Source organism: Symphodus melops (assembly GCF_947650265.1).
Source record: "Symphodus melops genome assembly, chromosome: 11".
Taxonomy (NCBI): domain Eukaryota; kingdom Metazoa; phylum Chordata; class Actinopteri; order Labriformes; family Labridae; genus Symphodus; species Symphodus melops.
In genome coordinates, this window is record NC_136701.1 from 11417723 (window position 1) to 11561901 (window position 144179).

A 144179-nucleotide genomic window follows, 5' to 3' on the forward strand; every position below is an offset into this window, starting at 1 on the left:
TGTTATCTTTTTGCACATCTGCTATAAAATTAGCCAATATCAATTGATATGCCACTATCAGCTGATATTATTGACTTTCTAATTACGGGTTCTTCTTAATAGTGATAAGCAATCAACAACAATAGATTACTATTTTTTGGTTATTTAAGCCTTTTTCCCCCTCAACGGACAACACCACCTCCGGGACTTGGCTTGATATGAACTGTTACAAGCATCTATTTCACATGTTCCTGTACTACTTCTGATTTGCGTATGAAAACTAAAACAATAAGCTCCACATGGGAATGCAGTCTGGTCACCACAAGGGATACCTTTCATATTACACCGACATTTGAGCCATTGTTGTTATACAAATATGGATTTTCGACACTTGAAACTAAGGTCCAGCTGAGTGTAAGTGCCGTCTGATCTGTGTGGTCTCTTATCAAAGTCAAGCACTCAAGAGTTAGCTTACACATAGAAACACAGATTGGATATTTTACACCTTTGCTCCATTTGAAAACAGTTCTGAATTAGAAACTTAAACCCAAGCATCAGGAAACAAGTGCGCCAAATTATCCTCCTCACTTGGGATTGTTTTTCAAATTGATTCTAAATAATTGTGTCTCCCTTGAAAGCATTTTGCAATGCTTATAATCAAATTCATCATTTTGTGTAAATGAAACATTGATATAACTTACCATAGCACTTTTAAAGCAATACATTGAATAAAGTTGTTTACTAAAGGAGAGCAATATCAAGGTACCAGTTGATCGATTTTTTTTTTTTAGCATGCAGGTGCAATATTCATCCCAAATGTATTCAAGGAGACCGCGAATTTGGCTGAACCTTCATCGCTGATTAACCATACTTGATATTCCTGACCGAGTTTCTAAAGAGCCTCGAGGCATTTCTGTCATATAGATCTTTTTTCTCCAGAGACATCAACTCCTTCTGCAGGCAATAAGTAAGCTACTACTTACTTCACTCTCTCTGCATTTCCAGAGCTGACTCATGCTGCCATGATTCCACTCCGCTCCCATGGCTCCATTCAAAATTGCACACGAGGGTGTCCCACTCAAACTCATTTCACACACAGGGCTCACTCACTGCAAAAGAAATCTTCTCCATGCATTTTACTTTTCGATTTAGCTTTCATAGTCTTAGCTGGGCAGGTGCCTGAAAGGCCTCACGCTGTTACAACAACATCCATATTCCTTGGCATTATAGCAGAGCATTTACACACTTGCATGTGCAATCAAGCATGCTTGAATACACTCAGCACGCCCAGGATCCAAGTAATTTCGTTCTCATTCAACACATTTGTCAAAAGCAAAAACCTTTAGAGGCAAAACTGTCATGCTTATGTTTTCGACAAACATAATGAAAACATGTTGTTAATCAATGAACCTGACAAAATAGGACGTTTGTACACAATCAACTTGTGGGGCCTACAGGTATATTCAAGTCTGTGTAATGGTTATGCTGTCAGCAGCTACTGGCCTAGTGGATGTAAGTCCTGGATTCATGTGGATGCTTCAAGTGGAGCATTATTCCAGTGTCTTGTAAACTAACTTCTCTGTGAGCATAATCCATGTAGCAATTAGACTATAGACTGAACTTTATTACTTTCCAATCATGATATAGTTGAGGAAGCTGCTTAACTGAATGCAGTATAGATTTGCAAGTTAAAGGGTTATCAAAGAGCAATGCATACATGTTGTTTCCTCTCAATAGTCTTATTTCTTACTTCTTTTTGGAACTTCTAAACCATCATAGAAAGACATGAAGCTGTTTAAGCTGAATAGGAAGTTTTATAGTGTTTCCGTTCCGTCTATGAAAACTCTGAGGTTTTCACATTTTCGATATTCCAAAGCCTGACACTTGTTGGTGCAGGCTGGATTGTCTTTGGATGCTACGATCAATCCGAGCAGCATCAATTTGTATTTTAATTAAAGCTGGCTTTTAAAATATGCAGACATTTGGCATTACAGCCAACTCTTTATTTTATATGTACATTTGTATGTACATATCAACAAATTCTGTAATATTGACGCTATTAAAGATTCAGAAGGTTCTACATTGACAGCTGCTCACATTGTGATTTATAATTAGGCCTCAACAGCACTTGGACCATCCACTTTCTAAACAAATGGTTGTGATTGGCTTGCCCTGAATAAGGTCAGATTGAAATTGTTCTGAATGTGAGTGAGAAGAAATAAGAACAAATAAACATGAGCTTGTTTCCGGGTTACAAGAAGTAAGTGGAGATCAATCAAACTCCTCCATTTATCCATTGTTAGCAGAGACCAGACCCTTTAGGAGAGAGATAGACATACTTTATTGCACAGGCTCAGCAGAGCCCCATCTCTTTCACCATTTAAAAAAAGAACATTAATAGGTAGTACAGCCTTGAGAAATAAGCCCGGGGTTGAGAGGTTCCTCCTAAAATTATCTCTCTTAAATTAACTGTCAATTCAGCAACTCACTTAGCAGTAACCATCACCATGGTAACCTTTTACTGCAGGTGGGGATACACAGCTGATTGAGATGTGCTAATGAGACCACATATCTGATCTCTGTGGCATTCACCAACCACCTATACCTGTGCAAGCACTGGTGTTCACCTTTTTCTCAATATTTGTTCACTCCCTTGTATCTAATTCTGCGAGTGACGAGCTGCAGCTACATAGGATCCAGTCTTACATGCTAACCTCTATCAGGTGTCCAGCTTGAGTAATTCAGCTTGATGTCAGTTTCTGTATTATAATAATTATAATAATTCTGTATCATTATGACTCACACACATAGAAACATAGTCAAGTCATGGACTGCCATGACTTGACTATGTTTCTATGTGGAACACATTTTGGGGAATACAAACACACATTTTGAGTGACGGCTGCTCTGTCTTATTTTCCTTTGTTACACATGCACGCACACACACACACACACACACACACACACACACACACACACACATTTTAAAAATAAAGTCTCCTGACAGACACAAAAGTTTACTGGAAGGTCCTGGAGTAATCTAAAATTGAAAGCTCTGAGCTGAAAACCAAAACCATGTGAAGGTCCTGGTATTAGGGTGATTAAAAAAAAAAAAGCTTGTTGCTGGTTTCCTGTTTCAAATTATTTTATTATTTTTTTTTTTTTCTAAAGGAACAGTCCCCCAGACATAATATAACTTCCTCTACCAATGTTGGATAAAGTACTTTAAACCAAACAAACATGGGTAAAAGTTACTGACAACTGAACAATCTGAACAATGAAAAAAAGAGTACAATTTCTCTGTTTCCATCTGTTTCAGCCTTACTGCCTCCTCCTCTCTCATATTACCCCCTTCAAAGCAAAACCTTTTTGAGAGGAGGCCACGGGTGTTGCTGTTCATGAGAGGTTTGCGGTGTGGCAGCATCACATTCTGCTGTGTCGCCAGCGGATGTGAGAGATGAGAGCTATGGTGTCACGTTCCTTGACTTGTTTCTTAATCATCAGATAATTTAATACTGATGATCAGATATTGACGATTGCATTCACATTTCATATATTAACCAGTAATGAGGTGTCCAGTATTAGTGGAATGTAGTGATGTAGTGCACTTTGTCCTTTGTTGATTTACAACACTGCCCTTAACACAGAAGGCTCGACCCTCCATTGCTGATGTATCCTTGTCAAAAGTTACACCTTCTTCTTTTACTTAAGCTCTTGTAGTACTTCCCAATAATAGAGCTGCCATTTCAAGATCCTTCATTACTTGACCTCTTTGTCCCTTTCATAGATTTCATTGAGCTGCTCATTCACATGAGGTTAAGCCAGCACTTCTGTTCGCCTCCTAGATATACATGAAGCTGTGCGGAACGTGCATAGAGCTTTATGTTTTTGAAGCACTGCAGCTTGGTCCTAAACCAGTGCCAAAAAGTGCCACTTGTACAGGTTTTGTGTTCTCTCGTCTCTCTCTCAATTTAGGTGATATGATGAAAACAGATTGTTTCCACTGCATTAAATATGTCTCAATCCAATTAATAAATTCAAGCAGAAAATGAATGCAACTCTGCACATCTGTTTCAATGTCGTTACTCCCTGACTGCAGCACCAGAAAGACACATCTGATCAAGGGACCAGAAGTAAACAGCTGACTATACAACCGGAAACAAACAAGCAGCAATGAGACCAGAGAATAAACGACTGACCCACAGAGCTGGAACTAAACCGGTGATCATAGGAGAGTAGATAGATGACCAATTATCAAGCGGTGAACAAGCAGAGCTCTCAGGGTTGGCCGTCTCTGAGCTGTGTGGGTGCCCCACCCTGACAAGCCGGTGCCCTTTCGGCTGCTTCTTAAAAGACTCGGTCACAGAGAATAGTCTGTGTACACTGGCTGCCTCTGAGGAGATGGGTCTCTTCCTCCTAAAGGTTATGTTCTGTCACTTCAGGGGAGACGGTCAGCTGATGACAATCAGATAGAGATGATTGTACAATAGATGTCGGTCTGTGGAGAACGACAGACCTTTTAAATGGTTTGAAATTGGACCTTTGCAGTGTCAGACTATACAATAGATGAACATTTCTGATTTGCTTAATGATTTTTAAACACGAAACAGCGTCAATATTTTTCTGTGCAGACTGCTCTTCAGGGTAAGAGTGCTCTATAATAAGTTAGCAAATGGCAACTAAAAGGTTCTGAATACATTGATATTTACACTTTGCTACTATCTAGTATTGATCCCCACTGAAAGCACATCTCAGCACAGATAGTTTTAATCAATAAATGTTGGGCTACAGCTGGTTGTCTGGTTCGAGGCCTTCTGGACATTTTATCCTGCTCCTAAAATAGCAAGGTTCAAGTTAAATATGAATATTTTTGCACTTTTGAATCATTGTTGGGTAAAATGGGAACAAGCACACATTTTAATCCAGTAATAAAACCCCTGGTAAAATGAAAAAAAAAGGTTGCTGCAACAGAATGGCGTTAAGCCTCTCACAGAGATAATATGGAGTTAGGATAATGAGCCAATCAATGATTTGGATTTGCTTAAGTGACAGTTTGGCTCTTACCGCTCAGCCAAGTCATCTCACTGCATGCAATTTATATCACTATATTGCACCAAGATCCAATCACAGCCCCAACACTGTTAGACTGAGGACGGCACATAAAACAAAACAAAAAAAGAAAAAGAATAACAAAACTACAGCATCTCCTGGAAGAAAGTGAAATAACCAATTATTCTATCACCTGGAGGCCTCTATATAAAAAAAGTTGGTGGATTGTGTGAGGCTGGTGATTAGTTTTAAGTGTCAGATGATTGGGTTGTGAACTCTGCACTTAAAGAGTGCTATTGCTGGAAAAGCTAATATTCCCCCTGTAAAAAAAAAAAAAAGAAAGAAAGAAAAAAAAAAAACTCTTAACAAGTTTTCCTACTTTTTGAGTTAAACATGATGAAACAGTTCAAATGTTGAAACAGCCTTCTTTGTCAAATACCTTGAAAGCCTTTATATATTGCAGTCAATGACACAGTCAGTGAACAGAATAAGTTATGAGTCAGAACTCTTTTATTTGTGAACTAAGTTGATTTTTTTTTTTTTTTTTTTACTCTAGTTCTTCTCTGAAGCTAGTATTGGAAGAGACTGGTTTGTGCTTACTGAGATGCTAATAACTCACTGAGAAATATTCTGCTAATTAGACTTAATATTTAATTACAAGTTACAGCATGTACAATATAATAAGGCAGGACTATCTTCCAACAACAGGCTGTAATGCCTGAGGCGCTACAGTGTTCTACACATAGCTCTTCTTTAACATTTCATTTACCCTGAGATTTCATCTGTTCTCACAGATGACTCTGCACGTGTCATGTTATCTCACTTGCTTAATGAAGGAACATCCTCTGACCTTTTCAGTCCCCTTCATACTTCTATTTGAGAAATGAGCAATAGCACGTATGTATCATTAGCATGCTTTATGGATAACAGATTTTTTTATTTGCTCGTCTTTGTCTTTAATGGTGTTTTTTTTTTTTTTTTTTTTTACATCCTGTTTATGTCTCTCCTTCTTGAGGACATACATGCATATTTCATGGCCCCTGCCTTCCTTCACCCTCCTTGTTTCTATTCTGACCCCTTTTTGCGGTTGTTTTACAGCAGCTCCGATTACTGAGAGAATTAAGTGCCACACACGCAGCTTCCAATCCATCCTCCAATCTTTTCAGTTTACTTTCGATCCATACCAGGTTTGAACTGGATAACATCAGTCTAAAAAAATTTTGCTGTTTTTTTTTTTTTTTTTTCTCCTGTAATTGCTCTTGACAAACAACCCAGTAGCCCAAGAAACTGTTTATTGACTTGTCTCTCTCTGCTGAGTGCTGCTACACCTCATGGTACCGCGTGCCACTGAAGTTGTTTGAGAGGCATAAGGTGCCGGGCTTGCACCCATCTCCAACCTGGTGCCTCAGTGTGTAAATCCAGTGATCGATTTCAAATTTCTTGAGGAGCTGCAGGGAATGCCGCCGGTTACACAAACTGTCCCACAACCTCTAAATGTGGACTATTCTCCCTGCAGCATTTTGCAGGGCATAACAGCAAGATTAGCTTTGCTTTTACACACATGTTCCATGTCCCTCTGGAAGGAAAAGCAAAAACCAACCTTTTAAAGAGAAGAAGATGAAAAGGGGTTTGTATGTTTGTGTTATCTAATATGTATATGCCTCACTATAGTCCAGCTGCATTAGGCATGATATTCACATGATTGTTTTTGTTTATTGAAAAGTTTGTAACTTATTCGTATTAACAAGAGTCAGGACAGAATGTACCAGCATGGATTTAGAAGTGTATGTGCATATTTAGTACACATTTGGCTCTAATTCTAACTCTAACTGAAATTCAAGAGGGCACTGGAGGGAAAAAAAACCTCGCACCATGACCTCTGATGTCGAGAGCCTTTATTAGTTGTTGCAGTTGGAGAAGATATTATAAATGCGCAGCTTAAGCTGCTAATGGAAATGAGTGTGAGAGTAGGGAGAAACTGCTAATGTAGTTTAGACATCTGAAGACGTCTGTGTATACTCTGAGTACATCTTAGCCGCATGCAAACTGTGTTAATTCCATTTGGACCTGTAGTGGTGGCTTATTAGATTATTGCGTGAATGTCATGTTTATCAGGTTTAGAAATGTAAATGGAAAGCATTAAATGAATCCTTTCAGGCTACAAAGAGGGAGTGAGGGAGCTCTCCAGTAGGAAGCTTGTGAAGAGTTTGGAAGAGAACTTGAAGCTGATTTGATCTAATACGGATCGCTCCTACCCTTTATGCCTTTACGTGTGTGGGAGGCTTACATTAAGCTAAGTGAATATTGGGTGCTACAGTCATGGCCCAGAAAGCATCTGGACAATGAGAGACTGTTTGATATTGTGGCTCCATCCTCTTCCTACTTCAAATGTATCAACAATATGATGCTAATGAGGTGAGCTGTTTTTTTTTTTTTTTTAATTTTAGAGTATCTTCAAATTCAAATTAATATTCCATGAAGCGCTCGTTCCTTTCTCTTTATTTCAGCGTTAGAGCTATTATGTGCATGTGGCGCCTGGAGACACAAGTGCCTCTCCACGAACAAGGGGCTTGTTGTGAAACAGAGGCCAGCAGCACTGAAGCACCGCTCACCTGTTCAGCCCGACAGCCAGCCAGCACCACTCTTCCTCACCCTGCCAAGCTACACCACAACCAGCTGGTAGCAATCTTCAATTACAACACCTGAGCCGCATTAACTCGTCAGCTCCGACCCTGAGAGCCAGCAGGTGCATCGGGCGAAAGAGGTGCAGGGTGCTCACTGGTGTCTTTGGACAAAGCTTGTCTCATGTCAAAGGGAATAAAGTTGTTTTATGAATAAACCGGAGAGGACATTTCTGTTTTTTTTATATTGGAGCTGGAGTTCTATAGAGAGAAACTTAAGGACTTATTGTTAATGAAGAAATGAAACATTTAACATGCATCCTGTTACAATAATAATCCAACACTTTAGTGTGCAAATAGGAATTTGTAAAACATTTTTCAACTCACAAAAAACAAAAAAACAAAAAACTGGTTTCATGCTGTCAGAAAGAGTTGGCACGGAGAGTAGTTTTCATTTTGACTTTATTGTCTTCTGTGTTAATAAGGTTATTTTGAGTAGGGAGCGTCCTCCAGATATTATTACAAACTACCTTCAAGTAAAACAGAGCAGGAATTAGAAATAATAAAAAAGATCTATTCCCAATGGAATTCTTTGAAAAGCAACAAGCCTAAGAGGAATGAAAGATATTTGGTTATACAGCTTGAAAATTCTGCAACAACACCCCTGACCTATCTGACAAATGACTTTTGACAAAATCAAAACAAACAATTGAGTGCAGTTCTTGCTGACTGAAGAAACTTATTTGGATTGAATTCTCCGATTAAAGACAACCTTCTCTCCTTTTAGCCACACAGTTATTATGCTTTTTTTTCCCCCTTGTAAAGCAAATCATTACAGTAATGTAAAATTCAATCTCACTCAGGGTCTGCCGCATCATAACAAGTCCTCGAACTCGGTGGCTGCGTGCCTTGTCTCAGAATTAATTCTGGCACACTCTCAGGCGCTGGATCTATTCAGACAAAGATTTATTGAAGTGAAGATATTACCTCTGAAATGCATTTTCGGATGGGGTTTCGTGGAGGAAAGAAGATTGACAGATTAAATTGTGAGGACTGTTTAAGAGTGTACTTTAGTGGAGGAGGTTTGACGGGAGTTGGATCTACCTTCCTGGTTATGAGGGTTTGTTTAGTTTACCGGTCTATAAGTGATAAAAAGGTTCAAGAATTGATCATGAATAGATGTTCTGAAAATGTTAGATCATGATCAGTTGCAAAGTCAAGACTATGTTGACCTTAAGGAGTTCAGAAATCAGTCCTCACTTCTGACCTGACTCTGTTTGAGGGCTTGTCGCTCGATTACAAAAGGTCTGTCAATGCAAATGGATAGCTTGTAGGTAATTCAGTAATGGCTGTGCGTGTGCTCAGGTGGGAGTTAATCGGGTGTTAAATGAGCGGTACAAAGCAGGCTCAGCTGAGGTTGCACTGGCTGCTTTTCAATGCCGGTTGATACACATCCAGTATTTTTTATTTATTTATTTTTTCCCCCCTTTTTTTCACTTTTTAGTATGTGTGAGAGCAACCGAGGGCCAAGATTAAATTAATGATGATGTTGTACATGAAACATACCAAGTGCACTTCTCCAGAGTGCTTATTCACTTAAAGCCAAACCGTCCTGTGATGATGATTCACTTAAATTTACTCCATCAATTTTAATGCAGTCATAACATCCTCAATTAATCAAAGTGAAAATGCTTGGCGGTAAAATAAATTGCTGAGTGTGATCAGACTTAAAGACTTGTAAGCGTCATTTGCTCCACATATATCATTTGTATAGAAATGGCCTTGAGTGGAAGAGCAAAGTAAAAGAAAAAAATATATAAATGCCCTGGTTCTCTCTTCAATATTTGAAATAATAGTGCACACACAAGGATGCAGATCTTGATTGATCACTCAGGCGTTTTTTCTCTTCCACTGAGAAAACCGTGAAAGTGCTTTGTACATTCTTTTAGCACAGAACACGCTTGAAAAAATGCATCAGAGTAACAAGGCGATGTCTGATCCATGTTACATTTGTATTCACGGTACTCAAAGACACAGATTTTGAAGTCCTTCATCGGTATAGCAACCATAGTGTGGGCTTGAAGCATAGCTCTCAGGTGCATGGTTTATTATATTGAGAGCAGAAGTAGCTTGAAGAAACATTGCTATTTGTAAGTATTTAATTGGAGACTGCATTTCAAGACAGCCAGCCCTGCCGCTGGTTTTATTCTAATTGCCAGCAGCAACGCACTTAATGAAGCGAGTGGTGAAGAGTGTGGATAAAAGAGTGAGAGTGACCAGGTTTCCAAGGCAACAGCAGCGGTAGCCGAGTAGTGTTTTCATCTTGAGGAAAAGGCTACAAGAGAGCAGTGTTTCCCTGCAGTGCTTCCTGCAGCTCTATAATGAACACATATACAGTAAAAGATATATTTGTTAAAATGTTGCAGGGCTGAAAAATTCAGTAAACCTGTAGAGTGCAACACAGTCCAAACACTAATGATAAGTCTTGTGTAGGCCAATTCTGAAGAACAATAGAGAAGCCGCTTAAAAGGAAGTCTGCAGGGAGAGAGTTTTGAATGCTTCTATGTTCAGATATGAACAAAGAAATAAGATTGTTAACTCTGCTTATCTTACAAATCTATATCAAACAATTCACATGAAATCCAGAAGGTGTCCATTTGCAATGTTTTATCCCTACATCAATGGATCATCATTACCCCTGCATTACAACTCCCAAAGGCCCCAACATACTATCAAGGTTTGCTTTTTTTTTTTGAGAACTCCACCCTTAGGCTGCATTCAGGTTTGGTTATTTTCAAATCACATTTAGAAAGTAATTGCTCCCTCTTTCTTTTTACCAATGGTCTGCATCCATGTGTGTAATGTATTCCAAGTAGGACACAGTATGCCCAGCAGGAAAGCACAGAGAGCGAGGCAGAGCGTGGCCGATGTGTTGCATTTGCCTAACGGTCAGTAATGGATGAAATAAAGCAAAAACTTGCTTAAAGGAGTGTCTCAAACTCCCCAAAGATTCAGGGAAGACTTCCCAACCAAAGGGAAAATTATGACCTGATATGATCCATGATTATGCTTCACCTCAGAATAGTCAGGCTCAGCTGGGAAATAGACTAAAGTGAATTTAAAAAAAAGTGAGGGTGAAGTCAGTATTGGAAAGGCAATATTAACCTTGTTAGAGACTAAAAGTTTCTCAGGCCTGCCTCATTATTGGTAGTTTGCCAGTTTATTCCAGAATAGTTTATGTGAGAATTTTGCCAAGGCTTGCTATATTAGAGCTAGAGTGGAGCTGCTGTCTTCCACTGCAATTTTTGTCGAGCTCTATTGATCCATTTTTTGGTTTGGGTTAAGTGTTATTTTTGGTAGCTCAAAGAAAGAAAAGCAAATATTTGAGTCGATCTTCCTGTCTAATTCTCTGAGACAAGTCCTTAAATAGGTGTCTTCCAAACACTGCCAATGTCAGATAATACAACCAACCTATCATTAATCAGTACTGAAGTTAAAAGTTTTAAGATTTGCCCGTTTGTCTTTCTTTTATGCTGGTATTTAGTATTTGGTGATTGCATAATAGCCCTTTTGTCAATAGTTTAGGTTTCATGTTGTAAAAGTACTGGTGAACATTGGTACCTTCCACTGCTGGCCCTACCTTTGCACTTTGCTGCAACTAGTTTCTTCCAGGGTTTGCAGCTTAACATATCATTGGCTTCTCTACTTTTTTTTTTAGAGAGAACCTGACACGTAGGGGTAGTTTGTTTATTGATATCAGATATTATAATTGTATTTTTGGTCATGTGTCAGAGCTAGCTTGGATTTGTGTTATTAACACTTGGTGTGTAACACTGTTAGAGGTGTTGAAAATAGTCTTATATAAGCTCTGCCTCATTGTACTGTATATTTTAGGTATAAACTGATTATTTTTTGGAGGAAGAACTTGCTGAAATACGATGTCAGGTCAGCCTCAAATCTCAAAATTGGCAGGAAGTTAGTCAACCTACTATATTAAAGCGCCTGAGTTTTATTCACACTTTCAAACTTTCAAACAAGTTTCATGTTAACACAGTTGGTGCCTGCCTACTTCACAATAAGATCTGTGAAACTGAATCATAAGTCAGACCACTCATGAGATATGTATGGAATTATTGATTCAGTTTAACATTTTCAATTTATCATCCTCCTGGCATCATCTTTATTGCGTTGTCAATTACCACATGGTCTCTCTTGCCCAATTCTAGGTGACTCTCCCGAATAGCAAAACACTTCCATGAGTCAAAAAGCAGATAATAACCATAATACTGAGACAGCACATCCCTCAAGAAAGAGGGTCTCCAGCAGAACATAGACACATTAATAATTGATAGGTATAAAGCCAGCACTACACGGCAATTTTGAGAAGCCTAGAGCCTGCCACAGGAGAAATTTCCAGCAGCAAATAGGTCTTGCAGGTGCCAGTTATGTCATCTTGCACGGTAAAGTGAAATGCCGAGCAAGTCTAATAGACTAATAAATTAGAAGATAGAGCCCCTTACCCCGATTTAAAATTCAGAGGAGATTAGAAATGCTGTAATGTGTAAGTAACAATTTAACCACTGTTACTTTGATTACAAAGTCTGTGGGTTGTAAAAATAAAAAGCTTCTTTCATCCAAAAGCCTCTGGAACATGTCTACTATAACGGATAACTTGTTGGGCATGAACCAACACAGTACCAGCAGCTGTGCCAGGTGCTATGGGCAAGAAACATATAATATAACTAAAAATAAGGTAAGTCTTATTGCAGTCTTGCACCTTTAACTGTGTTTACTGTCGAGTGTGTTCCTTCTTTGCTCTTTTTATATTCAGGCTTGTCCTTTAGTATATTTGGATGATCCTACCATTGACATTAATTACGGAGCCCTTCCACTATGCAACATTAAAAGTAACAGCGACTTCACACAGAAACTCTGGCTTAGGGGCCCCCTGTAGGTCTGTGCAGTAATTCACCCTTGGGTATAAGTGCTAAAATGAAGAGCTGTGAGGGAGAGCTGAGCCAAATGATCTGTATTTCCCATCACTACTCTCAACATTGTGTACCCGCATGCGTGTAACTCGTTCATGTGCGATGGTAGTCCTTACAAACAGTTCACGTGCTCTGAAAAGCACACGCGGATGTCAAAACAGCCATTAGAAGACCTTACTCTTTGTTATCTACAAAGACCCAACAATAATCCATCATGAGCACAGCACTAAGCAAAATGTAGCAAAGTTACTGGGAATGTTCTCGACTTTTTTAGCCCCTCACCTCAGCTGCTCTATCATACTTCTGCACCTATGGCCGTTCCACAATGCGTACACTTTGGAGTTTTTTTTAACATCCTCCCGGAGTTCATTAGTTACTGTGCTGTAGTTCACCCCTAAAAACTAAAGTATGTGTCAATGTAAAAGATTATATTCTCTTCACAGCAAGCTATCTGCCCTATGTCCAGCTTTAAGGTTACATGCTATCGATTCCTCTCACTCCACAGGAAGCGGCACAGGCTATAATTAGTAGCAAGTTAAGCATGGCATCAGAGCTGATAAACTCAGTCAAGTTACTCATGCAAGTGCTTTTTCGGCAAAGAAAACCTTGGAGAAGACAATTGTATCTCTGCCAGAGTTGAATGACAACATGAGTGGGTGATTAGAAAGAGCTGTCATGACAGCAATGTGCAAACAAAGACCTCCGAGAACAACAACAGATCTGTGTTGTGAGGTGAAGACTGCGGTGACAAAAGAGGCTGTTCAAGTGAAGGCAGTCTATCCTGTGTGGATACAGGTGTGTGGGGAGTAACAGTGTAAAGTGCATGCAGAATTTAGATTTAAGCAGTTTCCAGAACAAAATTTAGATGAGAAAAAGGGTTTAGATGTCCAATCTTTTTTCTGCCCCCCCAAACCCTGTTGGAGGGTTTTTATTCATGCTCTCTCTCTTTTTTCTAATCTTTTCATTTCTCTATTTCATTGCAGTTCTTAGTAACCCCAAAGGAGATGTCTGTTTGACAGGGGTTCAGAGGCAGGCACATGTGGCCACTACTGCTGTTTCATGCCTTTCAACTGATTCCTTTTTGTGGAGTGCTGAAAAAGATAGTTAAGATAATGATAAAAACAACAACAACACTGAGAATAAGAGCACAAGTGTGAATAATGAGATTGCGTTGAGAAAGTGCCTTGAGAGAGAGAAAAAAGCAGGGGTCTCAAAGTATTGTCTTCAGTGATGGATTGAGAGGAAGAGAATCGCAAACAAAGCACTAACAGAGGAAAAGGGAAAAGGAAAGGTTCAGTGTGAAGCAAAAATAAAGGGTGAAAGAAAACAAAAGGTTAGAAAATAACAATGGGGAAAATGTTTAATATGAAATATGAAATCATTTATAAAATACAGAAGTGGTACAACTAAATCATCGCTGGTCGGGGAAAAGTCATGGAAAACAATGTGGAAACACTTTATATTAAGGTCACCATATAAAACGGGAAGTAGTTCCTAATTAGCACGCTAAGCAGATGCATTCTAGCTGCTTATTAGTCAATAAACAGAGCTTATCAGTAACTTATTCTACATGACCATTATATCGAGCTACCAGGCCATTAGCTCAGAGTTTTCCATCAATACCCTCTTTTACTGCTTATTTATAGTCAGTTAAGAGATTGTTAAAAATGTATTGCTTATATGGCATGAACAGACTGTTCAACTAGGACAACTTTATTTAACCTTTAATTAACAAGGAAAGAAAACTCATGGCAACTTTCAAGAGTTTTCTAGACAAGACAGGCAACTCCTATAGGCATCCATATATCAAAAATAAATGGACACCCTTGTGACGTCCTTCAGCAAATCAGAATTAAGGGTTCACCAAGACCATGGTATAACAAGACTTAAAGCTATAGATATGGTCATGAAGAATAAGTTACTGATTAGCACTTTACAATGATCACTAATCAGCCAGTATGCTGCTAATTAGCATGCTGATAAGCAGCTAGTAAATGGTGAATATTGTCGCCTTAATATAAGAGGGTTCTAAAACTGCATCTCCCTACACAGTAGGTCGATTGTTAAAAATGTTACATGTATTTATGTAATATTGAGTTGTTCTGAGCTCACTCCCATGATCGTCATATACAGCAAAGCAATCCTTCCATTATGAGATGACTGTCGTCTTGGTGACAGTGACTCACCATTTCTTTTCTGTAGTGTTTTGGAAGTGTGACTGATGATAGGTCACCAGGTAGACTAAAGGAGAGGGATACACTGGTCCAAGGTCAGAAACAATTTATCACTGATTTCCTTCCAGAAGTGCTGTGCAGGTGAGCAGTCCACGATTGCATGGGTGTAATCATGGGAAGTGTCAGGTGTATAGAGTGTGCATAACGCGTAGAGATCCAGATATGGTGAAATTGTCTCACTTTGATATGTATTTTGTACTTTATTGTATGCTAAATAAGTCAAATGTGGGCATTTTTTTTCAATCATAGGTGGTTATGTAAACATTTTGGTCCAGGTATTGTGTTCATGTCATATGGAAACCTTTTGTTCTGACATTTAAACATGGTGCATAGTCTCTCATCACTGTTGTTAATAGGATCACAAATTATACAGCTCCAGTATATCTGTGAACAGATGGTTGATTTTCTATTTATTTTAGATTTGCACTGACATTATGTGTGATGACTCATTTGAATTGTATGTATCAGAAAATAGATTGTCTGCCTATCTCACAAATGTGATATATTTTGTTGAGTGTGCACTGAACATGCATGTACACGTTTCTACTGCAGCAAACATGTCTTCTCTTTGCAATATGGACACTTCTGACTTTACACTATATATTTATACTTGTTACTTTTAAGAGATTGCATTAAGAGATCTGATAGAGAGGTGATAGTTGAAGGAGAGTAGAAATGCAATGTGAAACTTGACTTAATCCTTTTAGATGTGACTGTGGCTTTAAGCAGGTTGTGCAATATCTTAACCCAACTGTTAAATCAGTCCCCAAACTCAGATTTTGTAAGCTGACAAGTAGAAACATCATATGACCTCAATGGAAGTTTCTTTAGTATGTCGTTATAAGTCTCCCTTGTGTTTTCTCAACACAAGAGTTGAGCTTGTTGTTTTTTTTTTAAATATAGTAATAATTATACCATTGTTGTATTCTGTAGTCTTAAAGTCCTGTTTTCTGGTGACTTAGAGTAGCTGCCTGTAATATATTACAATTAATCACATTGGAGTCTTAGAACACTAGCTGGAGTCTACATTTTGGTTACAGTATTGTTGTAATGTGAACACTATTGTAACAAAGAATAAAATGTTTTTGGTTAATCTTTAGGATTAGATAGTAAAATGGATAGTGTTGTTTGGCAACCTGTGCTGTATTGCCATTGCTTATGTGCTTTGCTGAATTCTTCACTTGCAAAAGGCTTTGCCTGGTACTTGTTGTTAAAATCAAGCAATCAATCCTTAACTGCACATCAATTTATATCAAATGTGATTTCAAGACAAGTCAAAGAGCACATAAACCTTACTCTTAGACCCAAAGCACTTGACAACATTTTGCAAAGTAGCAGTGGCTAAAGGAAAGAAACGTCGAGCAGAACCAGACACATGTTGAACATGTTATTCGACACATCTCGTCTATTATTACCATTAAGAACTATAATAGCAATGGAATGGAGAGGACTGGTAATGTTTATCATAGCAGTTGAAGTCAAGCAGCTCTTAGGTTTACGTAAACGTTTCAAATGATCATAATAGCCTCAGACTAATATGAACTGTTAGAGCTGTTGGAGGGGGTCTCATAGTAGCAACAAATCAAGAGGAACCTACAAGACAGGAGGAGCCTAGGAAAATATACATCTTAGTGGTACATGCAGATTTAGAGTTTGTGACATACAGTAATATGAACGCTAAAGATAGAGAGGTCTATGTTCAGAAGAAAATAATTTATCATCATACGCTCGTTCACTGTCTGATAGTTTAAATGAATTGTTAAATGTTTGAATAGTTTTAAATTGCCGTTGTTGGTGCATTGTGCGTCTTTATAGCTGAAAGAGTATTCCTTTTTATCTTTTTTAAAGCTGTTTAGAAGATATCAATAAGATACTGTTACAAATTGTTATAATTCTATGAGACTGTGTTGTTGAAGTTAAAACTCAAATTTATTTTATTGTTCGTATCAGTCAATTCTTTTTGTTTTGTATGTTTTTCTTTCCTCGAAGGGGGAATCATTTTCTAAATGTCTGATTCACAGTTTCTAGTTTTTCCATAATCTCTTGTCAGTATAATCATTGTAAAGTAAGCATAACTTTATTGTACATTGTGTTTTTACCGTTTCTCAGTGTAATATATGTGAGCTGTTCAGATAATCCTCGGTCCATGAAGGATACAAGGAGAGAGTTCTCCATAAAAACCTGTCAAAATCTGGATCTCTGAGGAGTGAGTATTTGAAGCACCATCTGGAAAGCTGTTTGTAAAAATGCTTACGCTGGAGAACTGAGGAGAGAGGGGCATGGCCACTTTTTTATAATTGAATGGATTGATGTATCAGTTATGTCTTCGCACAGATTTACAAGAATTGACAAAAAAGAACAGGACTGAGGACCAAGTAATGTTGCACTAAAAATAGGAATATTCAGGTGTTGTCAAATATGGATACCTCAACTGCTGCCAACTCCTAAACGTGATTGGGGTTTTTTCTTGGCATATTGCCATTTCCTACATGTTGATCAGATCATTGTTTGATACATTTCCGTGTTGGAATCTCTGATGATCTTTTAATCAATTAAATTGTATAAGGATATAGGAAAATCTGGTGTCTTGCCTGTCCCTAGAAAGTGGCTATACGAAATGTATTGATAATTGGAAGTTATCTGCCATCTGGAAGGAAGATCGCTTTAATTTGAACACTGATTAATATTTGTTGGAGGGAGGGAGTAAGCCATGTTATGACAACCATTTTCCTCAAGAAATGTACTGTATGTCTGTGTCGATACGCAAGCTGGAGTAGTTTGTTTGAGTTTGTATTTATTTAGGAGATTCAGAAGATCTTTGATCTGAGTATGCTGTCAGTGGTTATCATATAAGTAAGAGGTAGCAACAGATAGAATACCAACAACAAGCTTAATGCAGAGGAACAGAGACAACATACATTGGAGGGTTTACTGTTCAAAAAGGAGAGCAAGGAGATACGAGTCTGTTTGCATGTGTTTGAGAAGGGACTATGTCTCATGTTATTAGAGTCAGTGAACGGGTAGGCATGATGTAATGTGAGAGAAAAGCTGGGTGTTGGATTGGGGTCAGGGTAAAGCTGTCCTTCGGTGTGTAATTTGTCCACATTCAAATTTGCAAATTTCTTGCCTAAATTGATTGTGTGATGATGGAACACACCACTTTGCTGATTGGCTTAATATTGGTGAGAACAAGTTGTTAATCTTATCTGTTTATCAAAGGCCTGTACATAAAGAGGTAAATGAACAGGGTCTGATGCTCTTTTTTAATGTGATCCAAAATGATTAACATGGTCGAAAAAGACATGTACATTAATATAAATAGATTTGGCCAAAGTAAGAATTCAATGAAGGTCTTTTATTCATTACTTAAGTGAGTCACACAAATTTAATAAATTGTTTGTTGCTGTAGAATGATAGATGGAACACCTGATATTGAGCTACCGAATCTTTTCTCTCGGTGCCAAGACCTAGTCATTGAAATGTCTGAATGGCATGCCGTTTAACATCTAATGAGGTGCTCTTATGTTTAGGGTTGTTTCATAGTTGCATGGTTTTGTTTTTTTTCAGTTAGGTCATTGTGATAAACAACAGCGTGACTGTTCAATCTAAATATGCCCTGACATTTACTCAGAGAGACATTGTTGTACCACACTGTCAGTTACCTGGGGCATTGTAATTAGCGTTGCCACCTTTCAAGCTGAAAAATAAAGGACACCCCCGCAGCAGGACGCAGCTCAGCAGGGCCCAACCACCACTGGCCCAACAGTAGGGTGAGTGGGTGGTGGTGGGGGGATTAAAATGTTGTTCTAATAAAGTACTAGGAGTCTACTTAACGTCTAAAGTACTTTATTGACATGTTGTTTTTGGAATAATTTGCAATCACATACTTGAGTGTAAAGGCAGACACAAAACATGCACAATTAAATACACATGACACAACTTCAGCAAACGCTTACTACCAGCCATTTAATTTACAACTTAACTCAATCTGCAAATAAAGTTATTAACTTAGTATGAATTCCTTAACTGAGTGTTATACAAATGTTTTTGACACTGCTGTAAAATACAGGAGAGGAGTCGGATGACAGATTTTTAATTCAATAAACTCTAAGTCTGTAAAAGTGTTCAAAAGACTTAAAGGTATTTAAATGTATTCTGTCTTTCTCCGTCTTTTTTTAAAGTTTTCTCATGAAATGTTGAACTATTTTCTTATTGTTTTAATGAAGTGTTGTACTTTTCTTTTCAACTTTATGTATCCCCATGGGGCAATTCAAAGGCCCAGAGAAGCACCGAGTGGTCGACCGCAAGATGTGTCAACACAGATTGTCTGAAATAATTGTCATCTGCTCGTAGTCAAAAATGTTCACACTATCCAAACAGTAAAATAAAAATTGAAAGATACAAAAGTTGGAGAAAGATATGTTAAGTACAACAGTTTCCTTTCCAGTATGTTCATTTTCATGGTCAAGTCAGGCATTTGAATCTTCCCACTAATGTCTGTATTATTAAACCCGGCTACGTTTCAATGGTGCGAGGCTGTTGCATACATTCTTCCTCCTGATGCTGGCAAACTCTTCTAGTTCTTGCCTAACCCTAACCAATCAAACCAAGGACCACTATGAGTAGGTGGGAATTAGCAGTACTCGGAACTCGGACGGAATGATGCTGAGTTCAATGCAACTTAGAAATATGAGACAAACTGTGTCTCATATTGATGCAAAACAGGACGAAACATTCAAGTGTAAAATACGGGACGATTCTATATTTTACGGGATGGGTTGCAACTCTTAAAAACTGTTAAGTGACTCCATAATTGTCCTTGAATAGATTCTCTTACAGGTTGAAAAATGTCTGCTCATTTTAAAGTATTAGCTCTGTGTTGTGACGCCTCCATGCACAGTGATCCTGAAGCACTCAATAGGGACTAGGTCCTTCGAACCCATCATTTCAACCACTCACAAGATATGGTCTAAAAAGACATGCCGGCTGATTTCGCCAACTTCTGCTAAGAGGGTGAGAGACCTTTGCTCTTTCGTCCATCCAAGTAACAAGCCCATCAGACTGGAGAGAATTTCTGTCATGTTGAGGTAGAACTCCTCCCTCAAACCATGGTCCACTTAGTCATTTCAGTCTAAATCTCATGAGGCATCATGAATCATAACGATGCTGCCATTCAACGTTTACCCACCAGCTCTTTTCTTGGCATCAAACTTAGGAAAGGAAGCTCAGCTATTCCTGATGATGCTGTACTTTGGAATAAGGAAACCAGAAGGGGAAATGGGTCATTAAAGTAACAACGTGACACTGCACACCAATAACAACAACAACAAAAAAAGGGTCTGTGATGAATCCACTATCAGGGAACCAGAATGCCACTTTGGGCCCTCAGCACCTGATCGCAAAGAAATAGGGGTTAATATAAAATCAGGCCATTGAGTGCTATACATAAAACAGTGCAGACAACCAATAATGAAGAGAAATAGCTAAAGAAATAAATTAAAAAAAACTGAATTGAAATGAAAACAAAATGTTAATCAAATCAAAATAAACTATGCTAAATTCCATTCCAACTCATTTTAATGCAACAGGTGGGATCAATGCGGTGCAATCCAGACAGCAATCTTTAGGTGTAATTAAATAGATGGCCTGTCGTTGTTAGTGTGTCCTCATTTTGTACAAACTGTCCACAAAAGACAGGTAATAGGCCATAACAGCGGACCAGGGTTCGACAGATCACAACAATCAAAATCTTCTAAATGAGCAGCATTTAGATGGTTGATGACAAGCTAAACGGAATGTACAACAAAATATTTATTAATTGCATTGTTGTCATTGTAAATCTAAATTGTAATATGTCCTATATATTCATACCAATATGTTGGGGATGCAGGCACAGCCTCCACAACAATGTAAGGTGAGAAACTAAAAGGCTGCAGCTCAACCACACTGCAGCATGAAATACACAAATCAGCTGGGAACAGAATCACAGACATGAAGCTTAAACAGACTACGCTGACTTACCGAGAGCGCGTACAACCGCCCAAAACAAAATCCCAGCAGAGCGACCAGTCTCCCAGGGCTCCACCAGACAGCCGTGCTGTGACAAAAAGAAGGTCATGTCACCAATCCGCAAAGTACGCATAGAATTTAAGAGGACGTTCAAGCGTGCGTCACAGCGGCTTCTAAACTACAACAACTTTACCACAACACCCAAATGGCTTGCCACACCAAACAAATGGGCTCTGCCACGACACACCAGTTTTCCGCCAAGAAGGAGAAACAGAAGGAGAGCGACACAGGTGTAACCGCACCTGTATGTAATGGTGCGTATGGCACCGCCCCATCATTAGTGTCCCGGTAACACTGGTACAGTGCCATACACAGCAGGGAGGGAGTGAACACAACATAGCACTTAGCTATGCTTTATATTGTGTGTTAAAAAAAAAAAAACGTAACATTTTTTTCAACATGAGAACAACTAACTCATCGAAGTGTAAATTCAACCAAGTCTTAGCTTACATTCTTTTTTGAAAGTTTGTTATTCTCATGAAATGCAAAAACCAAACAGTACAATCACATTTACATCCTGACAGGCAGATCCTGAATACATGGCAATGTCAGAAGAAGATAACTGCTTTGTGAATGTGGTGGGTGACGTGGTTTGATCGTAAAAATGCACTATTCAACTTTTGTCCTGTTCGGCTGTAAAATGGACTGCCAAAGGTGCTGTGTGATGGCATTTTGACAGGCCTATGCAGAGGAAACCCTTTGTCTCGTGTATATTTTTAGTATGGGTCTCAAATTTGAACTCTAACTCTGATGACCTATGAGTGGTGAGCTGCTCTCCATTAGTCTGCCCGCTGCCCCCACTTTCCAGTGCACATTGTTGTTATTCATGCACATCCTTATACCTTCAGCCTGTGTTATGCACCGCTAGTAAATCTAGCAGGAGCAAGAGGCCATGTGCAATGCACATATCGGAGAACATACACTGTATTCTCAAGAGACATTAGCATGGTAGGGCCAGTGTTTATATATGTACAGATGAGCTTTGAAGCCTTTAAAACCCTGTAAGAGGGGGTGTGTGTATTGTGATTGCAAATATTATGGCAGCTTCTAGAGAAAGAAAAGTCACATTTGCATCCTGACAGGCAGATCCTGAATACATGGCAAACGCTGCACTTGAACACAACAAAGGTGAGCAATAATGGCAGCACAAGTGATATGAACAGTCAGCCGCCTCTCTTCCTCTTCAAATGCAATTCAGCTTGAAAAGTGTTATTCCCAGTGTGCAGTCTAATACATTTGGTTATCTTGAGCTTATCCTCCCATTTATCTATGTCTGAATGCAATGATTCATTTGATATGATTCTATATTTGGAATTCATTTATTTCATGAGGAAAAAAAAACACAGGGTTCCTTAACACCTGCAAAAATCAGATTAACTATGAAGAGCAATTTCTATGTCACCATTTTATACTTAATGTCATTTTTTGCCAGGGCTTGCTGCGATAATGTGTGAAAAGTAAGCATAAAATTATTGAAAACACAGAACTCGTTATATAACAGAACAATATGGTGACAGGGATTGAATACTTGGCCATAATGCTCACTGGCAACTATGACAGAGGATGATGTACAAAATGAGTGTCGATTAACAGGCTTTTACAAGAGACATGATACATGATTGCCTTTATGTACTTCCAGGAAATTTAACACCAACAATTTTGTTGGCCCATGCATTTCAGAAGTCCCAGGGTGCCTATAGCATGAGTTTGATTATTGAAGTAAATCTAATATCAGCGCTGTTACACTGCACTGAAAAGCAATTTTAAAGGCCTGGGTGCTCGATATCCTGCACCGGCCTTTCCCAAACTTAAGAATGCCACGGCCCACTTTGAAATCTAAAAATAACCCGAGGCCCACCCAGACATTTAATCCTATAACTTTGATCAGCAGCTGATACTAGGAGAAAGTATTTCTAGTTAGGTGTTCATTTAATGAATGCAAAAAACTCTTTTGCCCCATTTCCACCAAACGGCCCGGTATGGATCAGTACAGTTTGGTACGGTTTGGTATGGTAATGCCTGATCCTGTTTGCATTTCCACAGCCAACCGTGCCCTATTTGGTAGGGTCTAAACCAGATGCCAATAGCAGCACAACACAGTGTACCCCGCTAATAAATTCAACAAAGAAGAAAAACGCACAACAAAGACCAACATCCAGCAATTCATCTACTTTGTCATTGCAGTGTTTCCCCTATATGCATTCAGCAGCAGTGGTGCGGCGCTTCTGAAATATGACTGCTGCTGCTCTTTTTTTTTTCTTTTTAATGAGAGGAGAAAGGAAAGTAAATGAAAGGGAAAAAGAAAAGACAGAGCTCCAGCTTATCTTTTTAGAAACTAACATTATATTATTTGTGCTAAGGGCTTGAATGCGACCACAACTTTTTTTTTAAATTTAAGATAGAGGAACAGAAAAACAAAAGAAGAGGTGAAATAACTTCATAGTATTTTGCTCTACGGACGCTTGATATTAGGAGGATTAACACATTTCTGGGTGAGAAACTGTTCATTGTCATGTGGCTTTTTGTTACATAATGCAATCAAGCTTTGTTTCAGATAGGGCTGTGTGCCATGATGAGAAATACAGCTGAAAACAATCAATTGGCTATTTAAACACAGCCGAGTTGTGTTTGTCTTTTAATACCACTCTCGAACAGAACCAATCAACAGACTACAGTGTCTAGCTCCACCTTTTAGGGTGGGATTGATAAACCTGACACACCCACAGAAGGGTACCCAAATGTAGGACGGTACAGGTCGGTATTTTGGGAATCTTTCCTGGCTCTAGTCGATGGAAACACCACAAATTGTGTGCCTTACCGAAACGAGCCGAACTGATGTGCTTGGTGGAAACAGGGCTTTTGCAAATGGCAATACAGTGGAGATATCTGATCAGACTACAGTTAGAATTATGTTAAGCAACAAAAGTTGCAAGTTGTTGATTCTAAAACCAAAACATCATGTTGATGTATTTGTTATTGACCCTTCACAGCCAAATATGGCTGTACGTTTGACATTGTCTTTTACTTTGTCCAACCACCAGTGTTGTCCTGACCAAAACAACTTGATGGTTAATGGTGTGCTGTTATTATTTTGTATGCCTTATTTATAGGACAGCAGAAGCAAGAGAGGAAATTAAGAAAGATAGGGAAGACATGCATCAAGGGCCCCAAACTGAGGCTTCGGATGCGCCAAGGACTGTGGTCTTGTCAGCCTCTCTGTCTTCACCTTGACTGATATATCTTGTAGAGTTAGGGAAGGAACAGGGGCCAAACTGTAGCAGATGTGTCAAGGCCTGTAGCCTTTGTACAGGGTGTGAGTGCTGTATCGATCAGCTAAAAAGCGCACAGCGCCTTTCAACCATTTCTTTTTTGCCATCGCACAGTATGGTCAAGACATATTTTGGTCATTTTTTGTCCAAACAGCTTCAAAGAGTATTAAAGAGCCTTTAGTTTTACCTTTGCTTGGTAAGCAATGATGGAATAACTCATCTTTAACTGTACAGAAACAACCGGTACCGCAGTGAGTATGTTATAAATATCCCAAGCCTAAATATTCAAGGAATGTCACTCTACGTTTTACATTCATCGAGCCTACAGTATTTTAAGAATTTGCTGCCTAACAACAAATAATACCTTACACCAGACATATACACTTACTGACATATATATCAATAACTGTGGAAGAAAATGATTTAAAACAGACAATACACCATTTTTACAAGGGTTGCAGACCTTTTTAAAAAACTTCTCTCTAATCACTTTGACTTCATCTGGACTGCTTTTAATCAACGACAAAATTTGACCTGGAGTTCCATATCTGCTTCTATATTAAGTTTTTATTACGATGTTCATGTCGGCCTAACATAGCCACTGGCGTAGCTAAAGACTCCTCGCTCTTCATCTCTCATTTAACACAGCCTCTTCTCATTATCTTCCTGGATTTTCGGAAGTGAGCAGGGATGTAGTTACCCAAAGTCTTGTCGGCCTCCCTGACTTAACCTTGACTGATACATCTTGTAGAGTTAGGGAAATATATGCACAACATGACATTTTAATGCTAACAGAGGACATGATGTTTCTTGTCATTTCTATACCCCGAGTGAATTGAAATGAGGGCCGCCTTGAAATCCCTTAAGCACAGAATTTGAAGGCAGCGATGAGTAAAAGGCAGAGTGGCACATAGTGCTGTGCTCTCTCCGCTTACGTGGGAGAGGAAGTAGTAATGCATAACTATATATAGGGACTCAAGAACTGGATATTTATGTAAAAGGCCTGAAATTGCTTAATCACTCATGGTACATTTATATGGTTCACACGTAATTAGATTATATGGTATATGTACAACAATGATTAAGTCAATGAAGGTCTCAGCTTATGCGCTAATGATCAAATACAGTAGAAATAGACCATCCAGACATGGACAGACTTTCCTTTTCTTTGAATTCCTTCAACCATAGCTCATTGTCCATCTGAACAATTCCAACTTTAAGAGAAGTCACAAAGACATCTCAAATTAACTTTAACAAGACAGCTTCTTTTAAGCAGTGCACTAAATGTGGAGCAATGGAGCAGCTCATCAGTGCTTTGAATACTTGCTTCAAAGCTAAGTGTATGTCAAGGACTGTATTGTTTTCTAGTTGAAGTGTGTAACACAGGTCCTGGGACTCTCCTACTTGAAGCCCTGGAATGCTTCCTGCTTCCTGACTTAAAAATGAACCACTGGTCCCCACATGACAAGAATACTAGCTCTTTTTAATGAGGTTGGGTCCTAGAGTGAGACACGTTTTACACTATGTGGCTCCAAGGCTGCAAAAGCGCTTATGAAAATGCAACGATGGCACCCTTGTTTGACACTCAAAAGCGATTCATAACAATTGAAATAACAAAGAGAAAACACTGACAGCATTCATGTTTTTTTTTTTTTTTTCCCTGAAGTGATTTTATTACAAAGTTCATGAGGACTTACAGTATTACAAGAGAATTTGTCAACATGCGAAAACAGAACAAAGCCGAAACACAGGAGTTTAACAAACTGGTAAGATAAGACAATCCACTGTTCACGATAAACATAAAAACTGATTAAGTCCTCAGGAGGTGGGAGCCGGTGAATGACTACAGTGCAGGCATAGAACGGCCACATTCACACTGACTGAGCAAAGGTCAATCCAACCAAGGCAAGATGTGCACATCTCAAGAAAAAAACATGTTACAATTTTTATATGCCATCGGCTTTTCTCAGAACTTTTAGAAAGCTTCACTTGTATGTACATAAAACTGTACAAAAACATGGCATCACAAGCATTTTATCCTATATAAATATACCAACAATTAGGATAACAACTAGATTCTCTCTTGCAAAGACGTATTTTCAAGGCAATTGTCTTTGTTTCTAGATGAACTGTGGAAAAGATGAAAATGTTCAGTTAATTTGCCGTTTGTTTGGGTGGAGGGCCTTTTGAATATGAACCAGCACTGACATTTCAGGAAAGAAAAAAAGAAAAGGAAAGGAGTAAACAGTTTCTACCAATTATCTTTGGAATTCATGCTAAAATCATCTCCTGCTTTGACAGGGTTTTGGAGATCTATGTACACTACACCACCAAAAGATTTGTATATTTTTTTTCCACACAACCAGTTTTCTAAGAGTCTTCAATCTGTAAGTTAAAAAACAAAAACAAAAAAAAACAACCTCTTGCCAATTTCAGTACAGTTATTTGTCCATCTGTCCACAGAAATGACCACCATACGATACACACAACAGAGAGGCAAAAGATACTCAAGTGAATTCAACATTAAATCAATGTTAAGTACAAATTAAACATTATTCAACATACTTTTGAGTGAGTTTAGGTGCTTCATGACGTCCTCAGGATTTGATAAAGGAGGACAGCTCTGTGTTTGAGAGGGAGACGTAAACACAGTTCATTCAGCATGAGTTCAAAAGAAAGGTCAAACCTGGTGATATATTGTTCCAGGGGTGAGTAGCAGGAGGTCATTATCGGCTGGAGTCCAACTCATTAAGAGAGAAGGGCGGGGGGGGAATAGGCCCAGGCTTGCTTTTTTGAAAAGACTTAATGTCGTTCAGTTCAGTTTGTTTCTTGTATTGGTGACAAATCTTAAAATACATTCCAGATTTACTCAAACAATGAGGGCATTTAGGCTGGAATCAAGTCAGAGATAACTCTTGATGCAAAACAGTTGTGAATGTGAATCCAGTCAAAGCATTTCCAATAGATAAAGTCTTGATTGAGGCTTTGTGACACTGGCTTTATCAGTCATTGCTATCTTTCTCACTTGTCATTAATTCCAGGTCAGTGATCTTACCCGCTGCTTTGAGTTGGTGAAGCGGCTATCCACAGCTCTAGGACGGCTGCTTGTTGGAGGGGAGCCGTGGGGGTTTAATCACAGTATATCATGGCTGTTGTTTGAATTTTTATTCCACTCGCTAAATGGCTTTGAAAACGCCATAATGTGCTTTCTCCCCCTCAAGGCAGGATAATCGCCCACCTTATTTAATCACGGCCACGTCCAGTAATTTCCATATGTTTTCAGTTTAATTATTCCAAACGCACTTTCCAATGGCAGCATGATGAGGTAAGTGCTGATAAAAATACCCCTTTTAACTGATTGTAGCTCTGCAGGGTAGATTTGCATTATCCGGTGGGTGCCTTGTCCTGGGGATGTGCTCACACATGCCCTCACTCAGGACTCATTACTCACCCTAATTAGGAAATGTCCATTCTGCGCTCTTCCACCCTTACTCAGAGACACAATCTCATGCTGGTAATACTCTGCAGAGGTGAAAGGTATCTACAAACCTAATCAAATCAATGTTGAAATCAAAGACAGCGGCCAGCGCTAACATGTTGTAAGGCAGGCTACTGTTGTCATCATTAACATCCAATTACTGACTAATACGGAGTGTCCTTCAGACATATCCTTCAGATTCACTAGGAAAAAATCTTTGTAAAGATAAATGAAGCCCACGGGCGTGCCCCATTTTTCTACCTCTGTTCAATAGCCAGAGGAGGGAAAATGCCTGATAATTTATTAAGTATGTTGTCCCCAATACAAGGAAAATCATGATGAACTGGAGTTGCAGTAAATGGAGCCTGTCTCCTTCTATCTACAGTAACTGTGTGTATGACAAACAGACATTAGTTCAAAAGTGTGGTCAAAAGTGTTTGAAATCTTTTGACCACAATGATTTCTAGACTTGACGGTCAAACTGTCTGTTTATTCGCTCGTTCCACTGAGGGCTGTCCTGTTTTCACCTCTGCAGATGTATTTCTCCAGTGAGAACTGGAAATACAGAGAACGTCCTCTTAATGTAGATATTTCAGGTAGTTAAACACGTTATCATATACGCTCATATCAGTACTAAGTCTTTACAATGGCTCTACACATTCAAGTGCTCTTTCATGTGATTGGTTCTGATGCATTCATTAGATCTATGGGAGTTCCTCATGGATCATAAGAGGGAAAGGACTCTGAGCTTAAGGGGAAAAAAGGATTGTGAGCCTATCTGATTGTCACGATAGAGAAGAGTGTTTTCAGACTGATACACTGGTGCGGTTTCATCAGCACGAGTGAGTCACAAAGTTTTATATGAAAAGCCAATCAGGACTCTGCGTTTGGTCGTTGTGACTCCGGGGTACTGTGGCCAAGTCAACCGTTTTCATGATGAACGATAGGTCACAGTGCTGAGAGTCGGTGGAACATAATGTCAGTTTAAATGTTGCCACACAGCTTTTCTCCACCAGTAGCAGATCTCTACAGGGAGCAGAGGTAAAGGCCATTCTGCTATGATTATGGGTCGAAGGTATGTGTGTATGTGTTTGTTTGCGTGTGTCTGTGTTTGTGATTGTATGGTGCGGATAAATGCCTACCACAATATCAAGCTCCGTGTCTGGAGATGGTTTCAATCAAGTCTAAACAGCAGCAGCAAAGAAAAGCTTAAATATGCTAAAAATTCTGAGGCAATTCTTATCTTTTTTTTTTTTTTTTTTTTTTTTTCAGCTTATGCCAGACAAAAATATATGTAGAACACACCATTCAAATGTATTTACAGCGCTGTACATTAAGAGAGACCATTTTCAATTGGATCATATGCCTTCTGATGGGGCCTGACTGGATGACTAGTAAATTATATATTTAATCATGGCACAAGAGCACTGATCACAACTTTCAAATTCAAGAGATCACTTCACAAAATGGGACTTGGCTAACTACAACGATAATTAGTTACTGCTAAAGTAGCAATTACCAACTGCATTTCCTTTTGATCCATTTGAATTGTACCCATCAAGACTTACTATAAATAAATGAGCAAGTGCGTCAATTAACTTTGTAGAATTATTAATAAATATGCTAATAAATTAATAATTTAAGGAGGAAATGACTAAAAACAAGTGTTCATGCCAGTGATTGAATGAGTCACAGCCTGTTGTTACCTATAAAATGGGCATTGGCTTTAGCATGTGGACAGCCTGTTCCTCCTTCTGAAGTGGGTGTATCTTTATCTTCATTTGTGCACCAATTGAATGACGATATTCCTCACAGGTAGATTTCTCTTTTTGGAGTGTGGGTGGTAGGGGAGGTGGGTGGGAACTCAGAAGCCACACTCAAGGGCATCTCCTCTAATGGGCAGTCCTGACTGGCGTCATGACCGCTGTTAGAATAGGCACTGCGAGAGGGCGGAAGGCGCGAGCGGTGTTGCTCCTCGCCGCCCAGCCTGGCACTCCCATTGGCCAGGCGTCCCAAGCTTCCCCTCTCCTGGTAAGGCACGAAGGTGGAGAGTTTCGGGGGGTTCCTGGTCTTGCGTACGGGGGAGGGATGCCCGGGCATCCAGCATGCGTCTGAGTGGCCCAATTCGCTGCACTCGTTGGTACAGTTTCCGGTCATCGCCACATCAGGGAGGGAGCGAATATCTGTCAGCAGAAAGAGAGAGGAGTCAGCACCATGATAGAGAGCTTTTCAAAAGATGAACATCAAAACAATCCCCCCCACCCCCCCCCCAAAAAAAGTCTTAAAAAGGCATTTGTGAAAAGAAATGGTGTCATCTAAAACACCCCATGAAACCCACCTCCTCCATGATGTCTTTGCAGCTGTTGCTAAGCAGGCAGCAGCAGTTGCTATGTAGCTGTTGCTATGCACTGTGTAATGAGCGCTAGTGTGTGTGTGCGTGTGTGTCGTCCACGAGCTGATGTGATACATTCAGGAGAAAGCAGACTGTCATTTAGTTTCTTACAGCAGTTCATTGGGTATTCTAGTAAACTATCACCTTATTGTTAAAAAAAGAGAATATGTTTCCAATACTTTGATTTGTTTGCTGCCAAAAAAAGTCCAGATGTTGAAATTTAAAAGAAGACAAGCTCGGACACCACTATATGCACACACGTGCTGTATACATACAGTGTTTGGTTTCTAATGGAATGGCTGGATCCCCTCAGGCAAAACTACTGTTGAATTAGCTATTGATTGACAGTGCTAAAATGAGTTCTCTGCCCTTGATTATCACCCATTTTCTATTCAACTGTTCCTAATTAAATAAATGGGCCCATGACCCAGTGACCTCATTTTAATGTACAAGCTGTGAAAGCTCCAAAATAAGTTTTTGCTTCAGCCGTCACTCCAGAGGAACGCACAGCTTTATGAAAGTAAATCAGCACTCAATATCTCATGTATTTGTTTACCCGAAATGTGCAGCTGGCAGCCGATAGACTTGTTAAGCAGCCCACCTGTTGACAAGCTAAACATACAGCCCAGACTTAATGGAAATACCACTCAATTTATCTTTGTTATCCCTTCTGACTCAGACGAACGCGGCCAAATCAATGTCTGTGAAGAGAGGAGCCGACGACTAAGATCTGTGGGTCTGTGATGCAAACTTTTTGATTGCTGTAAATGCATTACTGGAATGCCACAGCGCTGTCCACGCCATGAAAGAACATGTCAATCATGGACGCACTGTCTTGTTTTTTGGCTTAAACAGGACAGTGTGTGGAAGGGAGTGAATGTATTTGCAAGGGGGGGGGGAACTGAGCACAGTGTGCTGCACATTAAACGGGCAGAAAGATGTGTATGATGCAACCACAAAAGATGACGTATTAAGAGGCAGTGGGGAGAGCTCTAAAGCTAATAGAGAAAATGCCAGCTTGACAGTAAGCCTATGAGACATGGCATCAGTATTGTACTCATGACCAGTGGTGAGATAATTATCCTGCAAAATGTCAGACCTCTGAGGCTGGAAAAACTGCATCTGGCCCACCAAAGACTTCAATCAATCGGATGGAAAATGGAAACAGCTTGTGTGGTAGCATGGCAAGCATTTAAGCTTTTTTTTTTTTTTTTAAATGCAGAAAGATATTGTTGGATTTTGCATATTTATGTCTAAAATATGCATTTATTATGGCTAATCCCATTGTGAATTAAAGAATGCATAGCTTGCTCTATTGTTGCTGTTAATCTCATTCTCAAATAATCCTAAATTGCGAGATGTTTAGACCATTTAATACATTCACTTTACAATTGAACAATGTTCTGCCTTGTTCATGCTTAATTATAGTCTTCAGGGGTAAGTGAAGAGTTCCTATCTGTGTTGACAAGGCTGATGTCAATGGTTCTTCTCAAATGAATGAACCGCACTTCATGCCTGATTAGAAAAGAAGAAACTGAAGTTTTGAGCTCGGAGAAAACCGACAGGCAACCAAAGGCAAGAGTGCAGCGCCTCGTGCATGATGATTGGAGTTTCATTTTCTCAGCTCAGCTAAGAGCGTTGTCTGTATGCATCACTGCAGCGAAATGGACTCTCGCTACCAAAAAGATGTTCATGGGAAGAGAGTTGGGGAAGGAGAAAGAGAGAGAGAGAGAGAGAGGGCGGTTTGAGGAGTACGCTTCTGAGCACAAGCACAGTCGTGTAGGCATCTACTCCAAAAGGATTTCACACTTGATTAAAACCTCTCCACAGCTTCCAGGAGGTTTATGCCACACCAAGCGGCTTCGTCTCAAAGTCAGCGTAGCTGCACAAGTAGAAATTTGTGTACGGCGAGGGAAAAGGTACATTCAAGACTGTTATCTAAAAGACTTCACGTGCCACAATTGTTGATAAGAGAAAAAAAAGTGAAGAAAGCCCATTTGATGCATCATTTTGTCTTTGAACTCTCACAAAAGAAGGCATAGTGGACAAAAGGGTGAGCTCTGATTGCCACATCCTCGCTGACTGCCGGGCTGGGTAATTGACTTCAGGTCGACCGTGTTTTTAGAAAATATCATTTGGATTTGACTTACGTGTTGAAACGCCATCTGAAAGAAGAACCCGAAATGTAAAATGATACCGTGCAGGAATTAAAGCACACTCTGATCCGCGCTCATCATTATCATCAAGGGCCAGAAAATGAGCAATGACAGCGAAGATACACATTAGCTTGGCAAAGCTTTGCTATTTTCTTCCTACAGTGCCAAAGCGTCATCGAGAGGGAGAACATGCATGCTCTGATGCCAGACATTTCAGTAGGCCATTATTTTTTCTGTTAGTGTTTCGTGTAAATTTGATATGGTTATGTTAGTAGCTATAAGTAGCTTTGACATAAAGTCACCTCTGAACGGGTAATTTAACAAACCAGAGGTCTATATTCAACTGTCGTGCTGGAGTAATTGTTGCTGCATGCTGTCATTAGTGTTTCACGGTGCACATAACTTCCAGTCAAACGTCTGCTCTGAAAAGTTTCCCCAACATGTAATAATAACTTGCTTATCATGTACTTATGACAACCTGTTATAATAAGGTGTATCATTTGCAAAAGCAGACAATTTCACATTTGCTTCGCTGACCTTTCTGTCGTACTCAAATCTATCTCTCACGCAAAACAAAATCAATACTGATAATTATACTTTTGTGTCTGCCTTTTGCTGTAGCTATTAGCCATCTGTAGCTGTAATACCCACTCACTGTGTGGCAGAACACCGTCTGCTCTTCACATCAAAACACACTCCCACACCAGGCTAAAAGCAATCATTGTTTCTAATATTTGGTGGACGGCGTAAGCAAATGAGGCAACATGTAATAGGGTGAGAGGGAAGCCAAAGGCACAGTGGGAAACTTTTCTTACCCAGTCAGGCCTCTCTTTTTTCTCTCTCTCTCTCTCCTGCACCACCTGAAATAAATCTGCTCTGAGTCTGGAACAAACCCTTTAGAGTTTATAGTCTTGTATGTCATGGAAGGAGAGCCAAGGTGGACAATGCTGAACAGACGGGCAAACCTCAGCACTGTTATGGAACAGGCTGACTGGATTTAGAGGGCTTGTGATTTGGTTTTGAAGAGCAATGACTCAATGACATTACTTTCCCTCTGCACAGTACAGGTCTTTGCCTCTTGGAGACTTGGATAGATAGATTGCACCTGTATCCCTCCATCTTTTATATTGGGTCACTACCATCTGCGTGCTTAAAGCAATATATAAAAGAAAAAAAAGAAAAGGAAAACCGTAATTTCCACCGTGTGCCACCTTCAGCGCCCAACGAGTCAACGCTCTTCTCAAATCACCTCCACTGCAGCAGCACACTAGCAAGCCACAGTGCAGTTACAGAGTGGGGGTATTCACTGAGCTTAACCCCCCCCCGGCTGACAGATACATGTGAGGGGTGGGTTTGCATGCTGCTTGCATCAGGGTGCCAGTGGGAGGTGTTGAGTGTCTGAGGCAGGCTTCCTCATCGTCTGATCCCCTGCCCACGGGCATGGGGGAAGCTGCCTCTTCCTGAGATTTCACACCGCTCCTCTCTGTTTGATTGCAAATGCTGCCTCTCCCCACCGGCTGCTTTTGCAGCGTGTGCGCCACACCGCTGTGATCGATGGCGAACAAATATGAGAGACCCACAGCTCATAGAGGGATGTCGGCTAGAAAAACAGCTACTATCGTTGGGGAGTGTTGGAGGGATATTAATGGTATATTTGTGGTCCCTGCAAACAGTTTATGTGGTAAATGACTACAAAATTCCAGGACACAAGGAGAGGGGGGGGGGGAGAAGAAATATCCAACATCCGAGCTGATATTAGTGTCTGGTGCAGGCTATCAGTATAATAACTGGGTGTGAATGCATTCTGTGCTTGTCATACTCGTTGAAGAAAAACAACAGAAAAACAGGGTTTTGTATTTCTTTAGCTATGACATGTCAGGTCTTGTTATTCAAGTGCTGGGAACAGTTTCTCACAGTAAGCAGAAGCTACCAAAACAGTCGGTTTTTTTCTCCAGAGGGGAGCATTTTTTAAGAGAGGAATACTTTGCTACAAGCGCACTAACATAGTGTTGACATGCACTTTCTTGCCTTCTCATTGTAACGGAATAACAAAAGAACAATGGCAGAGTTTGTAACCCGAGTCTACAGTGTCACATTTACGAGCGCAATTAGAATTGTGTAGGCTTGAAGGCGCTCACTTCTACAGAAAGTGACTTGAGACAAAGCTGCCGTTTACTCCGTTAGTTTCATTTTGAGGTGTTCTTATGCAAATCATTCATTATGCATGAAGCATCTTTTGTGTGGCAGAGTTCAACACTTGCACTTCTTAGTTGTTGGAAAACTTTATTTCTAAAGCAGCCATGCCCCAAACTTAAGATTGCCATGGCCCATTTAAAAAAAAAAAACAACAACCTACAAATATTAATAGGCCCACCGAAATCATTGATCAAAGAACACTTATCAACACTGGTGACTAAAACTAATAATACGTAATAATACAAACTTTTTCCAAAAAACATAAAAAGTCAATATGAAAGTGGAGTTCACTTCAGCTCTAAAAACAACCCATCAACGTATGAACATGCAACAGCAAAAACTGAAAAAGTATTAATAAGCTGACAAATACTAAATTATAATGAATATTAAAAATAACTATTTGTATTCATAGCTCAGACCTTGTACACCTCTTTCATAAAGCAGTTTAAAAATAAACATCCGAGTGCATGATTTTTTTCTTCCTGAGACAACCTAAACACCTCAATTCATCACTTTAAAAGCCCCGACGATAACTATGTTCGTCAACTTGTCCACATAAGCTGAAAGAAAGCTAAACACCGCACCGACAGGTTAAGGGAACATGTGTCAGAATCTGCTTCTTGGCTTAAAAATGCTTAACTTCCTGAGCAGGTGAGCCACACACTCTCTCTCTCTCTCTCTCTCTGACAAAGGGCTGATGAGTGGACCCATCGGCTGGAGGCACGTCAGGAAAAAGCGGTTGCAGATGGTTCAGTGGGTGATGCTACACCTCCTGTCAGCTCTTCCACCATCCACCATTTTGTCTCCGACTTCCTTTATTTCGAGACTGCCTTTTGTATCACTGCGTTTGACAAAGCCTTAGCACCTGCTGACAGATCACGCTATGCACCAGCTCCTCCAATTGAGAAGTTGATACGCGGTGTGAAATGTCAACCAGCACTAAGGCTTTGTCAAACTGTGACACACACGATGCATCTGCGATAAAATAGATTCAAAACATTGGCGGAGGGCTGAGAGGAGACAGTTTTAAGTGATGGCATAGTTGCTTTTTTGTAATATAATCATTTCTCTGTTGGAGCACAGAAGTTTTGCTTGTTTAGAGAACAGCTTCATGCCTCTGCCCACAACAATATGTTAGACTTGCTGGTCAATTACGGACTGGAAATTGCATTATGAACCTTGACAACAGAACAGAATCAGCTTGGATTCTAAACAGCAGTGCTCTATATGCTCTGTTCTATCTGATATTCATGCAGAGAGGGATTCAGGGACTCAGGACTAGAATGTGCATGTGGAGGTTGAAAAGCATTAGTTAGACATCGGAGTCTAAATATAGACATTTGCATAATGTGCTTTAAAGCCAGTGCAGGTATATTATTGATGCTGTTCATTTAAATGTTTATGGTGGGCTGTTGCTGAAGTGGGATGCACAATATAGGGCTGTAATGCAGAATCACAGGGACATGTTGATGAGCATTAAACACAGTTTTATTTTGAAGGAACCGGCTTTAGATGATGAACTCTGAATGTTATGCACCCAGAATCTGTTTCACTGAACTTGAACTTTATGTAATTCAAGAAATAAGAATGTCTTTCAAATAAAACAACCAACATTATACTTCAATATGATGTGTTTAAACATCAAAAAACATGCATGGTTTTAAACATTTATAGATGCAGAACTATACAATATATATATATATATTTTTTTTTACCTGAATCGTTATTTAACTCTGCACATCATTTGCTTTTAAAGACATTCTTGAGTGCAATGTAATGCTTTGATTTATTTTTTATTTTTTCTTCACATAGTGTTTATATTGGGTTTTTTTCTGCTTAGTGGAATGTAAACATGCTTTTTTCCTTAAATCTATATGACCGAGAGGTTTTGCACATGTGTACTTTATGCTCTAGATAGATATTTTGTTCCTGAATCAGAGCATTGTAATTTCCAAAAAGGACCATAAAGTTCACCTTCTCTTATCTAGCATGTTTGTTGTTTTTTAAATATTAGATCAATTCAAACATGATTATTTAAATGTTAATTTTCAAGACCAGTCACCAACTGCCCTCAGCACAATCCAAGACGTTAAACATCTCATACAAGGTAACATTAATATGATACATCTAATACAACATGAACAGAGCATGAAGAGGCGTATGACTGAAGCCTTTTTTTTTTTTTGCTTTTCGACTTTTTACTTGGGTTTCACCTTCCTGTATCATGACCTGAAGACATCTTTAAGGATTGTAAACGTGATGACAGAGTGATTCAGGATTCAAGAGAAATTAAAGATTTAGATATTATATATATATATATATAAAAAATATGTATAGCTTTATGAGTGAGGTATATTTTTTTTAAAGGTTAAATACACTACCAACAGATGGTTTCAATCATTTGGCACTGGATATAATAATATATATTTCATAATAAATAATACTGACTTGAAAAGTTACACTGTAAAAATGTGGAATAATTTAATTACTGCAAAGGCATTACAGACATCATACCAGGAAACTGATTTTGTAAGCGTTTTATAATCCTATCATATATTTATGGTATCCATGTGATAACCTGCTTGCTTAATTACATTTTGGCCCACTCTGCTTCTTCTGCTCCTTTCTGCTTCTCTCACTCCTGAAATAGGAAACCTTGCATTTCCCATTCAGTTTTTCAGTGTAATTTAATTAGAGAAGCTCAAGGAAATGTAGACTAAATCCCTGCGGTGTGGGGTTGTGACTGGACGCTCAATAGGCTGATGATTTTTTTTTTTAGAGACTTTTTTTTTTTTGGCCCTGAGTGTAACTCCATTACAAATTCTGCACAGATCACGGAACAAGGAGACCGGGTCATCATTAGTTTAAAACAAAATAGAAAATCTACAGACAGATTCTACAGCTGAACAACTTGATCAACTCTGCTTTGCTTAGTTTTGCTCTGCTTCATCCTGACTTCACACATGTCGACACCCGGCAGAAGTCGGTTTCTGGCACAGATTAATAGTTCCTGACAGCACAGAGGTTGGAAGTAAAGATAGAGCAAAACCAAACACCAAAAATAATTTTATTTCATGACATTCACGACTTTTTTTCCCGGGAAATATTGTTGTAATAATTAGACGGATTGTTTTATCAGCCACCCCTGCTCTGATTACAGTGTGACATTTACTTGGAGAGTCACTTGTCTATTCCTGTCTCACACCCCGATGTTCTTTCTTCTTCTTGTCTGAATGTCTCTTTCTTGGTCCTTGCCTTTGAAGCTTTCATCGAGCTTCAGGCTTTCACATTTGCTCTCTTTGGCCCTTTCTGCCAGGGTGGCAATGCTCCATGGCCCCCTCCAAGCAGGTGAAAGATGTTTTATTTGAAGAAAATGAAACATTTAGGCGCTTATTGTTCAAGCCACATTTCAACTTTTCTATTTCCTTGAACTACATTTTCCTCGAAACACTTACAGTAATGGCTTTTCTACCCTAGTTGCAATATGCTACTGTTGCGCTTTTATCTTCGTTTGTCGCCCACATACTAACAAGCCTCTAAGAGTCTCCATTTAACCCATTAAAGAGTTTAGTTTCTTCATTCCAGTACAAAGCTGTTTATTTCATAGTAAGACAATAAGAGCGGTGGAGAATTTCTATATTACCCAACCTAGGTTAAGTATGTTTTACTGCTTATACTATAAGTTCAAATCAAACCATAAAATGTGGGTACAAGTCATCGGCAGTTGCAATTTTATCAATAAAACATTTGAAGTCTTCCTTATATGTATTCTGCAATTTCCAATAATCAAAGGAGGAAGGATTCCCCTGGAGTCAATTCCCATGCACCACTTCCATGCTTGCAATCTTTCACTCCCATTGATCCCATTGACATGTAAAAAGGATGTCTTCCATGATCCATTTGTTGTTTTTTTCTCCCCTTTCGATCAAGATGTTATCTCTTTGCTAATTCTGCCTTTGATCTCTCCAGTCTATGCAGTGAGACGTGGTCTACTTGGGAGAGCTAACATTGGCTGCTAATTAACTTACACCTGAACAGTGTGAATAGAAAGCAGAGTTGTTTTTCTCTCTCTCGAGTGAAGTATAAGTGATCTTGGATTATATAATGGATGTAGCCATTACAGAGTTAGCTGGTTGGTTATTTGGTTGTTCAACTTTCATTATTTTAATGATTATATTTTGACAATAGGGTGGAGAGAGGGCATTAAATTAGCATACCAGTTTTACAAGGCTATACAGTATTTTCCCCTGGGCCTTTTTATTATCGTATAAATGTTTTTGCCTGATTTATTTAATCTATCTTTTGATAGGTGCCCACTGATCTTTTATGGGTGCCCCACTGAGACTGAGGTCCCTTTCCAAAACGTCCATATATATATATATATATATATATATATATATATATTTGCCTTTAATATTAACAAGAACCAACAACACAAGAATTGCATAATGGTTAAGGTAAATTAAGAGTTATTTACCTTATACCTAAAACTTACCCTACACTGAATATAGCCATGTTGACAATGAACAGAGAAACAAAGCTACAGAGACCACAATATTTCTTATTTATGGCAGGCAGTGAGGATTTGTAAGTCTGGAGTTAAATTGTGCATTTTGATAAGCGGCCAAATACTGTGGGTGCTGTGTGTCTTGCTATGGGAACAAACCTCAAGTGGCCACTTGAGGAAGTGCAGTATTTGGCACCTTTAAGTTGGCTTCATTTCTCAGACTCAAAGGTTGCCACAGCCGAGTGGTCAGGTTCAGGTGACCATCAGAGTGCTGTTTATGCTGGTTGCAGTCCAGGCAAAACGCTTGCTGAGAGATAAATGTGATCAGTACTAATACGAGCAGATTTAAATAATACAGTCACAAGAGGAACATCATTTTAATGCCAAGTATAGACAAACATCAACATAATCTCACAGAATCCGATCTTCAGATTCATGTAAGCGGCCAATGCAGTGGCTAAACAGCAGCCCCGGAGAGGCAAAGCTTTATTTTACAATTTATTGCAGATAGAGAGTTGCTGCATGACTGACAATTATTCTGAAAAGTCAGCATACTAACAAACCATGATGGGAACCTCTGTCTCAATATTTCTCTGAACAATACAGAGAAACACAACGTGATGAAATAAGAAAATTGCCTTTTGTGTCGAAGAGAGGCAACGGCAAAAGAACAGCAGCAATCTCCCAATTCTGCTCTACCCTTCTATACCCTGTGCCAGGAGAACGCTTTAGTAATAAGGCTTTGATTAAGGCTGTGGTGGGAGGTGGGGTGGGGGGGGGGGAATATCACATAGAATCAAGAACATGATTGAACATAAAATCATTATCGGCAACTGCAAAATTTCAGTCGTTAATATGGACCTTTAAGGAAACGCAAAACACAGAAGGCAGCGGGGGGTCATCATGTCGGCTTTTTGAGGCCAGCGTGAGTCTACCCTCCCCTGTTGTTCCTTACGGATCCATCGCACTCAGCTGCTCCCGTTTAATTGACCCTCATAAGATTTGGCTTGTCAAAGAAGTTTCATGTCTTTTGATGTTGTTGAAACTCTCCAATAGAAAAAAAAATACAATTTGCACTTGCATTTGTTCAGATATTGAGGAGGGGGAAAAAATACTGTGGGGGGGAAGGAACACTTGGGGATATCTTGGAGTGTTTTGGTTAATTGAATGAAGACTGAACCTGCACTTTAGTGCTGTCTGGTGTATTAAAGGGGGCATTAAAGCAGCAAAATAAATGTTTTATTACATTAAAATAAAATAAACAGGACAGGACTTCCAGTGCATTTCAAGATAATAAAATGAAAATTTAATGAACTGATGGGAAAATTAGGTCACGTACACAGCGTAGCAGTCTGGCTCTGTCTGTGACCCTGGTGCACTTCATGTTCGGCTGAGGCTTGGAGACATTTCAGTGATATTTAAAAACATTTTTGGGGCATATTCCCTATGCTTTTGTGTCATGTGAATATCAAGTGCCAGGGAGCCATAGTAATTACAGCACTAAAGCAGGAACGCTATAAAAGAGAGGGAAAAGACAGCCAGTGCACAACAAGAGTAAAGATTGCTGGGGTTTTTTTCTTCCTTTTTTTTTATTAAAGTGACTGCACTTGCCATCTGTTTTTTCAGTGCCTGTGAGGGCTTTGTGTTTGATAGGTGCCTCGTTTCCAGACTCGATACAGTTTTAAAGCAGACTGGTCATCAAAATGAGTGACAAGTGTTGAGGGTTTACAACATGGCCATCTGAGACGGATCCAAAGTCGGAAGACATGCAGATAATTGCAGTAAGTATGGTAACCACAGAATTGCATAAAAGTGTTTTGGAACAAGCAAAAAGAGAAGACAACTACTATGTTCTCTGTGTCAAGCAGAAATGCGCAGTGAAAATATGATGTTATGTATAATTGTGTCAGAATGACTTTACATTTGGCTTGAAGAACAAGGGTGTCTCTGGGGTCGCTATAGCTAAAAAAATAGCTCTTAAGATCAGACCTGAGAGCTAGAATTTCCAGCACTGGTAAAGTTATCGCTGATATGGCATTGATTAAAAACCCGGTCACATTCTCCTGATGTGTTTTATACGAGCAGTCCAATTTAGATGTGTCATCTTAAATGCATAACACTGCAACAACGTTGGCCATGAGGTTAAGCAAGACTAAGTCAAGTCATTTCTTTGTTTTCGCTTAAGGCATGGCGAATATTGATTGCATAATATACCATGTTAACACAAAACTGCAAATTAAGAATTGATCCTGTCACTGGGAGGATATTTCCATTCCTCAGAGAAGTCGTATTGCAGCTCTCTGTGTTGGTGCAGGGAGAACTTTATTATTTTTTTTTTCTGTTTCTGTGGATGTAGACCTCATGGAGCCAGTAAGGTGCTTGAACTGCAGAGAATTGTGAGATATCCTGCAAGAAAGCCTTAAAGCGAGATCGGCTCCATTCCTGTGTAACTCCGAGAAAAATAAGGAAATGCATGTCAGACCTTTACAGTACAATTCTACTCCCTCGAGTTCCATCCATCATTGAGGGGCAGTACACTAGTTAGAGGGAGGTGCAGAATCGCCCTGTCCCCAACATCACACTATGATGGAGAGATGACCCCTGGGGGCCTTTCTATGATGTCGACTTGAGCTGTCGGACCAACTGAGGTTGAAGTGGATCTGGCTCCCACCTTTCCTAGCATACAGCAGCACTCTACAGTTCCTGCTCCACGAATCCCAACTGAGGTGAGACTACAGAGAGCAGCCGAGCTCTACCACCACATCCTATTTCTGCTTCCATAATTATCCTTAAAGTTTCTGCTCAAGAGTCCCAAGGACCCAACAGTGGACACTCAGGGGCGTCTCTTATAGCCACAAGCTACACCAGGCTAATTAAGAAATCTTCTTCCATGTGTCTTTATAATCTTGTTCTTTACAGGACCACGCTCACACACACACATCACCACCTCCAAACCTGCTGCTTCAGCATGCTGTTGCCCAGACTCACTGGCGCGGGTAAAAGCAAGCTATCCGTTTTTTGTTTTTTTTTCCTTTTTTTGCCTAAGTAGAGAGAGCCATCCACTTTTGTTAGAGTAATACACGAGCACATCTAAAGCTTAGGGATCCTGGCACACAGGCTCACTCATTCATTTTACACGCTTAGTGCTAAAAACTGGACTTTTTTCAGCTGCAGCATGGTGTTAAAAAGCACTATTTATGGATCTTAATGTGCGCTTTTACTCATCCTACTTTTTTTTTCAGTGCATAATACAAAACACTCATCTGGGTTTTCATCCATGTTATACACATGTGCATAAAAGCTGAGGAGCTTGTGTAGATCGCAAATAAAATGAAGAGAGAGCACTGAGAGTCCATCCCAAGAAATGATTCAAGAAATCTTTTGCGAACTCACTTGTGTTTTTTTCTCTGCTCTTTTTTTAGAATTTAAACCACATTTTATTTCCTTCACTGCACTCGTTTTCTCTTTTTCTTCCCTAGATCCATAATAAACATTTACCTCATGTAAAGAATGATAGAAACGATTGTAGAAAATAAATCAAAATTGAAAAACACATCCTAAAACACTTATTCAAGCTGCAAGAGCTACAGCACAAACAAGTTCAAGGTCTGACAAAAACATGCTATTATCATTGATGTTAGCACAGTCTGCCAGTCAGCCGGACACAATGATGAAACTACGGAGAAATCACTTTTATGTGCAGCAGAAGGTGGAATGAAAGTGAATGCAAGGGGTAAGATTTATTGGGATAATGGGACTTCTATTGTCGTGCCGTCTAGATTTCACATGAGGTTGCAATCTCTGCCGCACAATAATATGTCAGTTCACTGGAAAAGAAAATAAGCCAATTCCATTCTTTACAGCAGTTAATGGCCTGAGCTGTGATACCATGTCCTTTCTCTAGCCCTGTTCAAAGGTCTGGACTGTCTGCATTCATTTGACAAATGCTTTAATGTGTGTGCAGAGATCTCATTGTTAGAGATCACGTAAGCGAGAGCACATTTTTGGATTCAAATTGGGCAAGGGGAAATCTAGACACATTCAAAACTGTGACATCTTGACACATCATCAGTTCCATTTTGGATTCAGCTGCATTGTCCCAGAAAGTCATTCGTAAAAAGGCTGCAGTTAACCATTGTCACTGGTGTCAAAGCGTAATCCAGGTTAGAGAGTTTAATTCTGCTCCAGTTAGTTACCCTCTCTTCCGGTGACCTATTTGCACCAAAGCAAAATTACAAACAATTGGGGGGGGGGTTAGCAAACAGCAGCAGTGATGTGTGCAGAGCATAATGTGTGTGCAAGAATGAGCTTGAGATTATAAGCGTATTACTCATGACAAGTTGCCCCAGGGGACCACTTGTAAGGACTTTTTTTTTTTTTTCGCAGAAGCTTCCACAAAACTGCAAGCCTCATGACCTGTCCCTTCTCGGCTGGTGGCATCAAAGACAACGCTGGTTAAGGCCTGAATGGTCTCACTTCACTTCATATAACTAACAGGCAAGGCCTCTGACAGAGCACTGTTCGGGTACAGATTTCAAGCCCTTTGGATCAGGGTGTGAAAAAAAAAAAAAGGAGCTGGGAAATTTGGTGAGCCATGATAATCAAGTCAGTTTAGGAATTTGGTCCAGAGCTCTGATTTCCTGTGCTCTGCATTTACTGGTGGATTTTAAAATGAAGGAAAACCAGAAAAATGGGTCCCTATCATCAGACATGGAGGTTAACCTTCGTCTTGTGTTAGGGTCGGCACCGACCCGTTTTAGTTTTTAAATGCATAAAAGAACCACGTAACTTTTTTTTTTTGCATCAAGGCTTTTTGACTTTGTCAGGAACCTCTATTTCAACAAAATAAAACATTTTTTTTTGTTTTCACTAAATTGTAAAATGCTCTGGTTAAAATTATGACCTTGGTGTTGTTAGGGTCGGTTTTGACCCAGTTATAAAAATAAGATTATAAAGCAATAATTAGAGCCAGAATTGAACACACACTGACAGCCAACTCCTCTCCCAATCATGTGAGCTTTAGGGGATTCTCATTTTACCTTGTTATCCAGTACAAAAACAAAACAAACAACGACAGGCATTTCCAGACATATGAGGTCAATTCAGTATAGAGTTGGTGACTTGCAGAGTGCACATCTCCAATTTGCAGCATGCAAAAATGAAAAAAAGATTTACAGTGAAAGATATCAAAACCGACCCTTCTGGATAATATTTTTGCTGAAAATGAGGGAGTGGACTCAGAGCAGCATAGTGATACGGATGAACAGGTTTCTGAGGAGGAAGACAATGTGGAGTATCATCCAGAAGACACAGACACATGTGATGAGTCTGATGAGGAGGTCACCGGTGGTGAAGCTACTCCTGCAGAAAGATTCAAGTCCAAAAATGGTGAGATCTGTTGGAGCTCATTACATCATGATTTACATGGCAGGGTAGCTGCTGCAAATGTCATCAAAATGACCCCTGGAATCTCAAGGTTTGCTGTGACGAGAGTCACTGACATCAAGACATGTTTTGAGCTATTTATGCCATTGTCACTAAAAAGAGTCATCATTGCTATGACAAACCTTGAAGGAAAAAAAGTCCATGGCAACATGTGGAAAGACATGGATGAGGAATACCTGGATGCTTATATTGGTGTTCTTTTTTTTGCTGGAGTGTACAGATCCTGCAATAAGGCCACTGATAGTCTCTGGGATGCATCGACAGGTAGAAATATTTTCCAGGCAACAATGTCACTTCAGACCTTTCATATGATATCAAGAGTCCTCAGATTTGACAACCAGAGCAAGATCTGACAAGCTTGCCCCCATCAGGGATGTCTGGGACACATGAGTGCAGCTTCTTCCACTGATGTTCAACCCAGGGCCATAGGTGTTGTATTTTACAACATCCTCGATGTATCTGCATATAATGCATTTGTGTTGTGGACCCACATCCACCAAGTAATGGAAAAATAATAGTAAATATACATGGGTCGAAATTGACCCGTAACACCATAGATGTTACTATAGTTAAAATTATTAAAATGAAAATATAAATAAAACAAATTTATTTAAGAGATGTGTTCTAATACCCCTCAATAATAATCAGGTAACACAACAACCTTTTATTTATTTATACAATTCTCTTGAGGTTCATTTTACCATTTTTTTAAATTGAAATCGAGGGGTATACTGACAAAAAAAAGGCCCAATGGCCCACACCAAAAATATTAAAACCAATATTTTCATGGATAAGGAAGCCTAACAAGGTAACCAAGAGATGAGAAACAAATTGGATGATAGATAATTGTTTTCAGTGTATTTTACAGCTGATTTAAGACATGGGTCAAAACCGACCCGTTAACATAAGAGATGGTAACAGAAAGCTAACACAAGACGAGGGTTAAGTGGTATCAATAAATAGCTTTTATTACACCCAATGGCTATTACTATAGGACAACTTAAAAAACAGATTACCAAACTAAACCATCTATCTATCTAAACCAATAAAATACTATATATTGTTAAACCCTTGTTTACATTTATATTTACCATTAGTTCATAACACTATTATCTGTCTATGAAGAAAAATCAAGAATACACTCCACAACACTGTCTTTGAGCAAAAGTTAATCTCACAAAAGTTGATTTAACAACATACAAAGAAAGATAACTTGGAAAAGCCCACATTTCAAATGCTTGATGGAACAAGACACGTTCGTGTGTGCATTCATTAGTGCACCATCTTCAACCAGGAAGTGGACCTCAAAGAAAACAAAGAGCAGGAAAGAAATCAAGACAAATGGGTTTGAATAATATATGACTGAATACAATGGAGAAGGGTCTGACATTTTCCAAAAGGGAAGTCAAAAAATATGTGGAGCTCCTACCACCGACTGGCTGGTTGTGTTGGAAATAAGTGTTTATTTTCCTGAGAAGTTTAGGTTTAATTGGCTCCTGGATGCTTAAAGAGATAAACAAAGCGGGCGGGAACATAATGAAAACTTTGCATACCTGATGCCTGCTTCAAACCAACGTGAGAATGTCTGTAGTCTGGGCTGATCTGAGTAATCTTTGCTGTTTTAAATATAAGTTAGGTGTGTGTTTTGGGTAGCAGAAGGGGCTCATCTTTTGGAAAATGCAAGGAGGTTCCAATGTATCCTCTGTCTTTATAAATGGTCAATCGCTGATCTTAATTTTAGCTGATTACACATATAGCCAATATTTTACGAAATATTGATTAAATTGGATTTTCAGATTATTTCTGACTAGCATTGTAATGAATGACACTTCCCCACAGACAATAACATCTGTATAAGAAAATGTAAACTCTTCACAGCGCTCCTCTGTCTCCTTTTCCCTCTCTTCATAAGACAAACAATCCACATTGGCCCATGTTCTGACTATTGACTGTACAGTATCTACCTCAACATATTTCTTTGTTTGATATGTTAATCATGCTTTGCACATACAAACCAGGGTACCATTCACAGAGAGAACTACCCTGTATGATACTGATATTGCAAGCAGTAAAAGTGGAGGAGTTTTAAAAAGAACAAATATACAACGCTGCATGCTTCATAGGAGAGATCTAAGGCAGGAAAATCAGACAGCATCACTAAAGAACCTCATTATCATGCAAATGTCATTTTATTCCATTTTATCTCGGCCGTCTCAATAGCCCATATGGCAGCGAGTCCGCACAGAGGAAGACACAGGGAGACCTCACGCTGGGCAACCGGCCACAGCAAAATTCCTCCATCTGTGGTCAGTTGAGTTTGTGTGTGTGTGTGAGTGTGCATACTGGTACCTGTCTGTAATCCACCTGTGTCCTATCAGTGGTAGCCCTAGTATTACAGCCAAGATGCCCAACCAGTGATCCGCAGAAGAGTGATTATTGTCTGTGTGGGACTGGACACGACAGGATTGATGGACATACTTGTGTCCAAAGAAGAGGGAAAAGGACAATAACGGGTCCAGCTTGACTCATGACCACGGTACTTGGGCAACAGAAAGTAACACAATTTACGTAATGTACTATATAACTCGAGGTGGGTGATTGTACACTTCATGGTTACTGTTGTCTTCGAATTAAAACAAAATTAAATGGATGAATTCAATAGTTCTTGAATTTCCCTAAGGATCTATCTATCTATCTATCTATCTATCTATCTATCTATCTATCTATCTATCTATCTATCTATCTATCTATCTATCTATCTATCTATCTATCTATCTATCTATCTATCTATCTATCTATCTATCTATCTATCTATCTATCTATCTATCTATCTATCTATCTATCTATCTATCTATCTATCTTTGACCCCTGTATCAAGTTCACTTTGACAAAATTAGCAATTTGAAGAAATGACTTTTGTGGTAACCAACAATTCATACTTTTTGACATGTTGTGGACCAAATCTCTAAAAGTCTTTGATAACTGTGTCTTGAGCATCATTGATTCATCTAACGACAAATGAAAAAATAAAATGTAATTGGTGAATCTATTAATCCCAAATGTCAAATGGGCTGGACTCTTTAATCTTAGAGTTGTTGCTTTTTGTCATTTTGTAAATTAAATGTCTTGTGGTTTTTAAATGACACAAGAAACAATAATCACTCAGGGCTAAAGAGAATTATGATTAGCTTTCCGACAAACACTAAGAGATTGGTCAACGAGTTAATCAGTAAATCAATCAAAAACAAAATGGTTGCAACCTCACTTGTGTCCTATTGTAGAGACTTTAAATGTATGTTTTGATCATAAAAAAATCTTAAAATGATGCACTTTGACTGAAAGCCAATGAGTAATAAATGCTGTGACTCACTCTGACTTGCCCACTCATCAAAACTGGATCTGCACTGTCTGAGTTACAGAGGATGGACAGATGGGACGGACAGAGACCAGTTCTCGGTCTCCCTCTGATTTCACTGTGCAGAACTAATCATGCATCCTGACAGCCACCATACATACAAGATAAGCAGTTTTCATGCAGTCTGAAGCAAACAATTTCAGAAGAATTAAGAGCTCAGTGATTATGATGAGAGTCCATTAAAGTTAAACTGTAATCAAAATGATTTACAGATTTGGGGTGGGATGCAACGCCTTCCAGTCCAAAAACAATACATGCATGTGTGCAGGTGCAAACACACACACACACACACACACACACACACACACAGATGTGTGCACGCACACACGCATGCACAAGCATCTGATGAGATTAACCAACAGCTGAACAATGTGAACGCCACACACATGAAACATAAGAGTGGAAATATGCACATGGGGAAACTGAAATCGAGTGCACTCTAACACAGCCTGGAGATAAGAATAAAAAAAAAAAAAAAAAAAGGGAGGGGGGAGCAGCTGCTCAGGCATACAAAGAAAAAAAAGAACTCCAGAAATTAATTGCTGCAGATCCGGCCGCATTCATGGCAGATATCAGGAATTTTATTAATGAAGTTGGAATCTATTCCAAAGGCAGTAACCATCAGGGAAAATGGTGATGTTGACTTAAGTGACCCAGAGAGATTCTTACAGACCACACTCTCTCGCTTCCTCTCTGCCCCCCAGTTCAATTAACTATGGCTGCGTCAGTTTTAGAGTAATGTCTGTGTCGATCATCCAGGTCATGGTAAATTTGAAGCTTGACCTAAAGGCAACTGGACTGGTTGACACACTTTTTGACTCGGGTGTCCCAAATGGAGCAATGATAAGCATTGAGTGAAACAAACAATGTTGATTTCCCTGGCATTAAATTACTCAATATTAGCGATTTTTTTAAAATAAAGAACCGAACAGGGCAGAATGGCGCTACATAGAAGTGTTTGAATATTTAAAAGTTCGCACAGTCAAATGCAGAAGAGGTGCTACTGAAACCATACATTCAACCAACTCAAAGTTCTGACGTGAACCTGAAATGGAACTACATCCCTCTCCACTGTGGTCCGATGACACCCACTCAAAATGTAGATTTTTCCTCCGTCAAAGTTCAAACTGTACAAGAAAACACATCCATGTCGATATTTCGGGGGCCCAGTGATGCAAAGGCTGACAGCCTGTGGTTCATATATTGCCTTTTATCCAACTTAAATGGAGTGACACATCATGCTCACCTCCCAATTTTTAGCCTGTCAGTCATCTCTGCTGCAACGAATAAGCGCCGCACCAGTACAACCTGTCACTCTGTCACTCAATCGCTCACAAAAAAAAAAAAAAAAAAGACTTCACGTCACTATTCAGGTGGAGCTGGGGAGGAATTCCTCTGTCTCGTTTGATTTTTCTGTCTGATCCTTCATTTTATGTGGGCTCCTTGTTATCTCCCTGAAGGAGGGAATCACATTTTAATTAGGTCTATCCTTGGTTCGCGGTTCATCTCTCGCATCTCCCTGTCCTATGCGCTCATCCTATGGGCTTTGCTTCCGCTCTCGGTCCTCGCTCCCTGTCACAATCTAACATCTCCCCCATCTTGTGCCATCTTTTCATTCTTTAACCGCTCCATCTCCGCTCACAACCTTGCTCTCCTGCTGCTGACAACAAAGAGCGCCCTGCCTGACAAAACCTGTTTTCTGCAGATGGGAAAAACACAATCAAGGACCACCAGAATAGAAAAAAAAAGGGAAACTGTGAATGCAACACATGCTAAGTGCAAAGAGCAAATGGTAATAGTTGAGTCTTTGCTCCTGTGCTACAAAACAACTCGTCTGCATATTAGGTGACTGAATCTTTCTATTAAACAGACTGTATAGCAATCTCTGACCTCTACGACAACAGGGAGCTGCAACATTGACAGGAATAATCCTCTTAAGCTCCAAACAATCATCAAATCATAAATCAAAAAATAAAAAAAAATTCAACAGGGAAGAAAATGTTCTCTCATGAAAAAAGATTGTATCTCGATGTAAGATACTACACTAACTACAGAAGTTTGTCATGTGCTGTTTCAGTGACACATTATAGTCCTTGGTGTCACAAAAGTTCCAGCAATTGTCACTGACACTCCTGCAAGTAACTGTCAATGCAGGTCAACCGTTTTATCAAGCCCTTGCTGCGACACACTGAGTTCTACACGGGGGCAGTAAGAAAAGCTTTATGACTTAGGCCTATAATCCATAACACGCACAGTGTTGAGATAAATCCACACGTTAATGCACCAAACTAATGCTGTACAAATATAAGGAGGGTGAGATGTTCTGGGTGAGCAGCAAACCATCACTATGAAGAAGTGTCTAATCCAGAGAGCGCTGCAATGCAGAATAGCATAATGACTGGAAGTGCAGCATGAGAATCACTTATCAAAGTCTTTCACAAGACAGGTAATGGATTATGTTTGGAAGCTTAAGGCAGCAAAATTGTTATTATGATACAGCAGCAACAGCTTCAGCTACAGGTTTTTTTTTTTTTTTTTTAATAAGGACCTACGCTGAGACCATCAGTGTTCAGTCTGTGGATTGATTGCTGGGTATTACAGCTCATGCAAACCTAAGCTGCAATGTGTAACCTATACGGTCCGGCTAGCGCTGAGGAAACGCTTGGAGTAAACTGTTTTCTGCACACATGTCATGGTTCAGATTTATTTAGAGGGCAAATACCCCATTAGTGGGGCTTTTTAATTAGCACACTTGTGAGAGAGGGTCATTAAGGATGTCTGACGGAGGACCTGCTGATGAGGAGGATGGAGACACTGCTAACTCCAGCCTCGGTACCACACACACACACACACACACACAGATCTGCTTAAAAAACAATAACAACTCACATGGTCATCAACAAACACAGCAAGTCAATATAACAGGGGACACAACAACCTCACTGGAAGATGACCACAGAGCACAAACAAGTCTCCCACATTACACACGCACGCACACACACACGCACACACACACACACACACACACACACACACACACACACACACACACACACACACATAGGGCCTATTAGAGAAATTTACAATCTAATACATATTCATAGGAATTACAAGAGAAAAAAAAGGATTGTCATCGTACCATTTTCAGGGTGCTCAGTCTCTCCAATGCTGCCATCTGGAGTGGTCCTCTCATAGTGGTCCTCAGGCAGGGTCAGGGGTCCGATGCGTGGGCCAGACGATGACTTACTGCTGGGAGTCTCCGATTCCTCCAAGCCACTGTCATAGTAGCTGTGCTGAGAGGCATCCTGCAGGTCCTGCACCGGGTTGGCGGTGGAAAAGGTCACTCGTCGATGGGTGTGCTGAAAAAACAGAGCGATATATCTTAAACAAAGAGGAAAGAATACTTCAACCTCTTTTTTTTTTTTTTGTCGTTTTGTTTGATGCTTCCAGGGAGACATACAAAAAAAAAAAAAAAAAATCATAGGGCAACTGTTGTCAGGCGGACTCATACCACGATCTGAATTCCCCTGACCCCATAAAAGTTCACTCTTCAAAAGTCAGAAAATAGTATTAAATATTAAACTCCCTTAAATATTAAATAGGCTTTAGCACTATTATTATTCTGAGCATTATATAAGGTATGAATATAATGGACAGCAGAGTGAGGTTATGGGCCTCAATAATGAGAGTGTGCAAATTAGCAGCAAAAGAAATGCAATAAATTAAAGAAATAAATAAATTAAAAAAACACTATTAAACTAAACCCCACTGCATCATAAATACTAAACACAGAACATGTGATTAAATGTGCTATATGATACCGCCTTGTATATATAATAAAAGACATGTTTATAGTGGATAATAAATACAAACTATGTATTCCATGGAGGACGTGTTTGGATGGTTATACACTGTAACATTTAGTCGTAGTGCAACATGTTTTTTTTGTTTGACATTAAAAAAGAGAAAAAGAAAAATCTCTGAATGCTGATATATATTGGGATGTTAAACTCTGTGCTCCTCATCCAAGATAATGATAAAGTGCTGTAGGTTCAGATCTGGAGCAGAGGAAAGGAACAGATGCACGTTAATGGATGTCAGTCTTATCAGGAGCTTCAGACGGAGGTGGTGTACAGTACGTACAAAAAAGAATAATAATATAACACATGTCCAGTTGTGGAAAACAAAACAAAAACTGGAGCAGTCCCTGTCACTTTGCATCTATTGACATGTCTGAATTTCCGCCTAATGTTGCTTTTTAATTGTTTTTTTTTCAGTAAATTCAAACATTCACAAAGATGAGGTTAGACTCAGTATAGAGACACAGTAAACAAAGAAAATCTTATGTATGGACACAGAGTTCATATTAGTACAGACGTGGTGGCAAACATCATAAACATCAGGCCTTGTGGAGACAAAGAATGTGAAAAGTTTTATTAACTAAACTTTCATTTTCTAAATCTGCTGCTGCCAGATAAACCATGATGACAATGATTAATACACTCATCTGTAACCCCAGTGAGCAACTTCCAATCTCCATATTTGATATATTTCCATTTTTGACTTCTTTTGATGATAAACTGAACAGAAAGTTTTTACATAATGTGTTCAGTTCAACGAAAGAGGAATCCCAAGAAGAACTAATAAGGCAGTTTGGGGAATATAGTTTGTGACATTCACTGCTTTACCAGAATTAGATCTGCTTTTGCTGTTAAGAAGAGTTAATGAATGAGTGAAAATACTGAAGAAAACCCAAATTTGATAGCTTGAAGTGCAGTCGAGCTGTAATAAATCATTCAAGATCACACCCCTTATCAAATTGAATGGCTTGTAAATACAGTTAGAAGACCATTAAATTTCCTCTTCCAAAGATCAGTTTACTAATGGCTACTTACCACCAATCCACAACAGAAAGATGACTCCTTACAGTGCACGTGCATCGCACTCATAACCCCCTCTTCCCCCAGCCCCCACCCCTACACATGAGCACCTCTCGTAAAAGTCAGGAAAGCACTGATACAGCAGAACGGAGCTGCCTCTGCTGCACGAGTCAGCCCAGATCAATACCACGGTCCTGTGCTTTCCACCATTCAACCACTTTTCTGGCAAACAAATCTATGCTAGAAATCATTCCAACCATCCGCCTTTTAGTACGTACACACCAGATACGGAGACATGCTTTTAGAGCTCAGGTAAGTGCTATCAACAACTGTGTTCTCAATGGCATCAGTGGGCTTCAAAATGTTTCCAGAAACCTGTTTATCTCCCACCCATCCTTTCACCTGTACTTTCCCTCACAGCACATGAGACACCTCTCTGTCTTTCATCTAAATAATGATTATTTGAGTTTCTGGAGTGCATCGTGTTCTTCACTCCTAGCTATTCAGTGCAATAGCATCAAAACATCAATAAATCACAACGTAGAATACAGAAACATTGCTGTTGTTGTAATCTGTAACGTTTAATCAAACCTAAATTTAACTCTCATAGAGAACTGAAAGATTGTGGAAACATTACAAACAACTGGTTGTTATTTGTAATAATGAGAGTGCAGTGAGAGGTTTTGGGGCAAAAAAAAAACAAACAAAAAAAACAACAACACCATTTGTTTTCCTTTTATTACACATGCCCTTTGATTGGAGCATCTATAAAGAGTACCATCTCTAACTGTACACAACTGTATACAACAAGCTGCATGTTGAGCTAAAACACAAAGTAAGAGCCCTCCGTTTATTATTACCCACAAAGCTTGTTAATTACACTGATTGTTCTAAATTAGATTATGACAATAATACAATAATAGCTGGAGATACAGATGCACTAGTCTCAATAGAGAAGTCCTCCACCTTCCACCAGAGAAAATTGAGTTATTCTGCGAGTGTTTTTGTGACACTGTGATGGCGAGTAGAAAATCTGTATATTTGCTAAATACTAACAACATGATTTGTGGCAAAGAAGGTTCAGGACTATTCAAATGTGATGGGGGCATTTAGTTGTTTAAATATGGTTTCTTGCTAAAACTCCTCCTAAAGGCATCACTCCACAGAGGCAAGCATGTTTCCTGGGTATGATAACTAGCTAAGGCTGCAAAGATGGGGAAATAGATTCTCCTTTTTAGTCAGAGCATAAATCCTTTGCCAGGCCTTGGGGGGCTGCAGGGGATGCAGAAAGACGGAAGGATGGAAGGGAAGGAGGAGGGCTGAGCAGGAGTGGGGAGTTGGTCAGGCAGACACGGCCGGCGCTTTGGCTGGAGGGGACAAGCAGAAGGATTAGATTCTAGGAGACTGGAGGCGGGAGAGCGGGATTGTTTGGGCATTGTGGTAAGAGTAAGAAGCTATGGGGCTGAGAATGAAGAGAGGGGACATTTATGATGACATCGGAATTCATAACCCCCATTTAGATGGGGCTAAAATGGCCTCATTTACACGCATAATATTACAATCCAGAGATGGAAATGATACAGCAAAAACGCTGCCTTCACAAGAGGACCAAGACACATTTGAAAGTAGTAATAAGCACTAATCATGTGCTGCCTGGACTCCTGGAGCACCTTATTATTTGTCCGACTGCTAGAATCATTACATAGAAAGTACTTCCTGGGAATAACTTCAAACCACATTTGGTTGCGGCTGAAAATGTTCAGGGAATCACTGATATGCCAAAAAGCCAGAGAAAATACTGCAAAATGGACAAGATTTAATTTAATCCACAAATTTCACCTTATATAACAGAAAATCGGCTGCTCTCCTCTACATTCAACAAAAAAAATATAAAAAACAGTATGTCCCTTTTTTGTCTATTTGACTCAAGCTACTCATTGCCATAGGTCTTTTTTTAATCTACAATTCAAACCAGCAGAGATTGTGTGCCTTGTACACGATGCATTAACAAAATAAAGCAGCACACTGCACACCTCCACAGATGACAGCTTGTGCCTTTATATCACGTCTGCAACCTCACAGGCATATTATACAGTAGAGATATATCAACAACACTGCTAAGTAGCTGTGCTATTCAACTGTGAATGAACTAACCAGACGCCTCTTATGAATCACTTTTATGCGGAGCTGTTTGCACACCATCACCTTGATAAAAGTTCACTCCCGTCTTACAACTCCAGTTCAAGGATGATCGACAAAAGTTTCGATTCTTCGCAGATGAAGGAACAATGTCTGAATCTCACGACCATGAAATGTCTTCATAAATATTTTACTGTTTCCAAAAAAAAAAAAAGACAAAGACAAACATGTCAGTCCCCATCCCGGCATTCTGATGTTTCCTTATGTGTGTGGACAGAGTAACCTGTACTAGCCTAATATTACTGCACAGCTCATGTGGGAGCCTTTTCTGAAGCTTTGGGTGATCAAATGTCCCACTGGAAAAAAGATACTCATTGTTAAGTAATACAATAATTGAAATAAATAAATAAATATCCACGAGAAAGACATGTGACATCCACAGCCATGCATCTTTTCTTTTCCTCATCATCTGATGGATTTGTAGCTACAAGCTAACACAGTAAACAGGCACTGTATCTACCTTAATGGTATGCCGTATTGGGAAACAACATTTATTGTTGACTAAGTTACTTTGCCTGTCATTGCATTTTATTTAAAAGATACAACAACAGAAATACCAAACTTGGTCACGGGCACCTCCAAAGCGGTCGCCTGGGGCGGAGCGGGCCCCCTGAAAACCGATTGGACGGCTCAGTTGCCTCCAAATAAGTTGTTATAAGCAATCTCCTTGATCAGTTTTGTCTTGTGTCAAGACCAATTACTTTGGCTGTTTGGCAACAGGAGCAAATTTTGCAGCACTTCAAATTTCCTCCTGTAGGTAGTTTTTACAGAGACTTTTGTAAACTCATCATCTTTTAAAGTCCTTAGGGGAAAAAAGCATGGCATATTCACATGTGGTCAACTTGTGTGCGTGTGTTTTTATTCTTTCAAATAAGAAAACCTACACACGTGAAGGAATAAATACATACAACAACTTGTCGAGTACAGGTGGTCCCACAGGTCAGTCGAGTTACAGACAACTATTTTTACAGTTCATTTAAAAACAAAACTTTAGCTCCACTTTGCCCCGTGTAGCACTGTGCTTGATGTTTACTGTATGAAGAGAAGCCCAGACGTTAGTCTCCTACTTGGTGAAAGCTGAAATAAATATGAAGTCATACAGTCCAAACTTGTAGTAAATCTGGATGATGAAATCTGTAACTCTTGTCTGATCATGATCATAACCAACTATAACAAATTGTTTTGTTAGGTGATCTTTACAAACTGTGAGATAGTTGTTTAGACAGTGACTTTATGATACTATATATATATATATATATATATATATATATATATATATATATATATACTGTATCCTGTATATATCCCTTCTCAAATTAGATTTAAATAACATGCATGTGTGGATTGGTGTTAAATGAAAAAAAACAAAAACCCTTATTTGACACATCATGGTGACGTCACATCCTGGGAGCTGTTAGACCTGTGATCTAGCTGTGACTGCTGCTTGTGCAAAAAAACCCATACATCAACCCCCTCTGTCACTAACGTTGTCTGCGGTGATGGAGGACTTCTGCACCCAGACCAGATATTGCGCTGGTGTAAAGAGTGAGAGGATACATCTCCATTATTCACCCAGCCTTGCTTTTAAGTGTCTGTATTGGGAAGAAGAAGAAAAAAAAAAAGAAGCATTATCAGTCGCACAGAGACCTATGTCGTTTCCGTGGCAACGGACGCAGATGGGTTATTGTTAATGCTTATATCTAATCGCCCGCAAATAATACTTTGGACAGTCTGGATTTGAAATAAAAAATTATGTATTTGCCTTTAGCTTCGATTTTAGAACACAAAGGGATGCCAGGGGCAAAAAAGCAAGAGGGACAGCATTTTGGAAGCTGTGGAGCATCTCAATTGACATTGCTGATTTGCACCAGTGATCCCTGATGGGACAGCAGACCCCACAACTGTGAGCTCTCCCGGTCCATTTTGAATGCCCTGGAGCTACCCGACACCACTCTGCCGTCAGGTGCCCTGTCATCCAGCCAAGCCTCAGTGGCTGCCAGAGCACAGGGCCGCTGCTTACTTATGTAGATGGGAAAGGTTTTCCATCTTCTCCATCTCCATCTACTTTCTGAGCAGAGGTCCAGCAGAGTAGCAGGTGACTTAGATTCAGTGTTTGGAATCTCTGTCCACTGCTTCCAAATGAGCTTTTTGGGTTTTGAATGATGAGTACGGTAACATTTGGTAAACAGGCTGGCGACTGCGCTATCTGTACTTTTAACTTGTAGATAAACAATAGCTCATGTGCTGGTTAGGCAGCAAACACTTGCTGTTAGATGGTACACATGCTGGGTCTTGAAAGAATATGAAGTGTAGTCAAGATCAAAATAACAAAACAGTTCATGCAATATTAATAATGCATGCCTTGTACGCTAATTTCTTGCCAATTTCAAGAAAAAGTGCATCATTTAACATCTAACCAAAGATTTCAAGCATGACCTAGCAGACAATCTGAGGCACTAACCTCTGAATTTCTAAGCCAAAGTGTTTGAAACCCTATTTATACCAATTTGATATCATCTCCATTTATCATTTTCTGACTGCTTGCTAAAACAAATCGAGATCAAAGTGAAAAATCGCATCATTTTCTATGAATTAATCATACAAAATAATCCTTTTTAATCAAACCAGTTACTTGTTTTCCACCAGAGAGAAAAGGCAGCATCGTCGAGATCTACATAGATTAGAAAATAGACAACATAGATGATGTACTATTTGCAGTATAACTAATGTGAATTTGTTCCTCTATATTTCATTTCTATGAAGACAAAATATTGTTTTTCCAAAAGCTGAAATAACATCAGAGCGAGTTCCCCAACATTGCATTTAAAGAGAATATCGTGTTACATTCCATGCCCAATGGGTAACAATATATTTGTCACAGTTAGTTTGTTGCCAAATGGTTTTTATTCAAATGTGTATTACACTGAGGCATTGTAAAGCTGAGTGACTGTGGCCAGTGAAACAAGCTGAACATTCACAATGTCAGTTGGAGGAGCAAAGCCCAGAGAGGGGCTGAATTTCATAACTTTTAAGAAGACAAATGAAACGGAAAGAAAAGCCAACTGAACATAATCATTGTTGTGTAGCAACTTGGGTGCAATTTGCTTCCAGGAAATATGGCGTCTGCAAAGGCAGTTAGGAGGCATTCTTGTAATAAAAGTAAACTGATAAAACGGGAGGTTTTTAGCAGCTAAAGGACGCAGTGTTTATGTTTTAGACAGACAGGTGGAGAGACAGGAACCTATAGGAAAGAGGGCACATGGTTCATTTTATTTAGCTCATAATAGAGTGTTTTTACAGGTTGTGAGGCCAAACGCCTCCACTGGAATACCCTCCAGTTTCAAACTGCAGGACACCTATGTGGCACTGTTTATCAAGCCCGAGCTCGGGCATGTCGTATGTGTTCCGGAGCCTGGAGCCAGGCTTTTCCTATTGAATCACAGTTATGTGTCTCTCAGATATTATGAAATGGGTTTTCTGCCCATGTTAAAGGAAACGGCTGATGTCTCAGTGCCCCTGTGATATGAAAAATTCAATTTAAAAGGATGAGAGAAAGAATGGTGCACGGCCTATTTTCATTTCCCCACACTGAGAGATATGAGAATGATGTTCTGTTGTGTGGAGGAAATGATGCCAATCGTGCTGCAGAGAAATTCCTTCATAATTCAATTCAATTTCTTCTAAATCCCAATGGCAAGCTCCTCTGCCAGAGATGAGGCAGAGTGACAGAGACAAAAAGGGAGGGCGAGGGACTAAGATGGAAGAAGAGGGACTAAAGATTGAGACTGAAACAATGGAGGAATAGAGACGGAGTCACGGAAAAGACTTACTGGAAGGTAAAAGGAGGAGACAGCAATACAAAGTGGATGGATGAAAAATGTATAAGTTATGATTAATTTTGGCATTTTAAGTAAAGCCAAGTAATTTCCTCTAATCACCCCCTTTGTAGCATCTAAGAAGAAGAGGAAAAACACCATTTGTTGAGATCCTACAGGAAAAAAAAAAAAGTGATCGTTTTGTGCAGTAGTAGACAAATAGTTTGATATAATTCTGCAAAGAATACATTATCTGTTGTTTTTCTCAGGGCAGCATCAGTTATAAAATGTGCATGTAAACTCTTTGGTTGCCTGAGTGTTGCACTCGCAGATTCCATTCAGTTCCATCGCTTGTGAGTACATCCTGGCTCTGGCATTTTGGGCGTCTTTGCAGGAATCAATGAGCTGCCGCCTCTGAAGGCGCAGAAAAAATGAGCTGCACCGACAAATATGACAATGAAGAAGTGCACCTCTCAGTGCATGCAGCAAGCATAAAAAGCATAAAGACTGAAGCAGTTCCAAAAGGGAAATGCATATGGAACTGTTTTTATTTTCCATTCCACCATTATGTCCTCCATTCTCATCCCGTCTTACTGCTCTCTGTTTCTCCACGAGCATGTGCATACACACGCGCACACACACACACACACACACAAACACACACACCCACACACACAGTTGTTTTTGTAGGTGCAATAGCTCCAAGGCAAGCAGCGTGGAATTGGAGTCTTCAAAGAGTCTTGGATTATCAAAGAGACACAGCTACCAGAAAACTAGGGGACACGCTGGAGAGAGGGGGGGGGTTGGGGGTGGGGGGGTGGAGGAACATAAGCGAGAGGCGGGGAGAGGGGGAGGAGAGCAGAGGAGTCAGCATGGGTTTGGGTGGAGGATGAAGTGATCAGACAGGGGGAGGGGTGGGGGCTCGGAGTGGATAAAGAGCAGAAGTCCCTTTGTTCGAGTACTGTAAATGGAGAGGAAAAAAAGGCAGGAGTGAATGCATTAAAAAACAATCACATAGACCTTAATGGTCTTGATAGGCAAGACTGAATTCACATTCTTCACTGTCTGTGCCGCCGACTATTCTCAAGTCTTTTTTTTTTCTTCTCCTTCCTACACAGAAAATTTCATTTCAATAGGAGCAGTGGCCTTGAAATACCATAATGTTGTCACAGTAAAACCAAGTATTACTGCAGCAGGACCCACCATGTGTGAATATAGCTGCCACATCTAATGACAAATCTGACTGTTCACGCCATCCATATGACAGGATGTGGGAGTGCTGGTGTGAATGCATCACCCATCGACAAAAAGCTCTCAGTCAGCCCCTCTGTCCTACAATGAGCTATGGATGTCTCTTTTTTTTCCATTACAAGAACACCTCTCACTATAGAACACATTTCAAGTCAGTGTATGAAACTGATTCCGGTCGCTTCAGCTGCTGTCAGCTGCAGGGCATCATCCAGCACCGATCCTGTCCCATTGCCACAGCTACTGCTCATAAAACTCCCACTTCCACAGACCCGGTTTGAACTAAATTAGACTCATTTGGTGTGTGATGAGAGCGTAAAATGCTCCCAACAGACAATGTCAAAAACAGATCAAAGTCCAAAAAGCAATCTTCTGCTCTCTGCATGGCTCTTTGAAAAATCTTTGGTTCTTGTGGGTTCCCCTTGCATGCCCCCTTTTGGTAATTGTTGGAGAATGCTATGACAACGGACTGAGTGATAAGGCAGAAAATATGATCCCGATTTTTTTTTTTTTTCGAAATTCAAGAATATTGACACGTATCATAATTTATTGCACAACAGTTTCAGTCATCGTTTATTATGTGTTCTTCGGTAAGAGGTGTTCTTGTAGTATAGAAAACAATCTGGCAGTTTCAAGTGTACCCTGATTATAAAGGAAGTCGAAGGAAACTTATGTTAAACTAAATCTCTGACGCTGTATTCGCTATTTTTTACTAGTTCAGATTATTTACACTGGTAGAAACATTGAATACCCGTTTGTAGCCGTTTGTGGTTTAACACCAGTGTTCCCCTTAAATACTCTAAATCTAAGGGGGTTGGGGATCCCTTGATTGTCTCTCATAACTTTATTAGAATTTCCCTAAAATAATGCCCCCCAAAAATGAAAAAATATTTTTTATTGCCATCAAATTGCCATTTGATATTTGTTTTTTGTTGTTGTGTGTATGTATCCCTGTGTGTCCGTCAATCTGTATTGATTTGCTTTTCTCTATCCATCCCTTTATTCCTATCTTTTTTTTTCCTATCCGTCATTCTCAGCCCTCTATACTTGGCAGATGGCTGCCCACCCATTGAGTTTGAGTCTCCCCAGGGTTTCTGCCTGTCAAGAAAAATCCCGGCCGCCGTTTCCAAGTTCTACATCATCGTGAAATAATGTTGTGTCTCTCTATAAAGCGCTATGGCTTTCAGTTTGTCTAAAATGTGTTACATAAATCCATTTATATTCAATTCAGTGTCCTTGAGGTTCACAGACAGACCTCAGGAAACCTGTAAACGGAGCTGCTGTTTATATGAGCTTCGCTGGTTACCTCTCCAGAACAAATGGAAAATCAGTTAAAATAAAAAGAGTTTAGCTCATTTTGTAGAATCGCCGCCAATTTCACCTTGACAAACTCAGTTCCCCAACTGCTTGTCTGGCTTCAACTGTTTTGTTTTCTTCAGACGAGCTACGTTCAGGTGAGCTTCCATGGTTCACATTATGTTGTAATGTAATGTTGTTTTATCAATGTTTCCTTGTATTTGGAGGATCATTAAAGTTCAATTTATTGCCCTTTGGCTCCTCTATTCATTTCACCAACTAGAAGAAATCCACTTTCCTAACCAGAAGTTCCAACACTTCTTTGAGTACCGTCAGCTTGTACATAAAAAGCCCCCCCCCCCCCCCCAAAAAAAAAAAAAAAAAAGAATGTTGGCATTGTTTTATTCACAGATTGACAGGCTAACTGATCTGTACATATCAAGTTATAATGTAACTGAATCATCTTTGTGGATGTATACATTACCGTGAATCTCAATGAAACGCTTTTATCACGCAGCCCTGTCTATACATTGTGGCTTCTGTGATATGAAGTATATATACAAACATCTAAATTGTGTCTATGCAGCCAAGTCTCCTGCACACGTTAACAGCAGCTTAAGTTGCTGACAAAATACCCGTCATCTTTAGTTGTGTGACTGCACTGCATGCTGCGATTTTCATACAGTTGCTCCTCTTCAGATAAAAATCCTTTTGTGTTGCTCTAGTCAAATTAATATTGATTCATTGGTAACAAGCCTTTCTCTAAGCTTATGTGGGTGTAATGTAAAAGTCAATACACAGAGTGAGTCAGAGCTGATTAATAATACATATTTTATCTAGCTTAATTGGTATCTTTTCTGACTTAATTAAATAAGACGATGAAATTGGGAAACAAATGCAATTGTCTTTAGTGTCAAGATGGATTTTGAAGGGAGAGGATAAGCCAGGGAAGGGATCAGTGGTGAAACTTAATTGGGTAGGGCTCAGGATTAAAAATGTGATTGGTTTAGGGTTTAGATGGTGAATCTTTCTTTCAACACTCTCATTGTTTTAAACTGTAGGGACTAAATATGCTAATACGAGCTCATAGGGGCCAGTAGTGAGTGTGCAGAATTTCAAGAGTTAGGGGGCTTGCATGTGACCTGCAACTAGATACTCTGGAAAGGAATCAAGGCTCTGCATGGGGAAAAAAAAAAAAAAAAAAAAGGTAAGGACGAGTGCAGAGTCATCAGAAGTTTTGATGAAAAAAGAACCACAGAAGCTATTTTCTGTTCAAATGGAAAGAAATGGAACATGGATGGAACAGCTGTTTGGTAATAAAAAAAAAAAAAAAGAACAAAAATCTGTATATCTGAAGTTTTTGAAGGCTTTGACCAAACACAATGTTTTTTTTGTTTTTTTTTTTCAGAGATGCAGGGATAGAAAAAAAAAAGAAAACAGATGGAGAGTGAAAATCCACTAAAAAAATCAGATTACACGAGAGAGTGGGAGCTGTATTAATACTAACTCTTAAGGCAAGTCTGCTAAAGCTGAAAAGTAAGACCTTTTGACCCTTGCATGTAACAGAGCTTTAATACTACACAAATTTTACCATCCACTTTTAATGGCTGTTCAATTGTGTTATGTGCATCCATCCTCAATAAGGCTTTATTGCTGATTCATAATGTATTTTTTTCACATTTGTGTAATTGATGAGACATAGGATTGTGACCTCAAATTTACATTTTCACATAAGTCTTTCACTGCTGGCATTTCTATGATTTTACACACTGTATATTGAACCATATTAGTGCGGCATGTACTTTATTTCCCCCATGTAAAGGGTTCAAGTACAGGTTGACTCATTCAGATTTCCTCAGTTTTTTTTTTTCTGTGACTGATTTGGTTCTATAAAAGTCGTTTTGTGCCTTTTAGTTGCTCCTTACAGCAACATTAATGTTCCCTTGGAGGCAAAAGTATACTTGCAGCCTAAATAATCTCCAAGCAAGCACAACAACAACATCTAGAAGAGAGACGCTGTGAATTAGAGTGGCTACATTGTGCCTTGGACTCAGGCCAGTCGGTTGCAGGGTAAGTGAGAAGCAGGAGAGGAGGTGGACAGCTTATTGGAATTCTGTATTTACCGTAAACACACTTATCTTTGTGTTAGGGTGAGAGCTGTTGTTTAATTCCATAAAGAAGGTTACAGGCAGCAGTCTCCTTTATTCATGTTATCAAGGCCAGAGTAGCACACTGTATAAGGACCATTGAAATACAAGAACTATTATTATTATCCTGCCTCCTTTTCATTCTTTGAATCCGTGAAAGAAATAGGTATTAAAGTGCATCTTATACACCAGACTTCACTCTAAGAAAGTAAGTTAGCAATAGCACTTGAAGGAAATTTCAGCTCTATGTACATGTTTTACAAAAACTTACCAAAACAAAGCCTTTAATGGCTATAGCCAAACAACAATTTTTTTATGATTTTTGAATTATTTTATACAATTTAAAGGACTCATTTGCTGGGCATATAAAGACCTGGAAACTTTTTAAAAAACGTTTAAATCTTAAGTTTCATTGAAGGATGTCGGTTTGCTAGCATGCAGATGTTTTTACCCCAGTTACAGCTTGAATCATGAAAACCTCATTGAGGCTTTTTATAAATAAGACAGATCTCACTGTTGTTGTTGTTTTTTTAAATGCTGACATCACTGTTTAAATTAGTTACATACATTTTCCTACCTCACACAGTATCTCATCTGGCCCAAGACTTCAAGTTTCAAAAGAGTCCCAGCCAGAACATATTAATGACCTTGTATTCGTTTGCCATCAAATAGGCCAAAGCAGTGCTAATAAGTAGAACAAATTCTACAACAAAAATCTTTAAATTTAGTTCATAATGTCTACTACTTTTTTCTTCTAGCGCCACATAGTGGACACACAATGTGAAATGCAAGACGTTCTAAAACTAGTAAAGACCCACAGACTCCAATAAGATTGTAACAAACAAAGGTGAATGGCCTTGTCATTGCTTTTATTCTATGTGACTATCATATCAAAATCTAAAAACTGCCAGCCCAATGAAACCACTACAAAGAGTGTAGAGTTATTTTTATTATTATGCAGTCGTGATAATGATTGTCTGCCTCCATAAGTATGGATCCACATCATATCGCATGGAAAACATGGTGACAGTGATCCTAATACTTCCAGAAATTTAGTTTCAACTTAAAACCTGACATCTTCTGACCTCAGCAGGATATTTTAGGTGGCATATATTTCCACCGAGCGACTGTGCGCCTCAGAAGAAACACGAACATCACTCCCCTCCTTTGTGCAGCTTCTCTGCTGAGAAACAGTCAGCGCTGCACTGGTGCAGAGTTCACTGCTTTAAACAGGAGAGTGAACAGAGCTGATACCATTGGCGCAGATAGAAGCCAGCTCCAACCACAACTATGATATGTTATGTGTCCTAATCTGGCCTCTTTTACAGAGCTGCACGTAAAGGAGAACAAAAAAGTTGGCCAAACTCAAACGCTTCAACGCCACTAGCTTAAGCCAGCAATCTGGGCTTTTTAGTTTTTGAAGTAGTGTCTTTAATTTTCCTTGCCAAAAACATGTGAATTTCGTGTTAAACAAATGTGTGGAAACAGCAACACAGTTGTCACACATCAGTTGTGATCACATCTGGTCATGCTCTACAATGTTGCTGAACAGACTTTTGGCAGCTTTGTCAATTGCAGTATCAGTGTGTGTGTGTGTGTGTGTGTGTGTGTATTTGGCCAATGGGTTCAAAGCCCTCTAACAGTCAATTGCAACTATATTTTTTATGTACATAATGTCCCGAGGGCAAGTTTCCAATTCAATCTCCTGCAGCTATGCTCCTAAACAAAACTGAATTAAAGGCTATTGGAAGTGTTTAAAGGCAATACTTCACTGAATGGCATGATAAAGACTGAACTCAATGGATTGACCCCAGACTGTGAAAACTGTGGAGCGAGAGGTCAAGAAAACATTCATGCAGACAGTTTGTGTGTCCTCCACTGAAATAAAATTCGTATTCTTCCTTACCTAAAAGACAGCATTTCTTTCTGTATCACTCCGTGGCCTTGTCTGTCATAGATTACGGCTGCATTTGCAGTTCATAATGCATTTTCTATTTGTTTTATCTTCCAAGCCCTCGCTGTAAGTTCTGTGTGCCCGATCAATATTTACTGTTTTTAAGCCCAGAGCAGAAGTTGCACAGTTACCTAACCTTAATGGTTGTCTGTGGGCCAGTATACACTTTGTCAGAGAAGTCATGTCAGCAAGGAACAGTAAGCTTATCTGAACAAGGTTTACATCAAGTCTTGGCTCAAATGTTTTGATACTTCTTGAAGTATAAACTTATAGCAGATTGCGTTTGTCAATTAGCCCCTTTTCATCTCTTTTTATCATCCCATGATATTGAGAAAATAAGGATCTTCTTAACCACCTCTGAAACATATGAGATAAGAAGGCAAAGATAGTCAGGGCCGAAGATGGGCTGATGAGTAAAGGAAGCAAAGATTGAAGACATGAGAGAAATTAATCCCTAATATCCACTCCCTGCTGGGTACCTTATTGCCTCTCAAACTTCCCCATCTTCTGAGTTAATATCTCTACTGCTGCAGCATCTGACTGAGAAGCATGCATATACGTCCATTTGTTTGAACTACAACATAATTGGATTGAGGAGAGGGATAAAAAAGCCTTCGACCAGACTTAAACTTTTTTTTTTTTTTTTTCCCCTGGCCGTCCTTTAAAATGTGCACATGAGGCTGGGATTCAGTGTGTGTGTGTGTGTGTGTGCATTTCAGCATGCACATGTATTCATTGCTATTAATAGCCTCTCTCATGGTCTCGCTTGTCTTGATTTGTTACCCTGCATCCAAGATGTCCTGATTGGCAATACATTTGGAGTGCTGGACAATTTTTGGTGGTGTGTTTGCATCTCATTCTTGCACTCAAAGTAATCCTTTCGATGTGACTTGCATGGGGAGCCCTTATGCTTCTCCATCTTATCTAGAAAGTGAAAAAAAAAATCATGCTTAATTAGATTCACAGTGACCTTTTTCATCTCTGGCTAAAAGCACCCAGTCACTGCCGAAGCAGGATGTGTTCTCTACATTGATCTTTCTCCAGACCCGAAGGATTGAGGAGAGCCCCGGCGCAGAGAAACGAGGCAGAAAAACAACATATCAAAAATCATCAGATGAAGAGATTACTCGGTTTTGAGTGAGCCGCTCTGTGTGTTGAGGCCTTTAGGAGTTAGTGTGTTTTTTTTGTGTTGTTGTTTCTTTTGTGAGAAGAGCTCTGTAATCCACCTACTGCATCTCAATCATCGTGCAAACAAACACACATAAGTATCAAGTCCTGCCCTTCTCATCACCCATTTGTGAGACATGCTGGGTAATCCTACAGCATTCCTTGTTCCTTGATCACACCTTAAATCTCTCTTACTTTTGCCACCCACTGTCCGGCTTTTCCCTTCCTACAACAACAGCCAAAAACAGAGCAGTGATTTTCCTGGAGTTTAAAAAAAAAAAAAAACAACAACATCCAACTTCAATCCAGAAAAAAAAGATCCCCTGCTGAGACCCGGACATAGCAATCTATTATTTCCAGCAAAATTTACACCAAAAATCCCTGCAGCAAGAGAGAAGTGTTTGCAGCTTTAGTACCACATTTAGCAGAGATTCAAGGACACATGAGCCGACCACTTTGAACTAACTAATAAACTTCATATATGTTGAAATATATAGGAGAAATATACGCCTTGATCCATGTTTTATTCTTACAATTCATACTGCCACTTCATATAATTAGAGAGCACAGTGTATGTTTCCCAATATGCAGATGACATGCAGCTATAAGAACAAAATAGTTAATCCAACGACGCTTCAGTTAATAAAAATACCAAAAGTCGAGCAATATACATGGTGAACGGTGAATGGACTTGAGCTTGTAGAGCGCTTTTATACTTCTGACTGCTCCAAGCGCAGTCTGGATGAGTTATAATTTCTTAAAGTTAAATGAGGATTAAACTGAAATATGAGTAGTTGGCTCTATAAAAAGAAAGAGAAATGCTGTGTAAAAGTCTGGGAGAAATCAAGTGCCTGGGTTAAATCTTGCGTGACAAGTCTTTGTGTTATTTTAAATTTAGATCTGAGCTTCAAGTGTCTCGTTTACAACACGCTGAAAACAATTGTTTTTATTTCCACTTATGAAACAAATACAACCATTTCTAGAACACAAAAGATGCTGTAAAATTATTTGTTCTGCAAGTTCCAAAGTTAAATCTTTACGTTACCTTTAGTTAGCGTTGACGCTCATGTTGTTGGCCTTTTGACCTTTGACATGCTTTACACTGCTTCACTTCTGTTCATCATTCTGTGTGTGAATTTTTATATACTGTAGTATTTTTTTTTTTACTTATTATGCCAAGGCAGATTTTAGTAACTTTATGTCATGTATGTATTTTATATTGCTTTAAAAGAAGTTTTTTCGAACGTCTGTTATACATTACATTTTTAATTAAATTATTCAAAATACTTGTAACTACTTTTACCAATCAGCTTTTGTTTGCATATATTAAAACTTGCTCTGTCATTGTCTTCAATGTTTACTTTGTCCCTCCTCATGAGCAACTCCTTTACGAAAAGAGCCAAACAAATCAAGTTCATTATTATAATCCAATATCTGTGAGTAGATTTTGTTTGTCCAAGACTCTCTCTGGCTTTGTTCACACTGTGGGTGAGTACGTACACTAAACTCAGTTGATTCAGATCTGGTATGATATTGATGACACATTCGATTAATCTACTGATGGAATTTCGGTGGAGTGCTCCACAATGAGCTTTCGACAGAGCCCCAAAGCCAAATATCAAATAGTCTGAATACTCCACTTGTATTTCCTTTCAGAGCTCATTTGAGTCATATCTGACATATTTATGGCTCATCATGTCATATCGTAGCCATCACTGTCCAAGCACCAAGAACCATTTAAATACTCTGGGCCATGCTGTCGTCTCCTGTTAGTAACATATGTCTAATAGATACATAAGAAGAGGCACTTAAGTTGATCTCTGGAAGCGCTGCGGAGAAGCGAGCTCAGAGTTGGTAAATTTACTTGAAGGATTTTTTTTTTTTTGCGAAGAGGCATGTTTAGTTGACTAAATAATTGACAGCTTCATACTGAAGGGCATGCATGAGGGACAGAGATACTGGATTGCATCAGAAAGCACAGAAAACAGGAGCCTTATCAGAATACAGACGGGTACATTATCTATTTTTCCTAAAGAAGTACAAGTTAACGGTTGCACCCAAGAAATCCATAATGATCCTTTGTGTGCACCTTTAAAGAGTTGCCTGGCAACAGAACTCGAGCTCTGCAGTGAATTTAAGTGTCAAATGTAATACATTTGTAATCAAAAGCCAACATAGATTAAATTGTAGACAGGAGTGCCTCTTGGACAAGATTTCAATAGCTAAGGTGGGCAAATGGAATGAAATGGAAACAAAAAGGAAACAATAAGCTGCACATCAACAGCATGAAGAACAGCGTGTCGCTGAATATTGATGGCTAAATGGGCACGAAATAAGCACAACTAATTATCTGTGTAGTTTAGAAATGGGGCCGTCTTAAAGGACGCTGTTATTCATTTGCCATCAGCTGGAATCTATGAAATATCACATGGGTGGACTTGATGCTGATAAGTCATGATAGCATATAGATCAGTGTCATACGTTTTTCCCTCTGAATTATTGATCAACTCAAACACAGTGCTGCGACTGGAAAACACATTTTCCTCTCAGTATTCGGCCACTAAAAGCCGCGTGACGAATCTAGAAGCGAAAAGCGGAGGTTTTATTGCAAACAATGCCGCTAATAAGCTTCATATGAGTAAGATGGGAAAAAAAAAAAAAAAAGTCTGATACACATTTCCTACCAACCCCTTAACTCCTCTCCTGTCTATCTCCGGCACCGCACACACTCGCACACAAACAAATGCCCGTGTTTTATAAGCAGGCTGCTTATTTTCTGCTAAACAATGTTAAGCATTTACACAAAGGGACCTAAATGAGCCTCTGATTGAAGATAGAATCAGCGCCAAAGCAACTCATCACAGAGCCTCTCAATCCCACATATGCATGATTAATACATCAAACAACATCAATCCTCCCTCTACTTCCACTTGTCAATGAGCGCACACAAACATATACAGAGGAAGGACACTCCCCCCGACCCACACACAAACACACACAATGTCCCCAAATCCTTGCAGGACTGCGCATGAACACACAGACTGCCCCCTCCATCATGGTTAATACATCAAACAGCATTAGCTTCCTGGATTCCTGAAGCTTAGACAGACATGGTTCTGACAGCCCATGCCTTGCCTTGCTACTACCCCCCCCCCCCCCCCCCCCCCCCATTCCTCTAGCTCCCCACTTTCTTTATTCCCTATGAGGCCTTCTTGGGTTGTTACAGAAGACGCTGCCAAAATAGATTCACTTACATATTACCTTTTGCTTTTTGTATGCTTGTATAATGTCATGTTTGAAAGCCATCTCCACAACGCGATGACACTGCTGAGGAGCTTTAGAGGCGAGGGAGATGTAGCGACAAAAAAAACCCGAAAAAAAAAACGAAAAGAAAAGAACGCGAGCCCTGATCAACGAACTCTTTATTTCACAAGATTTCCATATTCTTCTGACATCAGCAGGTATTTTTAACCACAGCTATCCAAGAGTTGCATGTGTGCAATGAGTTCATGGAAATACAGCGCGCGGTCCCAGATGAGCGGAAAACCAACAGGCCATCAAATGCATTCAAATCTAACCTTTACAATTCAAATATGTTTCTTTTGCCTTGTCCTTGTCATTGAATTTTCAGCAAACAAAAAGAGCAGGTGGTCTATTAGATCATTGTCTAATAAAATGGACATTCATTAGTATATCCTCAGCGCAGAGTGCTCTGTAATTACCATTAGAGGCCTGTATCCCCATAATGCACTCCTGCATATGATCTCCATTTGATTGTACACTGCTTTCAACAGGTTATTGATTCCATTTAGATTCGATTTGATCTATAAATTACTCAACCAGAATGTTTGATTACTTTTCCCTGTAATAAAGCCCAACCACAAAGGAAGTATTATTAATGGTATATCCTTCCGTCAATCTATCGACATACTGTCAGGTTTTGCAATGGTTTTGGCATCAAATGAATAAACAAACTGTTCGCTCCAGCCTCCATCTGTCTTTATCTCACGTTGTACTATCACAAACACTGTAGGAGACATCAACGTTTAAGAAAAAGACCTTCAATTTAAAGCTCAATATTTACCCTACTACAACACAAACTACAGCATGCTGTTATCTGTAAACTGCTGGGCTATCTTGTGTAATCTTTTTGTAGAGTGAACAGGTGATTTATGAGGCAGCTCCTTAGACAGCAAAGACAGATGCCTCACTGATATACTGATATATATATATATATTTTTTTCCCACAATGCTTCCATTGGCTCAAAGTAGGAATGTTAAAGCACTTTGCAGATTGCTCCATGATTTTGAATTGTATTCAATGATTATAGCTCATCGATAAATACAAAAACAAGATGCAAGCAGCCGGTGTGTGTGTGTGTGTGTGTGTGTGTGTGTGTGTGTGTGTGTGTGTGTGTAGGTGTGTGTGTGTGTGTGTGTGTGTGTGTGTGTGTGTGTGTGTGTGTGTGTGTGTGTGTGTGTGTGTGTGTGTGTGTGTGTGTGGGTGTGTGTGTGTGTGTGTGTGTGTGTGTGTGTGTTACGGATGCCTACTGGGCTGCTGATGGTGTAGCTTAAGTGCAGAGAGACTCACATGTGGTGTACTATACTGCAAATCCTCAAAAAGAGGATAAAGAGGCTTTAAAATCACATTTACAGCGCAGGAGCAGCATCCCGCTGATAAATACAGATCATGGTATTTGACCCTGTCCATCAGAGCATTGCCTGATGGCTGTTGCACTATGGAGTCACAAGCCGGTGTTTGTCCACAACACAGAGAGGGCAACGCTGAGATATTGTAAGAGTAAGAATGAGTTGTGCGTCACGCGGATCAATATGCTTCTTAAAAGCAAGAATGCCATATTTGTTCCTTACTAAAATTCAACAACAACCTCAAATGTCAATACTGATCACCATCTGCGAGACATTTTCAGTTCTACCTGAAAGGAATTAACATCACAGCATTATAGGAATCCGATGGCAGCAGGAGCACAGATCCTGCTCCTCTAGCCTTGGGCGTGTTGCCTCTGCTGAAACCTCTCACCTACAACGTGTTCTTAGGAAACTCCTCAGGTAATTTAAAACCTGTGACCTTTATAGGGCCAGTGTGACACAATTGGCTCTTAAGTGAAATACACAAACAAGAAACAAAGTGTGGTACGAGAAGAGTCTTTGCACTGACAAAGAAACCCTGCAGTTTAATAATATCTGTTTGAGGAGAATACTTTGTATTTATTGATATTTATCCCTACAGAGGGCTCAAAGTGTATTGCTGTTTATGAATTCATAGTTCTGCTTCCTTGGAGAGAAAACACTCTCTAAGCTGTAATGAATATAATTAATGGATATGGAAGTGATTCTTAGTGAGGCGAGGGGAGGGGGGGGAGGGATTTCATCAACCCTGAAGTTTCATTGGAAATATTTTATCGTTTCCATGATCCAACAGGAAGAAGGATTTGGATTGGCACTTAACTGTCTGTGTATCCATTCATTATGCACATTGATCCGATTTGAGCAAAATAGCAGTAAATATTACATGCCCTGACTTTCAAGATTTTCAAAATAAAGTAGTCTGGCCTAGTAACCAGACTTATTCCTCATATATACTGTACTGTACAGTGCATAATGTATGTATGCAGGGCACAGCTCAGCACAGCTGCATCCCTGTGATTTCTTATCAGAGAGCTGGTCAGGGGGGGATTAAATAATTTAATTGGACGGGGAAACATCACACATGAACTGACATCTCATGTTTTTTGTATTTTCGTATTTGACAGACACACAGCAGGGAAACTTTACTGAAGAGAATAGATGCCACATACATTGTACATTTTATAGATTGTAAGTCTCGGGGCTAGGCTATTTTTAGAAAAAAAAAGCATGCACATACAATGCAAAGAAAAACACAAACAGGTGTGTAGAAAAAAATAAATGATCAACATATCAATAACTAGGAGCGTAAGAGAAATGCATACAACTTTAAAGACAGTTGCCAGCTTCATGAACTGTTTCAAATGAGCTTTTAAAATGGCCTCCAGAATACACTGTTTCCAGGTCTTCTGTGGTGATTTTCTTACGTTAATGAGGACATATTACAACCCTTTAGCACTTTTTAAAACAGTCTCCTGTGCTCTAAATGAATCTGTACTGTGCTTTGGTCAAAATATAACATGAATTAAGCACCAAAAGAGGTTTGTGACCCTGTAGATACCAGTTCTCTCAGTACGCTCTGTTTTGGTGTGTGTGTGTATGTGTGTGTGTGTGTGTGTCTCTTTAAATCCAATAGATATCACTCCTCTTTAGCGAGAATAAAAATGGAGGACATGCACAAACGTTTTGCTCTAGACTGGGGTTGGAATCCATGGGTTGAGATACCAGGGCAGGGGAGGTTTTTTTTTTTTTTTTTTACCAGAATCCCACTGTGATGTCAGAAGGAGAGCAAATTTGAAACAGAGCACTTTCTTTCTGTGTTGTAAGACTAATGCAGATCACAAACAAAGGACTGGACTTTATTTCACATGTTGTGGGTTGGTAGACCCTCAGGTTACCCAAATATATGTTCAAAAAACACTGTCAAAGTGGATTTGTCTTAATTGGTCCCCTTTTAATGCCAAGAATGAAGACAGGAGCCCTTGCCAGAGTTTTTCAGCACATAAACACTTATAAGGACAATAAGTTTAGCATTGCAAGTCAAAAAAGTTGCAGTGCTTAATGTCTTAGAAAACAGTGAAATAATGAGATCTTATTGGCCTGTCAAGTCAGATCTTTTTAGCATTATATCTGGTGACTGCAGATTGTATGAGGCAGTGGCTCTCAACTGGTCTAGCCTCAGGACCCACAGCAAACTCCTTCATGAAAAAATGTCTGATATTTTACAACCAATCAGATTGGATTAATGAAAACTGTACAGCTTGGACTTCATACATTACAAAGTGTGTGAGAGATGAAAAAAATGGAAACATGAAAAAAAAAAAATGTTTCACTGACTTTTTAGACAGTATTTCTTCCAGGCACACATCAGCGACCCACTTTTGGGTGCCGACCCACAAGTTGAGAACTAAATGTCTAAGGAGTCTATATGACTGAAGACGATGCTTTGAGACAATTAAGTCTTGAACCAGATGAAACGCATGAATGCACTTTGGAATACATTCAGGGTTTTTTTCTGTCCTCGCTTACCATTCCTGCATGTTCAAGTTCTAAGTGAGAATTTCTCCTACTACTTGATTTCTTTTTTTTATTTACTTACTCGAGGCAAGGAGTAACCCCTGGGCACAAAGCCGATCTCATTTTTCTTCTGAAGTGTTTCATATGAGTTTTCACATCATACTGCTATGGATTGCAAAAGCTGCCTCAGTGGCATGATACCTGTGCAACTTATACAAAGCTTCAGCTATACAGAGAATAATGCTGCATTTCCGTTATTTTAAATCCGAACAGTGTTTGTATTTCAGCGACAATAAATCTGAGGATCATGAGATAGGCCCGGCTTGATAACCGTGTTATTTGATGGAGATAATGAACAGCCACTCCAAGAATTCAGCTGTGTTTTCTTCCATCAGACATTAGAGGCATATGAGGAAAAAAAAGCTCTATTTCCCTGGTGGCATTTTAGTGACATTTTGATGTGAAGCGTCTCTGGTGGGTTGGAGAGAAATCTCGTATAGCTGTTCAAATAATAAAAAAAAAATCTTCTGCGCCTGATAACCCCCTCGTATCATCTATCTCTGATCGATCCCCTGCAGCCAAAAATCCAGATGACCACCCTGAATCAATAACAGGAAATTAAATGTGTGTTCTTAACCTAATCTTCACTGCGATTCTCTTGATAACTAAAGTGTTCTTCCGCTCCTTGCTTGTTGCCAACGCAGCTCCTGGGTTGATGGAAGCAGAGTTATGGGAAGGGGTTAAGCTTGAGACATAACACAGTCATGGCTGGTTCTTTTGAAGCGTGGAAGGTTTTTTGTCATGCATTTCCCCGTTCTAAAACAGAATGAGAGAAGACCTGGATGACTCATTGGCACTACTGTAGTAGGTTTCTGCTTTATTTATGAGAGCTGGTGGTTTTCTGCTGCGTGTCTCTCCTAGACCCGGTGATTCATGAATGGACCAGACAGTCTCAGCCTGCAATTGTGGAGGTGCATTGGGAGCAGTGGATATTGAGGATTAATTTCTTTCGTGTCAGAGTGTTATTCCCAACCCCCATCAAATCCATCTCTCTCTTATGCTCTCTATCCACAATGACTTTCCCATTTCTTAGTTTAATAGTGTGAAGCACAATTATTTGTCCACTCCCTGAGAAATGGGATGGATATAAAGATGGAGAAAGCCTCTGATATACTGTAGTATATATATAATAGTCTGGCTGTGGTGATGATTTAGACACCACGAGTCAATTTTCTAGCTTGTGTTTTAAAGCTCAAAGAGAGTGTCATTAATTGTGCAGTGAACCGAAACCGAGAGAACAGTGGGCCTGTTCTCCCACAGGAATCAGAAGTCAAAATAGCCAATGAGACAGGGAATGTAAAGGTGCCAAAAAAAGCATCGAAGCTCAATATCATCCTGTTGAAGACTTGCTCTCTGACTAAACTGCATCGTCGTGGTGATCAAAAAAGTACAATACCCACTCATATCAGTGTTAAGAAAGACAGAAGGAAAAAAAAAAAGTCATGCCACATCTTATCACAGTTGGACGTGTTAGACAGCTAACTTGAAATGTAGCGTGTGTCTCCAGTTTCAGTGACACAGTAGGTGTCCAGAGGAATCTTTGAAAATAGATGAATCTGTCCCCGTTTCAACAGTGCGTTTCCCCAGATATTCACTTTTGGCAGATTGTTAAATATTCCTTTCTATGTAATGCTCCTTCTGCATTCTGACCCACAAAAATCAAAACCATAAAACAAACAGCCCTAACCCCATGTGGGGTTATTTTCTGCAGCTGGTTGATGGTTGCTCAACTGCTGACACGCCAGTCAATCACAACCAAAATAGTTTGAAGCGCCCTCACAACATTGATTCTGAAGCAGCTCCTGCCGTCTGACAGGAGAGATAGCTGCCATTTTGCATTTCACCTCAACAAAGACAAATTGTTCAACAAAGACCTCTAGCTTCAATACGTTTATCTTCCGCTCGTACGTGAGCTACAGAGGTTCTGTTGGGACATTTGCTGAAAATAAAGGCTATTTTAGTCTAATTGGAAATTTGATCAGAGTTAAACCTATACAGCAAACTGTCGCATGATGATTTCTTTTGAAACATTTTGCTGAAGTTACATTATGCAGAAACGGTTCCTAAAGAACCAAAAACGTTCTCCTGTATTGCATTAAAAAAAACAGGGGAAAGGGCTGCAGACCTTAAAAGACTGATGGAACCATTTTCTACAGCCCTCATTCGGTGTTGTTATTAGAAAAGCTTCCTGGCTGATCAATTTGTTAATTTGATTTATAAAGAACAAGATGTATTGAACTTCGCAATTACTAAGGCTTGTACCAAATGACTGCAGAGAGGCTCTAAGCACAAAAAACCCATTTTGAGTCACAGAGTAGCTTTGATCATCCAGAAAACAAATGCAGATCTGTGCAGAATCTCCCCCCCCATTCTAATCCCATTTGGTGGTATAATCTGTTCTCCCATAGTTCAACAGCCGTCGTCAAATATTGCTTCTTCCGACTCAAGAGCATGATCGGTCTGTCTTAAATTTTAGCAAATCAGATTTGTTCAACTCCTCTTCACATCGTAATTTCTGAGATTTTGAAAATGATTTCCTTGGGATAAAAAAAAGAAACCCCTCTAGAATATGACACTCAGTTATGAAGAGATCTGATCAACCTTCTCTCTTCACCTCCCTGACAATGTTGTATACACTGTTAATAACTCAAGAAAAGTTGCTAGTTTACAAAAATCTGGAGCTTCAAAACAACAATACAGTACTAACTATGTACTGACTTAAAACTTTCGCGAGATATAATTATTATATGTGTGTGTTTTTATACATTTGTTTCATTTTTTTCCTTTTCTTTTCGGTGTTTCATTGCTATGTGGTGTCTCTGATGAGCAGAGTTGCATGTTTGACTGATTTTATTCCTGTATCTTATTCATTATGGTTGAAATGCATGTTTCTTGTACTCCTGTGTTTTTTTATCCTCAATCTACAGCTTACCTAATTGAGCTTACCTGCCATGAAATGTGATTTATCAATAAACATTCAATTCTACTCCACACATGTTTTACGAGACCAATAATACATTTATTTGTGCTTCATTGTCAAGCCTTAACCATATCAACTATTTGTATTTGTATGGCCGGGGGAGACTGAACTTTATTGGGGGAGGAAGATACAATTAATGTCGATAACTATGACAAACCTTTGACTTTTCTCCTGGAATCAGGTAGAACAAAAAGTTTACTTCACAGCAGCAACATCCAGTTAGGCAGCAGTTTTTGCTTGAAAACCAAGAACATTCTTCCTTGAGCTGCTGCTTGAAAAGTGTATGTTGTCTATATAATCGGACCAAAATAAGTCATAAGCACACCAGGCGATGGCAACTGAACTCCATTATCCTCCAGAGATGTAGACAGTTGACATAAAAAAGAGAAATGTTGTCAATACTACCTCAAGTTAAGGACGTACTGAAAGCACACTAACTCATGAGAGAATTTCCTCTATCCAGTCGCTGCTCAAAGCATGCTGGGATATATATCGATGCGATCCAATTGTGGCAACATTTTTATTTTTTTTTTAATAGCTTTTCTCCTTTATGTCATTGCTTTTTCAAGTCCAACAAATAAGATATCAAACAAGTGGGGCTGAGGAATTTTGTTTGCGTGAAGTGGGCCCACAACATCCTGGGAAATCCAAGGTTCACTGTAGTTTTGGAAAGAATTTTTGTATGTTAATCTACATATATTAGTGTTTTTTTTTTGTTTTTTGTTTTTTTTCCCATGAGTTAAATTGCCTGGTCTAATTGTTTTCGCTATTAGAAGACACTTTCAGGTAATATGACACCTGTTGTGAGTTGTATTTTTACCTCAAAAGAAGCTGATCTAGTATAATGATGTCTACAACTTAGCATGCAGCTGCCTCTGGTCTGCATGTTTTGCCTAAGGCCAGGAGTTTAAGAAACGCTGATTTTTTTAAGGAAACAAAACACAACATGTGTCTGTGTATTTAAGTTGTTTTATGATCTCCACTTTAGAAAGCATTACATGTGTAAAAGGTATCCTTAAGGCATGTTATTAAACCAAATAATAAAGTTTAACTTAATAACTATTTGTTCATTGTGGCCTCCGTCATTCTCATGATAAGTCTAAATTAAATGTATATCCTTTATCATGATTATACTTTTTTTACCCCCCAGCCCTTGGTTACAGTGCTATACTATACAGAGTATTTCCCAAATCACATCCTCATGTATGGATTGAAATGTAACTACTGCAACTCTGCTAAAATGAATGTAAGATTAGCCAAATGTCTTTAAAACCGATTCTTCACTCCAGATAACTCCCAGTGGAGGAGTAGACCGAAGAATAAGAGCAGTTTTCCTCAGTCTGCAGTCAGACCTAGCTAAATAGCCAGGAGGGTTACAATGAGAACATACGCAACAGGAATCAGATAGCCCTGGAGCTAACTGTGGGTTTATCATAAGATAAATATTAGAAGAAAGAGATGGAATAATTCCAGGCAAAAGCAATGGCAGCTGAACAACATGACCCAGCCACTCTTTCTCATCATGACATCTTCCTCACTACAGCCAAGCAAATAATAAGACAGAATTTCCTTTCCTCTTCCATCCACGTCTAACTCTCTTGCCCTGGTGCTCCGTCACTCACTGTCTGCGGTCTACTGGGTGTAAGAGCATGTCTGACACATTTCCATTAGTGGGGAGACTATTCAATTACCATAGCTCAAGATATTTAAACCTTGCCAATTACTGAACATCTCCTCTTTAAATTATGCATACGCCGAGCTGATAAGGTTGTGTGTAGTGATTTCTCCTTTTGACACTTTGCAGTGTGTTCTGCTGTGTCAGACTTTCTTCTTCAATAATAAAAGATAGAGAGCAACATATTTGTTTATATAGCACATCCTTTCAGGCCTTGGAATCTTAAATGATGTCAGACATCTGTAGGCTGTATCCACAAATGTTGTGACCTTAGAGTGGAAGGCAACACCTGAAAGGGCTTTTTTTTCCCCCTGTAAAAATGTGATGATGGTCAAATTTGCAAGGCTTTCTGATAAAAAGAGCAACTTTTTTTTGTTGCAAACTGCTGATATAGCAGTGAGCCTTGTGATCACGAAAAAAAAAAAAAAAAGCTAACTCTCAGTAGTTTTCTTTTCAACCAGTTTTAATCAACGTCTCTAATTTTTCGGATGCAAAATCCGGTCTGCAATATAACAGTATGTGTGCGTGCTCCGACAGCATCTGATCTCATCGCTGGTATCCTAGCAACCCCCCTCCATTTCAAACGGTAGAGAAGCACATGCACATCCTCCTACTCTGCGAGCCCACGTACCTCTCTCTCTCTATCTCTCTCTCTCCCTGCCCTCTGTCTCTGCACCTGACCCAATCCCCAGGTGAGCAGCTACCTCCAATCTCCTACTAGACTTTCTCTTCACCTTCACCCCAACCCACTCATTGTTACGCCTCCTTTTCTGCAGAGACACACATGAAGTAATGAACACAAAACTCAAGGCTCCTCGACAATTCTTCCTGAGCTATTCGGCTCTTACTTGACATGAATCTTAGTCCTGCATGGTTTGGGCACACTTTGATGAATACGGTGCATTATTGTGTGTTGTTCACCTAACACTTATTATGTGCACATGAGTGAAAAGGTTTCCTTTTACTGTTGAACTAAAGGACCCACAGAAGTACTTTAACGCCATAAATCCCTTCTTGCGTAACCCTCTTCATTAAGCATCTTAGTCAGCTATGAGGCAAATTTCCTTTAGGATTGTATTTTGCTCTTAGGTAGCACAAATTTACATTTCAGTGACAAATTGTTGCATAAAATTGCAGCCACACATATCCTATGTGTCCTTAATATAACAGTTTCAAGTATTAAACCTAATAAAAAAAGGTGGATTTATATGCATGCTAATGGTAGATTTAACTAGGATGACTTTAATCCAGAAAGCACTTTAGATTTAATCAATCAGGCAAATACAATTAATTGGAGCTCAGAGAAACGCTTAGTTAGACATTATAAGATTATATCTCTTTGTCCCCACAAAGAGTGTTGATGCAGCAGACACTCAGGACTCAGCAAATGGAAGTGTTGAATTCAATTCCAGGGAAAGAGATGCTATACCCACAAGACGTCTGCACTGAGTCAGAGCGAGACGGACCAAAAGCTGATGTGTTGTGACATTCGCTCGTTAGTCCTAATGACTCAAAAAGCACTCTGTCATCAGCTGATGATGTCTGACAGCGTACAACAGGTCTGAACTAAGTTTGACCAGTTTGTTTACAACTTTAATGCCAGCGTCAAATAATGTGGAAGCTATTTGGTAAATGTTTTAGAGAGATAGAACCTTGAAGTGATTTGAAGCTGGCAGACCTGTAGTTTTAACTCCTGTGACTTGACTCAACATATTCAATTATACATGTCACAGCAATCCGGATGTTGTTGTTTTTTAACAGCCTTTGAAATTGACTTTGGGATTTATTTGTATTTACTTGTCTTGTATTTGTTCATATTATTTGGTGTACTTAATCCTTTGTTTTGCTCCTCCATCTGGATCATGAACTTTACAACTTTACAGGAACTGGACCTTCAGCAAACATCCCAAATACTGTCCCTGTCTCGTTCAACTTTCAACATGTTTCATTACACCAGCTTCTTCTCTGTTGTAGACGCATTTATCAAGTGGCCAGTTAACCTTCGATGGCCTGTGTGATATTGAGGCACCAGTTTGATCAATCGAAACAAAGACGGTTTTCTGTCACTCTGATCACGTGACGTTGATTAACTGCATCCAGAAAACCTGAAGCAGACTGCTGCATTTAATTAAACATTACAGTGCTGTTAGGCTCTATATCAATGCTCATTAAATATCTATTTTCCAACTACATGACTCACTGTTGTACTTTAATAACTGCATGAGCAATGTTTTTTAAGAGAGACATCCTCACGGCAGCAGTCTGTCACGTTTGAGTCCTGACTGGCGCATGCATGTTTCAAAATGTCAAACATGTTCAATATTTCGCTCCAATGTACCATCCCTTAAGCCAAAAAAAAAAAAACTTTTTTTTTCTTTAAGGTAATTCGAGAAACTGCATCTCCTGAAGCTCTGAGTAGCATATTAGCTTTGACCTATCTGCCCAATACATCACAGAAAGCCTTAATTATTAAGCAAGAAATCCTAAAATACTTAAGGCAAAAGAGAAATTAATCATTTTAACAATGAGATCTGTGTAGACTGGAGGAGATCACACTGACATGTCTAGACCTTGTATCTTATCCTGAAGGACATGATCTTCCAAAGGACCATTTTGAGAAGAACAAAAGGCTGAATGATAAAATGTGTGCGTTGCATCAAAAGCTGTCACAAGGCCCTGACTTAAGTAGTTTTCATAGACTCCTCAGGAAGGATATGGGATTCTTCACGTAACAGCAAATTTCATCAAGATGTGGATTAGAGGTGTCAAGTTGTCTGCAATGGGGTTGTGACATAATATTAAATGCATGTCGGATGTAAACTGAATGTGTGAGTCACATCCTGTTTCCCCGACATATTCCCCTATTGTGACAGGCGGCAGAAAAAAAAAACTGTTTTCCAGTGGGAAAGAAAGACACACAAACACACACTCACACACACACTCACACACACACACACACACACACACACCTACACACACACACACACACACACACACACACACACACACAGAGACTCTGAGTGGGCTTGTTTTGTTCTCCTGCTCTTCTCTGGACAGTTTGATAAACAAACATGAGGTCCACAAACTCATAAATCATCTCAAATGAGTGGAGAAGATTAAGGACTTTCATGGAACTGTGTCTCCAAGAAAGCAGAAAAATTGAAGCCAATGGCGACGGTTATTCTCTTGTGGAAATCCTATGTCTTTCATAGGGATGTAGAAAATGAACTCTGTTATGCGTTATTGCTTGTGAAATGAAGGAAATTAATTGAATTATATTCAAGTCATAAGGGTAATTGTTTCTGAGTCAATGACTGTTTCCGACAGTGAGGCAGACAAGCTAAAAGGCACAAACAAGCTCGCAGCTGGAGAGATGTATGCACAAATTCACAGAATCAGGCTAATTGCAAATGGCTATAATCAAATACATACCCTGACAGTATTTTCGATGCATGCTGGGCCCCAACTATCACTTTGTTTTTATCATGCTCATTGTAAGCTGAACTATAAGCCAAATTATCTTACCAGGAGCAAGTATCACAAGCCGACGTCGAGTGCACCTGTGCAAAGTTGACATTTAGGCTTATTAATATAAATACTTATTACACAGCTCCTTTCTGATTGGATTATTACTGGACTCAAAGGTCTGCTCTTTAGCGGACTACTGCTGTGAGGAACAGATCATTGCTCGGGGTGCACTCTGATAACAAACACAGGAGCAGAAGCTCTAAAAAAAACGACAAAAACAGCAGGCTAAAAGCAAGATAGGATATAAGATACAAAAAAAAGTTCTAGGTTACTTCAGAGGAATTGTCAAAATTGAAGAAAAACACTAAACTGAACGCTGAATGGGACCCAACAGGGTTTGGGACTTTGAGAGACGAGGGAGAAAAACTCAGCAGGGTTTGTCTTGACTCTTGCGGTGTCGTTCACACAATCCAGCTTCAGCATCAATCTCATCAAACAGTTGAACGAAGGTAAAACCAGCAGCAAGTTTTTGAATTAAAAATAAGGCACAGGTGTTAATTCTTATTGACAAAGTTCAAACCAGGGAGTCTAAGAGGCTCTTTTTCAGAATTAAAAAAAAAATGTTTATCAATCAAATCGTTTGCATTAAGTCAAAACGTTTTATCAAATATTGATTTCTTACGGCAGTGGCCATGCAATTAGCGAGATATCAATGATTAGTTTCTAATCAGCAAGGAATCAGTGTTCCTTTTCACGATATCACTCACTCAACATTATGTCTAATGCAAAGACTTTGAATGGCAAGTTATTAAAAATGACCATGGGCCAGTGGCAAAGCTCAAGGTTACTGATTCCTTCGGTGTGAGACTGAATACAACCAGTAAAGATGACTCCTGATTTAATAAACAGGATTCACATTTACTGTATCTGGTCAAAGGGCAATCATAAGAATCCAGGTCCCTCCTCTGTACAACACAAAGTCATGAAATGAGAAACTCAATACTCCATAATCCCTCCGCTTAAAGCAATATGAGATCCAAAACCACAGTGTTAAACATACACAGAACATCAGATCAAAGGCCCAGGATTTATAGAAGGCTGTAGTCAAATGTAAGGCTTATCACACTACACCCACCCTCATTGATTTAAGACATATGCTTATCAAGCACATACAGGAACGCTGTTGAATGCATTGACTCCTTCTAACCCTATTTGTGGATTTAGGCTTTTATTTAAACAGAACCTGATATGTTCAGGTTTGTGATCTACTGAATTGAAGCTTATCCATCGCTGCAGACAGTCTGCTTCCCAGTTAACAAGGTGGGAATAGTCAAAGGAAGCACACACAACCAAGAGTGGAAATAAGGAGCTTCAGTGAGATAACAAATGTACCGAGGTGAGTGTATTCTTGACACGGAGTGTATCACCTTTATAAAATAAGGTTTCCCAGATAGCAAATTATTGAAGAAGAATGGAAAATGAGAAACTTGTGTTTGCCCAGAGGTAAGGGAAACTCTCAAGAGCTTTTTTGCAATCATCAAGGTGTTGAAACTGGCCCGAGTGAAACTCTGAATCACCTTTTGAGATGTGATACCTTCAAGTTTCAGTATAGCTGTTGTTTAATCTTAAGCATTCAAATTAATGGTCACACCAATGGAAGTAGTAAATTAAGGACTTGTGTAATTATGTGAAATTTCCGGCTTTCTTTATTGTGCATGACATTTGTGTGTTCGTCCAATCTGCTGACATGTCTGAACAAGTGACGAGGCTCTGGCCACCCAGAGGTGAGATCCAATTGTCCTATCAAGTAACAATGGATCTAGCGCCTGGAATCACATTCATTTTTCAATGTTGTTTTTTTGACAGTCATAAAGAAATAGACAGGAAGCAAGGGAGAAGGAAGTAGCTCAGTTGGGAACTGGAGGGTCACCTGGTTCACGTCCTGATGAAGACCAAAATAAGTTGGTCTGGTTGCTGGAGTGGTGCCAAATCACTTCTCAAGTACTGCCATGGTGCTCTTGAGCAAGGAACCCCAACTGATTTGCTGCACCCCTTGAGTTCCATTAAGCATGTCCACAGGTCCTGTTTATGCATGTGTGTGTATGTCGAGCTTTTGAAGCATGTCTCTCAATAACAAAGAGTAAATCAGAATTACCTTCAGATATTAATAAAGTATTTAGAATAATAAAAAAATCTACTGGAGTGAGAGTTAATGTTTAATTTGTTTGGACAAAAAACTATTTGGGCTTAAGTATTATGTTTATATCAGTTTGATAATTGGATCCCTGCACAATTATCATGTATGTTTGAACTGTGGCTACGTTTCACAGTGAATAAACTGAGACAATTATAAAAAGGTAAAAAATATATATATTGTTTTTGAAAATGTTAAGTCTTGTTTTGTTGCTTGCTTAAACATAATTGGATGCTAATTTAATTGTGTAAGTAATCAATAAGGTTGGATTAAGACAAAAATGCAACTTGACCCTTAATAATGTTGGCAATAAATCACAATTTGGTTTCATAGAAAATAAATGTTGATTTCGTGGTATAAAGTATACGTACATGATGGGTGCAAGTATACACTGTTTTATGATCTTTGTAACCCCTGATAAGATACAATAAATGAGCTATATATATGTATGCAGCACCTCTAACCAGACAGTAACCCATGCTTTGCTTTACATTGCTCTCACCCACACACACACACACACAGACACACACACACACACACACACACACACACACACACACAAATGTTTCTGGAGCTTCCAAGCAAGTTGCTGACCTCCTCTACCTCCTCAGAAACTGCCATCCCACATGCAAGTGTGTCTCTACATGAAAGCAAAGGTGACTGCCATCTTTCAGTATGTCCACCAATGTGAATTCAACATAAAAAAGATGCATCATCTGCCCTTGGCAGCTCATTCTGACGCTTGTGTACACTTGTGCTTCCCCCTTCTGCTGCATGTTTCATAAGGGCACAATAGATGAAAGTGGTTCAAACTCCGACTCCTTTAACTAAATGGAAAGTGCATCATATGTGAGAGCGCCTTTAAAGGGGATCAATAAGCCATAAACTGACTGACCAAAACTACTGTATTGCAGCTTTTGTGCTTTCAGTGCTGAGCAATTCATCAGGTTTCACTTTCAGCTACGATTTTGGCATCCCACAATCATGAAACCAGGATAATCGAGAACAAACGATTGCCGTGTCTGTGCCGTCGTGTTGCGCACTTTTTTTTCTATAGGTTTTGTAAAGTGTGGTGAAATGTCTGTCATTATATTTTGTCCACAAGAGTGCAACACTACAACCTCAAAAAACATAGCTAATTATTTTTTTTTTATGATATATTAATTGTATGTATTTTATGTTGTTTGTTCATTTTGACTTTTTTTGTTTTCACTTATTCCTCATCTTTTCGTGTTAAATTCAATCAATGCATGTGATGCAGATGTTGTAAAATCATTGAGCAATCTTGTTTAATAACCTCATTACAACTAGGATTTCTTGTGATTTATCTACCTTTAGCAACACTTACAAACACAATTTGTTAGGACAGTGATTAAACACAGCTCATCCTCCTCTCACGTGCATGTAAGATTGATGCTACACATCGGGGGGGGGAACAAAACAAAAAAACACAAATAGACAAACATTGTGTCCCCACTCTTTGTTTTGCATTCTTCACTTCAGCATGTATCCTGATTGTCAAAGACAATTAGCACCCTTGGACCGCAAGGCCTGGACCAAGAATGTTAAATAGGCTGAATCATAAATGAATAATGATTAAAACGATTTGCATTTGAATTGTTAAAAAATTCACAAAGAGAATCTACTGCACCTAATGCACACACCTCTCTCTATTGTGTACTGTAGCACATCCCCTGCATGAACATTAACAATGTATATGTCAAGGGGCCACATTAACCACTTTAGCTCGTTCATGCTGATGCGATAGCTACAGAAAAAGGGAACTAGCCTTTTGGGGCTAATGCCATCTTCTTTCCCTTTTGATTAATGGGTTAGTTAATTAAATTGTAACTTGAACTTACCCCCGTGTAATGCTGCTGAAATATCTCTGAGGATGACAAAGCACTTTTACAATAAAGAATCATTATTGGACATTAGTCCATTAAGAATGTATACTGTAATTGTTGGTCTGTCAAGGTGTAAAGATTATGCATATTTAAGTAGGAGCTCATCAATTACGTTTCTGTCTCCATCTCTCGCAGCTATCCGTTCTCCCTTAAAGGGCTCTCAGGCACCTTTGTGTTAGTCTGTGGTATGCAGAGCAGATAGTAAATGCTGCTTGAGGCTGAGTTCAGGGTGAGATAATCCTATGAATGTTGCAGTGGCTGAGAAGAGAACATCCAACTTTAAAAGTAGCAACGAAAAATAAACAAAATGTGACTGAGCTAAATGTGTGTCGAATGTATCTGAAGTCAAGATGAGACAAAATCTAACGCACCAAAAGGTCTGTCAGTGTTAATGTAATAACCATTTCGTTAATTGATAATGCTGAATATCTTTTTTCCTCTATGCCATGATTTAAATACCGAAACATTTGTGGTAAGTGATTCAGTTCTTTTTACCTCATGAATGCTGTGAGCAAAGAGGAACTTTTTTTCTTTCTTTCTTTCTTTGCAACACATTATAAAAAGAGGCGAGAAGTGCTGCTGCGGCATGCTGTTTTGTGTTGGAAGCGCTTCCTCCTGGTGAGTCTCCATTTAACTTCTGATTTGAATACATTGCTGGAGCTCTGAAGTTAAAAACAGAACCAGTGTGCTTACCATGCTAACCACTTGACAGGGGGAGACAATAAACACAAGCTTAAAGTGTGAGGAGAATGTCAACTCTGCAACATGAGAGGCACATTCCTGTGATTATAACGGAAATATTCACAAACATCTTTCAGTGTGCGCTACAGTGACCGCAGCTGCAGTGGATGCTTATTGTTGGAGCTGAAGCGGAAACTGGACAATTGTCTTTCTGTAGGAGGCCCTGGAGCTCAATCTGTGCAACCGCGGAAATATCAATGTGCTGGGCAAAGAAAGGCTGAGATGCTAACTCTCTACAGCTGTGCCAGAAACATCCCAACAACTGGAATCAGAGCTTTGGACCGAGCACAGAGTACCCATTTATCAATTATACACATTTATAGACATTTTCCTTTGTCTTTTATGAGCAAATTTCAATATTGTGTTTGCTATATCTCTCAGTAAGTTGAGATACTGAGCTCAATAGGGAGTAACAGAGTGAGAAGTAGAAAAGGACAATTGGGATCTCCTAACACTGTTTCTTTTGGGAATGACGGTTTCATTCCAAAATACAAAATATATCTCAAATGTCTTTACCTGCAAACCAAAGGCGCTTTTATTTAGCGCTTTGTTGGCGCTCCAAAAAGACCAACATCCAAAAGATGACTCAGATGTGAGCGAGTGCACAAAAACTGTTGAGAAATAAATCTGCATATATAAAAAAGGAAATTTAAGAATATATCATGCAGACATCTTCAACTGTATAATTTAACCTCTACAGCCGCAGTGTGTCACTCAGTGCATATATACATACATAGGTAACATTGTTTCCTTTTAAGTTCACAACATAGACTCGGCTCCGATCCAAATGACAGCTATGACAGTCTTACACATACTGTTACATCTATGCAGACCTAAAAGAAAAAATAACCCTTTGATGGTAGACAGATTTATAATGAAATAACCACAAGATTAACAAAACGCATAAAATGCGACAACATGCTAACAGGCTTTGCTGTATGGTGGTGCAGCGGTTATCGCTGTTCCCAGCGAGAGGGTTCCTGGTTCAAATCCCCCGTCAGACAGGGAGTCTCTGTGTGGAGTTTGCATGTTCTCCCTGTGCCTGCATAGATTCTCTCTGAGTCCTATTTCATCCCCTCACAGTCCAAATACATGCTTGTTAGGTTCATTGGACTTGCCCGTAGGTGTGAGTGTGGCAGGTTGTCTGTCTCCATATGTCCGCAGTGTGATTGACTGGCGACCGGTCGAGGGTGTACCCCGCGGTAAAGGTAATGAATGAATAATGGAATGGACATATACTTACAGTATTGCTGCATAACCCACAAAGCCAATTGATCCAAAACAAGTCTAGTCTCAGGTGCAAAGGCGTTTTTACATCCAATTAAAGTATGTGTGTGATGACCGATTCTGTTGTTAAAAAAAATGTCAGAATCACTTCTGGCATATAGTAGTATTTTAGATTAAGCACACACAATGAATGTTATGTCAGCTTTCCACGGCGAGGGTTAGGTGAATTGACCCTATTGTTGTGTTTCTTGTTAATTCTTTGTGAGCAGTTTACAATAATAATCCCACCAGAGGAACACACAGATGCATATAAAAGTGTTTGTCTGTGTTTTTCTTTTAATGATACAATGATTCAAAAAAAAAAAAACAAGCAGGACATCTGTTTGGCTCTGTGATATCAACCCTGTTACAGCAGTGTGCAGACGGTTGGCCGGAGACAGTATAATCACTTTAATAGTATAAGAGGGCTGCCAGTTATTCTGACCTCCAGACAGCCGAGCCCACAATAATTCTTGTGGCAAATAATTAGTTTTATCACACAATGACATGGGTCAGCCGCGAGGGCTTGATTAGAACAAGAGAACAATATAAGAAAATGTGCGGTTCAGTGGAGCTCTCAGAGGGGGATTGCTTCTTCATATCTTGTCAAATTCCAGATGACATTTCATATGACTGCAAACCAGAAACAATCCTTCCCCGTATGAGCTGCGGCAGCCTCTGAGAGTCATTATGTTGAGAGTTGAAATTCCACACTGCGATGCTTTAGTCCTCACTTTGAGTGCTGTGTTTGTACTGACACTCAGCAGAAAGCAAGAGCAGACAGGAATCAGATTGTCAAATCAATGCTGTGTGCAGGGTTTACTTTAGTGAAATATGCAAATTAGAAAGAAATATGTACAATGTATATATATATATATATATATATATATATAGAAAGAAAGAAAAGCTGCCTTACTTGCATCTAACCTCTAACTGATTGACAGTATGCATTTCAGGTTGTATTAATTTTCACACTTTCCATTAGCCGTTGTGAGCTGTTCCCTTAATGGTACAACATATTGTGCCTGCCCAAAGGAAATGGTGTGGCAAACATGCACATTTAGCTTTTTTTTCCCGCCACTCCAATCTGTATGGTATTGACCATATGTTGAATAATATAGCCTACTATTTGTTATTCCAATTACATTCAGTGCACGGTATTTTTTATTCCTGCCTGATGGATTTGCACTCCTCTAATGCTCGCAGTGTACTGCTGCTTAACAGACTCAGAATTTGCATCATAATGATTTAGAACGCCAATGCATTTTTAATGCTCATAAACAAGAGTGTGTTCTGTGGATGCTTTTTTTTTTTTCTTCTTCTTCTTCTTCCTCTTCCCTCTCACAGAATATGTTTTCACCGCCATTTAACTGTGTGTATTGGTCATGATGTTTGCAGCGACTCCTTGGAATAAAATTGCTCTTGGTTGAGAATAATAATGACAAAAAAAAAAAAAAAACGTCTTAGCCGAAACACAAAGAAAGACATTTAACAGGGATTTGGAGAGAGCCGCAGTGTGAAAAAAAAATAAAGAAAATACTTTGGTCATAGCAGTGGAGTAACGAGCATGTAAGCTTACTTTAAAGAGAAACTTATAATTAAATAGTTTCTGTTATCAGGGTTTGTTCGAGCTGCTTCTTTGATACTGATCAACTTCTAACCAAACTTGAGGGAATTATGCATGTCACGGCTTGGTTTTGGCATTTGAAGATCAAACTGATTAGCTCTAGAGAGGCACTACAGTATGTATCCACCCGTCCTAGCAGCAACTCAAACACTACTGACTGAATTTCCCTTAAACTGAGAGAAATCATGCATTTCAAATCCACATTTGAGCATTTTTACAATGTGGACAAATTGCCCATAAGGAATTTGATGTCTGCAGTTATTATCCATATATCAATAACATGCCACTGGAGTGTTTCTTTTTTTTTTTTTTTTTCAAGATGACACAAGCAAAGACATGGCATGCATGATGCATTCATTTCTGCGATCAAATTGCGTGCTTTTTCCTACATTATTAATCAGAACAGAATTTGATGTCGGGGGCGCTGAAGAGAAAATCAGCAAAGACTCACAAACCAAGCTGCAAGACTATATTGGAGCAAACATACACAACCTGATACGTACAACCAATATTTCTGCCTGTCTATCTGTCAGTCTGTCTGTGGAAAGACGGCAAGCTGTGCTGCAGCTCAATACAAATACATCAATAAGTCAGGGATGAGTAAATTGATTAACATCTCCGCATGAAGATGACCATCAATACTCGATATACTTTTTTCTTTTTCTTTTTTGCATTTCTCTGCTTGTTATTGATTAAAAATACACCTGCAGAGCGCAACACGAGTATGTAATACCCAAACAAAAGTTAAGTCAGACGACACACCCACAGACAATACATACCAGGTAGACAAGTCTCTTAAGGTATTAGGGTGGCCCCTAAGCCTTTATCTTATCAAGTTTCAGTCCAATACACAGGGGCGGGGACAAAAGGAAGCCAAGCAATTAATTGTCTTCTCTGCTTGGCATCTCATTTCAACACCCCAGAAGGTCTATTACAGGAGCAAGGCAGTCATTAAACCTCAACAATAATCACTGCTGAGCTATGCCTTCATACTTCGCACTACTTCAGTGTTTCCTGCTTTAATGCCAGCCGGCTATGACAATCTAACTGGAAAGCAATACAATTTTCAAAACATACGAGGCAATTCACACTATTCAAATGCCATGTTAGGCGCATCAGTGACATGAAACGGTAGCAAGCAAGTAATTATTGTGTGCTTGAATCAGTCCATTTATTTAATGTACTAAATAATCAACCGCAATTGCTCGACAACAGAAAATAACAGGACTGCTCGAGAGCCAGCCCCCCCACCCCCAAAAAAAAAAAAAAAAAATACTTGTAAGGAAACAGAGCAAAGCGAGAAAGTAGAAGAAGGCAATATAGTGAAGGCAGAGAAGAGAAAGAGTATCAAACAGAGAACAAAAGTAGAGAGAAAAAAAGTAAGAAAGGGGAAACTGAGGCTGTAAAAGAGCTTGGTAGGTGAAAATGAAGAAGTGGGGTTGGGTAAGAAAACGCTGGGGGAACAGAGGAGAAAGTGAGGAAGAGAAAAGGAGTTTGTGCGGAATAAAACTGGCAGTTGGGGAAAGAGGAGACGGTTCATTTGTCACTGTCAGATCAGTTTGTTTCTCCTTCATAACTGCAAGGACGAGATCTGGCCCACAACCCGGCCCCCCAATCCTCCCCGTTCTTTAAGCCAACCACCCATCACCATCTATCCTCCAACCTCTGCCAGCACCTGCCCTCACTCCAATCGCTGGAGATGAGGACGCAACCCCATGCTACGATGCACGCAGCACGCACACAATTCTGTCTGCCTGCGTGGACATGCTCACTGAGCCTAATCCAATGTATAAGGCAGTAACAACTTATTGCCTGGAGTAAAATCATCTTTCCAAAGGCATAACTGAATGATATTAGCATTGCTCTTGGAAGCTAAATTAATATGTAATGAGGCTTGCATGCTATTGTAGTCTTTTGCAAAACTCACATTCTTAATAGAAGATGAATGTTAGATTTAAACAGAATATCTAACAAATGCAGAACAGCTGCTTGTAGCTCAGTTTGACCATGGCCTCTCTCTTTTTTTCTCTGCATGCACCCCCCGCGATGAAGCGCGGGCAACATGCTGATGTCGCACTCCTGGATGCATCACAAGCAAAATTTCCACAACTTTTATAGGCTGAGTGTCTACCCCAACCTGGGCCCTGTAATGAGTACTGTAATGCTGCTTTCTCAGTCAAATAAATAAAGAAATAAATCGCTCAGCTGGAGGTTAAGCAAAACTGTCTTTGGCTCAGGAAGCAGGATGTAGTTGGCAATCATAAAGCATGTTCAGTCCCTGGTGGTTAATGTCTATGCACCCTCCACTTGGTGTAATTAACCTGAATTGTCTGCGGTTTGTAGGTAAGTCTGCAATTACCGCACATAGCAGCATGTTTCTGCTGCTCAAGCAGTAATCTGACAAGCAATTCAGATTCCAAACGATAAGAATGCTGTGCACTTTTCCGCGAGTAAACGCATTTATTTGTTTAACTCTGTATTGTCTTTAACTGTGAAACGTATCCTGCCTGTCTCCTTACGACAGCTTAGCAATTAGTTTCCTTACTTTCTCGCTGGGTATTATCTTCTCTCTCTTTGCTTTATTTGCTGTTTTGATTTCTTTTCATCATTCATCCTCAAAGTCACATTCAGACCTACAGCATGATGGATGACATTTATCTCTATTTATTTTGGATTGCATATCCAAAAGTCTGTTCAAATAACTGCTGCTGTATGCAGCAATTCCTAAGATGATGTCGAATGTTGAATATTCAAAGCTAAATGAAACTTTTTTTTTAAATACTTGCTCAGTTATTAATGGTGATTTGATTGCAATACATTTGTCATCATACTTCCTTTGTCTCCAATATGTGGCAGTGTGATGTCCATGGACAATAGGTAGCCACATGTGGGAGTTTATGAAACGTGCATCCTGTATAATGGACAGCAGGGGGTAATTGCACTAATTTAAAGAAAACACAGATTGTGTGAATTCAGATGGATAAATGACTCGACATCTGAATCGATTCCTTATCTCATTAAACACTTCACTTGTGAGCTCATCCCAATTACACGTTTCAAATCTTTTTCAAAACAGCATTATGTTCATTTTGTAAATGATGGTTCCACACTGATAACATTCAAGAGACTCAAATATGTGCTTTAGATGTTGTGTGACTGAGGGCATAGTGCTCCACTGTATAGTAAATATCATTAACCCTTTTTAACTGTCCCGTTATTGATCAAATACCTTTGATAACAAGTCAGGACTGTTTAATTCACTAATGAGACTGTTTGGTGCTTGTGAGCCAAATCACCTGTGGATCTTTGGTCATTACTCTCACTGAAGGTTGCCCCCTGGCCTGGATACCATGAAAGAGACTCACAATGTGTAACTATGACAATCTCCAAATAAAGGCAAACAATAAAGTCACTGTTCAAAAGTTGCGTTCACAGCCAATGGGTGACACCACAGCCGCTGCACCAGATTCAATAATACAGTATTTATGAGTCTTTGGCTGTGTCAAAAATCCCTCACACTTCACTTCCTTTTACTTACAAGTGCCTGTGTGATCCTCATCTTGATAGCTAGCCAACAAGCAACATTTAACAAAGATTTAACTGTTACAAACTGTTTTTGCAATCCCACATGCTGCTGTTGCAGGAAAAAAAGAATAGTTTCATATAGCTTTCCATAGCAAACTGCCGCTCCATCAACAACTTTCTTCATGTGTTAAATACACACACATCATGCAAACAAGGCTCCCTGTATGGAGTTTAGAGCTGTCTCTCCTGCTTCCAATCAAGTGCTAAGCTAGCATAACACCTCATAGAGGTTCCTCAGCAGTGGACGCACAGAGGTGACACTAATCTTTCTTCTAATTCTCGAGAAAACACCAAATAAAACAACATGCGAAAATACCTCCTTGTCCCCTAAAGGCTTTTTACAGGTGACAAGCTGCAAGCTGTTAGCATGCTCACTGAGGCTGCTCTGGTAGAATTTACAAGTTGAAAAATGATCATTTACTTAAGGAGCTACCCCCAATTGTATCTAAATGTAAAATGAATAGAGTGTAATTGCCTAATAGCTGTCATGAGTGTTTGAAGTGTCATAACCTTCTCCAGTTAAATGAAATATTCACGTAATCATAATTGTCTTACAGTGACTTGAATGGTAATGAAGCTCTTGGTTGCTTCACTAATAATGTAAAACCAATTTTAGGAGACATTTTTGATGTAACCTTGTTGATTCATGTTGCAAATGTTGAGCACATCAAAATTAATGAGATTGTTGCTTCTTGACAGTTTCCTTTTCTTCCTGTGTCTCTTTTCCCCCCGTTCAGTTAAAAGAGCTGAGCTGAGGTCTTTAATCAGTGATATACGAGACCTAGCCTCCTTCATTTAGCTTTTCACCAACTTATCATGCTTTTTAAATCTTAGGGACATTACTTAATCGCTCCTCTCTGTGGATTAGATGGTGGTATAAAGTCTTATAATGGGTTTAATCGCACTGAAACTTTTGGCAATAAAGTCTACATTATAAATATGTATGTACAACACGTAAAAAAAAATGACCATAAAGATGACCTTAACTTTGAATACACTGAAACTGCATGAATGAATCTAGAGCCGTAGCCATGCAGTGGAAAACTAAATAAATAGTTTCACATGTGCCATGTACAATAGCTACTTCTGCAGTCAAACTATGTAATTATATGCTGTTAATCCATCATCAGCTCCAGGCTGTGGGGAAAATTAATAAATGAGCTCTCCACCACCTGCTGTTAAGATAAAAAAAATAAGAATATTGGAAGCATCAACGATGTGGAATTTATCATAACCTCACAACAGTTAGTCAAACAAGATGTGTCCCAAAGCTAATTAAAAACAATTAATTAGGAAAATCCAACACAATTTGTGGCAAAATGTTGATGTGGTTGGACGGTGTAGGTGTTAGTCTTTGTTTAAAAACTGTATACATACATTTGTAGCAGCTCACGTTTTTTTCTCATCGTGAAATTCTTCCAAAAGACCAAGCGGTTGATGGAATGTAAGAGCCGATAGTGCAGCTTCTTTTTTTTTTTAACCCCACAATAATGCATCAGAAATAGCAATTGATGGCCAAATCATGGATTCACCTTTGACTTCCTCTCGGATTTACAACTCCAAACTCACTGAAAAATATCTTACCCCTGCTAGATTTGGGTCACACTCATCAAACGACATAATGTGAGCTATGATCACGCGAGAAGCAGAGTGCTGAAACCTCTCAGTTGTATCCAATTGTCCTGATCGAAGGAGGTTGAAAGAGCTGCCCTTTGCTGTGGAACGAGTTCAGGCACTTACAAAAGGCTGGGGTGGGGGGGGGGATCTGTTTCTGCTCAATAATGCTTATAGCTTATTCATATTCATTGTGATCGTTTTCATTATGTTCTGGTTTTCTAACTAGACAAATTATGGCATAAGAGTAGAGTTAAAACAGCTGGAACAAAAAAAAAAAAATCAGTGCATTTTGAGATGATAAAGACTTTCTGAAAAATGACTAGCAATTACATCGTTGACGTTATCTTAAAATTATGCATCAAAGATTTTTCACGAATGAGCCCATTTTCATACCAATATGTGCCTTGTAGTGTTGGATACATAATTGGAGGAAAACATGGTCTTTCAAGACAGATCAAATAAGTTTGACACCATCTGTAACTGTGCACCTTTGTGGCTGACTGGCCTTAAAGGTGTCTCTGGGCCAGAGCACTTCCCTAATGGACCTTAATGGATTTTATGGTGCACTGCAGGCTTCTAATGGGGTAGTATGTCTGATGGGGATGCTGCTTTCAGGTCCTCCTGGGCCCTGTCCTGGTTCCTAATGTGACCTGAAGAGAAGAATACATTATGTATCCTTGTTTCTCTAAGTCAAAGGTTAACACCCAGAGATAGAGAAAGTGGAGATTTTTTGGGGGTGAGAACAGAAAAAAGGGAGGATATGTGGACGTGTTAGGGCAAAAGACATGAGGGGGGAAAAAAAGGAGCCAAGGAGTAAAAGCAGCAGGAGAGAAAAAAAAAATACCATGGCATATTATTGAGGGACACTTTGGTGCTAAGCTGCTTATTGATAAAAGCACTAATCTGCCTGGCAGAAGGTAAGGAGGCTGGGATATGTGGTGATATAATATCTCGGCTAAAGGCAATGCCATCAGGGAGCTGAGCCTCCACACAGCTTTACCTAAAGGAATTACTCATTTTATTTTTATTTTTACTTTTTTTAGCATAAAAGACCAAATTTGACCGAATGCCACCCGCAGACGGCAAACGAGGCGACGGAGAAACGAGAGCAGATCATCGGGAACCCCTGGCTTTTTCATCATGCGTTTCATCAGACTTGATCGATAGAGAGAGACCATCACTTTTTAATATGTGTATAGATCACCAGCATCACTTTAATTATTTCCCCTCTACATCAAAGAGCCAGTCAGCACTGCTGGGCATTTTGATGACATCAAGAGGGCTCATGGTTGGCAGCCGCAGCTAGCTGCACAGAAAGTTCAACTACGGTTGCCATTTATCAGGGAAACTCTTTCGTCACAGGCTGTTCACCACTTAAATCAATACATTATTACATTATAAAAAATGTTTTATGCATATTGAGTACATTAAATCTGACATGACGCATGATACAGTATTAATCAAAAGTGCCATTAACTGTAAAAAATATTGGTTTGGAGGTGTTGGGGCAAATTTAATCTACCGCAGTAGGCTTACATCCTTATTAGAAGCCGTCTTCGAGCTCATATAAAGAATATTATGTTATATAGAAAATCCTGCAGACTTTACATTAAATTTGGTTAAGGGTTGCTTCCAATTCTCTCTCAATAAATACCTCAATATTTTTGGCCAGGGCTCTAACAGATCTCCTCTTCAATATTTTACTTCTACTCAATATTTTAAAAGCATAGAGCAATACATTATAATACGTCTCATATCAAATCGATTTTTTTTATGCTCGAAAGACCTCATAGTTCTGAACAAACACAGCACTGATTGGGTAGTCTGAGCGAAAACAGAGTTTAAAAGTCAATGTGTTTTAGCCGTTTCGCCTGTGTCATTATAATCAATACCAATCAACGTTTCCAATCATTTGCTACTCGTCTCCTTCGCAGGTTGCAGCAACAGGTTGTGGGAGTTAATCAGGCCCGCTTAATTAATGCTATATCGTTGATTAATTTAGTAGCTACCTCTTCAAACTGGCTCCTCAACAAGTAACAGGCGATGACGGGTCTAGACTGGATTTCTTTTTTTTTAAAGCTGAAGTTATTTATAATCTTAGTTACCTGCAAAAGATGAAAGCAAAACTTAATGAGATTCGATTTGGAATTCAAAAGGATTTGGATGGGATAAGTGGATTTGACGCTTTTGCTACTGCAGAGAGAAATATGAAGGACGTTACAGATTTAAGCCTTATTTGAGCAGGTAACAGGGCAAGAAAAAAGACTACATGTGGCAATTGACAAAATACTTGTCCTACTGACATGTTTACTACCCCCTCCCTCCATACTGTTTTTGCTCATTATCTATACCTGTCAGTCTGTTAACATTAAGGATGGGCCAACTGATCTCAAAGGGCCAACTCTAATCATTCAATGTGAGAGTGAGGAGCAAATGAAATCAATCCCGATGTCCCGGTTCAAAGAACGGTTCTCTCATTAGAGCTACCCAGCTAATTGAAGTCATTTGCCTCCCTGCTGTCTCTGTTGCCCTCAACATGTTGATCATCCCTCTAGTTAAAGGGCTTTTTCACTCTCAATCGATACCTCCTCTGTTGCCAGAAAAGGGGGGGGGGGGGGGGGGGCTGGTCTATAAATATTATCTGCTAACCAAAGCATATCATTTCTCAACTCCAACATTTGTTTGCTTGTGATGAAATCCAAAGGTTTCCAATCCGTGCCACTTTGGTAACTGCAGTTAAAATTGATTAGATTTTGTTAATAAAACTAGAAAAGTGAAGAACTCTGCCAGGTGTGTCTCGAGGCAATTGGAGATGAGCACCCTGCCTAACTTCCTCTCCCCTCCTGAAGACAAGAAGAGTTTAATCTCACTTAATTTTCCCTCCCAGCTTGTTTACAGTCAAGATGGCATGGAAGATTAAAACAATTGGATTGTTTCTAGCTGAAATAGATCATAAACACAGACTGACATTAAAATTAAGATGGCTTCAGGGTCCAATAGAATTTAGGGTTGCCACCTTTAATGTGTACGTTAAGGGACACTTTGGAAATGGACCAACGCACCGCGGACACAACTGAAATGAGGCTTCTGGAGGTCCACTCCCATAGGACATGCGAGTGTCAGGAACATTATTCTTTCTATTCTGGTGATTTTCAACATGAACATACAAGAAATAAAGAGTGAGGCATATTAAAGCACTATAGTCTAAAAACCTCTCATACAGTACATGGTAGTCAAGCAATTGGCAGATGGATGTCAACCAATGAGTAACAGTTAGTATTATCTTACAGTGTAAAATAATACAGAACTAATCTAATTTTAAAGGAAGCATGGGGTACAGCCTTTTGAGATTCATTTTTACCAAGAGGTTAAGTTAAAAAAAAAAAAAAATCTTTATCACAAGCACTCAGACGGGGTGTTTCTTCTACCAGCATCATCAGAGAACTATCAACACGTGCGTCAGGAACACTGGCATGTTCAAAAACACATGAAGACTGTAAAAAATAATAATAATAATAATAATGTCAATCTATGTACATTATAAAAGCAACTCACAGGACTTATCTCTTTGTTAAACAGTGTGGGATTCCACTGATGGTCCCTTGGCCTTATGTGGATCAGATACACTGGAAAATGATTCAACACCTTGTTTTTTTTTTTTTTCTGGGGCTAATGATGTAGCTAAAGTTAACAAGTAAATGATCTTGCTTTGTTTAACGTTTGTTGAGAGCAGCAAATGAGTATTGACTGAGGAGGTAAACAAAGTCAGTATCAAAGTCAATAAAGTGGGGTGTTTTAAAAAGTTACGAGTCATGGCAGGAAGCTCACCGTACGTTTAAGCATAAATATGGACTTCAAAAAAATAAGAGTGAGTGAGAGCCAGATAGCCTCGTGGTTATGTTGGCTACCCACGGTGCAAGGGGCTACAGTCCTTGTTGCTGAGGCGTGGGTTTGGATCCAGCCTGGCCCCTTTACCACACATCATCCCATCTTTCCTCGCAATATCTTGTCGCTCTTCAGTTGTCCTTTAACTAATAAAGGCTAAAACAGCTAAATAAACAGCTACATAGATATATATATAATTTGGTGAGTCGTCCTGTTTTATGCAACAATGCCTGGAAGACAGGAAGACAGAAATACACAGACAATTATTCACTAACAGCACAAATTGCAGGATCCCTTGCAGCCTAACACCTGATAAAGGTATTAACTGAGACAAGACATTCTGTACTATAGAAGAATATATTATATTGTGCTCCAGGATATTGTACTGTACATTACATTATAAAATATATTAAAGACAAGACTTCCTTGAATTTCTTGGGTGGATTAAGTTAACACAGACTTAGACTGTTGGGAATACTGAAAGTACTAGTCTGCTGCTACTAATGTTAATTGGTGTCTGGAAATTCTACAGCACATAATCCATGGATTCAGACTCCGAACTGAGTCAAATTTTAATCTTCTCTCCTCAACTACCTGGATCCCGCAAATAAGTCTGTCACTTAAATTGGTCTGCTGGCGTTGAACCAGAAATTTGCATGGTAATGAGCATCTCATACATCAAAAAAGGATTTGACTTTGTATCAAAAAAAAAAAACGGAACTACCTGGTTTCAACAGTCGATTGGCCTCCAAATAATCAGGCCTGATATTTAGGCACTCCAGTCTTTAAGTCGACTTGAAACAAGACAACATCAGAGGGCTACACTCCGGTTGCCAAGAAATTGCAAATGTGCTGAGTATAGCAGGCAGTCTGTGAAGCTAGCGTTTCTGCACAAGCCTTAAATATTGAGCTATGCCATCTTTTATACTGTGCAGAGCCAGATCACACAGCTGACATCCGTCTCTGTATACTGTAACACAAGGTAACACACACACACACCCTCTCTCCACCCTGGCAAGATACTTCAAAGGACGTCTGGGGATGTTATGTGAATATTTTTGGCCCCAATCTCCACCATCCGAGCTCCCCTTTTTTAATATCTAGGAGCAGACGCACAAACCAAAGACGGTACGAAGGGGGTGGAGTTCGAGGATACGAGGCACTCGCCCCACTAGTCATGTGCACCCATATTACTAGATCAGTAAAAATAAAATTATATTAAAGTCAAATCAGTTTGTTTTTGTTGTATTATTTTATTAGTTTATATTTGGTAATTGTCATTGACAGTTGTCCCCTCTTAGCTGTTGTAGTACTCTGGTGTGTGTATGTTAAGTACTGAAGAGTCAGGAAAAGACATAATTTGATGTTTTACGCACACACAGTCAGGCTTTGACAATCCAGAACACCTTTCCTCTCTTAATCATTAATTTGAGACGACAGTTTCTTTTTCCAAATGTACTGGTGTGTTTGCAAAAATAAAACATCTAGCTTTTGGATGATCTTAGTTCACAGTGCTGTGCCAGGTGTTATTATGCTGGCGAGCTTTTTCTGTCAAAGAGCTGAATGTCTAATAAGACACCTGCTTGTCTGTAATGAAGTTGCACAAGTCCGAGCTCTGTCAGCTGTTTCGACGCGTACGAAGAACGCACAAAGAGGAGGTGCTCTAGGAACTTTCTCCATTATCCATACCACTTTTCCCATTGGGGAAAAGTGGTATGGATAATGGATGAATGGAGAAAGTATTTGAAATGTGTCTTAAGTTAAACTAAGATGGATACGGTAATTAGTTGTTTTCCAGGTATTTCATGTCTTGTCCTATTCAAATTGAAATTGGTTTACATGATATGAGGTAACGCTTAATGATGCATATGAAATAATCAATAATTACCCTCCAGTGCATATTAATTAAAGTAACAGGCCTTTCTTAAAACTTACATAATGGAAGCATTTCGACATAAGTGTTCAAATGTGAGGATGAAAGGACAGACTTAAAAACCAAAACAAAAAAAAACTTACGTAAGGTACATCTACCTGACATTTCTACTAAGCTACAGTATCAAAGTACTTGTACTGCTACTTTCCACCTCTGCAGCTATCTAGCCACCGAGCTGCATGCCAACCACTCTTTTTGTCCTCATTATTCAGCAACCTGCAAGACTCACAATCTATAACAAGAAAGAGTTGAATCCGAAATGTTAGCAAAACTGTGCTGCATGGTGACAGGAAAGTTTCTTTTGAAACTGTGGAGTTAGTGTTCGAGACTGTAGGTAGTTTAGGAAGACTTGAGATAGCTGACTTAAAGGCATTCATCATTCTGAAAGCTTTCCTTGCATGTGGCCATTTTTTTATGCTGCAGAATATTCACTTGGTGTCTGATATTGTTGTAAGGAGAGCTTGCAGTCTGTCCAGTATTTTCACATACAGTCGAGTGGCAGCGTTATTTGGCATGATGAATTACACCAATATAAAATGTTTTTACGTATTGTAACTTTTCAAATGATTTATGTATGTATCTTCTATTCTCTTCTAATGTATGTATCTTCTATTCAACTTTTTTTTTCAGTCCAGTGAGTGAAGAATATTTTATTATGCTTTAACTTAATTATTGCCCCAAGGGGACGTTGCCACTTAAGGCTCTGTGTTCAGCCAACCTAAACAAAATGAAATTAGAAGCACACAATATTTAAAGGCAATGCTTCTGCATAAAATAATGGAAATGCTCTGGAGTCTTGGGCTTCATGTTCTAATGGGGAGGACAGCATGTCTGGATGGGAGTAAATCAAACAGTAACAACCAAGGAGACAACAACACTGTGAAAAACATTTGTAACTGACACTAAAAACAACTCTATTATTGCTTTGACAATCTATGTTAACCTTTTGTTTTCAATTTCTCCGAGGTTATACTTTGTCAAACTCCTGCAATGACTTGTTACAGAGTCCTTTAGCAGAAACTGAATACACAAGTTGTATCTTGTTCTAAATTCTGTCTGCAATGTTAGCTCAACTACACACATGGCAATCTACACTGTGCCTTCACCTCATCTCCCGCTCTTTTCTCTCTTCCAGGATCAAATTCAGACACAGGCTAAAACTGTCTCTCTCATGTCTCAGTGTATTCTGGCATCCCCCCCATCCTGTCACTCGTCCCCAGCACACAGTTTCCCTCCAGTGTAGACTGACTGACCCTATCACCTGTCCACCGAGCTGTTCATCGTCTGCAATTAGAACGAATATTTGTAGATGGGCCACTGAGCGCCTGGTTATGTTACCTTTCAGTTCAGCCACTTTCTCTTCTTAATTGTTTGTCGTACAGTATCTGTATGCCTGACTAGTAGCTGTTGATTTACTGCCTATCTGACAATTCTGCTGTAAAGGGATGGAAACTTAGTCTCTGCACTAGGGTCCATCTCTGTGTGTCTGTTACCTAAATTTGCCAGTATAATTAACCCCAACAGTGCACCAAGTAGACCGAGTATTTACTTTGGAAGACTGTTTAAAAAAAATAGATATATGTAGCGCCCTAGCAGGTAAAGGCAAGTTGTCTACATTTGAGTTCTGCTGATTGTGTTAATTCCCTACATTCTATCAATAAAATTGAGCTAAACTATGTGTCTAGCAGACCCACAATTTGTCATGGAAGCAGGGGGAAAAGGCATAAATAAGAAGCACCCTTACAAGCAAGTCCACTGTGTGATTACTTTTTTTTTTTTTTACCCTTGTCTTGTATGTTTTCACCAAAAGTTCACGATTCCCAATTAAAATGTAGTGAAACCTACTATAGTTCTTCCCCCTGAGAATCTGCTCCTGTCATCTTCAGGAATATGTTTGATCCAGCCATGCCTTGGCTCCATCAAGTCTCGATCAAAGTACCATACATTCATTACTGGCTTCTGCTCTTAAAACAGCCCCCTCACTGTTTGTTCCTGTGTCAGAAGCGTTGCCTTATCGAAGCCAAAAATAAAAAATGAAAAAACTTAGTTCAGTGTTTTTCAATGTGTTTAAATGTTGCTAGAAACACACACACAATATATATATATATATATATATATATATATATATATATATATATATATATATATATATATATATATATATACACCTCTCTGAGGTAAGAGGGTTTAATTCTAACTTGTAATGTAATGTAGGTCACTTTTCTTTGCAGGTTTGGACATCCAAAAGGTAAGCATATAATCTGGGCCAACATTTTGTAAATAGTGTTTTCAAGATGTGAAATAGCAGCAGTATCGGTGTCTAAATAACATACAGGAGTTTTTCTATACACCACAGTGTACAGAGCAATGTATTGAATCATCTTTTTTGTTGTAAAGAAGTAAGTAAAACATGCAGCACAGCGAGGGTGAATTTATCCAGCCCTTACAATGCTTTTTACCTCATTTTCCTTCCAGCTTTCCTTTTCTCGGTAATCAGCCTGGGCAAATATGTGGTGCACAAAGAGCTGAGAATGTGTGGGTGTCTGTGGGTGTGTGCATGTCTGTATACTGTGCCGGTTTGAATAATACTGGAAGGCAGATTGGAAACTAAGATAGGAAAAAAAAAAACAAGTCAGCTGCGTTCCTTACTCTCTATTCACTGACATGCAGATGGCATATTTTCAATGATTTCCTACTTTCACTGGTCTTGAGGAGCGGTAAGCGAGAAGGATGTGTCACGGTATTGTAGAACAATGGAAAAATGTTGCCTCCGGCCTCGTCTGTAATACACCTCTGCTGAGCTCAAACAGCAGCATTGGGCTAAATTGGGCTAATCCAAGCTCAAAGGGATGCCTAAAGTTCACAAAGTGTGGGCCCTGCTTAACAAAGAAGCAGGTTAATTAAGACTTGCAGTGACTCACTCTACTCCCTTCCCTGCTTTAGCAAGCCACTTGAGTTGCTGTAGGAAACTGCAGAGAGAAATGGAGATTAACAAGTAGCCCACAAGGGGACAACACTCATACATGGTAAATAAAGCCTTTTAATAATGTGCATGTATAAAAAGCTTGAATTTACAGCCTTTCAAGCAGTAGTGATTGCTGTGAAACACTGAATTCTCAGTATAACTCACAGCGTATTGTTGAAATGTTGGTTTCTCATTAAGTGAGGTGTGAAAAAGGGTGCAGGCTCTTGGACCCAAAAGGGCCAATTATCAGCTCTTATGGCTAATGTGAGTCACTGGTTTCTCCAGCAACCATCATGCAATATCACACATTCAAAGGTGATGAGGGGGTGACTTAAAACTACAAAGACGGCTCTGAAAAAGGTGCATAAAGCTCCAGCGTTCTGGGTTTGAATGTCTTTATGACCAAGTTTTTGTTATTTGCAGATACAAATGTAAAGGACACAGACTTGTGAGAATATACATCTTTCGTGAGAACTCTAAACTTGAGTTAACCTGACACCATGGGAATCTTAGCTAAATAAATTACTCACAGCTTCAAACATGCCTTTCTAAAACAATTCTCAACTTCAAAATTAGATTTTATACATCAGAAAATGGTTGCATCAGTGTGTACCAATGTAACGTTCATTTGAATATATTGTGTTATCAAGATAATAAATGATAATGAGGACAACTGTAATTTTCTTTTTCTTTGAATCGTCTACATTGCAAATAACATTTTGCAAATGATGAATTAACAGAGCAATGTTGAAATTTCAATTACTATTTCTCATAAGATATCCATTCTTTCCTGTAGGTAAATGCCTGCCAAAGCTCCATAACTAAACTGTGACATACACATGAGAGAGGTGTAACATGCCAGGACCCCGAGGAAAATTCCCAAAGTCCCCTCTTTCATTAAAATATTACTCAAACAGGTGCGAGCAGCAATTTCCAGGACCTCTGTTTGGCACAGAGAAGCTGAAGCACCCTGTCACGCACAGACAACATTCTGTTTGTTTAAAGTTGTGTAGTTACATGTTGGGCTTCTTTAGTGGTGCATTTGCAACTTGTTAAGGCTTTTTCAGGTTCATTCGAATATATTCCAGTTGATAACCTTTTATTTTCTGCATGTGGATGGGCTTTTCCCACTAGAGTAAGACAAAGCATTGGTTTAATTTAACATTTAAAACATAACTCGTGTTTGGCATTATTCTAAAGACATTGGCAAATGACCATGGAGGACATGTCTATATCAACCTAACATTGGACTACGTTCTTCCTTTCCTCTTATTGTGCTATGATTCCCTGTCTGCAAAAGGCGCTGGAGCAGTTGGCAAGAAAAAAAGCACTGTCCATGGTTCTGAATTTCATCAGTTTTGGAAAAATACCGAACATGACAACAACTGGTTACAACTATGGTTCAAGGTTTTTTGGTCTGTCTATTTCTATCATGTTTTGGTTAATCTTTTATTTATTTTTTTTGATTTTTTAGAACAAGGCTTTACGAAAAAAAAAAGATATTTTGAGTTTTCTTGGAGGGAATGGGTATTTTTTTGCCTGTTTTTGCCTTGAGATTCAGTGTGTCTGTTGCAATATGTGAAATCCTGAAAAAGGCATTTCAGGAATTCTGAGCCAAAGTGGGTTAATCTAAATCAATTAGAGTTCTGGGATATTCTCTTGGGAGAAGATCAAACTGTTCTTGAATTGGTAGCGGTGCTAGATTCTGGAGTAGGAAACAAAACAAATGTTGCTCTTAGCGTTTGGTGGGCTCATACTCTGATAAAGCTGTGATCAAATTAGGACATTTGAAACACCTTGGGTTTGGGTTTTGGCACCCTCAACAAGCAATATGCGAGTATACTCTTTTTTTCCACATTTTGCAATACAGCCCCAGGATTTCTCAGGGCAAGCATTTATTGGTTTAGATGTTTCTAAAAAATACCATCAAATGATGAATAAATCAAGGATAATTTAATGGACCAATCCATAAATGGGTGCAATATACAGTTACTAAGGTTCAGACTGTGCAGTAAAAAAAAGGCTGTATACATCTAAAGCATTTAACAGCAGAGATACATCTATTAAAATATAGTGTTTAATGGTTGTCTCACTTGTTACAGGGTGCACAGCTGTAGTGAAATTGCATATTCATATAATGCATATTGCTGCTCTTCCACCACCAAATGAACCCCTTATGCACATGCTTACATTTATAAAAACATTTGTCAAGAGGTGTCATGTGAACCTTGATATCGCCTAGGAGTTATAATTGACTACTTGTCTATCCCCAACACTTACCCTGATGTAAATCTGCGTTAGCTTAAACCTAACAAAGGTTTTAAAGAATTTGAGACTGGGGTCGGAAGTCTTGTGTTTTTAACATCCACACAGTATCTATGTCTAAAAGTCAATCTTGTGCTTGTTAAGTGCACGACCCACACATGACACCCAAGACTTTCTTTTTTCCAAAGCTAGATCAGAACGTTTTAGTTTGTTGAACATTGACTCACCCAGCAAAAGAAAGCTGTTCATTATAAAAAGACTTTTAATTAAACCCGGAGGGAGTTGGAGAAAAAAGAATGATACTGCTGCATACAGAGCTAAACTGTTTGTGGTACAATCCTCCAACAAACAAGCTGCACTGAAAGGCATTATTACATTCTGTGCTCATATTCTGTTAACACGCAAGTCGTAACTTTTAGACATAATATTAAGAAGTTAAGTACAAACCTTGACACCTGACCAAGTTGTCAATAAAAAGCCATTGTCAGGTGTAGGAGAGTTAATTAAAGCAAGGGCACCACTCTACATCTGTCACATCACTTGGCAGTTGGTTTAATTATATATTTCGGTCAGTCTGTTCTTCCTGATGTGAGAGGGGATGCCATACATGAGACAACATCTGTTGAGGTATGTCACATGAGTTTCAACATCTGTCTCTGTTTTTACACAGTCTGTCAATCATTTGAGTCATGTCTCATACGCATTCATGTTATCATATCGAGCAACTGCAAACATTGTCAAGAGCTGAGAGCGTACATCTGTGCCACAGTTACAATTAACAGCCTTTTTATAGAGCAGAAAATCTACACCCGGACCCAGAGATTGGCACTACACACAAATACCGAGACACGCCCCGTGGCTTGTAGTCATTTTGGTCCCTTATGTTGTCCATCAAGGAGACAGTGGCAACTGTTCTCTAACGTGACTCCTCCCAAAAAAGGCTTGTGATCACCTAAGCTGTCAGCTTGCATCTGCTGAAACTACCAACCAGCCAACTGTGATACTGACTCTGATGATATCTCCACACAAATGTGTCACCTACACATGTGCCAAAGACAGTGGCATTTCTTTCAGTTTCTATTTTTGCTTAGAATATATATATATATATATATATATATATATATATATATATATATATATATATATATATATATCCAAACTTCATCTGCAAAGCCATACTGTTTTGTATGTATGACACTGGGATCTGATATATGGAATCAGTTTTAAAGCCGATGTCAGCTCATCTCAGATGAAATAAATTGCATACATAAAGGTCAAATATTCCTAATAAAAAATACCTTGGTCGTAACGTCTATACTGCATTGTTAAAGCTTGTCATTTTTGCGTGTGTTTGATCCACAAATACACCATATATCTTTCAGTAAAATCAGAGGTTGCAAGACCTAACAGACATGTTAAGTTGGCGATCACAGATGCACTGCTTTGTTGAGGAAAGAACACCCCCGATATAGTCTGTCTTTAGATACGGTATCTCTTTTAAGTAACATTATATGGTTTCTTTCCCCAAGATATAAAAATGTTTTTTCTGGGGGGGTTTCTTGTGCTTATGTTGAATAAAAGCTTAAAACGGTACTGATACGAAGAAATAAGATTCATTCAATCATCCATAACTGACTCCTAATAAACTGATAGGAAAGCAATATATGGATTTGTGAAATGCCAGAAATACTAGTTAGGAAAATAGTAGTCTGCCTGATCCCCAACTGAACACACCCACACAAATACAGATCCACACTTTTCTAGTCCAAGACGCAGATGACACAGAAACCTAGAGACACACAAGCTTTCTATCCCCAGACTCTACATTTTTTCTCGTTTGTAATCCCCTCTGAGTCTATTAATATTTCTGTTTCCATTGCGATTCAAGCCTTGCCAAATGTTGTACAGATAAGAAGAGATAAGAGCATAAGGAGCAGGGAGATAAGAGCAAGTGACCTGCAGAGATCAGTGCACTAGAGGTCAGGCAGAGGAGCAGAAGTGAGTCACTGAGAACTGGAAGTTCCCTGCCCAACTCCTCTTCAAGCCTGATGATACAAAAACGAATATGAAGTGCTGGATATATTTTTAGAAATTTTTAAAACACGCAATCAAGATAATCTTTTTCTGAAGCAACTTGCTTTCATATAACCAATTTCACCTTCAGAGAAGTAACACGGGAGCCAATAAAATTATTTCCGAACAAATGTATTTTGTCTATGTAACCAAAGACATATTAAATTTCAAATTAAGTAGAATAACACTATTTTGAACAATAAACAACAAAGTGTAATAAACCAATCTCATGTTATTTGTAAGAGTCCTTTACACTACTGCTTGAAAGCTGTTCCTCAGAAATAGAATAAAACCTGTGATCAAACCTTGTTCTCTCTTCAATACTCTGAAACAATGTGACACAGCAACCACCCACTCGTCTAACAAACCCTCTGGACAAAAACATTTAAAACATTGAAGAGACATGTTATTACCTGTTTGTTGTTGTACTTGGGTTGGCTGGTCTTGTAGCTGTAATCTGAGTACTGGTCTGAGCCGGTAGAATTGTCATCTCCCCCTGTTCCAACAAAGGTGTTGGCAGCAGGAAGGTCCTGAACAGCCTGATGTTTCTGTGAGGCTGAGGGAGATTGGGCCTGTAGCTGGATGGAAGGTAAGGGAGAGTTGGAGCGGTAGTGTCTGCCTATATCAGGACTTCCTGGCGAATATGTTAAGGGCAGATGTATCCTGGGGCTATCGTTGACTCCATCAAGATTGAACTTGAGGCTCTTTTGAAGACTGACCTCTTCCTCTTCCCCAAGTGGTTTTGGGGATTTCTGGGGTTTCCCTTTCCTTCCTCGTTTGCCTTTGGCATTCTTTGGAGCCTGTTTGGGTGCATATAAGTCCTTTGTTTCTTTCTTGCCAGCCTGATAACCACTCTTTGTTTCCCTCTGGATGCGGTGTCGAATAAATACCACCACCAAGATCAACATGACAACACCCGCCACACCGGCAAGGCTTCCAAACAAAATGTTGCTACGCTGTGCAGCAAATCCATTGTCAGGATCACCAGCAATGTCTCTGTCCAGTGGAGTGTAAAGACTGTGTCCAACTAGAGCTTCCACTAAGCTGACATTTGAAATGGTTTCATTGACATAGATGTGGACCAGGGCAGTGGCATGACGTGCAGGCTTCCCTCTGTCACTAACTCGCACTACTAAGCGATGTAGTCCACCGTGTTTTCGGGTCATCTCTTTTGCGAGAGTGATCTCCCCGCTAGATGGCGAGATGCGGAATAATTGGTAAGGATTCCCACCAGCAATACTGAAGACTAGCTCTGCATTTGGCCCACTATCCAGGTCTTCAGCTTCCACAATCTCAACATGGCTATCTGGGGAAGCTAAAGGTGACAAGCGCCTGTAGGAGGAATTGGAGGGCTTGGTGACAACAGGGTCATTGTCATTTTCATCCAGTACATTGATAGTAACACCAACATATGAAGACCTTGGTGGGTCCCCTCTATCCACTGCCTTTAGACGGAAAGTGTAGCTGCTTTCCTTCTCCCTGTCAAATGAGATGCTTGAAAGTATGGTGCCTGTTCCATTTTGAACGACAAACTTGCCTCCATCAGGCTCAACAGCAAGATGAACGTGAGCATTCTCACCTTTGTCCACATCCAGAACTGTCACCATGCCGACTGGACTCAGAGGAGGCATGTTTTCCAACACTGAAAAGCTATAGCCACTAAGCATGAACTTTGGGTCGTTGTCATTCCGGTCAAGCACTTTAATAACAACAGTTGCGGTTCCTTTATGAACTGGTGACCCTTTATCTGCTGCCGTGACTCGGAACTCATAGCGTTCTTTGTGCTCTCGGTCAAGGGGGCTTCTGGCTCTTACTTCCCCTGTATTCGGGTCAATCTCAAACAGACCTTTGATTGATGAGTCTGCCACAATATTATAGAGGAGTTCTGCATTGGTGCCACTGTCAGCATCTGAAGCTATAACATCCAAGACCTTTTCGCCTGGTTGGTTTTCTTCTGGAAAATCTACCTCAAACAATGTTGGGGAGAATACTGGAGAGTTATCATTCACATCAGTCACCTGCACCTTCAAAGAATTTGTACTAGATAGTGCTGGATTTCCAGAATCTACAGCAACAATCTCTACTCGGTAATCTCTAACTCTTTCATAGTCGAGAGGGGTGGTGGTCTGCAGGAAATACTTCCTCTTGTTGTCACTGGATGAGTCGCTGGCAGGACGGAGCTGGAAGGGCACATCTCCTGCCACTACACAAGTGACCACAGCATTCTCTCCCTCATCCTTGTCGGACACTTGCACTAAAGCAACAGCTGTTCCCACAGGCATGTCCTCTGAGATGTTAGCCACTCCTTCACTGTGTGTCACAAGGCCAATCCCACGAATCTCTACAGCTGGCGCATTGTCATTTTGGTCAGTCACCTCAATTGTTACAAAAGTCTTAGAGCTTTTTGGTTGAGGACCCTTATCTCTCGCCACGACATAGAAGGACAAGCTGTTGATTTCTTCCCTGTCCAGTGGTCCTTTGACATATATAGTGCCAGTTGAGCGATCAATCCGTAAGAGTTTTGGTACTGGGTCTACTGCTTGGTGAAGAGTGTATTCAATTTCTCCATTCGGGCCCATATCAGAATCATTGGCTTTGACCTAAAATGAAAGAAAATCTGTGGTTAAAGGCATAATTAATTGGACAAACTTTGGTTAGAACTAAAAGACCAGAGGAGGCCAGATTTTCTCTCGTAACCATTGAACAATGAATAAAAAAATGAATCAATGAATGTGTGGTCACTTCAAAGCACAGCAAGGGAAATTTTTTTAAGGGAAGCATTTTTCAGCATGTCCCTTCCTCTTTGTTTTTGACTAATTTATCACAGGCCTTATTATTTCCCTTTTATTCCAGAAATAGGGCTACAGAAAATGGTCACACAAACATATGATAAACGATGTCTTCCAGACATTCAGTGCAATTTCCCAACAGTATGTGCCAAAAATCCTAGTCAAAGTATCTTACTCCTACATTCCTTTATTGTGTATCTCTTACTCTATTAGTATTGTCTATTGTTATGACAGCATAACAACAACAATAAGACCCTTACTTATTCATACAAGCATACTGATGCTCTAATACTTTGAGCATTACTTAAAATTGCACATTAGAGTAAAAGCGGTGAAAAAAAGTACACAAAATAAAACAAATTTTATAAACTTCAGCATCATGAAGAGATGAACGAATTAATGTGGCCTTTGATTGCAGAGAGCTAGGTAACGCTTTGAAAATTCACCGTAACAAGAGTTTTTACAAATTTTAAAGCTTAACACCAGATTAAAATTGTTTATTGCTAGTCTGTAGTCGCTCAGAAAACTGTATGAATTAAAACAACACAAACAAGAGAGAGTACCTTAAAAAAAAACAACTTAGGATTGCATTGTATCTGAGGAATAAAAATCTGCACAAATGTGAAGCACAAAGTCATTTTGCCAAAACATCTTGATAAATCAACTGAGCCGTGTTTACTCACTGCTGGATATAATATTCAAAACAGTAGAGCACTTGATTGCAGCCAAACACTCCATTTCAAAAGACAATTTAATACATAAATAACTCTACAAACGCAAGAACACTGCAAAATAGTCTTACCTGCAACACAGAGTGCCCCACTGGACTGTTTTCAGACACTTCTGCCTCATATGTTGACTTTTCGAACTTGGGGGAGTTGTCATTGGCATCAGTGACAACCACCCTCAGTAAAGCACTGCTGTAGCGCTGAGGATTTCCGCCGTCAACCGCCTTGATGGTGAGATCATAGGAATCCTTTAATTCACGATCTAGGTTGCCCAGGACGATGAGCTGTGGGAGCTTTCCCCCCCTGTCGTCAGCCACCTGTAAGCCAAATAGAGTTGCAGCATCTGGTCCCGCAGTCAGAGCATAATCTGCCACACCATTCCTGTCTGAGTCTCTGTCTGTAGCAAGAGGTATGGAGAACAGTGCCCCCATGATGGTGTTTTCAGGGACAGAGATGGTGAGCACAGAAGAGGGAAACTGTGGCGTGTTGTCATTGATGTCTTGGACCTCAATGCGTCCTTCAATGAGACGTGGGCTCTGGTTTTGTATCAGATCTGTCACTGATACCTCAAATTCCAGGTAGCAGGGCCTACCCTTTGCCAGGGTTCGACAGTCCCTTAGTGTCTCTCTGTCTATGGGGATTTCCGTGGTGAAGATGTCTCCGGTCTTTCCATCGACGCGAAGGTAAGGGGCACCCACCTCCAGCTTGTATAGATGACCAGAATCTGGGAGGCCCTGGTCTGCTGCCAGACTACCAATGAGGGTGTTTGGAGGCTGCTCCTCCTGGACCCGGTACAGGATGCCGCCTTCAGCAGAACCACAGAGCAGCACCAGGATCCAAAACAGCACTAGTCGTAAATTTAGTTCCATTGGGTCATCAGAAGATCTGCCTGCAAATGACAGAGTATATGTGTCAAAAAGCTTTCCCTGTGAATTAATTTGAAAAAAAAAAAAAAAAGTGATAAAATACCCAGTGTCAAAATAGCCACAAATTACATGATTGTTACTATAAATGCAACTAATAGAACAAACATCAACAATTACTTTAAACCATGATTCACTCAGTCAGGAAGGGGAAAAAACATATAGTATTTTTATATTAAAACATCATATCTGTGAAAATTATTCATTATAACCAATAAATTGTACCAAAACATACAACACGCCTAGAAGCAACATCATGAGAAAAAAAAAGAAAAAGAAAAAAAAAAAAAACAGGGAAAGCTGCATTTTTTAAAACCATAACTACATCGAAACATGGTTTCATAGCTTTAATGAATGTCTCAGTTTACCAAACTCCATGTATAAATTTAAATGGGAACATGAAATTACTTCTCGTAAGCATACATACAAAACAGACATAAGAGCCAGTACTGAGTTTTTTAGCTGCGTAATCACATTAAAATAATTCACAAATTTAGATACAACGCAGCCTAAAAGACTCATTACTTCAGAATTACACTAAGAGACATTGAGCAGCAATGTAGCTTAAACACTAGGGTATCAAACACACCTTTAGAATACATTAGAAACAATCTATTAAGTATAATATTGACAAAGTCATTACCAGGGAGGCCTCATACAACACAAGGCTTACATAAGAGGGGCCGGTTATTGGGGGGCATTCGCCCTCATGCAGATTATGCAAGCAACCAATTATCATCATGTGCAGCTTGCAACAATGCACAATGTAAAAAAATCTATTTAAGCTCCATTGCTACTGGCTAGCTCAAACACTGTAATCATTATGTTTGATTTTGAACCTTTCAACTCTGTAATTATGACCCATTATTTTAGTGTCTTCTTTGATCTGCATTCCCTCCAGCAAACGAATTCAGTTTTTTCATGCTATGATGATTTTATACTATAATTATTTCCTTTGAGCGGGTCTGTGTTGAATTATGTTGGTAATTGAAATTGGAGCAGACATTGAGGTTAAGTATCATGGTCCAGCACTCTAGAAAACTTAGTGATTGCAACATTTTACCCATTTTGTCTGTTTCTCCAAAATAATGCTCTCGTGCTAATTCCTATGACTCCTTTTAATGACTGTTGTGTATGGAGCCTTTTATGCTAAGCAATATGTTGTCAAACAAAATGAAGTATTGGAATTGAAAAAAATAGCACAGCTACAAGGTCTAGTATTAGCAAGGGATCAGAAAAAGAAAAAAAAAACGGTATTGCAGTGTAAGTTTGTTTGATTGTGACTGAGAAAGACAGAACTATACACAAGTATAAGCAAATAGTGTTACTCTAAACTCAATCAGTCAATTCTGCATCTCCTTCCATTGAACAATGTTCCAAGAGAGAAGCAAAGAAAATGTGTATTAAGCTAGACAACACAACACAAATATATAGCAATCCGATGAAAAATCCAATTCCTTTTGAATACATTAAAATTGGAAGTGCAGGTTATTGATGCACTAATTGCTCCGTTATCGATGTGTCCTTTTTTACATTTGCAGGGGGAGACTTTAGTCAATGTGGCGTGAACAGTGAGCGTGCTCTCTGTGTGTTCATGTGTGCAGGGAAAAGAGGCAGGCAGGAGTAAAAACATAATCAGCCGCTGCACTCCGAAACACATTTAATACATCTAAAACTAAGCACTGTTATTTTGCGATGTAATTATAAAGTAAAGGTCATTGTAAATCAAATAGTAAATGTATCAAATTGCTGTCCCACTTCGCATAAAAGCAATGGCTGTAAAAACATTGTCGAAGAGAAATATTTATATGTATCATTAGTCAAATTCCTTTTAAAAAATGTTGTTGCGTTTATGCAATCATATTCAAAGTGACATATTTAATGACAAACAGGTCTAGAAGGGTTGGGCCTGATACTTGCACTGTGTTTTCTTCGACTTTAAACCGTTCACTGTTCACTTCTAGTTTGCTGATAAAACGTCACGAAATGGGCTTTCAGAAATGAAAACCATAATTATTTCTTTGGTGTTTTCTTTAGCCGTTACTGTCCCCCTGCTATTACAGCCACTCCTAGAATGAATAGGCGGGCTTTGATAGTGACATGATTGTTATGGTTGATGACACTCATGACTTAATGTCTTCCAGTTGGCCTCATGCCTGTCTTCCAGATGGCACCGTGCCTGACAGCCACAGCAAATCGGTGCGCTTTTTTTCCCCCTTTGTTTACTTTTACATTAAAATTCATGTTGTTTGTGAAATATGCGTTTTGCCATCAGTCAGTAAGAATCCTTTAATCACTGAATACTATTGACACCATGCTTCTGTGTTTTTTTTTGGTTTTTGTTATCTCACATTTCTCAGCTTTCCCACGAATATTTTATCAAAAGCTTTAGAGAATTCTATGTTTCCTAGTCTTGCAGCACTCGTAGTAGGCGGCAAAGAAAAACTTGTACAGGTTTTTTTTTGTTGTTGTTGTTGGGTTTTTTTCACCACCTGGACCTGTCTTAAGAAAATGCATTACCTGACAAGTAAAATGGTAAAAAATGGACACATTAGAAACTGCCGATCACAAATACAAGTGACATTTACTGCATCTCAGCACTTTGCATCTGATAAAGTTGGTCATCATCTGCCATCCCAGATGGTGTAATATAGAACCACAAGACTACAAGCTGATTTAGGCAAATCAGGATACATAACTCAGCATTAAATCAAAGACAGGAACAATAAGTTAGTCCTTCAAGTGTGCTAAAATGTATCTGTCAAATCACAATGCTGGCCAGCCAGTCATATCCAATATTCAGCTCTTTCTGTTTTTAAATTCGGACTTTACAAGACTACCAACATGAGAGGCAGATTTATGAACTAGACGAGGCATCGAAACACTAAAATCTTCTGGAAGCGTTAGAGAAGGATAGTCGTAACCTTGCTTTTGGCTATCAGAGCTAAACGAGTCAAAATAGATAAACTTGGGACCACAGTTAGTGTTTAACAAAGAGAATTACTGCTGGCCTTTTATTTTCATTCGTACAACGATTACCCTTCATCACTAAAACCTCATCACCGGCTGGGCTACTTTTGGGAGTCCATTACACCACAGCAAGACGTAGAGTTAGCTTATAGGTGGATGACCTAACTGTAATACTGGTTGTATGAAAGTGGTTTACACTGTGCTGTACGCAGAGCTATAAGGGCCTGAAGGGTTCAAACTATAATTCCCTTAAGCACTGAATTTTGCAATAAAGCGGCCTGCACACACACACACACTCACACACACACAAACACACAAAGTGAGATGCTTATGGAGGCGCTCCAGAGCAACAAATGTCCTTAAGAAATACCCTTCCAAATACAATCAAGACATCGGCTGACTAACTGAGGGGAGGACTTTAACTCTACCAGTGAAGCAGCCTTCAGTGCATAGCCTCACACTGTGATCATTCAATGGTCCAGATGGTTCCAGCATTGAGAAATACGGAAGGCAGTCTGTACCACAGTACGGAGGTGGTATTTCAAAGGCACTCTCAAACTGCCTGATGGTTTTGTTATTTGCTTTATCTCCTGTGAAGATGTTTAACGTTGAAGAAAAAAAAAAACAACAACAAAAGAAGGAGAAGGTAAAAATATAACTCCAAAATGGATTTTAAGACCCTGAGGAAGACCACCGATAAGGCTTTCCAAATGGCCAAAGAAAAAAACGTAGTCCATAGTACACGAACAGACCCAGGGGTCAGTGTTTCATGACTCATGCTCAGCACAAGGCCATCACTCTGCAGAATCCCGACCTTCAGGAGAAGCTCACCCAAGCATACCCCTTCACCTGACAGTGACCTCTATGGATAAGAGCTGCTCTAAGAGAAGAGACAAAGTGATTCTCACTCCCGCCCACTGTGTCACCTGAGAGTCTGCTGTCACTTATGTTGAGATTTCCCTGAAACGTAGAAGTGTTATGATTGACGTTCAGGGCTCAAAAATTGTCAAACACCTTCTCACTTTTCTTCTCTACAAATGCAAAATTCTCTGTGAAAAAAAGTTGAGCGATATTTGTTTGTTTAAACCATGTAGGCTTTAAATAATTCAACACAAACTGGCATTGTTCTGTCGTTTTGGAAGGGAAAAAAATGCTATAGAGGACAAAGCAAAGTTGGTGCATTTCACAATCAGAACATTGGAATAGTTGCAAAAAAGGAAAAGAAACAAGAGCTGAATTTCACCAGTGGATGCGGAAATAAGGGGATATCTCATCCCATTTCGGCCCCCTTCTGATCTCTCCCACACCTCATGGATCTACTCCTTTTCCTCCAATACCATTTTGAATGACAGTGAAATCCTCATTTCCTCCTAGCAACCGCCTAGAATCCTCTGTATCTCCACCTCTCCCTAAAGGCTCAGTGCCAGTGCTGCTGCTCTGCTCCTCACTGAGGAGAAGGTGAAAGACTTCACTGGCAGCTCAACATCAGTCAAGTTGCAAGCTCTGATTGAGTCTCACCTGGAGCCCACACAAAGTGAACCACCCAGCTGGCTCCAACCTTCAAGAGAAGATTTAAACTTCCACATGTCTTCAATCGCTGACCCTACTGAGGCAGCGTGTTCACAGTTGGTCTCATTCCCAAGAGGAGTACAGTTTTCTGTCTTAATGAGGCCGGGAAGGCTGACACCCAGTCATGATTTTGACCTCTGAAAAAGTGGAACCATACTAGTAGAAACACCAAGCAAAAAAGGAATGGATATAACGTCTTGGATTGAAACATGGAGTCACTGCAGAAGTGCCTCGAACATGCGTACTTCCAAACCAAAGAGGGAGACCTAGTGGGCTACAAAAGGAATTGTTTTGTTTTTTTTGTTTGTTTGTTTTTTCATAAAATCAGGTCAGATAATGATGAATACTTCTTCGTTAAATCATCACCTCAGTCAACAAGTTATTCGTGAGATTGTAGGTCTCTATTGTGAGTCGTCAGTGTTCCTCAATACACTGTTGTGTTCATTTTCTGAAATATTGGAGTAAAATGCAGGCTTCAGAGGGGGACATGTCCCTTCTGAGGCATTCTACCAACCAAGATGGGCAAAAACAAAACATAATGCCCGTGTTATTCATCTATGTAACTTCTGGTGTTGCTAAAATGGGGCACTCAAAGCTTCGCCAATGAAATGTGTCTAATTGGTGGTCTGGACCAGTTGAACATGTTTTGATGTCTCATCAATTTCTGTGTAATTGATTGTATAGGGGAATATATTTTTAAGGGAAAATAAACTGTGGAAAATATAGTAGTTAAGAGAAGGATTTACAGGAAATTCAGTGGAGGAAATATATTTATTATGTTAGTGGAAGATGTCTAAAAAAAATGTTCAGTAAAAGTTGGGTCAGATGTTTGCCACATACATGTGAGTATGTGGCCAGTGAAAGGTATGTAAAAATTTAGGAAAATATAATTGCTTTCCAGAGCATGTGAGCCTGTCCTGGTTACCATAGAGACAGACCCTGTGAGTCAACGCAGTGACTGAATGGGTGACACTTGCTCTTTAAGTTGGCTGCTTACCAGGTCCAGCTGAGATGACTCAAGCGTAGAATCAACTGAGGCATAATTGTGAATTACTAGTATGTCAAAGGGTCAGGGCTGTGTCTAGAAAAAAACAAATCGTTAGAGAATCAGATTTTTTAAAAATGTTGTTTCAAACTAATGGACTTTAACTTAATATCCTGTTTATCCAAATGCACTAATTGATTTCTTTGCAGTCGATGAGAAGAAGATTATTATCCAGGACAAAGCAGGACGAGGATTGCCACCTGTTACTTGCTACAAATCAAGCTCATGAATTTCTACAATAAGACGTCCTCTGCGCTGCTTTGCCAGAGTGAGGAAAGATAACGGGTGATTTAATGATTTTCTCAACTGATGTGATTTGATATATTGGCTGACTGTGCGCCTTTGGCTAGTATAACAGGTAAAATCCATTACCCTCCCACCGGCATGATTTATGACGGCTACTGTCACAGCTTAGGACTCCTTACAGCTGATCCACACAGAATTGACTTGAAAATGTTTCTGTAGTAACCGCGAACCCGGGCCATTGGTAATGAGAAAGCACTGGGCTTTGGTTGGAAACACTTGTAAAGGGCATGGGAGTTTCATTTGGCTATTCACCTAGACTGCTGCACACACAAAAAAAACACCTAAAAGAACAAAAAAAAATGCACAGAGATCAAAACAGTTGGCATCACACATTGCCAGGGTGTGCAAGATGAGATATTAACATACCACAGGACACATACTCTATTTTCCCCTTTGGTCTGTGCGTTTGACCACACCAGAGTGTTCTTAGTTTTTCCTTACTGGGGAGATCGCTGCTTTTTTTTTATTTTGGGGGGGGGCTCTCTCCTGAAAGTTATCTGTTGGGCATGTCAGATAGGCTGTCTGCCCGTTTATTAATCCAATGGTTAACAGTTAGCCTCACATCAGCAACTCTCTTGCAGGACATATTGCTTATTATTGTACAGTGTTGATCGTTCAAATGTGGGGAGGGAGAAAGTATTCTAATTTAAAACTATCTAATTGTATTTCTTCATTAGCTCCCTCTTTATACTTGTTACACTAATGTTGATAGACAGACACAGGTAAACAGTCAGACACAGTGGCTATTTTTCACAACGACTGTGACCAGTGCCATTATTTTTGCCAAACTCCCATCTTCCATAACTGTTTCACACAGATCACCAAATGTATCCTTTTATGTCTAACACCTTGTCAGATATGGGTGCAACTGGGTTACAGGCCTGTTCTGTTCTGTTCTGCTCTGCTTTGCCGACCTCATAGCCTCCAGTATGTGTGGGAACTTGGACCGACATCACTATGTGGAGCAGACTATTAAAATGTGCCTGGTGGTCGCTGGATTGGCGAGAAACAACACCCTAGACTCACACTGTAGAGCAGAGGAGATTACCCGTGTGGATGCGCTTTTCAAAGATTTAACTCCCTTCTTGCCTCTCTTCTCTGCAATCATACGCACGAATCTATCCATAGGAGAAAAAAAAACTGCAGATTAGTTCTGATGACGGCAGGCTGTATCCGTCAGAATTATTTGCGCAGAAAACCGTTACTGGTGAGTAAACCGCTTCGAATAAAGATCAACTAATGGAGGCAATTACGTTGTTTGCAGCTCGTGTAAAAGAAAAGGCAGGAGAGTGATGATAGCCTAGAAATGGATCACATTTTCTGCTTCATAGGATCATAATGGTGTAATAAAACGCAATTAGCCGATCGACAGTAAACATGAGATTGGAGCGTATATGCGCTGGTGTTGTATGGGAAGTGCAATGATATTGCCTCTTGACAGAATACCATCACTCACTCTGCGAAGGCTGGATCCCAACTCTGCTCGGATGTGTTTTTAATTGCAGTGCATCGTCTTAATAATCACGCAGAGGATCATCATAGTGGCTGACAAATCTCCACGGTTGCCCCCGTGTCTGATCAACCTGTAGCCTCACACCAAACCGCTGCCTTATCGGCTTAGAGATTAGAAAGTGCATCGCAGACAACTTGTTGTATAAATAGCCGATTTGCACAACGTTCTGCGTTATTAGACATGACTTTAGACATGTCAGAACTGTTTGCAAAAGAAATTCAATGAGAGATTTCAGCAACTTTCCCGGTTATTTAAAAAAAAAAAAAAAAAAGAAATTGCAATGATTGTATTACCTGATCCAGAGACTTTTCTATGCGCGTTAGCCAATCCGTCCGCAGCTGATGTGTCCACCGGTGATCCCAGAGGCAGGTGTCTATAACCCTCAAACCTCCGTCACAGTGCCCACATGAAATTAACTTCAGCAGCCACAAAAATCCATTCACTGCATTTGCAACTTTCCGTGTCAAATTTCTGGAGAATGTGTCCACCGTCGCTCTTGCAATCTTGAAGAACAGACACAGATGTCTTGTCCGGAGAAAAAAAAAAAAATAAGTTATGAGTGCTTTGACTTTGATTATTTTAAGACAGAAAAGTCTCGATCCGCGGGGATAGCCTCCTCTGATCCATTTCCAATCCTCAATAACTGATCCTTGCCAAGATGTGCACTCGCTTGCGCATCCCTTCGGTCCAAGTTTTCTCGAGCGCTTCCCTTGGTATAAGTATAGCCAAGAGCGTACTCTACGGACGCACAGGGTGTCTGGAAAACAGCAACACAGATGTCATTATTGTGTGGTAAAACGAGAAAGCTAAGCGGTCCTAAAACAAGGAGCCCATCTGAAGCATTTCCAGAGAGCAAGTGCTGAGACACTGTGGATAGGTTAGTTGCTCCCCCTCTCCTCTCCTCTCTCCCTCTCTACTCATCAGAGCGTGGGAGGAGGTGGGGCTCCCATCCACCGCATACAGCACACAGCAACTTCACACTCAGCATCGCATTATACCCGGGTTGCCTACCAGGAAATTGAGTGATTCCTACAGTTTAAGGAGATCTCATCAAAGTGGGTCACCTCGTGTGAGACGGGGGTGGGGGGGGGGGCTGTTGCACTTTGTTAAATAAGTGTCAGCGTGCCTGCACTTCCTTTATTCTTCATAGAAAAAATAATCAGCGCTTCAGCTGATTTTAAAAGCGGTAATTGTGCAAAAAAGAAATGTCTGCATCTGATGTAACAGGTAGCCTTCACTGACAGTTTACTTGTTGATATGCATTCCATGTAGCAAAATGAATGGCCTAAAATGGAAGCAGGCTGGCCACAATTTATTCATTTGGCGCCACCCTCAGGCGGTTATAATATGGGAAGGGAAATAACACAATCCTCTACATCAGTTGAGGAAATTAGCACTATTGACTGTTAACATCGCTTGATGTAGGAGAATTGCACATTACAATGTTGTTGGGTTTTTTTTTGCAAGTGGAGAAAATGCTTATCAATTGCACAAGGGGAAAACATTTAGCTGTTGGTGTACATTGGAATAACGTAGTTATGTCTGACATCATCAGTTAAAACTGCGGCAGTGTAATTAAAAAAAAAAAAAAAAAACACTTTTGCTCAGGGCTATAAATCAGCACAGCTCAGCAGGGAGTGAAATCCATCCCACGCCACACTTATTCTCTTCCTTTCTTCCCAAACACCGACGCCGGTGATCATAACTGCTTAAGAACAAGCAATAGACCAGGAGCAAGGAGTCAAACACAGGGTTTGTCACAAAGGGAAGGGGGGAAAAAAAGCCTAAAGCAATATCCTCCGGAGAAAACTTGATTTGCTATCTTCCCCAGCCATTCTGAGGCGAGAGTTTATCAGAGTGTTTCCAGTCTGTGATCCTTTACTCCTCCCCCATCTCTCATTAGCTGCAAACACACAGCTGTTGGGTTACCTCTCCAGGGCTCCCATTAAGGGCTGCCACTCAAGCTTACAGTGTCCCTGAGCCAATCATATTAGAGCTCCCGCCCACGCACCGCTATGCTGCTCTTCAGCAGCCATACTAATAACGTTTAAGGATTTTCACAGGTGGCCCATAGGTTGACAGCCAGCAGAGAGAAGACGCTGGGGGAGACGTTGCTTTTAATATGGATATCAATACAATTTTAAATCGATAGATAGGAAACAGTTTACAGACCAACCATCTGAGTCAAATAATAATATTTTATATTAACGCCTCATTAAAAATACAGCTTCATGGGACTCCAAGCAAAACATTTTTTATTTGTTTTTGTCAGTTAACATTCATGAAGTGCATCTGCGAAAGTAAATATTTCCTTTTACTGAGATAGTTCATTTTGTTTAACTGGAGTCCTACTCATGCAGTGCACTGTTTCACATTAGCAGCCCATGTTAGAGGTTTATAGAGGACATAACTATAACTGAAATTAAAATGATTAAGTATGCCAAACAAATCATAATTACTATAGCGGCAAGTGGATACTTCCAGAAAATTCAGAAGAAAAAAAACCCTGTTGTGTCAGGGTTGATATCGGTGTATCTAGCTACAGCTGTCTGAGGCCAATATGAATCAACAGAACCCTGTGACATCTGAGACGTGAGCAGAACACTCTGTTTGAGCAGATGGGGGGGGGAAAAACAAAAGCAAGAAGGCACCATCTTTGAAAACTTTAGGTAGAAAATATTGGATATCAGTTTCAGTTAGAATTGGTACTTTTAGACCCAACTAGCTGATCTGAAACATTGCCCTTGGTGAAGCATACACACGTTGTAACATAAATAAAACATAGTCCCAGAGAAAAAGGCCTGTCTGATGGCAAGTTGAGGTGGTGTGAATATTAAAAATGTATATTGAAAACTCGTGCTTTTTCAAACAGGCGTTGCTGAACGCTATCTATTGCAGATGATGCTCTGTGTGTTGATACAGCATTCATATAACGTCCATTTGAAAAGCTCTGAACCATCACATTAAGCTGTGTTTATTTTACAATTAATCACCTGCATGAAAATATTATGTTAATTTAATTCACTACACTTTGACCGACTTCTTATTACCAAACAGCAGAGAGACTGATAGCAGGACTTAACAGAGGAGTTGTCTGTTTCTGTAATAAACGAATGAGGGATGAAATGCTGCTTCATTTAATGTCATCATTAAAGCGCGCAGCTTTGTTTGATTCCCACTCACCTTGTCCCGGTGGCCATATTTGAATATGACAGAGGTAAAACCAGAACAAGGTGGAGGTAATGGGTGCATCAGAACAAAAGGCAGACATTGCCCTCAAACTGTCCCAAATCCCCCAAAAGAGTCTGCCCAACATGCAGAATCTGGCCAGAACATTGTCTGCGGCCAAAGCCTTGAACATTACAGCCTCAGACGCAAATGAGTAACAGATTTGTGGAAACACATTCAGTCTGCATCAATTAAATGCTTGCCGAGTTTTTTCCCCCAAAAAAACATTTTTTTATTTTTTTATTTTTTTTTAGAACCATCTCCATTTATGTCAATTGATGCTGGAATCTTTGAAGCTCAGCTCGCTTGAATACTCTGTAGGCAGACACAACGTTATAATTCTCAGCTCATGGTTTGCTATTGCGGCAACACAAGAGCACAGCGTGTGAATGTGATCTGTATACATTTACATCTATTCTCTTATCACATACCACACCTGGAGCACCTGTACTCCCTCCCCATATGAACACTAGCAGTTTCAGAGGAGGTAAATGCAATGGAAGAAAGAGACACAGACACTACATCAGACTGATGCAGAGACACATATGTATATGACACAAATGGGGAGGCATCTAAAAGAAGAAAAATGAGGTAGAAGAAAACAGTCAAAGGTAACTGCAGGAAAAGTTTGAGCTCTGAAGAGCGAGTTCAATGTGAATGACAAGTGAGCAAAAATCTGCAGCATTGCACTGTGTAGGTACAAATGTTTCTCTACCTCTTGACACATTCCCATCAGCGATTAAACACAAGGAGATGCAGCATTTCACTCCCACGTTGACATCATGGGGTGTGGCCAGACCCACAAAAGCAGCTGAATTTCTATGCCTTGTGTGATCTGATTTGGATTTACTCTTTAAATGTCACTATATTAAAAATAGAGTGTTAAATATTATATCCCAGAGCCGGAGAGAGAAACATCCTTTACCTGCCGTGCCCTGTCTTTGCTCTTTCTTTGGCAGATGCTGAGTTGAAGAAGATGTTTTCGTTGGAATTTGTAGCCTATGCACTTTTGGAGCAGGGAGCAGTTACAGACGGGTCATACTGGGGAGAGAAGGAGCAGTGATGTGAAAAGGAAACTTTGCGATTACTGAACTTCTCAGCCCTGAAACAAAGTACAGCAACATAGTGTCAGCCGTTAATGAAACAGACTTCTTCACTGCTAAAGTTAGGCAGACGCATGCTTTAAGTAAATGCACAGATGTGTTTATGTGAGGAGGTTCTTGACACATAACTAAATCAAACTAAATGAAAATCTTTTCTCAAAAAAAGTTCTGCATTCTAGGTTTTTATCGAAGACATTTTATCACTTAGAAGAGTGATAATGCACTAAAACAGTAAACTCTTCAGCCAAGAGATAAATAGCTGTACTATCTATGTTGCCATGAAAATACTAAAAGAGAATACTGAAGGACAGCTGGGATTGGACTGGACTACTTAAAAGTTTTTATTTAGTTTTGAAACAAATTTGTCAGTTATGAGCCAATAATAACCATTACTGGGTTGTTGGCAGGGTAACTGGAATAAGATCATTAAGAATAGCAGCCCATTTGTTTTTTTAGAGTTCTGTACAACAGTATGTCATGTCTGTACGGTCTGTATTTTCATTTATGCTTTATTAAATAGGTAAAAAATGTCTTGCATCGTCAGTTGATAGTATGCTGTATTTACTGCTATCGTCCAATCATTTTACTAACAAGTAACGTCAGTAATCATTTGGGCGGCTTTGGCTCAGTTGGTAGAGTTGGAAGGTTGGGGGTTCATTGTGTCCAGGGGCAGAACTTTCTCCGGCAGCTTGGTCAGTGTCGTATAAATATGTATTAATGGGACTTCCTTCTTATGGTAACTTTACATAGCAACCTCTGCCATTGGTGTGTCTCTGGGTGTGAATGGGTCAGTGTGACATGCAGTGTAAAAAAGCTTTTTGAGGAGTCAAAGACCAGGCTATACAAGCTGAAGTCCTTTTTTCATTTATAACTCTAATAGAAAGTTGTTCAAAAGGGATATTTTTACCTTAAGCTGGCGTTAGTAAAAATGTTTGTTTCAGCTTGTAAAAACACGATTCAAACTGGGCTCATCGCCCAGAAGCACACACTCACTTCAGGGTTAGTGTGTCTGTTCACTGCCTGTAGCTACACTGCAAGCTACCTTAGAATAGCTCTATTACATTGTATTTGTGATGGAAAAGCAGATACATTAGCACACAATGCTGGCGTTAGGCACCTGCCTGTCCAACAGGGGGCAGGTTCACCTATTGTTTTGGAACGAGCTTTAACCCTGTGGCGTTTTGCCTCACTACGGTTACATTTTCTCTTCTTTGCTGCTATCCATGTTTTGCATATTCTGGTCTGAAAAGAGTCCAATTGGTGAATTGTACTCACTATTAACTTACCTGCGTGCAGTCATTGGCCGGGGAAAACACGTTCGCTCCCCGCTCAGAATGTCAGAATGTCGAAGCAACCAAGTCAACCAAAACAAACACAAACAACAAATTACAGACACCTGTATCACTAATCATGTATAGTGTTGCATCACTGATGATTGAGCGGCATTACTCTGTATCAGTTTATACTTAAAAAATGAAATTAAGATAACATATGAAATCATACTTCTATTACTATAATATGTATCTATTTCTAATAATGCACTGTAATGGTACCTCGTTTGGCATCGTAAAATTGAAGTTAAAACAATTGCTGTTATAAATGGTTGGAATAGAGCATAAATAAGGATAAATAGTTAAAACGTTCCACTTCTGCCAGATCACATGAAAGCAGTCACGACAAATGCACATTTAGGGAACTGACCAAAGCATTGGCAATTCTGTTGTACGAAAACATTTTTATTTTAGTTATTAATCCCCCTTAACTGAATACATTCAACCAATAGAATTCATTCCAATAAAAGTACTGACACGATTATAAAGGCAGAATGGAGTTGATATTATGGGGCTGTAGGGGAATGTCAGATTAATAGAAAGGTGGAAACACTGCTGCAGAGTTATTGTAGAGTTTAAAAGGGATACGTTTCCATTTATCAGCCTCACTTTAATTCCTAGACTTAATTGCCATGAGGATTTATTAGCACTTCTCCAGATTTTATCAGCAGTAACGGTTTGATGATGAAAGCAACTCTCTTTTGTAACCTGCCCAATTTCAGTGAGCTTCCCTACATGACTAATTTCTTCTTTAGTTCCATTTTCTGCACAATTTGTGCAACTTCCTAATAAAGTACTCATGTACGCTCTAATAGAATGTTTTTTGTTGTTGTTGTTGTTTTGTTTTGTTTTGTCAGCTAAGCAAATGGATTTTATTTTGGCATTTCTAATTCATCACTCAACATGAGCTCCCACTTGGTGAGCAGAGTTGGAAGTGTGGATTATTTACTGTATAATGGATGCAAAACGGCTTCAGCTTCGTTGATCTAATTAATGAGCGTGCTCGTATATCACTGTAGAAGTCTTAATGCCACTATAAACAAACCATACTCATGATGCCTTGTCTTAAATAGGGCATATAGTACACCAGTTACAGATGTCAATTTGCATATTCCTATATCAAAAATCTCCCTTAACAGCATACTTATGTCAATTAGAAAGTGAAAATATAAAAAAAGCGCCATTCTCTGAGGGTTGACATGATGTAACAAATTAAATGTGTTATTGGACAACTGATTTCCTAATGGCATTGGCATCTGAGGAGATTTAAAAGCGATGTGTTTATAAAGCTGTCAGCGCCACATGAGCAACTCACCATCATTCCTGTCATGATTTAGCTCCGTGAGTGTGAGTGTTTGAGGTGGGAGCGTGGGTGGTGTGGAGTGTGTGTGTGTGTGTGTGTGTACGTGTTTCTGATTGGCAGTTACAAAGGCTGAACAATTTACCCGTTAATATTTCCACTAGCAGCTGCCAATTCGGTTATCACTTCACCTCATGCACACTTGTTTATCTTTTTCCCGATGATATCATGCATGAGGCAGGTGGTGAGCTTAGCTGAAAGACACGCACTGATCCATGAAAAAAAAAAAAATGGAAGAAGAATGAGACGGTGAGTAAGGTGGCGAAGCCAACATTGGTGCACACGTTCAGAGGTTAAAGCTATACTTATACCTGCATATTTATTCTTCCACTCTCAAGTCTGACTCTTAATTCCCCTCATGGTATCACTCTTAGTTAAGTGAGCAGTCATTCTGTGTTCCACCTCTGTCTCCAGCGTTTATTTAATGGGAGAGCATACATTTTACTTGACTCAAAATGAAAGAGAGCATTTTGACTTATGTTTGGCCCCATGGTTTGATTAATAAACAGAATGGGCTCTCCAGCAAGCAGAGAGCATTAAGAGGTGCATCACCCCTCCCATTCCTAGAAAATGCAATGTCTAGATTTGAAGAAAAGAAAAACTCTGTTTCACAGTAATTCTTCCCTCTTTACAAAAAATGACAACTATGTTTGCAACAGTGGTTTCTTTTCAATCAATTAAACAGCCTAGTATTTTCACGAGACATGGTTTAATCGATAATGTGCCAGAGAAATGGGGAAAATGCACAGCACATTTTTTGGGCTCAACTAGATGTCTTCAGATTATTTTTCTTTTTTTTTTCTTCTTTTCTTTCATCAGACAGCTTAAAACTGAAGGGTGTTCGGTTTTTTTTCCTTCATAAATTGAAAGAATCAACGAAGCTTTACATTATAGAAGGCAGAAGATGTTTTTTGCTTGAAAATACGATTGAAGCAAAAAAAAAAAAACCAACACGATTATTGTTTTTACAAAACTCCTCAAAGCTCCACAAGATATAACACATGCATACTTAAATATTCTAACACATCTGTAAGTGTGTTGTACGGTATAGGGTAAGTAATCCTGTTACTGTTATGTAAACATGTCTCAATAGCTCACACCCATGCCTCTTTTATTTAAAGCCAGTGCATTTACTTCTGCTTCTCTGCACCAGTGCCTGATGTCTGTATTTCTCTTACAGGGTTGGACCGTTGCAGTTGTGTTTTAACATGCCAGAAGCTCCAGTCGTTTGCATTTCTTTCCCTCTCTCTTTGTCTCTCTCTCTCTCTCTCTCTTTGTTTATGTTTGCCACTGGGTTGGGATTATACTCACATGATCCTGACAGCCACGCACGCCATAGCAGGAACAACACAACTTCTTATACCGAAAACACTGGGCTTTAAATTCTCCTGCAGTCATTTGCTGCACAGCGCAGCTGCAAACCCTGCTACATATAAAGACAGAAAGAGTGAAAAAGCAAGAGAGAGAGAGAGATCAAATTAAGCTACTTAGCATTTCAGTCTTGCTTTTTAAAAAGATTAAATTATGTGCAAAGTCATAAATAAATTCTATAGATTTGAAGGGATTAGTAAATGGCAGCATTCTTCCAGTTCGCAGACTGAATCTGGGACAAACTAATTGAATTGTAGATCAAGTTATTTTTCTCATTTTCCAAAAGTTTTTTTCATTTTTTAATATTTACTGTGTATTTTGCCAAACCATTCTGCTGATTACAGACTGACTCTAATTGCAGTGGAAAGGTCTTTTTTTTTTTTTTGTAAAGAAAATTATAGTTCTCTATGTTCTTAGAGCGAATATGAGTACAGCATCATCCACTCTCCTTCTTAGTGGCAAACTGCAGAGTCTTATTATGATAAAATGACAATCAAATAAATATTTCATGAAGTTAAAAACCTATTTACTTTAGGTTTCTTTTTGCGCTTATTCCTCCCGCCTACAACAAAACAAAACAAAAAAAAGACCAAAAGCCAAATATACAGTGATCCCATCGAAGGCAGAAAACAGGCTGTGAATCAGATCATCTGTGGACTACTTGACATTTCTAAATTAGATTTGACATGATTTCTCAAAACACGTGCTAAGAGAAATGTGTTGAGACAGATTTGGAGTCTTTCTGATTGATGCCTTTTTAAAGGTTTGTATGCCTTTATTTAGCGATGAAGTGAGGGACTTGCAGGAAAGAAGCCACAGGTCAGATTCAGAAGTAGGGACACCCACTTGGAGGACTACAGCCAGTACATGGGGCACATGCACTAACCACTAGGCTACCAGCGCCTCTTCATGCCTCATCTTTATATGACTCTGGCGATCATAAAAGCCTTGAACCACGCTCGTTATTTAGTTTGATCACGTCAATCACAGAGCTCAGCTGTAGCTCAAGTTTCAAACAGCGAGCGACTGAGCAAACTAAATAAGTTCACTTACATGACCTGAGGTGCAAATATGTAACCTCTTACATTTTAACATGCAAAATGGTGTGTTTCTTTTTTTTTTTTTTTGCTTTAGATTCAAGTGAGTGATGTGTGAAATTATTATTTTTTTCTGTGTTATTATGTGTTTCAACACATCCTGACATGAAATCCAATAAAGAGCTTCAAGTTTGATGGTGTTTAAAAGTGTATTTTTATTCAACATGAAACTTCTAACCTGTCTGGGTCATACACCGGGTACCAGAGAGAAGGTTTCGGTGGATGGATGAATGGCCTCTGTATTAAATGTATAGTCATTTTCATTATGAGAAGTTGGTGAAATGGGCTCCCATTTCATGGATTTAATGATGACCCAAATCTGATTCTGGCCTCTTTAGACATTTGGGCAAAAGCAACAACAGGAAATCACTTTTTTTTCTCCTTTCATTTTCATATCATTGCCGCCAAATGAATGAACACCATTTTTGTGAAACATACGAGTCACTATCTATAAATATGTTTTCCCATTTAGATGCATAACAAGAAAATGACAGCGTCTGTGTCTATTTGTGTGCGAGCTCTGTCAGTCAGCCTGTCACATAGAGCCTGTTCAGGCAGATAAACAGTCGATGAAGTGTTTCCTTAGGAACAGCAGCCTTAGACTTCAGCCACCAATGAATGAAAATGACCCCTTCATTGGTTCATTGGTTTAAAAAGGCTACATCCTAATTGCCTCAGCTTGCTGCAGAAAGAATAAATTATCCAGTGATTGCTGATGTGCACCCGTGGATTTTTTTCAGGTTTGGAACATGAGACATATCCCTGGATCTTGTCTGAAACCCCTTGATTGACCCTTGAAACCGCCTCAAAGCCTCAACAGCAACATTTTGGGGGGTGTCTGGAAAAAAATCTACATCACCATGCAGTTGTCAATAAAAATGTGTTTTAAATGCTCAAGATATCCATAATCATGTTACAAAACTTTATGCAGCATAAATAATGCAGTTTTCTCTTATATTGCTATCGATCACACAGAGAATTCCTCATGGTGCCTGTCGCCGTTGCAAAAGGTGAGCAAACTCTGACCCTAATGGACAACCTTATTTGGCATCCTGGCATACGTTATCTCTCAATTAAAAAGTACCAACTTGGTACGCGCCAAGTCCAGGAAATATGTCAAAGACAAAGCAAAGTTCAATCCTCTCTAACTTTGGATTCACTTTTAAAACGCTGAATCGGAATGACACCTGTCCTGCGAGTCTGGTCCTTTTCCGTCAAGTCACACCCCTTAACCTGAACAGGGTGATGCTGAGAACCCCTCTCAGGGAGACAAAGGAGGTGAAGCGCCGGCTGCTACTTGCCAAGTGACTTGCTGGCTGTACGGATGATTAAGCAGGTGGGAGAATGCTTGGCTTGACATAAAGGATGGAATGTAAGAATGTAATTAAATCAATGAGAAAGTAAGTAAGTAAGTTAGAATGTAAGTAAGGAAGTGAGTAGTAAAGTACTAAAGTATAGGAAGAAAGATTAAATACATTTGTGATTAAAAATGTAAGTAAGGCCCCGTCTCCGTGTCCACTTAGCTTTATTTCTGGGCAGAAAACCACTGGCTGTGTGCTTGGGAGCACTTTCATGAAGCGTTTGTGCGGTGAGAAGGAAAGTTTTGCATGTACGTCCTGTCTCCTTGACAACAGTCTGTTGACAACGGCCAATGTATGATCGACACTGCTCCGTTGCTTTTTACTGCCTGTTTTTTTGTTTTAGATAGTTTGTTTCCAGATCAGAAACAGAGCAAAGAGGAAGTGCGTACAAGACACTATCCTCAGGGGGCAAAACTAGAGAGAATATCGTAACAGTTGAAAGATTTTTTAATTTTCTCGAGCTCACACAAAAGGTGGAGCCGGAAAGAAGTACGCTGGACGCTGCGCTTTTTCGCCAGGCTGCTGCCTGTTGCTGCAAAGCTCATTGTTGATTGTTCAAATGATAAAAGACACTGGATGGACACAGGGATTAATTATGTCAGCACTTTCGTAAGTATGTCAGACATCAATTATTTATTTGAGCAAAACAATCAGTAAGCAAGTGAGTCAGTACCTAAGATCAGGTGTATGAGATGCACTTTTAATACTTAAAAGAGCGCACTGCGTCTTATACCCGTGTGACCAATATGCTAGTGGAAAAATGATTACACACGTCATCTTTACCACGAGTGCAGCCCATCATCACACACTGCATGCAACCTGACGAGACTGAAAATTCATCTCCTCTCATTGTGCATTGCTGATTGTAAGCTGTGCTGGGCTACATAGCCAGACCAGTCTGGATACGCCACTGTGATCTTTTTTTTTTTTTTCCCTCAGGAGGTCATAATCATGCCTTCAAAGAAAATGGTGGTATATCGTTCAGTAAAAAACAACATGCAGAGTGCTGTCTTGATTTGAAGACTTCTTTATTAAAGTGAATGAGTGACCAGCGGAGGTGGGCAGCACGACATGTGGGCTATGGGTCTGTCAACAACTTTCATTGGAGGGTGAGAGCTCAACTACTGTACTGTAGCTAGTAGGAGTGCAAACTCCACAAAGGAAAACAGATGGTACTCAAAGAGCTACACAGCTGTACACAAACTGCATGTGCTGACTACACTGACTGAACACGATTTAAATGGTCACGTACTGTAGGTAGACAGTATTAACCTGTCCGCCCCCAATCCGCCTGGGTCTTAAATTGGTGTGACTTACAGTATTCTTGATTTTACAGTAAGTAAGAAGGAAAGTGAGATTTAAAGAAAGCACTTCCTTTGGTAGCTTGGCACTATTTCTTAACCAAGGCCACACAAGGCTTTAAAAAGTGTAAAACAATATATAGAAAAGAACATTTTTAAAAAAACTATAATACCTTATACCTGCTAATACCTTAGCGCAATACAGGCCAGTTTGAGTGAAGGAGTGTAATTGCTCCTCAAAGCATCAACACACTGTAGAACTTTTAGCTTTATTAAAAACAGATTTAAAACTAGTTCAATGTGAAAAAAGGGAAAATCACTCAGTCAAACTTTCAGCCACTGACAAGATGTCTGGGAGTCAAACGTCTAGTGACCTTTAATGTCATTATCTTGATCTAAGAGTTACATTAGCATCTAAAGAACACTTTCTATAGAGCATTATTCTTGAGTTTCCACACTTTGACCTGCTTCATAACAATCGGTTTTAAACTGCAAAAAACATGTCCTTGGTTCAACATATTCCTGCTGTATTTCTTATTTTGTTTCATATTCAATGCCTTATCTTCACTGAGTCTGGCCAGTGTACAGAGCAAGAGATTCCACCAAGTAATCATTATATGCTCTTTATTCTGACTGTATAGACTCGAGTTCAAGAGGTGTACGCCTACAGTTTTTCAGCCATCAGTCCTGTTGTGACTATAAAACAAGTATTTTGAGGCCATGAGAGTCAAATCCACAGTCATTGGCAATGCCTCAGAATCTTCGAAGTCTTGTGTAAAGGCCCTCTGTGTCGATTTTTTCCCCTCGTGTACTGTAAAATACATTTTGAGAGGAAGAATCAGGCCATTAAAGTCTAATGGTGTATAATAACGAAATCTTGGTTTGTACTTGATGTGTTTATTCTGATCGTTGCAGGCTACAATTTGGTAGTAACATGCAGGGCTGATTTATGGCACTAAACTGAAGTACAATTGAAAAATTATCAACAGCGGCTGGACACAATAACACAATCTAATGCAATACAATAACCTTTCATCAAGTAGCATCTTGGTAAAGCTTATACAATTGTCATGCTTAAGAGGCAGTGATTAGATGCCGCTGGGATTTGTGAGGCTGTTGTTTATTGTGATTCTGTAAAGCCTTTTGTTTTTGTCCCTAATGTGTACACAAAGGGAGATTGTTTGAGGACTATAGGCTGTGTACTTTTTTTCTTTAACAATAGGGATCTACCTATCACTTTAAATCATCTCTGGCCACTTTAACCTACCATTCACTGCACATCATTTCTTCATTGTCCTGTTGAGTTCACCCCATTATGTATATCTTCTGGTACTATTTTTTCAAAAAACTGTATTTACATTATTCTATCTGGTTTTGACTTTTTGATTTCTGTATTGCTCCTGCAATGCCCGAATTCCCCCCTTGGAGATTAATAAAGTAATATCTTGTGTTATCTAATCTCGTGATGTAAAACCTTAAGTGGAATAGATAGAACAATTGTAAATATGTCTGTTATTATTATACCAATTATATATTGTTCATGAGGATCATGACATCCCCTTTTTATAACCACAGGCCTCTTTGTGTAATATCTATATTAAGTTGTTTATAATGAACATCTTCACTTCTTAATACAGTGATGGATATATGTTCATTGATGTTTATATGTATCTGTACTGTCTATATTCATATGTCTATCATATATTGTATTTCTTCAACCTTTATGTTAGCAGGGAGGAACCACTGAGACTGAGGTCACTATTCCATTACAATATAAAAAAAAAAACAGTCAAATGCTTTCAATGTTTTTGAACATATATTTTGTTAACCTGAGTGTCTACTGACTCTAAAAATGTGAAATAAACCCCTCCAGTCCTTTGTTTGTGGTCTGCACAAGTCTTACAACACAGAGAAAAATGCTTTGTTTCAAATGTGCCCTCCTTGTGATATGACAGTGGGATATTCGGTATCTCCAACCATGGAGTTCAACCCCGGCCTTGAGAAAAACTTTTGCACGGGGCCGCCATTTTATTCTCGCAACAAAGGAGTGATGTCTACCGGGAAAACTCAGGGCGGATCATTGCATTTAAAGAGACACACACACCAAAACGGAGCGTTCTGAGAGAGCTGGTTTCTACAGAGTAAAAAAAAACAAAAAACAACCCTCCTCTGGTGTTTGATTCTGACTAAAGCAGAGCACAGATGTTTCATTTAGAGGGGACTGTTTAAAAAGGTGGAAAAGGGGTAGAATATCTGAAACACATGTTCATACTTGCAAACTGTCATGTTTAGGAAAAAACAAGGAGTGGAATCTATTTGCAGATGCAAACCAAAAAGCTTACTTTTCCAGTAGAAAAACAAATTTCAAAATAGTCCCCAAAAAATCCTCAGGGAAAACAAGGAGCCACAAGGAAGCACAATAGGAAGACACTTCTAGGAATGACTTTTGACAAACTGATAAGAGGGAAAGAACTCTGAGAATAAATAGACAGATACAGGTGAGACTAACAATACAGGTTAGGACAATCAGGGCAATCAAAACTGGAGGTAAGACAAGACAAGAAACACTGGTGACCAGATCTACCAAATAAAAGAGGAAACACTAAAGACAACACTATCACAAATAGAAACATGAGGATACAAAAACTAACAGATTTACCAAGGAATATGAACAGTGAGACACAGAGAGAGATAAACACAACACAAGGTAACATGACAAAAATAAATAAATACAAGAACACCATGGATGTCAAAATAAGACAGGAATTTAAATTGTAACACTGTGAACCACACACAACTAAACTCATGACAAAAACAATGTCCAATTCAATGCTGTCATATTTGTATTTCCTCGGTAGATCAGACTAAACACCACATGAAACTAAAAAGTATGAACGTTATTCCACATGCAGTAAAGGGAGCAACAACACCAGACTTATTTGTTGACCCAACAAGGGGTCAGATGCCTGTGTTGTGATCCAGAAGTGTATTTAAAAAAAATAAAGGAAGGAATGAATCAAATCAAATAATAACATCTAACTCTATATTATATAATGTACACTAAATATGTGTCAGCCTCTCTGTGTTTAGTTTGCTAGTTGATTGATATCCTTTTTTTCCAATTTGGTCTATGATAAAGAGCAAGTATCTGAGAATAAATTCGTTTTTTTGTTACCCATCCTTAATGTTCAGAGTCTGACGCACGGACTATTTTATGGACACATCTTGGCACCATGGAGACTAATAGGAGGTTTGAAAGTGTACCTGAGGTGATATCAAATCTACCATCTGTGTAGCATTCCTGTGCATTATAAAAATGGAGAAATGTTCAATAAGTGATCTACTTTAATGTGTTAAGGATGATCACACCTTTATGATTACAAAAAGGTGAACTTTAATAGCTCCAGCTTATCCAGAAATCCCAAAGCTCAAAGAACAAAGACCTTGGTGCGCTATCGTGTGTCACTAATGGGTGTATCATTTACAGAAAGTTATTGTTTTTCTCCCTTCAATGGGAGCCAATATGGCAGATATTCAAAAGAAGAGAGACACAAATCCAGTCTGGTCCCTCGTGTTGACGATGTTGGTAATAAAGCAAAACACAACAATACGGGAGAAGGCCTTTAACTGTGTATACCCATGTGGTCTTATAGAGCATTTTGGATGAAAAACATTCAGTATATGACATCTATATAAGACTGTCCACTGGCTGAAAATGAAAGAATTTTGTCTTGCTTTATTGTGCATCCAAATAGCTTCTTGAAAAATACAGAGGCTGGAGGCAGCCAATAGAATACTTTGGGGAAAAGAGAGAAGGCAAAACATCTGGCCTCAAATTTTAATTAGAATTTCCGTTGGGATTTCTTTCATTTTACATACTGGGGTATTTCTTTTCCTAGAGGAGTACTTGCCAACATGACATGGAAGAAATGAATAAATAAATAAACTCTTCATTTAAACCTGGAGACCATTTTTTTAAGGAATGCATGTTCATATAACTTGAATAACTTACTTGCTAGGACCTGTTTAGAGCAGCGATTCCAAAGCTCTCCACAAGAGTCAAGTTGAAAACCTCATACTAAGACTTGTACTGAATTAATATCCTGATGTCTGCAGCTTTACACTGTAAATGAGCAAAGTCTGTTTTGTCAGTTCTTTTGATTTTTTTGATTTCATATGCTCAAATTAGACTAGTTCAACTAAAGTGCATCGGGCACTGAGGCGAAAGATGCACTCTTATCTATAGAAAATACCCCAGAGTGAGCTTATATCACACAGGGAGGAAAACTGCTGTTTCACTGCTCTAAATGGGGTTTGTTTGAAGCATTAATCTTTCTCCAAGCATTCTTTGGGCAGTGTCTTAGTCACCATTGTAGACTTCAAGACAGGCCAGTCCTGCCCTTGAATGAGCTCAAGTAGGGCATATGTTTATTTTATTAAGGAGAGTACTTGGTAAGCCATATATTTAGGATATAATCAGCATCTCTGTAGTGCAAAGTAGAGTTTTTTTGTTGTTTTTTAATCTGCTGACTTAAGCTTGGACATTGGGCAAAACACCTCTGTTCCCTTGTTTATTTTCCTTCTTTAAGCATGATAAGGAAGATAAGGTTCAGAGTATTTTACAGTAGATGGCTCTGCAGGTTTAGAGGCACTGGCTAGAGTATTAGCATGAAGACTAAATGATGTACTGATGTGAATGAGGTTAAGAGTAGAAGGTACTTTAGCCACTTAAGAGAAGTCTACCTTATAAAATAAATATACCTTTAAGTGTAGCAATAATTCCTGAACATTTTTACCACCTAACCTTGGTATACTGTATGACAACCCTTTCCTTTGGGACTATGTCTTTGACAGTACAACGACCTTGTATTCTTAGACATGGAGAACAAGGTGTCAAATAACTTATTAGGTTTATTGGTTATTGGTTAAGAGATAACACTTAAATGTAAAGTATGTACATAGGGGTCCTTCAATCAGAACAATAATGAAAGATGACGTTGAGGCTCACAGGGTTTTTTTTATTTATTTTTTACGTTTAAATATAAACATTAGCATGCAATTCTACATACTATACCTTTAAGAAAATACATTTTTATGAGAAGGTTCACAGTGGAAACATGGGTATACCCCGTTGATGCTTCTATAGCGCATCGATGCTGTAGCTACGTCGTCGACGCAGACCCTACGCCTCAGCATTATGCGCACCTCCATAAAATCCTGACTACGCGTTGCATTGTCAAGAACCGCAAGGACTGTGATTGGTCTGTTCAGAATGTTTCTTTTTCAATTTTTTGACAACGATATTATAAGACATTTTTTTATTTGCTTGTCTTTTAAAAAAACCTGTTCACAGCAGTACTAATGTGGCTTTCTTATTGATACTGCAGCTGGCCTCTCTTTTGATAAGGACTCCACACAACCCCACTTGAAATAAAACCCATCTCTTTAAAGAAGTGGTAGCTTGAGGGTCTAAAACTCTTACAGGGAGTGTGGAAGAAGAGGAGAGGATGAACTTTGACAATCAAAGTCAAATTAATGTTCTGGCTTAGAAATCTAACTTCAATATATCCTGGATGTTATTATTATTATTATTTTTGTATTGCTTGGTCAAGATGTTGGTTAAGTTTCCTATTTTAGCTGGGTGATCTCCATAATAAAGCTGATGGTAATGTAACAGGTCTGTCAAAAAGCAAAGACGTCTAACGTTTTTTTAAACAATAATTAAAGGCAGGGTTGGTAATTTTCTCCTTATACACTTTTTAAGATGTTGGTTGAAATTGTCTTCAGGTCCTGAGAGAATTTAATAATTCATGTGCTTTAAAAAAGAGACAAAGCAGTTGTAGCAGTTGAAAACTTGCACTCGGTACAAGTTTTGTGAACTAATCATACCTCCCTGTCTCCCTGCTCACTCACACAGTATGAGCTGAAATCCTCTTCTAGACCAAAGGCGGTAGTGCATGTAAGGGAGGGGCGCGGCTTTAGAGGGAGCACAGATGTGAGGAGGTGGGTGAAGACGGAGCATGGAGAGAATGCTACTTTCCATGTCATGCGAGTTTTTTGACATTAATTTAGAAGAAAGAAAGAAAGAAAAGCGTCGTGTTGGAGTGTCGCTGAGCGGCATAGTGCTATGATGAGGTTGAGCGGGCAGTGCATGTCTTGGCAACGCAGTCTCAGTTGGACTTTCGAGTTTAAATAAGGTTTTATGAATAATACAAACTGACAAAAGAAACACAGAACAGTTGCATTTCTCATTCAATGCTTGATTTGCCTTCTATTAAAAATATTCACAAAGCTTCTCTCAGTAATGATTGGTGAAATATTTTCTTTTGTGTTGGATCATTAAACAATGCTTTGTTCTTTGAGGTTTTTTCAAAGTAAGATGGTATATGCAAAAATGAAAGGGAGCTGTATATTCTTTCCTTTATTAATTAAAAAAAGTAACTCACCGTAAAATGCCAAAAAGGAGTATGTGATTACTGAATAATTATATTTTTATAAATTGAATTATGTTAAGGTTTTCTGAAGAACGCTTTAGATCCGCTGACTCCTTGAACTTAAGTTGCTCAGGAGGGACATTTTCAAAGCCTGAGGGCCCCGGAAAGCAGAGGCTGAATCGCCTTTGGTCTCCAGTCTAGACCAGAGAATAACCAGGGGGGTCCTGAGGCGGTCAGGTTACAAACTCACTCAGGTGGAAAATATCAGAGACAACTTCACTCAGACACACCAAAGTGTTATGAGTAGTCAGTTCAGCGTAAAAGCAGTAACTCAAACACATAACCTAATCTGACAACCAAACCAGAGAATTTCAAACGGAGGCTGGTCTGAAAGTATTTGCTTCAATATCTTCTTTATCTATGGTGAAGAGTAGAAATATATGATCTCATAAAATAACTGCAACAAACTGTGAAAAAGTAGATCTCCAAAAGCAGGCAAAATAATTCATGTCATAAATATTGTTATGGCAAGCTGCAGTATTCCTTAAGGCTGTAAATGTTTCTGACATGGAAATGGACCAGTGTACTTGTTTTAAACATCTTAAATTGTTCCTGTCATCTCATTTATACTGATAAATGATTCCTGCCTTTTTTGTGAATGCAGATGAGGCTATAAATTGTAGAATTTAATTTCTGGAATTAGTGGGGGGTTTGTGCCAAGACCTGGAATATCTACATTTTGCCAGCTATGTGGGTAAGATGTAAAAGTGACAATTAATGCTTGAGCATGAGCTTTTGTGAGAAAAGCAAACTAAGAAATATTACAGCAAAAAGTTAAAGGGGACATTATCCACTCAAAACATACATTTCCTTGTCCTGAGTGTCTACCATCCCTTAAAATGTGAAATAAACCCCTCCAGTCCTTTGTTTGTGGTCCGCCTAAGTCTTACAACAACAATAAAAGTGCTCTTTTTCAAATGTTTTCAACTTGTGACATCACAAGTTGGATTGTGGTTAAAAAGAAAAAGAAAACAAAGCCTAGAGCAAAACCTAATCGCAGGTCCGCCATATTTATTTTTATTGTCTCTACAGAGGAGTGATGTCTTCTGGGAAAACTCAGGGGGGGCTCATTGCATTTAAAGAGACACGCACACCAAAATGGAGCATTCTGAGAGAGCTGGTTTATACAGGGTCACAAACCTCCTCTGGTGCTTGGTTATATTTTGACCAAAGCACAGCACAGATGTTTTATTTAAGACCTCAGGGGAACACAGAGCTCTGTAACAGACTTTGCTATGCTCAGTCTATACAGCTGCAAACTACAACAGGAAGTAACATGACAGATGTTAACTTTTTGATTGATGTGTTGATTGATTTGATTTAGCAACCAGCTAAAACCTGCATGATGAATACAGACACTATGAGAATTACTGAAGAAAGGGAACGTTTAAATCAAAGTCAGCATACATGCTGAAATGGCAACACTCTTTTATGTTAAAGTCTGCGAAAGATCACCTGCAACTCTAAATCATGGCTTTGTGGCCCAGCCAAGATGGCTGCTGCTATGTGTACTGATATCTGGTAATATTTTTCCTAACCACGATTGACTATAAGCAGCTGGGTATATCATAGTATACAGTGGAAGTTTCTATGAAAGAAAAAGCCAGCATGCATAGCACAAGTACGTTGGCTGTCTGATTATAAAAAAGGCTCTTTATCGCTCACGTGTCCTTATTGTTTTTCTTCGCCTGTTCAGTAATCGCCCCCACACATCCATTGCAGCTCCAGTCACTTCTCTTTGTTTTGCCTTCACTTTTATACCTTTCTTTGATTCCTTGCCCACTTTACTCAGTGCAAATGCTTTTGCAAAATTTGACATCTATGTCTGACATTGTTGAGCAAAAGAAAAAGAGACACAAACTAAATCAATGGTCCTTTCTATTGCTTCTTAAGAATGAAGCCTGCATCACTTTCTCTGTAATGAGAAGAATACAATCCTGTAAGATATCACTGGAGTCCTAAACATAGATCTGGTTATTTATTTATTTATTTTTATGAAAAAGCATTCGATCTTAGGGGAGTTGTCTTTAAGTGATTGTTGCAGAGAATCGTCAAAAAGCTCTGCATTTCCCATCAGTTCAAAAGATTTAAAACCTGTTTAATATCATGTTTTGGTTTCCCAGCCGACAGATTCACAATTTCTTTCAGTTGCACAGGTCTTATCTTTGCTATTTTCATTTGCGGCGGGCAGTTGTTTTCAGTGACAATGCTTTGATAAGCCCATGGTACTGTACTGTTCTTACTTGGCACCAAACAGGCAAACTTTGCAACTAGCTAGGGAACATAGAAAAGCTGAAAGTTGTGTTTCTCTGCAGTCAGTGACAACATAAAAAATGTTGTTTTTATTCCATTACTCTGGATTTTCATTCAAACTGTTTCCATGCCTGCTTGATTTGCTCCACTCTAATAGACAATAGATGAGTAACAGATCACATGTTAAACATGTGAAATTCAAGTTACTTTTTTTTGTGGTTTTATTAGTAAAGCACGAGTAGAAATCTATGCTGTTAATTAGTATGAAGATCAATTTGATCAACTTTAAAATGAATAAAATGTTGATAAAAACTTAGTAAGACCAACAAATAGACCTCAAATTTAGTCAAGCAGGACTGAAGGTGATAATGGAAATGTGTGTATAGGTGCACTGAAGACTTATGCACATTTATGAAGTTTGATAAAACCTTGGAAAAAACAAGATAGGGTGGTGTTACACTAAATTTTAGAGGAGGAATGCTGCAAATGAATTTGGATGTCAAAGACAAACCACTGTGAATAGGAGCAACAAAACCTTTCCTCTTCTTACATGGAGTGCAGAATGAATCAACAAAGGGCCCAGTGTGCATTCACTGAACCCAGAGAAAAATACAGGTTTTTGATACTTGATATGATACATGAAAGCAAAAGACAAACATTGGACAGATGGTGACACAAGAGGCTGTAAATGTTGATAGTTTACATATTCATGCACAAATGTCCCACTTTGCATAATAAACTGCAATAACATTATAGATTTCATGTTGTTTAGCCGTAAGGTAAGCTTTCTGTTTACATGTGTATAGTGGATAAGTAGAAAATCATATTTTTTTTAAATAGGATTTCAAGGAGGACAAATTATAAACACTAGTTTGCACATAGTTTTCAACGATTGTCTTCTTTTTGCAACACTAATCACATTTGTAGTGAAAAAGAAAGACACATTGTGCCTTCTAAAACCAAGTTCTTGTTTTTCCAGTGTGCCAGATGAACCGTACGAGTGTAACTCTACATGATTGTTCAGGCCACAGCGAAACAGAATTGGGATGGTTTCAAAAGACTTCTCTTCCAAAAGGTTGGAAGTACTTCAGTGTTCGAATTAGAGAGAAAAATTGTGAAATTTTTTTCACTATACTTGGTGAACTTTGGAGACATGGTCTAACAGAAGGCTTTTGTAATCCACAATGAGAGTCCTCAGTCAGCTACTGTGGTGCTTTTATTTCAGGACCTTTTAAACTACCAGTCTGTTCCACGGGGTCACATTGGGTCAGTGGGGTCACACATTTAGTTATTTTGGACAAGTTCTTATCATTAATATATCCTTTTTTCCCCCTAACACTTCAATATCTTATTTTATGCCATAAGATATCATGATGGAGATTGCCATTTCCATGAGAACTGTCAGTCTGAGCTGTTTTGAAGTAGACGCCAAGATACAGAGGAAATGAGGAGCTTTTCATGTTTAATTAATAATGCTAATGAAACTTAATTAGAGCAGCTTATGAAAAATGCATTCAAATGAGAGATGAGCTTTATCCTTAAATAACAAGCCTCCTGTGCTGGATTTGGTGTCCTATTACATGCTAATTAGATTGCACCAGGGACTGTTAATGAGCATAGATCATCTCAATCTTCAGCACAGCAAGACCCCCACCAGCCGCCTTTGAACATATATGAAGAAATGTATTTATGTATGTTCACAACACATGGTAGAATAAATTCAATCTGCAGCTGTTATAGTTACACATTGAAAATCTGAAACAGTTGATTATGGGACAATTTCATTGACACATGCATAAAGTCTGATATGCAAGTTTCATTTGATTAATTATTAAAAAAAAATACTTGGAAGTCTATTAGGTTTACCAAATCTAAACTCCAAAGCTAAATTTACAAGCTGAGTGCAGCAGAGAAGTCATCAAATAAATTATAATTTTCTTTTCAACTTTTATCAAGTGCAAATTAGTTTGCAACCACAAATTTGCAGTTCAATTATAAAGGTTTAATTAAGTGTTTTCACTCTTGTATATCTGGTGTGTAATCCGTCGCAATCTAAGATATTGTAATTGTAATGATTTATATCTGTGGCACAGAAAACAAGTCATGACTGACAAGAGCATCTTGCACAGCCTCACAGCATTTAGGCATTCTACAATCCTTTGGGAGTGTCTATTAAAAAGACCTCGCAGACAGCATGCTACCCCGTTCACAGTTTACAGAAATGGAAAAAAAAATGCTTCAAACAAGCCAGCACTGTTCATTCTGTGTTCACTGAATCCCAACCAAAACTACATTTTTAGACACATTTTTTTTTTGTCTCATCTTTGCAGGCAATTTTGCCCGTTAGTCATGTCAATTATCCACATTTGGTTTCTTGCTCTTTCATCTGAATGCAAAATGTCAAAAATAATAGATCTGTAATGCTAAAAAGCAGTACATCTGTTCCTCCTGAATGTGTACGGATGGTCTTTATATGGAGAGAATGCGGTGAACTGTCACAGTGTGTGCCATCTCCAGCTTTCTAACAGCTTACTAACATCACTGCTCAATTGTTAAAAATGCCTGTATACCCTGCAGGTAAGGGTCTATTAAATCCTCCTACACTCTGATCCTGCTCCTACGCCTGATTCTATCTCAACCTGCAAGGCTTTTGGTCAGTAACACCTATTGCAATTTACTCCTCTTGAATTCCAACAAATTAACCCTTGAAGAAGGCAAAAAAGCAATCATTGATTTAATAGCATGCATATGACGATTTACAACAGATAATAAATCCCCAGTTATGAATGGTATACGCAAACTCATTAAGTACAAAACCCCGTGTCTCTGTGCAAAAGAAAGAGAGAGGGCTGGATGAATGGGTGGATGTGTGCGCTCTGTTTTACACTGTCAATTTGGCAGACGCCTGCAGGGGCTGGTGTGTTGCCATGGTGATATGAGCAAGGCATGAAAGAGCAGCAAGGTTTGCCTAACAGGACCAGTCTCATAAGGACTGATAAAATGAGAACCTTTCTTTAAGAGGCTCACATACACTACATGTCCATTCAACACAACCCGGGGCGTCCCTCTCACAACAGGATTTTTTAAGATAATTGAATGGCAACGGCACATTTGAGGCTTGTATCTAATACATTCACTTTTGTGTGGATCAAATCTGCTTTTACTGCAGTAGTTACAATGTAACCTGTAAATGTGTGAACTGTTTTTAAAACATGTACTTGTTATGTGGTTTTGGGTTCCTGTTAATTCTTTTATTATCATCCTTGAGTATGAATAACATTACTTCTTTTTTTTCACATTTTAAAATAAAGACATTCACAAGTCACAAATAAACTATGATATGGCCACGTTTTATCTTGGGCTCCATCATTAGTGTTATAACCCTATAACACAACATACCTCATGGTTATTAATAGTTATTATTTATGGAGCTTTTATATGACCTGTTGACTGCTTTACAGTAGCTGTGCCTTAGGCTATGTCTGACACAAGCTTTTTAATGGGTGATAATTGTTGCTATTGTTAACC

The 144179-nt window shown here is 39.2% G+C and overlaps 1 protein-coding gene across 1 annotated transcript; it reads right to left on the reverse strand.

The window, feature by feature from the left end:
* Positions 1-25859: 25859 nt before the first annotated feature.
* On the reverse strand, positions 25860-120765 carry pcdh1a (protocadherin 1a). The gene is made up of 5 exons (XM_079355006.1): positions 120046-120765; positions 111501-112315; positions 108323-110509; positions 50938-51157; positions 25860-29870 (listed from the first exon to the last, which is right to left on the reverse strand). The coding sequence occupies exons 2-5, from the start codon at positions 112293-112295 to the stop codon at positions 29497-29499; spliced, it is 3576 nt and encodes a 1191-aa protein (XP_079211132.1). The 5' UTR covers positions 112296-112315; positions 120046-120765; the 3' UTR covers positions 25860-29496.
* Between the last annotated feature and the right edge of the window lie 23414 nt (positions 120766-144179).

Bases quoted from the DNA above. Each gene is read 5' to 3' on its own strand.
- pcdh1a (XM_079355006.1), bottom strand. From the start codon at position 112,295: ATGGAACTAAATTTACGACTAGTGCTGTTTTGGATCCTGGTGCTGCTC. The intron at 110,510-111,500 runs GTAAGACTATTT...CTTTCATTTTAG, and splicing joins TGGGGCACTCTGTGTTGCAG to GTCAAAGCCAATGATTCTGA. The intron at 51,158-108,322 runs GTAATAACATGT...CTGTTTTTTCAG, and splicing joins CCAAGTACAACAACAAACAG to CACACCCATCGACGAGTGAC.